This window comes from Pan paniscus, chromosome Y, assembly GCF_029289425.2.
Source record: "Pan paniscus chromosome Y, NHGRI_mPanPan1-v2.0_pri, whole genome shotgun sequence".
Taxonomy (NCBI): Eukaryota; Metazoa; Chordata; class Mammalia; order Primates; family Hominidae; genus Pan; species Pan paniscus.
Window position 1 is genome coordinate 10,781,751 of NC_073273.2, and position 144,179 is coordinate 10,925,929.

Consider the following 144,179-nt stretch of genomic DNA (forward strand, 5'->3'; position numbering starts at 1 on the left):
CGGGATCCGGTGCAGAGAAACCCCCATCCTGGGAAACGGGCTGCTGCCAGAAAGGCGGTCACCCCCTGACCCATCACATAACGCGTTTGTGGGGAACCTGATGCTAAACTATTCGCAGACGTCCTGCTTCTGGGTCAGGGTTTTCCATGGAGCAGAGCAGGTCCCTCGCTGCTATCTATTGAAAGTCAGACCTCCACACAAGGCTCTCTGCACCCGTGTGCGGAGGACCTGGTGATGTGGTGTGTGATGTGGCGTGTCCTGTGTAATTCAGCCCTTGACATATACCTTCCTTCCTTTCTCCTGTTCCCGAGAACCTCTTCCCTGGCCCGCTCATGCCCAGCCACCCCTGAGGCCCGGATCACGCAGTGGGTGTCTCTCGCGAGAGCCCATCGGCGCCCGCTGTGCATTGGGAGGCTCACGTCCCCACCCTCGGGCTTTCCAAGGTGCCGCGCCAGGGGTTGCTGACGTAGGGGTGGCGCCCCTGCTCCTCCTTCCACCTCTCCGATTCCACCTCCTCCTCGCACCCTGCTGGGAACTCCTCCAGGGGCTGAGATTGGATTCACCGAGCCTGGTGAAAATGACTGAGGAGTGGTTGTCCGAGGGTGTGCCCCTGCGGTTCACGCATGCCTCGTGGTGGTCGTTGGGGTCACGGCCCTTCTTCCCACCCGAGGCGCGCGGCGATGGGATGTGAACCAGTCACTGCCTTTGTGCTTTCCTCCTCTCTCCGCTGCCCAGGTCAGCCAGCGGACAGTGGGGAAACTGTGGGCACGTCGGCGGAGTTAGATGGCAGCAAAGGTGGGCCGGATTGGTGTGATAAAGTTCCAACTGGGTCCTTCCGCGAGCCCTGGGTCCTTCCGCGAGCCCTGGGTCCTTCCGCGAGCCCTGGGTCCTTCCGCGAGCCCTGGGTCCATGAGATGTCGGCAGCGAGCGTTGGACTTGACCGTCAACTTGGGATTTCTAAGGTAGAAAGGGTAACTCAGATCAGCAGCACTACCACCTTCCTTCACGAGATGTCGCTGTTTTCACTACGTCGTTTCTTCCTCTCCAACTGTTTCCACAGTATTTTCAGCTGCTCTTCATTTTGTTTTTCTTTTTCCTTTTACTTTTCTTACTCCCCTTTCTACACACTGAAGTTGCTGTTGTTTTATGTTTACTTCTTCTCCTTCTAATTCTTCTTTTCTTTTTTTTGAAAAGTTGGAGTGTGAGATTGCATTCTCGGCTCATCACAGCCTCAACCTTCCTGGGCTCCCGCAGGTGTTCTTGCCATCTCAGCCTTCCAAGTGGCTGAGATTGCAGGAATAGCTTGATTCTGGGATGTCGAAGCTACAGTGAGCCATGATCACGCCATTGCCCTCCAGCCTAAGTGACAGAAAAAAGCTGTTTCGGAAAGTAAGAGAGACAGGTTAAAGAACTCCTTGAAATTACTACACTTGATTGTGATCTAAATTACCGTTTTCATTTTTATATTTTTCACTCTCGCTAGTTTGTTTATTATTATTGCTGTTGTTTGTTCTTATTTCTGTGCATTGTTTCTTATTATTGTTATTGTTTTTATTATTTAGTTATTTAGAGATGGAGTCTTGCTCTATAACCCAGACTGCAGTGCAGTGGCATGACCTTGGCTCACCGTAGCCTCAAATTCCCGGGTTCAAGTTCAAGACCAACCTGGGCAATATGGCATAACTACTATGTCTACTAAAATCTGTCACTGATACTCCAAGGGCTGTTGAATAAGTCAGGTGCAATTTCGGAGGCTGAGGCAGGGAGTTGGCTAGAGTTCGGGAGTTCAAGACCCGCCTGGACAACAGACTGCAGTGCATTTGCCTGACTAAGGCCCAGCACAACCTCTACCTACTGAGCCCAAGGGATGCTCCCATTTTAGGCTCCAAAGGAGCTGAAACTACAGGCGCCTGCTATCATGCCCGGCTAACATTTTATTTATTTATTTTTTTTTAAGTGGAAACATGGTCTCACTGTATTGCCAGGGCTGGTCTCAAACTCCTGGGCTCAAACAATTCTTCCACCTCAACCTCCCATAGTGTTGGGATTGTAAGTGTAAGCCATGATGCACTTCCCTCTTTTTTATTTCCTTTATTTTTGTTTATTCTTCCTCTTTCTTTCTTTCCTTTTCTTTCTTTCTTTTCTTTTTTTCTCTCTCTTTTTCTTCCTCCATTCTTTCTATCATTTCTTATTCTCTTTTTCTGTTTCTTTGTCTATTTTCTTTATCTTTATTTCCTTTACATCTCTGTTGCTTTTTCTTTACATTTATTTTTCTTGATCTTTTTTGCTCTCTCTCTTTTCTCAATTCATTTCCTCCCATCTGTCTGTCTGTCTTTGTTTGGATTCTAGAAGTCTCCTCATTCTGCATTCCCCTGTGTATCACAATCCTCTGAGACTTTCACATGCTTGTTTTTCCTCCTTGTTCCATAAAATGAATTCACTCTTCTTTTATTTAGGTACGCTATGGATGGTCGAGGGCTGAAAGAAAGAAATGGACCATAAATTTGATTGGTTTCACAAGAGACATGGGAGACCAAAGAATGCACTATGAGTACTTTTCTAAATATCCTGTTTATCTCCCAACTGGGCTCATAAAAATATGGATGCATTCAGTGGGTTGAGAGATCTCTGGGCAGTCATGACCCTGCAATTATATTTGACAAGGGTGGTGATGACAGATGAGTGGCACAGAAACCTACCCTTCTTTGGCACCAATTGAGCATGGTGACAACAGATTCAAAATGGCCTATGTCTGAACTTGATGGTCCTGTTTTTCTGCTCTGGTCTTTAGGAATGAGGGGAGCCTTCCCGAGTTCCGCCATTTCCTTGCATTTTTCTTTTTACATACATTCGTTCACTTATTTATTTATTAATTTATTTTAAATAGAGTCTTGTTCTGTAGCCCAGGCTGTGGGGTTTTTTTGGCTGGCTGCAATCTCCACCTCCCTGGTTCCAGCAATTCTCCTGCCACAGCCTCCTGAGTAGCTGGGATTACAGGTGTATGCCACCCTACTCACCTAACTTTTGTTTTTTTAGTAGAGACAGGGTTTCACCATGTTGCCCAGGCTGCTCTTGAACTCCTGACCTTCAGGGATCTGCCAGCTTCAGCATCCCAAAGTGCTGGGATAACAGGCATGAGTCACCACACCCAGCCTAAATTGCAATTTTTCAAAATAAATGTTTTGTTGTTGTTGTTGTTGTTTCAAATAAATAGGTCATCACCTAGTGGCCACTGTTATTGAAAGGACACTGTTATTGAAAGTGGCCACTGTTATTGAAAGGTCGCACTGAGGGAGGCCTGGCCAACTTCAAAGAGCTTGGAGCAACTGCTTTCTCTCCTTCCCTTCTGGAGGGCCCTCCCTCTCTCCCTCACTTCCTAGGGAACCTCCATCCTGGGGGGGACTCTGTTGTTCTTTTATCCCTCTAGGTAGATGTTGTCTGGTTCTGTTGCCAACACAGTGGCATGGTCTCGCCTGGCTGCAGTCTCCACCTCCTTGCTTCCAGCGATTCTCCTGCCTCAGCCTCCTGAGTAGCAGAAATTACAGGTACATTCCACCCTATCCAGCTAACTTTTGTGTTTTCAGTTGAGACAGGGTTTCACCATATTGGCCAGACTGATCTCATAATCCTGACTTCATGATCTGCCAGCCTTGGCCTCCCGAAGTGCTGGGATGACAGTCGTGAGCCACTGCGTTTGGCCACCATCATTGATTTTAACTGGAGATTCTAGATTCGAGGCATATCTCATTCTATGTCACAGAATGACTTCTTTATCCTGCCAACTCAAGAAAGCCGGGTCCCTTGTGATTCATTTCAAACCGAGAGTCACCTCTGTTTGGAAAACAGATCTGCTCCCAAGTTCAGTGGAGGGATGTGTCATATAGGAGGGATTGTTCCTTCTGACTTAGTCTGCACGGTGGGGCCTAGGGCTGGAGCTCAGTGCGGATTGATGGCTCCCTCTACCTTGGGTTCCATTGTCCCCAGCCTGGAACTCTGGCCTTGGCAGATCCTGGCCCTTCCTGGCCCTTAAGATGCTGTCAGAAACCACATCCCAAGCTTGGATGCCAGGAATGACTGTGGCTCACACCTCTCTGGAAACTTTTGAAATCTATCCTCTAAGCATGGCCACCTAAAACTACAGGAGCTCAGGACACTTGGCCACCATCAACCTCACAGGTTTGTGGAGAGAATGCTGAAAGTCTCTTGCTGACTCTCTCTTGAATCGAGTTCTTCAAGGGCATGTGGTCAGGACATAGTAAGACCAGCTGTATTAAGTCAGGCCGGGTGCAGTGACTCATGCCTGCAACCCCAACACTTTGGGATTGCGAGGCAGCAGGATCGCTTGAGCCCAGGAGCTCGAGACCAGCCTTGGACAACACAGCAAAACCCCGAGGTGCATGCCTGTGGTCTCAGCTACTCAGGAGTCTGAAGTGGGAGAATCACCTAACCCTGGGGTGGTTGAGGCTTCAGTGAACCATGATGGTGTCACTGCACTCCATCCTGGGTTACAGAGAGAACAAGACCCTGTCACAAATGGACAGACAGACAACACCTATATTGTGTCCTTCTCAGGGTAGGATGAAAAAATAACAGAATACTGCACTTACATTTTTTTACATTTTAAATTTTAAACTATTTATTTATTAATTTTGAGTCCACATTATGAAGCCAGCTAACTTTTGTATTTTGGTAGAGATGAGGTTTCACCATGTTGCCAAGGCTGGTCTCGATTGCCTGGAATCAAGGAATCCACCCACTCTCAGGCTCCCAAAGTGCAGGGATTAAAGGCGTGAGCTACTGCTCCTGACACCATTGTTTTTTTTTTTGTTTTTTCTTTTCTTTCCTTAATCGCTTGTCTTTCCAGGAGTTTCATGGCAGGGTGTTTGGCTGGCTTGTTCAAATTCATTCTAAATAGGAACTGAGGATGTCAGCTTCTGGCCTCATGGACTCTGTGCTGAGGAGTCCCCTCATCTGTCTATCACGGGACTATACACATGAGAAGAAAAAAACTCGTAATATTTAAAATAAATATTTTTGTTGTACAGAAATACACATTGCACCCAAAACACAGAAATGATTCTTTTAAAAGTTGTGTTAGTCCTGGTGGGTGTGGCAGTGATTCTTTTAGGTTTGGAGCTTGACTGAGAGAATTTCCATTCGGTCTCTGAATGGAAGTTCCAGATGATCCAATGGGTGTGGACTTAGGCTGTGTCTCCCCAGGGACCCTGGTTGATTCGTTATGGGCACTGCCTGCGAGGGTGCCATGACGCACTGTACTGTGGGGGCCTCCATCCTTCCCATCCTTTCCGCCCTCCGGGTGATGCCAATTCATTGCGGGCTGACACTCTCATTGGCAGAAGTTCGGCATCATCTAGCGGCCATTGTTACTCTGAAAACTGAGGCCTCAAGGAGGAAGAAAGCTCATGGCGCCTAGGCACAGCCCGGGGCAACTGTGTCTTCTCCACTGCCCCTGCCCCCACCTCCAAGTTTCTCCCTCCCTTGTTGCCTAGGGAATTGCCACCCTGATGAGTGGGTCTGATTGTTCTTTGATCAGTTAAAAAAATAAATAAACATGCTGGGCACAGTGGCTCACGCCTGTAATCCCAGCACTTTGGGAGGCAGAGGCAGGCAGATCACAAGGTCAGGAGTTTAAGTCCAGCCTGGCCAGTATGGTGAAAATGTATCTTTACTAAAAATACAAGAAATTAGCCAGGGATGGTGGTATGCATCTGTAATCCTAGCTACCTGGGAGGCTGAGGCAGAAGAATTGCTTGAACCTGGGAGCCGAAGGTTGCAGTGAGCCAAGATAGTACCACTGCACTCCAGCCTGGGCAACAGAGTGAGACTCCGTGTAAAAGAAAAAAAAGAGGCCAGGTGCAGTGGCTGATGCCTGTAATCCTAGCACTTATGGAGGCTGAAGCAGGCAAATTACCTGACTTTGGAAGTTCGAGACCAGCTTGACCAACATGGAGAAACCCTGTCTCTACTAAAAATACCAAGTTAGCTGGGCGTAGTGTCATTTGCCTGTAATCCCAGCTACTCTGGAGGCCAAGGAAAGAGAATCGCTTGAACCCGGGAGACAGAGGTTGTGGTGAGCCAAGATTGCACCATTACTCTTCAGCCTGGGCAACAAGAGTGAAACTCCATATCCAAAATAATAATAATATAAAAAATAAGTGAGTTTCCAGGAAAAAAGAAAATAAATAAAACCAACAGTGACATAAACATACTCCTCTGTCCTTTCAAGGCAGCAGTGATGCTACAAAGTGATCCACCTGTCTCAGCCTCCCAAAGTGCTGAGATTACAGGTGTGAGCCACTGCACCCAGCTATGTGTAATTTGTATGTGTACTTTCTTTTTCTAATTTAATTTAATTTAATTTAATTTAATTTAATTTAATTTAATTTTTGTTTTGAGACAAAGTCTCACTGTGTTACCCAGGCTGGAGCACAGTGGCACGCTCATGGCTCACTGCAACCTCCCCCTCCCAGGTTCAAGTGGTTTTCCTGCCTTAGAATCCCGAGTAGCTGGGACTATTGGCTGGCGCCACTGCACCTGACTAATTTTTGTATTTTTAGTAGAGACATGGTTTCGCCATGGTTGCCAGGCTGATCTCAAACTCCTGACCTCAAGTGATCCACCCGTCTCAGTCTCTCAAAGTGTGAGAAAGAATTTCTGGGGTGCCAGATGGGTTGGTCTCACCTAAGTATGATATGATTCTCTTTTTTTACCTGAGTGCTATCTACTGATGCCATTGGGTCATTTGTCTGAGCCCATGACCTAAGTGTTGTGATGCTTTTCTGTCCGGGTCTTTACAATGGACAGACTGTGACATATTGATGAGCCCAGCACTTAGGTAATGTAACTCTTGCTTTGTTGCCAAAAAATGCCCACAAACAGGACTTTTGCAGTATATCAGGGCCCAGCACTGGGATTATGTTGCTCTTCTGTCTAGGTCATATATAAAGAAGAAGTTACTACATACTGCTCTGTTCTGCACCCTAATGATATGACTCTGCTGTCTGTGCCAGAGCCAGAGAATGTGTTTTGGCAAATCTTTGATTGATTGTGTAGGTGTTTTGGCTCTCATCACATTGCTGGATTTTTTTCCATGTATGGTTTTATCATATTGTTGTCTCCAGCCCTCAGTTAATGTGACTCTCTTTCCTAGGCCCTGTCTAGGGAGGGTATTTTGATATATTGCTTGAAACAGGACCTAAGGGATATTAACATTCTGCTTAGGTTTTTGCCAAAAAATGGGATTATGACGTGTACTTTCCTTCAGTTTGAAAACATTATGGTTAAGCCTATACTGGGATTCGGCTGAAAGGAGCTATTTGACTCTCACCATTAGGTTTAGATTAATAGGTATGGTCCTCATTGCATCTTTGTGTAAAGCTCACAGAAGTTTACAACACTAACTCATATCATAAAAGCTTCTTATATGGTACAGAGAGTTTCATAACAGGGCCCTGCAAAAATTTAAGATTGTAACTCTCATATCAGGGAATCTGCCCCAATATTCATGTAGGTTCTTTTCTGTTTTTCCTAAGCATCAGCTGGCTTGAGAAATAAAGGGACAGAGTACAAAAAAAGAGAAATTTTAAAGCTGGGCATCCAGGGGAGACATCACATGTTGGTAGGTTCCGTGATGCCCTACGAGCCACAAAAACCAACACGTTTTTATTAGAGATTTTCAAAAGGGGAGGGAGTGTGTGAATAGGTGTGGGTGACAGACATCAAGTACTTAACAGGGTAATAGAATATCACAAGGCAAGTGGAGGCAGGGTGAGATCACAGGACCACAGGACCAAGGCAAAATTAAAATTGCTAATGAAGTTTTGGGCACCATTGTCATTGATAACATCTTATCAGGAGGCAAGGTTTTGAGATCAACCTGTCTGACCAAAATTTATTACGTGGAAATTTCCTCTCCCTAATAAGCCTGGAAGTGCTATGGGAGACTGGAGTTTATTTCTTCTATGCAGCCTCAACCATAGGAGACAGGCTATACCAAGGGTTGCCAGTTCAGAGACCTACCTGCAGGTGCACATTCTCTTTCTCAGGGATGTTGCATGCTGAGAAAAAGCATTCAGTGACATTTCTACCATTTGCTTTTGAAAGAAGAGAAACATGGCTCTGTTCTGCCTGGCTCACCAGCGGTCAGAGTTTAAGGTTATCTCTCTTATTCCTTGAACAATTGCTGTTATCCTGTTCTTTTTTCAAGGTGCTCAGATTTCATATTGCTCAAACACACATGCTGTACAAGTTATGCAGTTAACACAATTATCACATGGTCCTGAAGTGACATGCATCCTCCTTGGCTGAGAGGATTAAGAGATTAAAGTAAATACAGGCATAGGAAATCACAAGGGTATTGATTGAGGAAGTGATAAGTGTCCATGAAATCTTTACAATTTATGTTTAGAGACTGCAGTAAAGACAGGCATAAGAAATTGCAAAAGTATTAATTTGGGCAACTAATAAATGTCCATAAAATCTTTACAATCCACATTCTTCTGCCATGGCTTCAGCCGGTACCTCCGTTTGGGGTCCCTGACTTTCCACAACATCTCTCCTTTTCTTTTTATACAAATGTGCCATGGTGATGAAGGCTTGTTTGTTCTCTTGATTTTGATGCAGGATTATTTGACTGGTCCCGCACACTAAAAACAAGCTGATTAAACAGAGAAACATAATTCCAAAATTTACTACAGTGGAGACTTTAACAGACTTAATCTAAGTTGGGGGTTTAATCCATAAAGATTTTCTGCCACCTGATCTAACATCTCAGCTCTAGGCATGATGGATAAGTGAGCTTGAGAGGCCTCAAAAATTTGTTTCTTTAATTTAGTTATGTCTAATGATAAATTGTCTTCTCTATTTAGAAGGTGTCCTTTGACTATTTCCTATGAATGATCAGTCTCATTATAGGAATATGGGGTGATACAGAAATCTGAAGCATTCCAATTGCACTGCTTTTGCATGTGATGCTCGAGACTCACTACCTGATCTCCAAGCCAAATAACAAACTGTCTTAAATCATTAATTTGATTTGCCAATTTTTGATCGATGCCTTGTTGAGAATTCCACAGTTGGGTGGAATTGGCTTGCCAATCATTAACAAAATGAGTAGTTTGAGTAGATTGGTGTAATGCCATTCCAACAGTGGTGGTCATTGCAGTGACTGTAATTAGGCCTATGATAACAACTATTAACGTGAAAACAAATCTCTTAGATCTCTTTAGAATTTGCTGTAGTACTTCATTAATTAAATATATTGAGGGTGAGGATTCTTAAGGTCTAGGTAAAGTTACCGGAATCCAGATTCTTTCTTGAGCTCAAACCAACATTACAATTTTCTTGGAGTCAAAATGGGAGTTAATACAAGTGTATAGATGACAATTAATGCATTAGACAGCTTGATTATTCATCTAAATTTTGATATTTCTTACTAACAGCATGTAAGGAGGCTTAACACAACTCTGTATGGGAATAGTCAGGTTGGAGGTAAGTAAAGCATAATGTCTGGGTCTACATTGATACTGAGAGAGTGGGACAGTAGTGGGAACAACAGTCAAAATAGTTTTCCTTTCCTATACTCACAGTCCAGACATGGCAATAGCCAATTTCCAAAGTTCTGGTTGTTCTGGGCTCAGATTGGGGAGTATCATACTAGGCCTGGAGGGGGGTAATGATTTTATCTTCCCATTTTAAGGGAAAGAATGAGCTGATCCTCATATGCAAAGTAGAATGATGATTCTCATTCTCCTGATAAGAAATAAAATAACTAGCCTCTAGGCATTCCCTTCCACCAGAGGAGCAATTGTTTTTTAAATAGCCTTTTGGTGCCCAGTCTATTACTAAACCATATGTGTCATTTTTTAATATTACTGCATGTGAGTTAACACAATCTTCCTAAATTAAAGTTTTAGATGGGCCCTCAAAATTTTTAGGGCGTCGTTTTCCTGCAGGTTTATATTGAAAGTATGGGGTATCTCCTATTACTCCTCCTTTCATTTGTTTCAAAGGAGAAAGGGATAAGTCAGAGATTAAATGTCCTGTTTTATCTGTAGCTGATCTTTCTGGAAGATAAGCAGCCTAGAACTGAGTTTCTAGATGGATGCAACCAGGTGCATGACTGAGGCACAGAGGAGGGTATTGATAACTTATGGTAATATTAAATGCAGTGCCTTCTCCTCCTGGTTGCTCAGGGCAATGGTCATCTGTGGCTCCAGGCATCTACACACTATCATTAGTGTAGATTTCTGCAGGAGACTCTATCTAGGTGACAGGTCGAATAAGTGGAGGAAAAGGCACATAAGTCTAATAAGAATAATTATGTGTAGCAGGTAAATCAGTGTGAGAGGAAACTGGTGAGACAGAAAGTATAAGGAGATCATTAATCATTAATTAATCATTAAATAAAACCTAGTGTAAGTGAGATTTAGTGCTGAAGGAGGAAGAGAAGAACAGGGATGTTATTTTCAGGCTAATAGAAATGGTGAGATTTTTAGGTTTGTAAGTAGAAAAAGAAAATCAGGAGAAGTGGGATTAGTTAGATGGGTCTCTATTGCCATCAGGGAGGATTGATTTACACCTATTGTGATTTGGTGTGCCTGTTTCTGAGGAGTCGGCACAGATCTCACCACGTCTGAAGGCAGTCTCTGACATAGACATCTTTTCTCTGTGGTTTTGATTATCAGTATTCACCTGAAGCTTGAGTCTTCTTTTGGGTACATAGACAGGGGAATGATGATCTCTTGGTGAAAGACAAGCATATCCCCTTCCTCACATTATAATTGTGCCAGGTTCCTAGGTATTGGTTTGGGAGTTTTTCCATAATACTGGCTTGCCTTTGTTTAAAGAGAATTTTTTGCCTGTGTAATGGCATTTGGCTGCAGTTACAGCATTATCTTTAGGAACTTTTAAAAAATTTAAAGTAAACAATGCTAAATGTAATTGAGAGTGGGGAGTTGTTAAATCATGTTTTGGTTGTTCAGACTGTTTGGACAATTGGGTTTTTAAAATGCCATTGGACTGTTCTACCACAGCCTGTCCTTGAAGATTGTAAGGGATTCTAGTAACATGGGAAAATCCTTACTGTTGTATAAATGAATCAAAAGACTTACTAACTTATCTAGGGGCATCGTCTGTCTTTATTTGATATGGAAGCCTCATAACTACAAAGCAAGAATACAGATGTTTTTTAAAATGGGCCATGCCTTCCCCTGTTTGGCAGGTAGCCTAGATAAAACCTGAGAAGGTATCTACTGAGACATATACATATGACAGTCTGCCAAAGGAGCTAACATGAGTCACGTCAATTTGCCATAAAGCATTAGGAGTGAGGACTCTAGGATTAACACTAAGTCCTTGATTTGGAAGTATGAAGACCTGGCACTGAGGGCAGCTGTGAACAATAAACTTAGTCTGTTTCTAGGTAAGAGCAAATTTATCTTATAATCCAGCAGCATGAGTGAGATTATGGAACTCCTGAGCTTCTTGGGTCATAAAAGAGACCAAACAGTCAACTTTATGGTTACCAGCAGACATGGGTCCTGGTAGAGCAGTATGAGACCTAATATGTGTAATATAGAAAGGGTGTCTATGTTGGTGAACAGCCTGTTGTAACCTTGAAAATAAAGAAGCCAATTTAGAATTATCAAAATGTTTGATAGTAGCAGTTTCTATATTTTTAGTGGCATGTACAACATAAGAGGAATATGAGATAATATTTAAAGGTTTGGGGAAATCTTGTAAGGCAGTAATGACAGCAATTAACTGCCTTTTGAGCAGAAGTATAAGAGGTAGAAATAAGTTTGTCTGTAGGACCTATATGGCCAGCATTGCCATTACTGGAGCCATCAGTGAACACTGTAACGGCTTCAGGAATGGGCTGATTTTTGGTTAATCGAAGAACCACCTAAGATGTCATTTTTATAAAATCAAATAATTTGTTTTTTGGATAACAATTGTCAATAATTCCAATAAAATCAGCCAAGTGAATTTGCCACAGTACAGAATGTTGAAAGGCAGCTTGAAGTTCAAATTGATTTAAAGGAACTACAATTACATTTGGATCAAATCCAGAAATTTGAAGTATTCTGCACCAAGCCTGTATAATTAATATGGCTATTTGGTGTAGATAAATAGACAAAGTTTTTCACACAGAATGAGGAAGGAAACACCACTCCACGAAATCATTATGTTGAACTATTAGTCTAGTAGGGGAGTGTAATGAAGCAAAAACTAGAAGCTGAAGAGGCTGAAACGTCTGTACTTTAGATAACTGGGTGGTCTGCATTCTTTCTTCTATGAATTCTAGTTCTAGTAAAGCCTCAGGGGTCAAAGTTTTAGGGCTGCGGATATCAGAATCTCCCCACAGCATAGAGAACAAGTTAGATAGGGCATAAGTCAGAATGCCTAAAGTAGGTCTTAAATAGTTAATATTACCTAAAAGTTTTTGGAAGTCATTTAAAGTTTTTAAAGTATCTCTCCTAATTTGAACTTTTTGAGGTTGAATACATTGTTTATTGACTACTATTTCTAAATATTGAACAGGAGTGGTCTGTTGAATTTTATCCTAAGTGATGTGTAATCCAGCCTCTGTAACACAGCGGCTTAAAATTTTTTAACAGTCAATTAATTCTTTATCAGTGGGGGCAGCAATTAAAATATCATCAATATAAAGAGGAATATAAGACTCGGGAAATTGGGCTTGAACTGGTGAAAGCACTTCTCCAGCATAAAGCTGGCCAATTGTAGGGCTATTTGGCATTCCTTGAGGAAGTACTTTCCATTGATAATGAGCTGCAGGCTCTTGATTATTGATAGATGGTACAGTAAAAGCAAATTTTTCACAATCTGATTTATGTAAAGCAATATGAAAAAAACAATCTTTAAGATCAATAACTATGAGAGGCTAATCATCAGATATTAAGGCAGGGGCAGGCATGCCAGCTTGGACAGCCCCCATAGGTTTAATTACAGCGTTAATGGCCTTTAAATTGGTTACCATCCGCCATTTGCCTGATTTCTTTTTTAGTAGAAACACTGGGTAATTCTAAGGGGAATGAGGAGTTTCCACATTTGTAAGTTGTAACTGCTCAGAAACCAATTTATTTAAAGCCTCCAGTTTTTCTTTAGAAAGCAGTCACTGCTGAATCCTAGGGCCACGTGTCTTATCATCTTTGTTTAAAGCGATATTAGGTAATAAAAGCAATTGAACTTGTTTAACAGTAGTAAAAGAAACAGGAGTTTGGCTTGGGAAGTGTAATTTATCTTAAGCTTTCATACACAGCTTTGTTACTTGTTTTGTGGTAAGAGCATCAAAGTTCAATTGGGCATAAATATCAGAGAAACTGTAGAAGCCTGTGAGCTGAGCCTGAGTAATTAGAATGCCATTACTGCTATTTAGCTGAGCCTGCAAATGGGCCTCCTCTGACTACTAGGCTAAGATGGAGTTAGAACAGCTTTTTGCTAAAAGGTCACAGTCTAAAGGAAGCAAAACAACTTTAGTGCAAAAAGTTTGCAATACTATTTGAACAGAAGGAAAAGTAGGACTATACTGATTGCAAGCATCCTTAAATTGTTTTAAAAAAGGTAAGATTGAGTGGCGCATATTGACGCAGACTTGTTGAGAAACTGAAACAACAGGAGGGTGAGGGGCTGAAGTGGATGGGGGAGGGCTTGGAGAATAATAGGCAAATTGTAGTTTGGTCCTGGAGCTATTAGCTGATGCTGGAGGTTTGAAGAAAGAAGAATTAGCATATCTATGGTACTAGACTGTGTGAGTCGCAGCCGCGGGAGTTTCAAGTACTTGCTCTTCATGAAAAGAATTAAGATAAGTAGGTGGTAACTTTAAGCCAGAGTTACTAGAGTTAGACATTGAATTTTCAGCATCGTTAGGTGGGGGAAGAGTAGCTAACGGGAGAGTGTGATGAGATAATGAAGGCTGTGAGGGAGAGGAAAGTTGAGGAAAAGGCAGAAAACTGCAGAAACTGCAGGGATTTAAGAGATCTGCAAGCTACTAAGAGGGCAGGCACCAAGGCCTAACTACCTCAAACAGTGATGGGAATATAATACCTTGCCGAGACTAGTTTTTGGAATGCTTTATGAACATAATCACATAATTTTATATACATGGTTCCTTTTTCAGGAAACTAAGGACAGTATTTTTTTTACTGCCTTGAATAGAGTGATCATATTTTTCGTGGCTACTTGTTTTAACAGGAGTTTAATATACGAGAGATAAGAAAGATGCTTAGACTCTGTATGACCTATAGTTAACTTAGACTTTACGGAGACTACTTACCACTTGTCGGGGAGTTGAACACTCTTATCTTGGACTAAGCCAATTGACATTTCACCACACCTACTAAAGGGAATTGGATTCCTTCATGCACTTAGGAAAAAAGAAAGACAACGTGGATTCTGCCCCGATATTCACGTAGTTATTTTCTATTTTTCCTAAGCATTGGCCAGCTTGAGAAATAAAGGGATAGAGTACAAAAGAGAGAAATTTTAAACCTGGGCATCTGGGGGAAACATCACATGTCAGTAGGTTCCATGATGTCCTACAAGCCACAAAAGCCAGCAAGTTTTTATTAGAGATTTTCAAAAGCAGAAGGACTGTGTGAATGCTTGTAGGTGACAGACATCAAATACTTAACAAAGTAATAGAATATCACAAGGCAAGTGGAGGCAAGGCAAGATCACAGGACCACAGGACTGAGGCGAAATTAAAATTGCTAATGAAGTTTCAGGCACCATTGTCATTGATAACATCATATAAGGAGACAAGGTTTTGAGATCAACCTGTCTGACCAAAATTTATTAGGCGGGAATTTCCTCTTCCTAATAAGCCTAGGAGCGCTATAGGAGACTGGAGTTTATTTTATCTCTGCAGTCTCAACCATAAGAGACAGGCTATGCTCAGGGGGGCCAGTTCAGAGACCTACTTGCAGGTGCACATTCTCTTTCTCAGGGATGTTCCATGCTGAGAAAAAGAATTCAGTGATATTTCTCTCACTTGCTTTTGAAAGAAGAGAAATATGGCTCTGTTCTGCCCAGCCCACCAGCGGTCAGAGTTTAAGGTTGTCTATCTTATTCCCTGAAAAATTACTGTTATCCTGTTCTTTTTTCAAGGTGCTCAGATTTCATATTGCTCAAACACACATGCTGTACAATTTGTGCAGTTAACGCAATTATCACATAGTCCTGAAGCGACATACATCTTCCTAGGCTGACAGGATTAAGAGATTAAAGTAAAGAAGGGCATAGGAAATCACGAAGGTATTGATTGAGGAAGTGATAAGTGTCTATGAAATCTTTACAATTTATGTTTAAATATATCAGTAAAGACAGGCATAAGAAATTACAAAAGTATTAATTTGAGGAACTAATAAATGCCCATAAAATGTTCACAATCCACATTCTTCTGTCATGGCTTCAGCTGGTCCCTCCATTTAAGGTCCCTGATTTCCCACAACACTCTCAGCTACACACTCAGGTGAAAGTATAAGTTTTAACCATCCTACATTTACAAAGCCCATTGTTGAAGTCCTGAGTCTAAAAAGTGAATACAGAAGAAAGTTGGAAATCTTACTTCCATAACTGAATCTTATCACCAGCGGGATGGTGGCTCATTTCTGGACCCAGCTTACAGGCATAGTAGTGCTCTCATCCTTGAAGTCAGCCTATAGGAGAGAAGTTGACAGTCGTACCTGGGTTTAGGGCAATATGAAAGATTGTGAGTCCATATAAACATCTAAACCTCAAGGCAGTTTGCAACTGTCATGCATTTTGTATAAAGTTCTCAGATGCTATAGAGAGTGTCATACAATGGCCAGGAAACAGGAGAGATTGTGACTCTCATACACAAAACTAGCCAACAGTTAATGGTGTCACCCTTAAAGATGAGGGAATTATGTCATATGCCGTGGCCTGTTACCTCTGGGTTGAGACGTTTTGGTTTAATTCCTTTTTGTAAGGCATTATTACATATCACTAGGTCAGAATCATGAAAATATGACTCTTATGCCTGGGCTCTGCAAGTAAAGGATACTTTTATGTACATCCAGGCCTTTTGGCTAGGTGATATGTCTCCCCTGCAAGTGCCATGTTCATGGGGAACACTGTGACATATCGCTAGATATGGCATGTAGGTAATGTGACTCATCTCCTGCCTGGATCCTGCCAACTGAAAAAATTGTGACCTACCACTAAATGAAAACCTAGGTGATATGATTCTCCTCTTTGTCCTGGACTCTGCCAAGGGAGGGAATCATTATATATTTTTGAGTCCAGCACCCAGGTGGTGTGATTCTCTTTTTTTCTTTATACCTGTCTACATTGGTCATGGTGGTGCATTACTTGGTTATGCACCTTCTGCCTCATTTCTGCCCACATGTTAGATTGTGTCATATAACTTGGGAAGCATTTAGCTTCCTCTATAAAGGATAGGTCCTTGATAGATAGAGGGATGTTAATGTTTATTGATGGAATATTTGAAACACAATCAAGATACAGGCTAGTTTTTTCATGTGAAGAGAAGAATGCCCAGTATTAGAGAGGTTCTTTGGGTTACCTCTGGGACTCAGAAGTAAGGGGGCTATTCTTAGTTTTATTACTAGGACCGTTATTATTATTAAGGATAAAAATTGATTAATAGTTTTTATTATTGTTCACTGTCTGGAAGAAAGTTTATTGGAAAGGATATCTATCATGATAATTATAGATGTGGTTGTAAGTTTAAAGAAATATTTGGTGGTTGCTTCTGTAGAGTGGAGATTTATTTTTTTAATTAAGATTGAGTTAAAAGCTATTATATTTATTTCTTGTCCTGTTCAGATGAGAACTCAATGTGAGCCTGGCATTGCAAAAAGAGTTTCTGTGAAAATAGTAAAGGAGATAATAAGTTGTAGTAATGGATTAATTACTATGGGAAAGGTATAACCAACATTTTTAGAGTACGGGCCTGATAGCTTATTTAGCTGACCTTACTTTAGGATGTGGTGTAATATGTAGCACAGATAATTTTGGAATCTCAGGGATAGTCTCAATTCCTATAGTTTTAGAAATAACAGGATTTTAATGCCTATTGTTTATCAAAATAATTCTTTCATCAGACATATCTTATTTGTTTTGAGTGTAATGCTGGAAGTTAGGACAGGCATTGTGACATATCACATGCAGAATGCTAATGTAAGTGATAGAAATTTTTTCCATAGAAAATGTATAAGTTGTTCATAGTTAAATTAGGGGTATTCTGTTACAATCTATAAAAACAGGGTAGTTAAAAGCAGGGTCTTTGTAATGAAATTTGTAATATAAATTTCTGGTGAATTTATAGTGTGTAATGCTCCTAGGAAAACAGTAGTAGTTAGGGCATTCATTATGATCATATTCATGTATTATGCTGTAAGAAATAGGACAAAGAAACCTGTGGCATATTTGACACTGAAGCTTAAGAATAACTCTGACTCTCCTTTTGTTAGGTCAAAAGGGGCTCAGTTAGTTTCTTCTAGTGTGGAGATAAATCATATCATGGCTAGGGGTCATCATGGTAGGAGCAGTCAGAGGAATTATTGTGTTGCGATGAGTGCATGTAAGCTAAATGAGCCACTTATTATTAGAACTAATAAAAGGATAATGGGTAGGTAACCTCATATGAAATTGCCTGGGCCACAGCTCATAAGGCACTGGTTAGTGCATAATTTGAATTAGCTGCTTATCCCAATCATAGAATAGAGTAGATGACTAGGCTTCATGTAACTAGTATAAATATGAGGCCTGCATCAAAATTAAATAGAGGATCTGGTATAGGGAGGGGAGTCCATAAGATGAGAGTAATAGAAAGAGCCAGGGTTGAGGCAATAATGTAAATGGTAATAGTAGATGTTGAGTGATGTAAGGGTTCTTTGGTGAAAAATTTTATTACATCATCAAATGGTTGAAGCAATCCATAGGGACCTACAGTGTTAGGCCCTTTACATAGTTACATATATCCCAAGATTTTTTGTTCAATGAGTGTAAGGAATGCTATAGTAATTAGAGTGGGAATAGTAAGTAGGAGAAGGTTAATTGTAGCATATTGTTAAGAAGAGGAGTTGAACTTCTGATTATTAAGTTTTATGAAACTGTCAGGCTCTGCTATCTTAAGAAACTCTGTTCTTGGGTAGGGTGCATGGTGATATGTTAGATTAAGATAACATCATCTGTGGGGCAAGGGTGCTTTATGAAGTGGGCCTTATTTCTCTTGTCCTTCCTTAATAGGAGTAATGTTAAATAGATAGAAACCAACCTGGGTTACTCTGGTCTGAACTCAGATCACACAGGACTTTAATACTTGAACAAAGAAATCCTTAATAGTGTCTACACTATTAGGATGTCCTTATCCAACATCAAGGTCATAAACCCCATTGTAGATATACACTCTAGAATCGGATTATGCTATTATCCCTCGGGTAATTTATTTCTTTGATCAAATTATTGGATCAAAAAGTATCCACTCACTTAGATTAGTGCAGTCTTAGTTTAGGTTGTGCAAAGATTCAATTATGCTCCAAGGTCATCCCAACCCAAATTTTTAATGCATGAATAGTACACTAGGGCCTGTAGTCTTTTTTGAGCTTTTATTTACATTAATGAATTAAAGGTCTATAGGGTCTTCTCATCTTATTTGTTTATATCCACCTTTTCGTGGACAGGTAGTCAATTTAACTGATTAAAAGTGAGAGACATCTGAACCCTCATATGTCCATTGATACAAGTCCCTATTTAGGGAACAAGTAATTATGCTGCCTATGTTGAGGATAGCATAGTTATTGAACATTTTTCACTGGGCAGGCAGTGCCTCTGATACTGGTAATGCTAGAGGTGATGTTTTTGGTAAACAGGCAGGGTACGATTTGCTGAGTTCCTTTTAGTTTTTGTAATCTTTCCTTAAAGCATAGCTGTGTTGGATTAACAGTATATATAACAGGGTGCTTATTATACCAATTATTAATATTGGGTTGTTAACTCTCAGTGAATCATTCTGGTCTGATGTAAGACTATGCAAAGAAGAATATTTTCATGTTACTTATATTAACATTATGGCTCCTATTAAGTAATAAATTAGTCCAATGTGATGTTAAAGTTTAGTGTGGTGATTAGAATTTAAGGTAATTGGATGTTTAGCTTGAATGCTTTCTTAATTGGTGGCTACGTGGGGCCAACTATGGTGGTAATATTTTTTACTCTCCATAAGAAGTTTGTTTCCTGAGGTCTAAACAGCTGTCCCTATTTAGAATAACAGTTAAACTTTCAGGGAGATTAAGTAATTCTGTGGGTAAGTTTAATATTCAACTAAGATTCTATCTTGGACAATCAGCTATCACCAGGCTCAGTATGCTTGTCACTGCTACTCTTGAATCTTCCTACTCTTTTTCCACATAGTTAGGTGAACTCTTTTAGCTGTTCTTGAGTAGCTCATCTGATTTTGGGGGACTTGGCTGTGGTTCTCTGTGGAAAGTTATTTCTAGTTAATACATTATTCAGAATGTATACGGTTTGTCTTTGCTTTTTACTGCTTTATTCAGTTTTTTTCATTTTTTCCTTATGGTACTATGTGTATTGTACCAGGGTAAAAATTTATATAGCCTATAGTTTTTTCTAAGGTAAATGTTATGATTAAGATGTTGTGATAATAGTTGATGGAGGTTCGGGGCTAGAGTTGGCTCAAAGTGATCAGGCTGTGATGAAATCTTCTGGATGTAATACAGATGCTTTGGGTTAAGCTACACTTTGGTTTGTCCAAACACACTTTTCAGTATGCTTACCATTTTATGACATGTCTCCTCTGTATATGCATAGAGAGTTTTCAGTAATAGTAATTTCTAGAATAATATTTGAGGAGGATGATGGATGGTGTGTGCATGCTTCATGGCCTAATTCAACCCAGCACTCTGCTCTTGGTTTTCTGCTAAATCCTCCTTGAGCCCTTAGATTTCAGAAAAGTTGTTGCAAGATTTTCTGGGTATAGAAGAGCCAATTTCTTGCCACCTAATGAACTTCACCTTGACCTAACATTTGTATGTGTATACTTGTTCTTACTCTATAACCTTTCTAGGATTTTCTAAAGATTGGAGTATATAGGTTGTGGGCAAGAGGTGGTGAGGTATATCAGGGTGTATTGATTATAAAACAGGCTCTTTTGGAGGGATATAAAGTACTGCCAAGTCCTTTAAATTTTAAGCTGTTGCTTGTAGTATTCAGGTGAATGGTTTTGTTAATGTAACTATTAGAGTTTGGGGCTGAGCATAGTGTGCTATCTAATCCCAGTTTGAGTCTTGGCTATTGTGTCTTCCAGATATGAAAACCACCTTCATAGTATAGTTTATTTCAGATGGAGCATTTTTTTTTTTTTTTTTTTTTACAACTTGGTGTTTAGCTTTACTGTGGGCAGACCTTAACACTCTTTACACAGTGTTCCACTAGCTTGGTTTAATCATATGGCCATGGTGGCTGGGGCAAAATTGACCAGCCCTAGATACCAGTATAGCTTAGTTAAATATGCATTTATTACTAAATATTTATCACTGCTGTTTCCCATGGGGCTGTGGTTGAGCAAAGTGTTTTGAGCTGCATTTGTGCATGCTTGATACTTACTCCTTTTGATCCAGGTGATCTATAAGGCATTTTCACTGGGGTGGGGATGCTTCCTTGTGTAGTCTAAGATCCAGTTGAAAGGCCAGAACTAAATTTATTTATTTATGGGATTGTGTAGGCCCATCCAGATACTTTCAGTGTCTTGCTTTGAAATAATTAAGCTATATTAACTGTATAAATACTTAAGTCTAAAATTAGAATATGAGAAGGAAAGAAGTAAATATAAATAGTCATTAATCATTCTGAATACTCAGGGTCTTTAAAGTTGAATTGGCAGAGATTCAGTTGAGAGAATTACTCACAATTTAGGGTGGGAGTTTAGTTATTGTATTCATTACATAAAATGGAGGCTTGATTTGGGGGTCTTAAGAATTTTAGGAAAATTACATCAATCAAAGGGTAGCTGTTGGGATATTCATGGTTAAAATATGATTTTTGAGTTCTAGCAGTGTTGCACTTTAGTCTCTTGTTTTGGAATTTGGCAAGGATAAAGTTACCTTAGTTGATGGTAATGTCAGTGATGAGGGGAGGAGGAGTTTGTGGATTTAATTGGAAATAGTTTTTGAAAGTGAGCATACCTGTGTGAGCATATGTGCCTATTGATTAATTGTTATGTCTTTGAAGCATGAATTAATTAGTAGCCATGGTTATTATGCCAGCCCAGAATATTTAATAGAAGATCAACTTCTACAATTGATTTGGAAGGAATTAAGTCTGAGTTTCTCTACAGCTGATTTGGAGGGGACCAGGCCTTCCTTGATGGTGAGTGATAGAATCTTCCAGAGTTAAAAATATCAAATACATGACAGTGCTCCCATTACTAGTTAACAGGATGGTAGCATTTCATCCATCGAGATGTATTATTTAAGGGGAACATGTGGGGGGATCTTAGTTTTATGCCCTGAAGTAAGAACCAGATGCCAGTTATACTTTCAAAATAGTCACCCACGTGAGTTATAGGCCCAGAACAAGGAAGGTAGTACTCCTGAGTAGGATGATAATTTCACAGAGGTTGGTAGATTAAGAGACCAGAATCTGGCAGGGGATATCCATGTTGATGGGAGATTTCTTGACAGAAATGTGCTATGTCTGATGAATGAATGTATGCACTATGTAATATTAAGGATATCTAGTATGGGTCAATATACATATGAACTAGATTTGTATTATACAGTCAATAATAGTAGATGTACCATAGTTGATTAAGGGAAGGTTAATACATGCTTATATGTATGTGGACTAGATTTGTAATGTAATCACATTAAGAAAGTATGAATAAACAATTATAGTACTATATATTATTCATGGGGGCTAGCAGTAATGCACAAAGTACATAAAAGCACTAATGTATTAGTGCTAGTTGATTAATACTGACATAGTAAAGTGTGTGCTGTGAAAAAATTCATGGGTAATTTAATTAGAATTTCAGCTTTGGATATTGATGGTGAAGTAGGAATGCTTTTTCCTTGAGTTGTCCTGGGGAGGGGATTCTCCATTTCTGGTTTAGAAGACCAGAGTATTGAATTATAATACAAGAGAACTTTCATTTAAGTAATATGTTCAATTAGGGTAGCGAGCAGTATAAGGGTGAGGATGGTAGAGAAGTACATGATAGATGCTGTCTGTCTGATGACAATAAAAGGGTATTTGATGGCTGCCTCTGATTCATGTGAGTGTAAACAGGTCAGCCACTAGGATTCAGAATATACATTGATTTAATGGCTGGCATCTTATGCCTTGTTGTTTAGACTTGTGAAGTACAGGAATAACTGCTAGATGAGAATCAAGAATACGAGAGCAGATATGCATCCTAGTTTGTTAGGGATAGATCGTAACATGGGTGTGCAAACAAAAACTACAACTATTGCTTAATGTTGGGTGGGGTATTGAGGGGTTGACTAAACTAATTATCTGGGTTGCTCCGGAGGTCAGGTGAAAAAAATACTAGAGTTATTACAAGGAGAAGAACAATTAACCTAGATATCTTTGGTTTTATAGTAGGGATGGAAAGTGATTTTGTATGGGTCTGATGAAACCCCTAAAGGGTTGTTATATCCTCTTTCATGCAAGAATAAAAGGTGAATCATTGCTAGAGCTGCAGTGATCAAAAGTAAGATGAAATGGAGTGCAAAAAAGTTGTATGAGGGTGGCTTGGTGAACTAAGAATCTGCCTCAGATTCATTGTACAAGGTCAGTTCCAATATATTGGATAGCTGATAGTAGATTTGTAATTACTGTAGCACCTTAGAATGATATTTGGCCTCATGTGATCATGTAGCCTATGAATGCTGATGCTATAGTTTTGAATAAGAGGATAATGCCAAATTTCAGGTTTCTGTGGATAGAAATGATTTGTAGTATAAGCCTTGGCCAACATGTAAGAAGAGGCAGATGAAAAATGTTGAAGGGCCGTTGGCCTGAAAATAGTGAACAATTCAGCTGTATTTTACACCTCAATTTATATGAGTGACTGAAGAAAATGCAGTTGAAGTGTCTGAAATATAGTGCATGACCAGAAATAATCCTGGGAGGATCTGGAGAATTAGGCAGCCACCAAGAAGTGAGCTGAAGTTTCATCAGGTAGAAATGTTAGATGGTGTGGAAAGATAAATGAATAAGTAGTTAACAATTTTATTGGCAGATGTGTTTTGTGAGTATTGGTCATTAGTGTTCTTGTAATTGAAGTAAAATGATGGTTTGTCATGGTTATAGTCCATGTGGGAATAATGGAATATGCTTTATTTTTATTAAGTATTACCTTGGATATAGGGTTTGTAGGTTTTTCTTTGAAACTTTCTCCTATTTATGGAGGCCTAGGGATAATTATTGGTGGTGCTGTGGATTGTGGTATTGTGTTGAATTTTCATGGGGGTTTCATGGGTCAACAGTCTTTTTTATTTATTTAGGTGATATGATGGTTGTTTTTGGTTATACTGTGGCTATTGCTATTAAGGAATATCCTGAAACATGAGGGTCAACTATTGACATTTGAGGGGCTTTATTATTAGAATTATTAAGAGAGTTGATGTTGGTTCAATGAATATTTGAGTATGATGGGGTGGTGGTCACGATTAATTTTAATAGCATAGAGAGTTAGATAACTATTGAGGGTGAGAGGCTGGGATGGTTGTGTGAGGATTCTGTCAGAATGGCTGCCTCATCCAGGAAATGTAGGCCGCTACCAAGGTGTTGATAATTTTTGGCATAAATTCCTACATATGGATGCACTGTGACATATTGCTAGGTTAGAATCATAATAATGTGACTATTCTGCCTGGATTTTGCCAACAGGGAATATTATCACATATCTCTTGGCCTGTAAGCAAGGTGAGTTTTCTCTCCTGCCTCTTCCCCTAGAGGATATTGTGAAACATTGTTTGGTTTAAAATCTGGGTCATGTAACTCTCCTCTCCTGCCTGTATCCTGCTGACCAAAGAAATTGTGACATACTGCTGATTGCAAAACCTAAATAATGTGACTCTTCTTCATATTCTAGACTCTGCCAAGAGAGGGGATTATTACATATTGAAGAGCTCAGCACCTTGGTAGAGTGACTCTCCTCTTTTTCTTCTTCCCTATCTATCATGGGCTTGGTGACATACTCTTTGAGGCTGTACCCTGGTGATGTGACCCTTCTGACTAAGACCAGCCTGCAAATGAGATAATACTGTATCACTGGCTCAGCACCGAGGTGATGTGCCTGCTTTGTGCCTGCTCACAGGTGAAATTGGGACATATACCTGGAATAAACACACATGTACAACAATAACTATCATACCTGGAACCAGCCAGTAGAGATATTTTGACTCTTATAGCCAGTCTCACGGCCATTGGTAAAGTTCTGGGTTTTTCACTTGTATAAGATTCACGAAGGATTATAGCCCTGCCACATATCTATCACATAAACCCTTAATGGTACAAAGAGTGTTATAACAGAGACCAGCAACCAGGTGAGAATATGACTCTTGTATGCACATCTAGCTGATATGATTGTCATTCTTAAAATTGAACAGGGCCTAGGAATGAGGTACTATATCTCACATGTAACAAAACGTCAAAGATTGAAATAGTTGCTGTCTTACATGGATCAGATTCACAGGTGCTATGGTAATATTTAAACCATGATTCAGCACACTTGTTATGCTGTAACTCCCCTACTGAAACACAATCTTCAACTGGGATTGGAGCTCTTATACATAAATCTTGACTGTTGTTGAGATTGTGACTCCAATACTTTGACCCAATTCATAGAAAGTGTTGACTCATGTATACAAAACCAGGACTTGTGTGGGGTGTGAAACTTATTTCCAAATATTGATGAGACTGTAATTAAGACAGATGCCTTTGCCCAGCACATGAATAATTTCACTATCTTCTCTAGTCCCAGACCACATATGAAATACTGCCATATGTGAGACAAGCACCTAAGCAATATGTAACAACTTCCTTGGCTCTGCCTACAAAAGGCACTTTTATATATCTGGGGATCATCACCAAGGTGATGCAAGTAATGTGCCTGAAAGGTGACTACGAAAAGAATTGTGTCTTATATCTAGTTCCATCACTTAAGTTATTGGCTCCCTTCTACTGCCTAGACGCTGCACTTACAGTGCATTGTGACACATAACTGGACAATTTACCGAGGTGATGTGATTCTACTTTATGGGCTCTGCCAACAGGAAGCATTGTAGCATATCATTGGGTCCCCAAAAAGGTGATGTTTTTTGCTTTTGCTTGGGTCCTCACCACAGAGAGATTGTGACATATTGCTGAGTTCAGCACCTGTGTGAAACCACTCTCCAGCCTTGCTACAGCACATAAGCTTCATTTTGACATATATCTAGGCCAATTGCCTAGGTGAAATTAACCTCCTCTCTTGCCAAAGTCTTGCTTACACAGGGAGTTTTGATGTAACTGAAACCAGCTTCCAGGTGATGTGACTCTTCTGCCAGGGTCCTGCACACTAGGAGGATTCTGTCATTTCTCTGGACCTGAAAGCACTATTGTGATGTGACTTTCTTTCCTTCTCTCTGGACACTGGTGTTATTGTGCCATGTTCTGGAGACCATAGCAAAAGCCAAATAACAATTCATATGTCATAAGCCAGGATATGTGTAGAATGGTGAGTCTTATTCTAAAATTTTTCTGTAAGCATAATTGTGACATGTACCTTTGCATAGCTGCTGAGTGATTTAATAATTCTCTCTAGGTATAGCCCACAAATGAGATTTTCACAAATGTCTAGGCCAAGCACCTTGGTGATTTGACTGTGCTATCTTAACAATGGCTTCAGGATGGATTGTAATGTATATCTGGACAAATTGTCTAGGTTACATGACACTTCTAACCTGTTTGCACCTTGCTTCTTTTGGTAATTGTAGCATTTGTAAGAACTGAATCCAAATGATATGACTTTCTTGCCTGGGCCTTATCAATAGGAGCATTGTGACATACATTTGGGTCCATCATTTAGGTGATATGACTCTCCTCCTCTGCCTGAACTGTGCCCAAAAGGGACATTGTGCCACAGAGCTGGAACTAGCACACATGTTATGTGATATTTTTGATAGGACCCTGCCTACAAAGAGAATATAGAAATATTTCTGTCCCAGCATTTAAGTAATGTGGCTAAGAATTAAGTAATGTGGCTTCATAACAGAGGACATTGTGACATATACCTAGGCATGGCTGACAGGAATGATAGTGAGTCTCATATGGAAATTCAGCCAATAGAGGATATTTTGATTCTTATAACTAGGTTTATGAAAATGCAACATGTCACGGATCACCTCATTGTTCAAAGGTCACAAAAGATTACAACACTGACACATATTTTACAAAGTCTTTGGGTTATAAGGACAGAGTCACAACAGGATTAACACACAGATGAAACTGTGAGTCTTCTATGCAAACCCAGCTGACAGTCAAGAATGTCATGATCTCACATGGATAAAGCCAACTGTCACATATGAAAACAGGGCATCTGTGGTATTGCAAATTTCCTGTGTGAAATTTTCTGACAGTGTGATTGTGATATAAATCTTTGTGAAGCACCTTTTTAATTTGACTCTTCAGACTTTTTCCAGCCCATATATGGGATTGTGATATATACCTAGACCAAACTCGAGGTGATGTGATTCTCCTGTCTGGGCCCTTCTCTCAGTAAGGATTGTGATATATCACTGGATCTAGCAACAAGGTGATCTTACATTCTTGCCTGCACCGTGCCAAACAAAATTGTTGTGACATATTTTTGTGTCCATCTCATAGGAGATGTAACTCTCTTCTCTGGAATGGACTGAGCACAAAGGAAGGTTTATTGACGTAATGTAAGGCCAGGCACATACATGAGGGTATTTTTTTTTCCCAGAGCCATGACCAGTGGAGGGCATTGTGACATATCTCTGGACCTATGACCTAGGTTATGTGACTCTCCTGTTTTTGCCCTGCCAACCTAAAAAGTGACATGTTTCTAGGCCAGCAACACAGGTGAAGGTATTCTTGCCAGGGCTATGCTTCATGGTGGACATTGTGATAGACCTCTGGGCCTATTGCCTAGACGAAGTGACTCCCTCCTTGGGCCCTACACATTGTAGGCATAAGCAGAGAACCTGCACTAGGGTAATGTAACTATATTTGCCTGGGTGCTGTTCTAAGAGAGTCTTGTGACATATCTCAGGACCCAGCACCCAAGTGACGGGACTCTTTTGCCTGATTTCTGCCCACATGTTACATTGTGACATATTCCAAGGGAAGCACCTATGTGATATGATTCATCTCATCTGCCTGAGCCCTACCTACTAAAGACATTGATATAAGCCCATGGCCTATGCCTCTAAAATTGTGGGATTTTGAAATATTGCTGAGCCCAGCTTAGGTCATGTGACTGTACTCTTTTTTCTGAAGTATGCCCACAAAGGAAAATTTTGACCTACTGCACCCAGATGATGTTACTCTTCTGCCAGAGTCCTGAATAAAGAGGGAATTTTTGCATACTGGTGGGCCCAGCACCCTGATGATGTTACTGGCCTGCATGTGCCAGAGCCACAGAGAGTATTTTGACATATCTTCAGCCAATTCTGTAGCTGTTTAGCTCTCATTCCTAGGCTAAGTATTCCACATGTGAAATTGTGTCATATTAATCACTCCAGCACCCAGTTAATGTGACCCTCCTTCCTAGGTTTTGTCAAGAAAGAACATTGTGACATATTGTTTGCCACATCACCTAAGCTATTTGATTCTTTGTTCTAATTTTTTGCCCACAAATGGGATTATGACATGTATGTTGCTTCAGTTCAGATGCATGATACTCAAACTTATACTGAGATTCAACCAAGAGAAAGTATTTTGCCTCTCATTACTAGGTTAATGAAATAGTTAAAGTCCTGGGTTGCATTTTTGTACAAGGCTCACAGAAATTTACAATGGTATTTCTTATTCTACAATCTCCTTGGGTGGTACAGAGAGTTTCAAAACAAGGCCACACAAAAAGTTATAATTGTCACTCTCAATTACACACCCAGTTAAAAGTAAAAGTTGCCACCATCCCACATTCTCAAGGCTCACTGTTGAAGTACTGAGTTTAACATGGGAAAACAGAACAAAGATGGAATTTTGAGTCTCATGTGTGGATCTGGTAACAGGTGTGATCATGACTCATTTTTGAAGATTATCATGCATCCTGAGGTCACAGTCATAGGGTGGCTTACTCCTGCAATCCCAGCACTTTGGGAGGCCGAGGTGGGCAGATCATGAGGTCAAAAGATTGAGACGATCATGTCTAATATGGTGAAACCACGTCTCTACTAAAAATACAAAAAATGAGTTGAGAATGCTGGCAGGCACCTGTAATTCCAGCTACTTGGGAGGTAGCATTAGGGGAGTCACTTGAACCTGGGAAATGGAGGTTGTAGTGAGCCAAGAGTGCAGCACTGTGCCACAGTACTCCAGCCTGAGTGACAGAGTGAGATTCTGCAAAAAAAAAAAAAAAAAAAAAAATCTCATTCCGGAACTCAGCCTAAATGAGAGATATTGTCTATAATACTATAATACCTTGGTTTAAGGCAATATATAACATTATGAGTATATATGAGCATGTGAGTCACAGAGTAGTTTGCAACTCTAATGCATGATGTATAAAGCCCTCTGATGCTGCAGAGGACTGCATACAATGACCCAGCACATGGGACATTTTGACTTATATACATAATAAGCTCACAGTTAAAATAGTCACCCTGAAAGATGGAGATATTTTTTCATGTCACTGAGCTGACTACCAAGCTGTTAAAACTTTTGCTTAAATTGTTTTCCGTGTGTTCATTGTTACATACTGTTGGTCAGAATTATAATAATGTGACTCTTGTTCCTGGGTCCTGCCAACAAGAGATATTATAACATATCTCTGAGACTGTCAGCTAGGTGATTTGTCTATTTTACCTGTCTTTTGTCCTCAAGGGACATTGTGACATCTCTGTAAGTAGCATCTAGAAAATGTGACTCTCCTCTCTGGCCAAGGTCCTGCCAACTAAAGGAATTATGACATACCACTGAGTGAAAAACCTAGGTAATGCAACTGTCTTCTTTATTCTTGAATTGGCCGAGAGAGTATTGTTTCATATTGCTGAGCCCAGCACCTAGGTGTTGTGACTCTCCTGTTTTTCTTCAACCCTGTCTACAGTGTATATAGTGCCATATTTCTTGAGGTTGTACCAAAATGATGTTATTCTTATGACTTGGCCCTGCCTCCAAGGAAGATTATAATGTATCCTGAGGACAGAATCCAGATGAGAAGACTCTCCTGCCTTGTTTCTGCCCTCAGGTGAAATTGAGTAGACTAGAGCACTGTAACCCTTAGTGCTTGACTCATGCAGTGTTCATAGGAATTTCAAGATCATATTTTGTAGCAGGGCAAAAAAGGGCTGGTATAAATGAGAAGATGCTGGTGAAATAATTGGAGCCAGGAAGAGAATGAGACATGCTTGGAAAAGTGCACATACTCCTTAGGTGCAGCAGAACTGCCTGGCCAGTTCTCTGGTTTTGGCTTTGTGCCATGGAATTAACAGTCATTACCTTTATACCGCATTTGTTCAGTATTAAGTTTCTGATGTTGAACATAATATGATAACTTGTTAAAGACTTTTCCACAGTTTTAACACTTGTAAAGCTTCTCTCTAATGTGAATTCTCTTTTATCTAATGAGGTGTGAGAACAAGCTCAATGCTTTGCCACATTCTTTACATGTGTAGGCTTTCCCTCCAGTGTGAATTATCTAATGATTAGTAATGTCTGAGAAGCACTTAAAGGTTTTGCCACATTCTTCACATTCAAAAGGTCTGTTTTCTGTATAAATTCTTGTGTAATTAATAAGGGTGGAGAAGTGGGTAAAGGCAGTCCCACATTCTTCACAGATGTACGATTTCTTTCCAGTGTGAATTCTCTTTTGTTTATTAAAGGCTGAGAACCACATAAAAGCTTTTTTGTATTGAATACATTTGTGGGGTTTCTCTCCACTATGAATTATCTTACGTTTAGTAAGGTCTGAGAACCACCTATAGTCTTAGTTACATTCTTCACCTGTGTAGAGTTTCTCTCCAGTATGAATTATCTGACATTTAGCAAGTTCTGAGAACCACCTATAGGCTTTGTTACATTCGTCATATTTATAAGGTTTCCCTCCAGTATGAATTATCTTATGATTAGTAACATCTGAGAAGCACTTAAAGGCTTTGCCACATTCTTTGCATGTGTAGGGTTTGTCTTCAGTATGATTTCTATTTGTTTAATAAGGGTTGGAAGCAGGTAAATATTTTCCCATGTTATTTGCATTTGTCAGGTATCTCTCCAATATGAGCTCTCTTATGTTCAGTAAAATTTGAGATCTTTTCAAAGACTTTATCACATTCTTCACATCTGTAGCATCTCTCTGCAGTATGATTTCACTTCTGTATAGTAACATCTGAGAACAACCTACAGTTTTTGGTACATTCTCCACATTTGTAGCATTTCTCTCTGCTAAAAAATTTTATGTTCAGTAAAGATTAAGCACAACTCAAAAGCTTTGCCACATTTATTTCATTGACAGGTTTTGCTATGAGTAGTTGACAAACATTGATAAAGGCCATTACAACTGCTTGTCTGCCGCTTGCAATTACCCACACTTTGGTAGTCTTTTTTTTTTTTAATATAAACTATTAAGGTCACAGCTTCCACATTTTCTCAGATTCACTTTTTGAAATGAATCTTTTGTGTCACGCTCCAGCAATATCTCTGCAGAAAAATGAAAAGAGCCAGCTGAAAAAAAAAGAGCAACATGTATCTCCTCCCTCATTAGATGCAGGTGAATACACTTTACCAATACATAGTTATACAAAACACATTAACAAGGTGACAATAAAATACCACAGACTCTAATTCCTTTATGGACATATAAACCTAACAGAAATATACTGAACAAAAATGTCATTGTGAGAAGTCTAAGAATGAGTTAAGCATTTGCCATTCTTCATCCTATTATGACTATAAATATAGACTCCTAATTCCTGACTTACCCCTCCAAAAATAAGTAAAACTATGGCACGTATGTCAATGCTTCTGGCTTTTTGTGACCTTACCAAGGACTAATTTCTATATTCCATGACAGTATTGAAAAGAAAGGTGGTGCACTTTGACACTTTTGGACAGCTAAAACCAAATGTAAATGGCTGTCACAAGAGAAGAAAGACATCAGTATCATTGACAGACAATGGAAATAGCAACTGACTACAGGACCTTAATAAGAAACATGAAGAATGGCCAAGAGCAGTGGATCACACCTGTAATCCAAGCACTTTGGAAGGCTGCAGCCAGTGAATCACATGAGGTCAGACATTCAAGACCAGCCAGGCCAACATCCCTTCTGTATTAAAAATACAAAAATTGGCCAGGCATGATGGCAGTCACCTGTAATTCAAGCTACTCAGGAGGTTGAGGAAGAAGAATTGCTTGAAGCTGGGAAGTGGAGTTTGCAGTAAGCCAAGATTGCAGCATAGCAGTCTAGGTGGGGCAAAAAGAGTAAAACAGCAACTCAAATAAATAAATAAATAAATAAATAAATAAATAAATAAATAAATCTGGAAACTTTTTAAATAAAAAACTCACAAGCTCAGGGGAAACATTCATAGAACAGGCTCGAGAGACTCCAAGAATCTCTAGCCTAAAAAATTGGTAACTTATTTTTCAAGACAAAAGACACTTAATAAAGATTTTAACATGTGGCTTTTTATTATACAAATTGTAACATAAGATTACAACATATACCAAACATCAAGATAATATGACTCAATCAAAAATAAAAATAAATATTCAGGAATCAATTATTAAAAAACGAAGATGGAAAAATTACCTGAGACAATTAGATTGAAATTCTATATCTATTTTTTAAAAGAAAAAAAAATTACCCTAAACAATCAAAATTACCATCTCAAAGATGCTCAGGGAGTAAAATGGAAATAAAACAAAATGAACAAAAAATGAAACCAACAAAGAAGCACAAAAAGAAATAAAAATTTGGGCATATAAGTACAAAAAACTAATATGCACTTCAACGTTAGCAAAAAATATAAGAAAATCAAGAATCTCAGAAATTTTTAACTAAGTTTAACAAAAAGAAATATCTAACAGGACAATACATAACCAATGTTTTGAAAGTCACAGACAAGAAGAGAAGCTGGAATTCAGGAAGCAAAGAGATGTTTTACTTATATGCATGCTTTTTAAGATTACCAGTAAATTTATGAACATAAATCTTTCAGTCAAGAAGAGAGGAGAATGACATAGTCAACACACAGGAAAAAAAAAGTCTAAGCAACAATACTATATCCAGCAATCATATGCTTCAAAAAAAGAAAAAAAATCTAACTACATCATGATCTATATCAAGATCTAACTATGTCATGGCTTCAAGAGACTCACTTCAGAGCTAATAAAAAAAAAAACTGAAAATGACAGTATGAAAAATAAATTCCATGCAAATGTTAACCAAATGAGAGGAGAAGAGGCTACAATTTATTAAATGGACAACTGTCATATTTAATAAAATTTACTTTTAGTCAAATTTTACAAGAAACAAGGTAGGACATTCAATTATAGTAAAAAAGTTCATTCACAGAGAACCTATGAACATATGACAGTTTTCCCAAACACATGAAGCAAACATTGACAGAATTGATGTAAAAATAGACAGCAGTATAATAATGGATGCATACATCAACATCCCACTTTCAGTAAAAAATAAACAAGACAGAATATTAATAAGGAAACAAAATAATTGAAGTCAGTATACAATAATTACAGTTAATTACTGCATAAAGGTAACAGAATACACATTCTTTTCAATAGCTCATAAAACATTTTCCTACATGGACCATCTGTGACACCACAAAAGAAGCCTTAACAATATTTTAATTGAAATTTTATAATTATTTACAGCCCAAATGGAATGAAACTAGAAGTCAGTAAAAGAAGAAAAGCTGAACAATTAAAAAATTATAAACATTAACTAACACAGATATTTTCTTTTTTTAAAATTTCTTTTGGGAATGGAGTATCACTCTGTCATTAGGCTGCAATGCAGTGGCACAATCTCAGTTCACTGCAACCTCCAGTTTCTGGAGACAAAGGATTCTTCTGCTTCAGCCTCCCAAATAGCTGGAAATACAGACACACACCAACATGCCCAGATACCTTTTCTTTTTTTAATTTAGTAGAGATGGAGTTTTACTATTTTGCCCAGAATTGTCTCGATCTCCTGATTTCTCCATGCATCATCCCTGGACTCCCAAAGTGCTGGGATTACAGGCATGAGCCACCATGCTCAGCCAACAACACACTTTTGAGTAGGCTTTTTTCAAGTGTTGGAAGACATAACATTGTGAAGATATCCATGCACTTAACGTGACCCAATACTCAACACACAAATTTTAATTTTAATTATGTTTTTCAAAAATAGAAAAAAAAAGATATCAAGGGACTATGAAAAGCCTGACAATCTTGAAAAAGTGGAAAATTATTGGAAGTCTTACACTTAGCAATTTTCAAACACACACAAAAACCTACAGTAACCAAAGCACTTTGGTACTGGTACAAAAGTAGAACACCAAAGTAATGAAATAGAATGTAGCACAGAAATACACCCTTGAGTGCAGAAGGGAGACATACCATCTAGGTTTTTCAATCAACTATGTGTCATAATTCCTTTGGTAAGGAGTACCCCGGCAGGGGAGGAGAATTACATTACCTAAATGCTAGTTTCAGCGATATTTCAAAATGTCCTCAGGGGGCAGGGCACAGGCTGGAGAGACACATCACCTAGCTGATAGGCCAAGAGATATGTGATAATATCCCCTGTTGACAGGGCTCAGGAAAAAGAGTCACCTTATTATTATTCTGACCCAGCAATATGTAACAATGAACCCATGGGAAAAAAAATTGAGCCACAATCTCACAACACCTGGATACTATGCCCAGTGACATGACACAATCTCATCATTTTTGAGGTTGACACATTTAACTTTTAGCTGAGGGTGCATATTAGACTCACAATCTCATGTATGAGCTGGGTCAGTGTATGATACTCTCTACATCATCTGAGGGATTTATAAAACCTGCATGAAGAGGCAGGGCATGGTGGCTCACACCTGTAATCCCAGAAATTTTAGAGGCTGAGATGGGCAGATCATGAGATCAGGAATTCAAGACCCACCTGGCCAAGATGGTGAAACCCCGTCTCTACTAAAAATACAAAAAAAAAAAAAATTTGCCAAGTGCAGTGGCAGTCTCCTGTAATCCCAGCTACTTGGGAGGCTGAGGCAGGAGAATCACTTGAACTCATAGGGCGGAGGTTGCAGTGAGCTGAGATTGTGCCACTGCACTCCAGACTGGGTGAGAGGGTGAGACTCTATCTCAAAACAAAACAAAACAAAACAAACAAAACAAAAACTCCATGAAGATTGTAAACCTCTCTGAGGCCTACATGCTCATATGGACCCACAGTCTTACATATTGACCTAAACCCAGGTTTGATAGTCAACATCTCTCCTGTAGGCAGGGTTAAGGGAGAACACTCAGTGTCAGTGGGCTGGGTCAGTGGGCTAGGTCACTGGGCTGGGTCCAGAAATGAGTCACCATTACACATGTGGCCAGTTCAACACATAAAATTCACAATTCCAACTCTGCTGTATTTTCTTGTTACACTCAGGACTTCAAAAGTTGGCACTGTAAATGTGGGATGGTAAAAACTTTTAATTTCACCTGGTTACATAACCGAGAGTCCCAATCTAAACTTTTTGTGGGGTCATGTTATGAAACTCTCTATCAACAAAGAGTTTGTACAGTATGTTAGTGTTGTAAGCTTCTGTCAGCTTGGAACAAATATGCAGACCAGGAGTTTATCTATTGCCCTAAACTTAGCAATGACAGGCAAAATATCTCCTATTGGCTGAATCCAAATATAAGTTTGATCATCATGCCTGTGAATTGAAGCAAGGTGTATGGCATAATCCTATTTATGGGCATAAAACTAGGCAGGAGGGTAACATCACTTAGATGCTGTGTCACAATGCCTTGTAATGCTGTGTCACATGTGTCACATGTGATGCTGTATCACAATGCCTTCTCTAGGCAGGGTATAGGAAATTGGATCACATTCATTGGGTGCTGGACCCAGCAATATGACACCATCTCACATGTGGAAAAAATCCAGCCAAGTTTTGAGAGCCAAAACACCTATATAATGGGCCCAAGATATATAAAAAAACCTTCGGTGGTTCCAGCACAGGCAGGAGAAACACTTCATAAGGGTACTGGGCCAAGCAATATGCAATATGCCATCAATTTCTCTTTATACAGAACCCAGGCAGAAGAGTAACATCACTGGGGTGCTGGGCCATGCAATAGGTCAAAATATGTCATTCTGTGGGCATGGATCGGGAAAAAGAGGTGAGTCACCAATCCTGAGTGCTAGGCTCAGCAATGTGCCAAAATCCTCCTATTGTGAATGCCCAGGCAGACAAAAAGCATCACATCACTTAGTTCATGGGCTCAGAAATATGTCCCAATGTCTCCAGTAGGTGAAGCTCAGGCAGATGAGGAGAGTCATATCACCTATGTGCTTCCCCAGAAATATGTCACAATGTAACACATAGGCAGAAACCAGGTAGAGGAGCCAGGTCACTTGGGTGCTGAGTCCTGAGATATGTCACAAGGCTCTCTTAGGACAGCACCCAGCAAAGAGAGTTACATCATCTAGGTATAGGTTTTCTGCTTATTCCACAATGCTTTATTTGGGTAGGGCTCAAGGAGGGAGTCACTTCACTTAGGTGATAGACCCTGAGATATGTCACAAGGTCATCTATGAAGCATAGCTCTGGTGAAAAAGTACTATCAACTGTTTGCCTGGCCTAGAAATATGTTACTCGAGGTTGGCAAGACCCAAGCAAGAGAGCCATATAACCCAAGTGATAGGCCCAGATATAAATCACAGTTCCGTCCTTTGAACATGGCTTTGGCAAAATAATACCTTCAACTGTGTGTCTGGGCTTGTGATATGTCACTATCTTTCCTTTGTGCATGGCCTATTCCAGAGAGCAGAGTTACATCACCTATGAGGGGGACACAGAAATATGACACAATAATTTTGGTGGGCATGGCACAGACAAGAATATAACATCACCTGGTTGCTGGATTCACTTGTATGTCACAATCCTTACTTAGAGAATGGCCCAGACAGGAGAGTAACATCACCTTGAGGTTGGCCTAGCAAGATATCACAATCCCATATTTGGGCTGGAATAAGTCTGGAGAGTCAAATTACACAGGTGCTTGGCAAAGATTTCTATTACAATCACAGTGTTAGATAATTGCAAAGGTGAGATTTGCAATACCACACATATCCTTTTTTCATGTGTGATATTTTGCTTTATCCATCTGAGGTGTTGACAGTCTTTACTGTCCGCTGGGTGTGCATACAAGACTCAAATTTCACCTGTGTTCTGAGCCCTGCTTTGGCTCTGTCTCTATAACCCAAAGACTTTGTAAAATATGTGTGAATGTTGTAATCTTTTGTGACATTTGTATAAGAACATTATTCAGGACATCATGCATATACCTAAACTTGGTTATAAGAGTCAAAATAACCTCTATTAGCTGAATCCCCATGTGACAATCATTATCATTCCTGTGAACCATGCCTAGGTATATATTACAATTATCTGTATGGCTATGAAGCCATATTATCTAAATGCTGGGCCAGAATTATTCCAATATTGTCTTTGTAGGCAATGCTTTGTCAGAAATGTCACAAAACTTGTGTGTTAGGTCCAGCTCTGTGGCAGAGTGCACTTTGTGGGAAATGTCAGAGCAGAAGGTTAAAGTCATTTCACTTAACGGTGGGCCCAAAAATATGTCACAATGCCTCCTGTTAACAGGGCCCAGGCAATAGTCATATCATTTGGATGCAATGTTTAGAAATGCTACAATTACCAAAGGAAACAGAATACAGGCAGTAGAGGAGAGTCATGTATCCTAAATGATGGGTCCAGAAATATATCACAGTCCCCCTGAGGATAGTAATAACACAGTCAAATCATCAAGGTGCTTGGCCGAGGTATTTGTCAAAATCTCATTTGTGGGCTATACTTGGCAAATTATTAAATCATTCTGGAGCTGGGCAAAGGTATATGTCACAATTATACTTGTGGAGAGGTTTAGAAATAAGAGATTATCTTGCACATGTTCTGGCTCTAGGTATTTGAGTTGTTATTAGGCTTTTGTTATGGCCTCAGATATATGGCACTGTATCACCTGTGGACACAGAGAAGGCAAGAAAGTCACATCATCTACATGGGTATAAGTCTTGTGAGATGTCACCATCCCCCTTGTGGGAAGGCCCTTGTGGAAAAGTCACATCACCTGGATGCTGGTTTCACTAACATTAAAAACCTCTCTGTGGTCAGGAATTTGGAAAAAGAGGAGACTCACTTCACCTAGGCAACTGGCCTAGATATATGTCACAGTGTCTGTTCTGTGCAGTAATAAAGATGGAGAATGACTTCACATTGGTGCTGGACCCAACAATATGTCACAGTCTCCCTGTAATCAAGGCAAAGGCTAAAGCAAAAAAAAAAAAAAAAATCATAACCTAGGTGTTGAGTCAAGTGATATGTGGCAATACTTTCTGTTGGCAGAACCCAAGGTGGAGAATCACTTCATCTGGTTGCAGTGTCCAGCTATGTGTCACAATGCACTATAAATGAAGGGCCAAGGCAGTATAAGGTTGTCACATAACTTACATGATGGACCTAAATGTAAGACACAATCCTTCTCATAGTTAGGTTTCAGGCAGATAATTCACCTCACCTGGGTGACAGTCCCAGGGATATATAAAAGTGCTGTTTCATAAGCATAGCCAGGAAGGTGTTATACATGGCTTGTTCTACCTATGGCACAATTTCATCTGTGGCCTGGGCTTAGAAAAGACAGTCAAATTATTCATATGCTGGGCAAATTTACCAATCCCAGTCACACACTCAGAAACATTCAGAAATAAATATTTTATCCCACATGAATCCTGGTTTCATGTATTTGAGTTAACTCTTTCTATGAGTTGGGTTGAAGTAGAGAAGTCACAATCCCAACCATGGGCAAGAGCTTCAATCCTACTTGAACATTGTGTTCTAGTAGGAGAGTCACAGCATCACAAGTGTGCAGAATCATGTTTCAAATTTTACCAAACCACCTGTGAATCAGATCCATGTATGACACTAATTATTTCAACCTTCAACTGTTTTTTATGTGTGAGATTTAGTACCACATTCCTAGGCCCTGTTTATTTGTGAGAATGATAATTATGTCAGTTACATGTGCATACAAGAGTCGCATTCTCACCTGGTTGCTGTTCTCTCTTATGACACTCTTTGTACCAATAAGGCTTTATATGATATATCAGAGTGTTATAATCATTTATGAACTCTATGCAAGTGAAAAACCCAGGACCTTACCCATGTCAGTGATACTGGCTTGGAGAGTCACAGTCTCTCTACTGGCTGGGTCCAGGAAAGAGAGTTATTATTGTGCATGTGTGCTTAACCCAGGTGTATGTCACAACTTCACCTGTGAGTTGGGACAAGGTGGGAGAGTCACATAATCTGGGTGCTGAGCCAGAGACACAATATAAATAATTTCATTTATAGGCTGGGCCTAGTCAGAAAATTCAAATCACTGAGATGTTGGGCTCTGCAATATGTATTAATTCCCTCTCTTGGCACAGTCTACAATGTGAAGGAGAGTCACATCACCTAGGTTTTGTAATCAGTGGTATGCCACCACATCTGTGGTGAGTAGGACCTATGCAGGAGAGGAGAGTCACATGACCTAGATGTTTGGTCAACAATATTTCACTATGTACTATGGGGGTGGTTATGGGCAGGAGAGACAAATCACCTGTCTCATAGGTCCAGAGATATGTGATAATATTCCCTGTTTGCAGGGTCTATGCAGAAGTAACATGATTATGATTCTAACCCTGCAATATGTCAAAATGCACCCATGGGAAAAAAATTAAACCAAAAAGTCTCAACACCTGGGCACTAGCCCCAGGAATAGGCCAAATCTTTAAGTGTTTGTGGGTGACACCATTAAATTGAGCTGCTTGTGTATATGAGAGTCACAATCTCACGTGTTTTGGGAGCCATTCTATACACTCTACAACATTTGAAGGCTTTATACAGCATCCATCAGGGTTGCAAACCACTCTGAAGCCTACATGCTCATAGGGATTCATGATCTCACATATTGCCCTAAACCCAGGTATATAGTAAACATATTTACCATAGGTTGGTTTTAGGTATGAGACCCATTATTATGCCTATAAACTGGACACAGAAATGAGTCACCATCCCACCTGTGGCCAGATCCACATATGAAGGTCAAAATTCCAACTTCGTACTTTATTCACTTGATAGACTCAGGATGTTAACAGTGGGCTTTGCACACGCGGAATGGTGATAACATTTGCTTTCACCTGAGAATGTAATCAAGAGGCCCAATCTGAACTTTCTGCTGGTCCCTGTCATAAAATTCTGCACCAATCAGGGAAATTATACATTATGAGTTAGCTGTTGTAAAGCCCTGTGAGCTTTCAATAAATATGCAGCCAAGGATCTTACCTATTGCCCTATGCCTAGTGATGAAAGGCAAAATATCTCCTATTGGCTGGATCCATGTATACGTTTGACCATTATGCCTGTGAACTGAAATAAGGTATATGTCATCATCCCATTTGTGGCCAAAATCTAGGCAGGAGGGTAACATTACTTAGGTGCTGTGCCAAGAAACATATCCCAATGCCATATCTAGGCAGTGTGTAGGAATTAGATCATATTAACTAGGGCTGGACTCAGCAATATGCCCCAGTCTCAAATGTGGAAGAAATCCAGGCTGGGAATTGTGCCTCATGCCTGTGATCTCAGCACTTTGGGAGGCCAAAGTGGGCAAATCAAGAGGACAAGAGTTCTAGAGCAGCCTGACCAACATAATAAACCCTGTCTCTACTAAAGATACAAAAACTAGCCAAGCATGGTGGCACATGCCTGTAATTGCAATTACTCAGTAGGCTGAGGCAGGAGAATAGCTTGAACCCAGGATGTGGGGGTTGCACTGAGCCAAGATCATGCCATTGCACTCCAGAGCTCCAGCCTGGGTGACAGAGCAAGATTCCATTCCCCCCACCTTGCCCCCCCAAAGAAAAAGCCAAGTTATGGAGATAAAACACCTACATAATGGGCCCAGGAGAGGTCAAAATACCTTCTACGGCTCTGGGACAAGCATGAGAGTCACATTATTGGGGTGCTGGGCTCAGCAATATGCCATAATTCTCTCTATATGCAGGACACAGGCAAAAGAGTAACATCATCTGTGTGCTGGGGCCCTGCAGTAGGTCAAAATTTTTTGTTTGTTCATGGTTCAAGGAAAAAAAAAAGTGGAATAACTTGAGTGCTGGGCTCAGCGATATGGCATGGTCCTCTGATGTAAAAGCCAGAGAGAAGAAGCAGTCACTTTACTTAGGTCATGGGCTCAGAGATATTTCCCAGTGCCCCCAGTAGACAGGGCCCAGGCAGAAAAGGAGAGTCATGTCACGTATATCATGTAAGTGCTTCTCTAGTTATATGTCACAATCTAACTTGTGGGCAGAAACTACACAGAAGGGACACATCACTTGAGTACAAACTCAAGTAATATGTCATCATCCCCAATGTAGACAGGTTTGAAGAAGAAAAAGATAATCACATCAGCTGGATGCTGGGCTCAGAAATATGGAATAATTCCTTCTCTTGGCAGAGTTTAGGAAAAAGAGGAAAGTCATGTCACCAAGGTTTTACACTCAGTAATATGTCACAAGGCAAGAGAGGAGAGTCACATTACATATATGCTGTATTTAGCGATATGTCAGAGTGTCCTCTCTGGTCAGAAAACTGGGAGGAGAAATACATCGCTTAGCTGATAAACCCAAAAATATGTGATAATATCCTCTGTTGGCTGGGTCCAAGCTGAAAAGTTGCATTACTATGTTTTTGTTGTTGTTGTTGTTGTTTGTTTGTTTGTTTTGAGACGGAGTCTCCTTCTGTCACCCAGGCTTCAGTGCAGTGTCATGATCTAGGCTCACTCTAAGCTCCGCTTCCCAGATTGATGCCATTCTCCTGCCTCAGCCTCCCAAGTAGGTGGGACCAGAGGTGCCTGCCACCATGCACAGCTAACTTTTTGTATTTTTAGTAAAGACGAGGTTTCACTGTGTTAGCCAGGATGGTCTCGATCTCCTGATCTCATGTTTCACCCACCTTTGCCTCCCAAAGTGCTGGGATTACAGGGATGAGCCACCGCACCTGGCCACATTATTATGTTTCTAACTCAGTGATATTTTACAATGCACTCATTGGAAACAATTTAAGCCAAATTCTTTCAACACTGGGGAACTAGGGCTAGTGATATGACACAATCTTCTCAGCATTTAATGTAACACCTTTAACAGTTAGCTTCGTGTATATGTAAGTGTCACAATCTCATGTATGTTTTGGGACATCGTATAACACACTCTACAACCTCCAGAGGCTTTATGCAATATCCATGAGAGTTGCAAATCTCTCTGAGGCCTGCATGCTGGTATTGACTCACAATCTTACATATTGCCCTAAACCCAGTTATGATAGTCAATATCTCTCTTACAGGCTGTGTTCATACAGGAGACCCATTATTATGTCTGTAATCTGGGTCCAGAAATGATTCACCATCTCCCCTATAGCAAGATCCACATATGTAACTCACAACTCCATCTTTGTACTTTATTTAGTTGTTAGAATCAGGACTTTCACAGTGGGCTTTGTAAATGTGGTATGGTGACAACTTTTGATCTCATCTGCATATGTAATCAAGAGTCACAATCTCACCCTTTTGCTGGGCCCTGTTATAAAACTCTGTGTATCACCCAAAGAATTTATAGGACATGAGTTAGTGTTGAAAACTTATGTGAGCTTTGTACAAATACGCAACTCATTATCTTAACTATTGCTCAAAATGTAGTGATGGGAAGCAAAATATCACTATTAGTGGAATCTCAATTTAAGTTTCTTCATCTTGCCTATGAAATGAAGCAATGTAAATTTCATAATCTCATTTGTAGGTAAGAAAATTTGGCAGGAGGGTAGCACAACTAAGGTGCTGTGCCAAGTAATATGTCACAATGCCTTTTTTAGGAAGGGACTAGAAATGAGGTTTACATTAACTGGGTGTTGGACCCAGCAATATGACAAAATTCCAAATGCAAAAGAAGAAAAAAGAAAAGAAAATGAAAAATAGTGAGAGCAAAAATACCTATAGAATAACCTCAAGATAAGTAAAAATACTTTCTGTTGGTCTGGCACAGGCAGGAAGGTTACATCATCAGAGTAGGGGGCCAAGCAATATACCATAATTATTTCCTTATGCAGGGCCCAGACAAAAGAGAAACATCATCTGGGTTCTGGGGCCTGCAATCTGTCCCATAGTTCAGGATTAAAAAGTAGAATCAAATTACCTAAGTATTGGGCTTAGCGATATGTCACATCATCGCACTTTAAAGGCTCAAGCAGAAGAAAAGAGCCACATTACTTGGCCCCCGGGTTCAGATAATTGACCAAATGTCCCAAGTAGGCAGAGATCAGGTAGAAGATTAGAGTCATGTCACCTTGGTGCTTCCCTAGGTATATGACACAATCTAACATGTGAGGTAAAGCCAAGCAGAATGGCCACATCACCTTGATGGTGGGTCTTGAAATATGCCGCATTTTTCCCTTAGGAGAGGACCCAGGCAAGAGAGTTACAACAAGTAGGTTCGTGTTCTACCCTTATGTGTGTATATGAGAGTCACAATCTCATATATTTCCTGGGCTATTGTATGACACTCTACAACATTTGAAGGCTTTATACAGCACGCATGAGAGTTGCGAAGCACTCTGAGGCCTATATGCTCATATGGATTCATGATCATACATACTGTCTTAAACCAGGTATAATGGTCAACATCTCTTCTGTAGGCTGGGGTTAGGGATGAGAAACATTACTATGCCTGTGAACTGGATCCAGAAATAAGTCACCATCTCACCTATAGCCAGATCCACATATGAAAATCCCAATTCCAACATTGTACTTTATTTGTTTGTTAGATATAGGACCCTAACACTGGGATTTGCATGTGTGGTATGGTAACAACATTCACTTTTACCTGGGTGTGGAATTGAGAGACCCAATCTGAACTTTTTGATGGTTCCTGTCATGGAACTCACTGTACCAAACAAGGAGATTATACATTATGAGTTAGTGTTGTAAGGCACTGTGCGTTTGGTACAAATATGCAACCTAGGACCTTACCTATTGCCCTAAGCCTAGCAATGAAAGGCAAAATACTCCTATCAGCTGAAACCCTTCATAAGTTTTACCACCATGCCTGTAAACTGAAGTAAAGTATATGTCATAGTCCCATTTGTGGGCAAAAATCTAGGTTGGCAGGTAACATCTTTAGCTGCTGTGCTAAGTAGCGTATCACTAATTCCTAGGCAGGGTATAGGAATTAGAGTCACATTAACTGGGTGCTGGACTCAGCAATATGAAACCATCCCAGCCAAGAGATGAGAGTCAAAACACATACACAATAAGCCCAGAATATGTTAAAAAATATTCTACCACTATGGGACAGGCATGATAGATGAAATAATGCCCTGCTCTGAGAGGACATTGTCAGGGTGCTGGCCTAAGCACTATACCATAATTTTCTCTATATGCTGGACCCAAACAAAGGATTAACATTATCTCAAGGCTGGGCCCTGAAATAGGTCAAAAATTCTGTTTGTGGTCATGGCTCTAGAAAAAAAATAGGGACAAATAACCTGAGTGATGAACTCAGCAATATGCCACAATCCCTGACTGTAATGACCAGGAGGAAAGAGAGTCACCTCACTTAGGTCATGGGCACAGAGGTATATCCCACTGTCCCCAGTAGGCAAATCCTAGACAGAAAAGGAGACATAGCACCTAGGGACTTTCCTGGTTATATATCACATTCTAATATGTGGGCAGACACCAAGCCGAAGAGACACATCACCTGGGTACAGCATCAAGCAATATGTCCATCCCCAGTAAGGACAGGTTTGAAGGAAAAAACAAAAAGAAAGAAGGAATTACAACTCCTTGGTGCTGGGCTCAGCAACATGTAATAATCCCCACTCTTGGCAGAATCCAGGACAAAGAGGAGACTCATGTCACCTGGGTTTCAGGCACGGTGGTATGTCACACTTTCTTCAGTGGGCAGAATCCAATCATCAGAGGAGAGTCACATTTCCTAGATGTTATATCTAGTGATATGTCACAATATCCCCTGTGGGCAGGGCACTGGCAGGAGAGCCATATCAGCTAGCCAAAAGGCCCAGAGATAAATGAAAATATACCCTGTTGCCTGGGCCCAAGCAGAAGAGTCACATTATCATGTTTCTGACCCAGTGATATGTAATAATGCCCTTATGGAAAATAATTTAAACCAAAAGTCTTAACACCAGGGTACTAGGCCAAGGGATATAACTAAATCTCGTCATCTTTAAGAGTGACACCATTAACTCTTAACTAGTTGTGTGTATGAGAATCACAATCTCATGTATGTGCTGATCATTGTATGACACTCTCTGCAACATCTGAGAACTGTATACAACATGCATGTGAGTTGCAAACGTCTCTGAGGCCTACATGTTCATATGGACATGCAATCTTACAGATTCTCCTAAACCCACATATGGCAGTCAACATCTTTCCTACAGGCTGGCTTAAAAAATGAGGCCACTATTATTTCTGTGAGCTGGGTCAAGAAATGAGTCATGATTCCACCTATGGCCAGATTGACTTATGAAAGTCACAATTCCAACTTTGTGCTCTGTTCACTTGTTAGACTCAGGACATCAACAATGGGCTCTGTAAATGTGGGATGGTAACAACTTTTACTTTCACTTGTGTAGTCAAGTCACAATCCTAACTTTTTGCTGGGCCCTGTTATAAAACTCTCTGTACCAACCAAGAAATTTGTATGATATGAGTTACTGTTGTAAACTTCTGTGATATTTGCACAAATAGGCAATAAAGGACTTTACTTATTGACCAAACCTTAGTGGTGAGTGGCAAAATATCTCCTATTGGCAGAATCGCAATATAAGCTTGGTCATCATGCCTTTCAACTGGTGGAAGGTATATGCCATAATCTTATTTGTGGGCTAATCACTAGGCAGAAAGTTAACATCACTTAGGTTCTGGACGAAACAATATATCACAATGCCCTCTCAAGTCAGGGCCTAGAGAAGATGGTCACATTAACTGGGAGCTGGAGCCAGCACTATAATACATTCACAGGTGGAAGAAACCCAGCAAAATGATGAGAGCCAACCACTTACAAAATTGGCCAAAGATACACCAAAATACTTCCTGTAACTCAGTCATAAGCAGGAGAGTAGTGTCATTAGGGTGCCGAACCAAGCAATATGCCACAATTCCCTGTTTATGCATGACTTATTCAGAAAAGAAGCATCATCCATGTGCTGGGTGATATTGTGAAACCCCTGTTCGTGGGCATTGTTTAGCAAGAAGATGAGAGTCACATTACCTAAGGGCTCATCAGTATGTCCAAATTTTCCTATTATTAAAGGCCCAGACAGAAGAAGAGAGTCACATTACTTATGTCATGGGATCAGAGGTATGCCCTAATGTCATCAGTAGACAGGGCTTAGGCAGAAAGAGTCATATCACCTAGGTGCTTTTTTAGGTATATGTCACAATTTAATATGTGGGCAGAAACCATGGTGAACAGCAATATATTCTGTTCCTGTGCCCTTTGCACAGGACATGCACAAGTCAGTCCCTCTTTGAAAATAACCTAGTCAAGTTAGTTACATCATCTAGGTTCTTGTTCCACCCTTATTTCACAATGCTCCATGTGGGCAGGGACATGCAGGACCAAGGACCAGGGCCAAGCACATCACCTAAGTGATAGGCCAAGAGATTTGTCACAGAGACTTCCTGAAAGCATGGCACTGACAAAAGAACACCATCACCTTTGTGCCTGGCCTAGCAATATGTCACTATTGGAGTAGGCAGTTCCCAAGAAGAAGAGCCATATCACCTACAAGATAGAATCTGTGATATGCCAAAAAGCTCTCTTTTGGGCATGGCCCTGGCAAAAGAGTAGTATCACCTGTGTGCCTGTCCTAGTAATATGTCACTATTTTTCCCTGTGTGCAGGACTCATTCCAGAGAGGAGAGTTACATCTTCTAATTGATGTACAAAGGGATATGTCACAATGATGTCTTCAGGCATGGTGCAGGCAAAATGTAATGACACCTTGATGCTGGACCAGTGATGTCACAATTCTTACTGAGAGCAGGGGCCGGGCAGAAAAGTTTCATCACTTCAAGTTTGGCCTAGGTAGATATCCAAATCTCATATGTAGACTGAAATCAGTCTGAAGAGTGAAATCACACAGGTGTTTGCAAAGATTTATATCACGGTCACAATGAAATAAAATTCTAGGGATTAGATTTACAATACCACACTTGTCCTGTTTTCATGTAGGACAGTTACCTTCATTCATCTGTGATGGTGAAAGTCTTTACTGTCAGCTGGGTGTGCATACATGACTCAGAATTTCTTGTCTGTGCTGGTCCCTGTTATGACACTCTCTATACAACCCAAGGGTCTTATTAAACATATGTGAGTGTTGTAGCTTCTGTGACATTTTTACCAGAGTTAGACCCTGGACATCACTCAAGTCAAAATTTCTCCTATTGACTGGGTCCACATATGAGAGTCAGTATCATGCCTGTTAGCTGAGTATAGGTATATGTCACCATCCCCTCTGTGGTTATTAGACTGGGAGGACAACCACATCACCTAAATCCTCAGCCAGAAATATTCCAGTATTCTCTTTGTAGGCAGGGATATAAAAGAAATGTCACAAAATGTGGGTGCTGGTCTCATTGATATGTAAATTTTCCTATATTGCATTACCAAACAAGGTGTTATACATTATTCAGGCGCTTGGTGCATGTATGTCACAATTTCCACTGTACTCTGGGCCTAGAAATGAGAGTCAAACACTCACATGCTGGGAAAAGTCACAATTCTCAATCACACACTCAAAAATGTTCGGAAATATTTTTCAGAGTCCCACACAGGTTCTGCCTTTGGATATAAGAATGAACATCTCCCATGAGTTGGGTCGAAGTATAGGAGTCACAATCTCATCAATGGGCAAGGTCCTTGTATAAAAGCCCCATTCCCACTTGAAGATTGTATTCTAGTAAGAGAGTCAAAGCACCACATGTCTGTGAGTCATTGTTCAAACATCACAAAACCAACTGTGGGTCAGTTTCATGTATGAGAGTAACAATTTCAAGCTTCAGCTGCCCATCTGTGTGAGATTTAGTGCCTCATTCATAGGCTCTGTTCATGTGAGAGAATGACAATTGTGTCAGCTGGGTGTGCATCCAAGAATCACAATAGCATCTGGTTGCTGGTGCCTGTTATGACACTCTATGTATCGCTCAGGCTTTACATGATATATAGTATCATACTTTTCTGTGAATTCTTACAGGTGGGAGATCTAGGATTTTATTGACATTCTTAAATCTGGTTATGAGAGTCAACATATCTTCCCTGCCTGTGTCTAGATAAGGGAGTTATTATTTTGCATATGAGCTTAATCAAGATATATATGACAATTTTACCTTTGAGTGGAGACAATCAGAAAAGTCATATCTTCTAGGTCCTGAGACAGGGATACATTATAATCTCCTCTGTAGGCAAGACCCAGACAAAAGAGTCATAAAAAAGGGTACAGTCTCAAATAATATGTCATAATGCCCACTGTCTACAAGGTGGAAAAAATATTGGATTGTCACACCCACTAGGTGCTGTGCTCAGCAATAGGTTATAATTCTTTCTCTTCGCAGTGTCCTGGAAAAAGAGGAGAGTCACAACACCTGGGTTTTGCACTCAGTGGTACATCACCATTTCCTCAGTGGAAGGATACAGGCAGGAGAGGAGCATCATATTACCTACATACTATATCTAGCGATATGTCACATAGATATGTGATAATATCCCCTGTTGTCTGAGTCCAAGCAGAAGAGTCAGATTTTTATAGTTCTGATACAGCCATTTGTAACAAAGCACCTAAGGGAAAGAATTTGAGCCAAAAAGTCTCAAAACCTGAGTACGAGTCCAAGTGATATGACACAATCTTCTCATCTTGTATGATGATCCCTTTAACTTTTAATTGAGTATGCATATTACAGTCAGAATCTCATATGTATGCTGGGCCAATATATGACACTCTCTACCTCAGAGAGCTTAACAAAACCTCCTTGATAGTTGCAAACCTCTCTGAGCTTTTTAAGCTTGTGTGGACTCACAATCATACATATTGCCCTAAACCCATGTTTGATAGACAATATTTCTCCTATAGACAGGGTTAAGGGAGAACACTTATTATTATGTCTGTGATCTGGTTTCAGAAATGAGCAACCATCTCACCTTGGCCTGATCCAGATGTAAAACTCACAATTCCTACTTTCTGCTGTATTCCCTTGTTAGAATCTGGACCTCAACAGGAGGCATTGTAAATATGGGATTGTAACTAATTTTAATTTCAAGTGGGTGTGCAACTGAGTCTCAACCTGAATTTTTTTCTGGCCCTTGTTATGAAACTCTCTACCACAAAGAGTTCATACATTATACGTTAGTGTGAGTGGTTCCAAGATGGCTGAATATGAAGAGCTCCAGTCTACAGCTCCCAGTGTGAGTGTAGCAGAAGATGGGTGATTTCCACATTTCCAACTGAGGTACGGGGTTCAAGCCCACTGGGGCTTGTCAGACAGTGGATCCAGGACAGTGGGTGCTGCCCACCAAGCATGAGCCAAAGCAGAGTGAGGCATCACCTCACCTGGGAAGCACAAGGGGTCATGAAATTCCCTTTCCTAGCCAAGGGAGACCATGGCAGATGGCACCTGGAAAATTGGGTCACTCCCACCCTAATACTGCACTTTTGCAACAGTCTTAACAAATGCCACACCAGGAGATTATATCCTGTGTCTGCATAGGAGGGTCCCACACCCATGGAGCCTCACTCATTACTAGCTCAGCAGTCTGAGAACGAACTGCAAGACAGCAGCAAGGCTGGGGGAGCGGCGCCTACCATTGCTGAGGTATAAGTAGTAAAGAAAGCCACCGGTTGGAGCCCACCACAGATCAAGAAGGCCTGCCTGCCTCTGTAGACTCCACCTCTGCGGGTAGGGAATAGCTGAACAAAGGCAGCAGAAACCTAGCAGACTTAAATGTCCCTGTCTGACAGCTTTGAAGAGAGTAGTGATTCTCCCAGCATGGAGTCGAGATCTGAGAACGGACAAACTGCCTCCTCAAGAGGGTCAGTGACCCCCAAGTAGCCTAACTGGGAGGCACCCCCCAGTAGGGGCAAACTGAGACCTCACATGTCCTGGTACCCCACTGTGATGAAGCTTCCAGAGGAATGATCTGGCAGCAGCATTTGCTGTTCAGCAATATTAGCTGTTCTGCAACCTCCGCTGCTGATACCCAGGCAAACAGGGTCTGGAGTGGACCCCAAGCAAACTCCAACAGACCTGCAGCTGAGGGTCCTGATTTTCAGAAGGAAAACTAACAAACAGAAAGAACATCCATACAAAAACCCCACCTGTACATCACCATCATCAAAGAAGAAAGGTAGATAAAATTACAAAGATGAAGAAAAAACAGAGCAGAGAAGCTCAAAATTCTAAATATCACAGCACCTCTCCGCCTCCAAAGGAACACAGCTCCTCACCAGAAATGGAAGAAAGATGGAAAGAGAATGACTTTGACGAGTTGAGAGAAGAAGGCTTTAGATGATCAAACTTCTCTGAACTAACGGATGAAGTTTGAACCCATCACAAAGAAGCTAAAAACCTTGAAAAAAGATTAGATGAATGGCTAACTGGAATAACCAGTGTAGAGAAGTCCTTAAATGACCTGAAAACCATGGCACGAGAACTACATGTTGAGTGCACAAGCTTCAGTAGTTGATTCAATCGACTGGAAGAAATGATATCAGTGATTGAAGATCAAATGAATGAAATGAAGTGAGAAGAGAAGTTTAGAAAAAAAAAGAGTAAAAAGAAATGAACAAAGCCTCCAAGAAATATGGGACTACATGAAAAGACCAAATCGACAACTGACTGGTGTACCTGAAAGTGATGGGGAGAATGGAACCAAGTTTGAAAATACTCTGCAGGATATTATCCGGGAGAATGTCCCCAACCTAGCAAGTCAAGCCAACATTCAGATTCAGGAAATACAGAGAACCCCACGAAGATACTCCTCGAGAAGTGCAACTCCAAGACACATAACTGTCAGATTCACCAAAGTTGAAATGAAGGAAAAACTGTTAATGGCAGCCAGAGAGAAAGGTCAGGTTACCCACAAAGGGAAGCCATTCAGAGTAACACTGGATCACTCGGCAGAAACTCTAGAAGCCAGAATAGAGAGAGGCCAATATTCAACATTGTTAAAGAAAATAATTTTCAACCCAGAATTTCATATCTGCCAAACTAAGCTTTGTAAGTGAAGCAGAAATAAAATCCTGTAGAGACAAGCAAATGCTGACAGATTTTGTCACCACCAGGCCTGCCCTAAAAGAGCTCCTGAAGGAAGCCCTAAACCTCGAATGGAAAAACCAGTACCAGCCACTGCAAAAACATGCCATGTTGTAAAGACCATTGATGCTAGGAAGAAACTGCATCAACTAACAAGCAAAATAACCAGCTAATCTCATAATGACAGGATCAAATTCACACCTAACAATATTAACCTTAAATGTAAATGGGCTAAATGCTCCAGTTAAAGGACACAGACTGGCAAATTGGATAAAGAGTCAAGAGCCATCAGTGTGCTGTATTCAGGAAACCCATCTCATGTGCAGAGACACACATAGGCTCAAAATAAAAGGATGGAGGAAGATCTACCAAACAAATGGAAAACAAAAAAAGGCAGGGGTTGCAATCCTAGTCTCTGATGAAACAGACTTTAAACCAACACAGATCAAAAGAGACAAGGCCATTACATATTGGCAAAGTGATCAATTCACAAGAAGAGGTAACTATCATAAATATACATGCACCCAATACAGGAGCACCCAGATTCATAAAGCAAGTCCTTAGAGACCTACAAAGAGACTTAGACTCCCACACAATAATAATGGGACATTTTAACATCCCACTGTCAACATTACACAGATCAATGAAACAAAAAGTTAAAAAGGTTACCCAGGAATTGAACTCAGCTCTGTACCAAGCAGACCTAATAGACATACACAGAACTCTCCACCCCAAATCAACAGAATATACATTCTTCTCAGCACCACATCACACTTATTCCAAAATTGACCACATAGTTGGAAGTAAAGCACTCCTCCACAAATGTAAAAGAATAGAAATTATGACAAACTGTCTCTCAGAACACAGTACAATCAAAATAGAACTCAGCATTAAGACACACAATCAAGACTGCTCAACTAAATGGAAACTGAACAACCTGCTCCTGAATGACTACTGGGTACATAATGAAATAAAGGCAGAAATAAAGATGTTCTTTGAAACCAATGAGAACAAAAACACACATAGCAGAATCTCTGGGACACATTTAAAGCAGTGTTTAGAGGGAAATTTATAGCACTGAATGCCCATGAGAGAGCAGGAAAGATCTAAAATTGACACCATACCATCACAATTGAAAGAACTAGAGAAGCAAGAGCAAACAGATTCAAAAGCTAGCAGAAGGCAAGAAACAACTCAGATCAGAGCAGAACTGAAGGAAATAGAGATATAAAAAGCCCTTCAAAAAATCAATGAATCCAGGAGCTGGTTTTTTGAAAAGATCAACAAAATTGATAGACCACTGGCAAGATTAATAAAGTAGAAAAGGGAGAAGAATCAAACAGATGCAATAAAAAATGTTAAAGGGGTTATCACCATGAATTCCACAGAAATACAAACTAGCATCAGAGAATACTATAAACACCTCTACACAAATAAACTACAAAATCTATGAGAAATGGATAAATTCCTGGCACATACACCATCCCAAGACTAAACCAGGAAGAAGTTGAATCCCTGAATACACCAATAACAGGTTCTGAAATTCAGGCAATAATTAATAGCCTACCAACCGAAAAGAGTCCCAGACCAGAGGAATTCACAGCTGAATTTTACCAGAGGTAAAAGGAGGAGCTGGTACCATTCCTTCCAAAACTATTCCAATCAATAGAAAAAGAGGAAATCCTCCCGAACTCATTTTATAAGGCCAGCATCATCCTGAAACCAAAGGCTGGCAGGGACACACACACACACAAAGAATTTTAGACCACTATCCCCGAAGAATATTAATGCAAAAATCCTCAATAAAATACTGGCAAACAGAATCCATCAGCACAAGAAAAGGCTTATCCACCACGATGAACTGGGCTTCATCCCTGGGATGCAAGGTTGGATCAACATACACAAATCTATAAATGTAATCCAGTATATAAACAGAACCAAAAACAAAAAACACTTGATTATCTCAATAGATGCAGAAAAGGCCTTTGACAAAATTCAACAGCCCTTCATCCTAAAAACTCTCAATAAATTAGGTATTAATGGGACGTATCTCAAAATAATAAGAGGTATTTATGACAAACCCACAGCCAATAACATACTGAATGGGCAAAAACTGGAAGCATTCCCATTGAAAACTGGCACAAGACAGGGATGCCTTCTCTCACCACTCCTATTCAACACAGTGTTGGAAGGTCTGGCTAGGGCAATCAGGCAGGAGAAAGAAATAAAGGTTATTCAATTAGAAAAAGAGAAAGTGAAACTGTCCCTGTTTGCAGGTGACATGATTGTATGTCTGGAAAACCCCATTGTCTCTGCCCAAAATCTCCTTAACCTCATAGACAGCTTCAGCAAAGTCTCAGGATACCAAATCAATGTGCAAAAATCACAAGCATTTTTATACAACAATAACAGACAAACAGAGAGCCAAATCATGAGTGAACTCCCATTCACAATTGCTTCAAAGAGAATAAAATACCTAGGAATCCAACTTACAAGGGATGTGAAGGACTTCTTCAAGGAGAACTACAAACCACTGCTCAACAAAATGAAAGAGGACACAAACAAATGGAAGAACATTTCATGCTCATGGAAAGGAAGAATCAATATCATGAAAATGGCCATACTGCCCAAGGTAATTTATAGATGTAATGCCATCCTAATCAAGCTACCAATGACTTTCTTCAGAGAACTGGAAAAAACTACTCTAAAGTTCATATGGAATCAAAAAAGAGCCCGCATAGCCAAGTCAATCATAAGCCAAAAGAACAAAGCTGGAGGCATCAAGCTACCTGACTCCAAACTATACTACAAGGCTACAGGAACCAAAACAGCATGGTACTGGTACCAAAACAGAGATATAGACCAATGGAACAGAACAGAGCCCTCAGAAATAATACCACACATCTACAACCATTTGATCTTTGACAAACCTGACAAAAGAAAGAAATTGGGAAAGGATTCCCTATTTAATAAATGGTGCTGGGAAAACTGGCTAGACATATGTAGAAAGCTGAATCTGGATCACTTCTTTATACCTTATACAAAAATTAATTCAAGATGGATTAAAGACTTAAATGTTAGACCTAAAACCATAAAAACCCTAGAAGGAAACCTAGGCAATACCATTCAGGACATAGGCAAGGGCAACGACTTCACGTCTGAAACACCAAAAGCAATGGCAACAAAGGCCTAAATTGACAAATGGAATCTAATTACACTAAAGAGCTTCTGCACGCAAAAGAAACTACCATCAGAGTGAACAGGCAACCTACAGAATGGGAGAAAATTTTTACAATCTACTCATCTGACAAAGGGCTAATATCCAGAATCTACAAAGAACTCAAACAAATTTACAAGAAAAAAACAACCTCATCAAAATTGGGGGAAGGATATGAACAGACACTTCTCAAAAGAAGTCATTTATGCAGCCAACAGACACATGAAAAAATGCCCATCATCACTGGCCATCAGAAAAATGCAAATCAAAACCACAATGAGATACCATCTCACACCATTCAGAATGGTGATCATTAAAAAGTCAGGAAGCAACAGGTGCTGGAGAATATGTGGAGAAATAGGAATGCTTTTACATTGTTGTTGAGACTGTAAAGTGCTTCAACCATTGTGAAAGACAGTACGGTGATTCCTCAAGGATCTAGAAGTGGAAATACTGTTTGACCCAGACATCACATTACTGGGATGTATACCCAAATGGTACACATTACTAGGCGTATACCCAAAGGATTATACATCATGCTGCTATAAAGACACATGCACACGTACATTTACTGCTGCATTATTCATAATAGCATAGACTTGGAACCAACCCAAATGTCCATCAATGATAGACTGGATTAAGAAAATGTGGCATATATACACCATGGAATACTATACACCATGAAAAAGGATGAGTTCAGGTCCTTTGTAGGGACATGCATGAAGCTGGAAACCATCATTCTTAGCAAACTATCACAAGGACCAAAAACCAAACACTGCATTTTCTCATTCATAGGTGGGAATTGGACAATGCGGACACTTGGGCACAGGGAGGGGAACATCCCACACTGGGGCCTGTTGTGGAGGAGGGGGAGGTGGGAGGGATAGCATTAGGAGATATACCTAATGTAAATGACCAGTTAATGGGTGCAGCCCACCAACATGGCCCATGTATACATATGTAACAAATCTGCATGTTGTGCACATGTACCCTAGAACTTAAAGTAAAATAATATAAAGAAAAAATATAAGTTTGTGTTGTAAGATTTTGTGAATTTGATATCACTGTGCAACACAGGACCTTACCTATTGTTTTAAGCTTAACGATGAGAGAAAAATGACTCCTACTGGCAGAATCCCAATGTAAGTAAAATCATCATGCCTGTAAACTGAAGCAAAATATATGTCATAATCCCACTGGGAGCAAAAAAATTTGTCAGAAGCGTAACATCACTTAGGTGCTGTGCAAACCAGTATGTCATTTTTCCTTCTCTAAGCAGGGTATAGGAAATCGGGTCACATTAACTGGGTACTGGATCCAGAAATACACCCTCTTAAATGTGGAAAAATCCAAGCCAGGTTATGTGAGCCAAAACACCTACATAGTGGGCCCAATATATGTCAAAATACCTTCAGTGGCTGCAGCACAGGCAGTAGAGACACTTCATAAGTGTTCTGGGCCGAGCAATGGGCAATATGCCAGAATTTCCTCTTTATGCAGAACTGAGGCAGAAGAGTGACATCATGTGGGTTATGGACCCTGCAATAGGTCACAATACCTTTTTAGTGGGCATGGTTCAGGAAAAAGAGGAGAGTCACATATTCTGAATGTTGAGCTCAGCAATATGTCAAAATCCTCCTATAATGAAAACCCAGGCAGAAAATGAGAGTCACACCACTTAGGTCATCGGCTCAGTGATATTTCCCAATGTTTCTATATCCAAAGGTATGTTATGATCTCTTCTGATGGCACTGTTAAGACACAAGCATCAAATCACGAAGGTTCTTGGCCAAGGTATATATCAACATGTCATTAGTGGACTATAACTAGGCAGGATCATTAAATCACTCAGGTTCTGGGCAAAAGTGTATGTCGCAATCATACTTGTGGCACGGTTCACCTATGAGAGTCATGATCGTACACATGACCTGGAACCAGGTACAAGAGTCATTAATAGGCCTTTGATCTGGTCTCAGGTATATGGCAAAATATCACCTGTGGACATTTAGAAGAAAGAAAACTATCACCTGAGTGGGTACTGGTCCAGTGAAATGTCACAATCCTCCATGTGGGAAGGACTCTGGAAAAAGGGTCACATCACCTGGAGGCTGGTTTCAGGGATATATCTAATCCTCCTCTCCCCCACTGCAACATGTGGTAGAGATTAGGCACAAGAGAAGTTGAATATCATCCAGGCAATTGGGCTGGATATATGTCACAATGTCCTCTTGTGAAGGACAAAGGCAGGAGAGTGGACTCACCTTGGTGCTGAGTTCAGCAATATGTCACAATCCTTCTGGTGTTAAAGGCCCAGCTAGAGAGAAGAAGAGTCACCTAGGTGCCGAGATAAGTGATAATTTACCAAGCTTCCTATTGGCAGTACTCCTTCAAAAATAGAGTCACATCTTCTTGGTGCAATACCCAGTTATGTGTCACAATGCACCTTAAGTGCAGGGCCAAGGCAGTAGCAGGAAGTCATATGACTTATGTGATAGACCTAGACAAAAGCCTCAATGCTCTTTATTGGCAGGGTTCAGTCCAAGGTTTTACATCAGCTGGTGCTGTTCTCAGTTATATATAAAGCTGCCCTTTGTCGCCTTGCCTAAAAGATGCTATACATTGCTTAGGTGCTTGGTGCAGGTATGTCAAAATTTCAACTGCGCTCTGGGCCTAGAAAGGAGAGTCAAAACACTAAGATGCTAGGCAAAATCATGCTTGTCAATCACATACTCAAAAATGTTCAGAAATAAGTTTCACAGTCCCACACATATTCTGGCTTGGGTATGAAAGTCAGCACCTCCTATTAGTTGGGTCGAAGTACTGCAGTCTGTGGATTTATGATTCAACCATCACCAGACACACTTTGGATCAGATTCAAGTATGTGAGTAACAATGCTTATGTGTGTGAGATATTGTACCTTATTCGTAGGCTCTGTTCATGTGTGAGAATGACAATCATTTCAGCTACGTATGCATCCAAGAGTCACAACAGCACCTTGTTGCTGGTGATTGTTATGACACATTTTGTACTACCCAAGCTTTATATGATATGACTGAGTAGCATACTTTTCTGTGAATTCTTACAGGTGGGAGACCTAGGACATTACCCATAACTGTAAGACTGTCAAGGAGAGTCAAAATATTATCCCTGACTAGGTCTACTTATGAGAGTTATTATTGTGTATATGAGCTGAATCCAGTATATATCACAATTTCACCTATAGACAGAGACAAGACAGAATAGTCACATCATCTGTGTGCTGAGCCAGGGATACTTATAATCTCTTTTGTAGGCAAGACCTGGATAGAAGTGTCATACCACCTTGGTACAGTCTCAAATAATATGTCCTAATGCCCACTGTATACAAGGTTGAAAAAATAGTGGATTGTCACTATTGCCCCCTAGGTTCTGGACACAGCAACATGTTGTAATTTCCTCTCTTGGTAAAGTCCAGGACAAAGAGAAGAGTCACATCACCTAGGTTTTGCACTCAGTGGTATGTCACAAACTCTTCAGTGGACAGTATCAAGACAGAGAGCAGAGTCACATTACATATATGCTATATCCAGTGATATATCAGTGTCCCCTGTGGGCCGGACCCTGGCAGGAGAGACACATCACCAAGCTGATAGTGCCAGAGATACATGATAATATCCCCTGTTGTCTAGCTCCAAGCAGAAGAGTCACCATATGATGATTCTAACTCAGTGATTATATATATATATATAAAATATAGAAATATATATATAATATAGAAATATATATATACACATATATATAGTGTGCATATATATGTGTGTGTGGGTGTGTATATATATATATCCATCTTATATAATCTGAAATCTCAATCTGAAATTTTTGCTGGCCCTTGTCATGAAACTCCATATATATATAATATCCATTGTGTGTGTGTGTATATATATATGTGTGTGTGTGTATATATACAGCAATATTTCACAATGCACCCATGGTAAATAATTTAAGCTAGACATGTCAACAGCAGGGTACTAGACCTTGTAATATGACACAATCTGCTCATATTTTAGGTGACACATGTAACTGTCAGCTTGGTGTATATATTGCAGTCACAACTTTACATGTGTTCTGCATCATTATATGACACACTCTACAACATCCAGAGGTTTTCTGAAACATACATGAGAGTTACAAACCACTCTGAGGCCTACATGCTCATATTCACTCACGATCTTACATATTGCCTTAAACCAAGTTATGATTGTCAACATCTCTCAAATAGACTGGGTTCAGACAGGAGACACATTATTATGCCTATGATCTGGGTCCACAAAATATTCACCATCTTACCTATAGCAAGATGCACATATGAAAGTCAAAATTTCAACTTTGTACTTTATTTACTTGTTATACTCAGGACTTCAAACATGGACTTTGTAAATATGGGATGCTGAAAACATTTGCACTCACCTGGACTTGTAATCAAGAGTCATGATCTTAACCTTTTGTTGGACCCTGTTATAAACTTTGTGTACCACCCAAGCAGTTTTTAGATTATGAGTTAGTGTTGTAAGCTGCTCTGAGCTTTGTACAAATATGCAACTCACAACTTTAAGTATTGCCCTAAGTGTAGAGATAATAGGAAAATATCTACTATTGGTGGAATCCCAATTGAAGTTTGATGATCATGCCTCTGAATTGAATCAATGTAAATGTCATAATCCCATTGGTAGGAAAAAAAAAACTTAGCAGGAAGGTAGCACAACTTTTGTGCTGTGCCAAGCCATATGCCACAGTGTCTTCTCTAGGTAGGGTCTAGAAATGAGGTTTACATTAACTGGGTGCTGGACCCAGCAATATGACACAATCCCCCCAGCAAAAGAAAAAAGAAAACAATGAGAGCAAAAACTCCTACTGGGTGTGCCCTAGATAGGTGAAAATACTTTCTGTTTCTCTGGCACAGGCAAGAGAGTTACAGCATCAGGGTGGGGTGCCTGACAATATGCATAATTCTATCTTTATGCAGGACCCAGGCAGAAGAGGAACATCATCTGGATGCTGGGCCCTGTAATTTGTCAAAATTCCTTTTCATAGGCATGTTTTGGAAAAATAAAAGAGGAGTCATATAACCTAATTGTTGAGTTTAGCAATATGTCACATTACCCCACTGTAAAGGCTCAGGCAGAAGAAAAGAATTATATCACTTAAGAAACTGGCTCAGATATGTGGCCCAATATCCTAAATAAGCAAAGCTAAGGCAGAAGAGAAGAGTAATATTACCTAGGTGCTTCCCTAGGTATATGACAAAATCTAACATGTGAGGTGAAGCCAGGCAGAAGAGTCACATCACCTTGATCCTGATACCTGAGATAGGTCACAAGGTTCCCTTAGGACAAGACTCAGACAAGAGAGTTACAACATATAGATGTAGGTTCTACCTTTATGTCACAATTCTCTTTGTGGGCCACACTGAAGCAGGGAGTTACATTACCTAAGTGATGGCCACAGGGATATGTTGCAAAGTTCTCCTTGAGGCATGACCCTGGCAAAAGACTACCCTCACTTGTATGCCTAGTGTTGCAAATGTCACTATTCAGGAAAGGAGGACCTAAGCAGGAGGGTAATATCACCTAAGTGATTGGCCCAGAGATATCACAATGCTTTCTTTGGGACATGGCTCTAATTAAAGGGTATTGTCACCTGTGTGCCTGACCCCCACTCTTTGAAGGGCCCATACTAATGAGGAGAGTTACATCACATAAGTGCTTGATAGAGTGATATGTCACAATAATTTCTGTGGGCATGGCTAAGGCAAAAATGTAACATGACCTAGGTGCTGCATCTAGTAATATGTCATGATTCTTGCTGAAATCAGGGCCCAGGCAGGAGAATCACATCATGTAGAGGTAGGTCCAGGTGGATACCACAATATCATATGTAGTCTGGAACCATTATGGAGAATTAAATCACATAGATGCTAGGCAAGGTTTGTATCACAACAATATCAGCAGAAAATTCCCAGGATGAGATTTACAATATCAAGCATGTCCTGTTTTCATGACTGACAGTTAGCTTCATATAGGTAAGATGGTGATAGTCCTTACTGTCAGCTGGGAGTGAATTTGAGACTCACAATTTCACCTTTCTGCTGGGTTCTGTTATGACACTCTCCATACATGACAAACCTTTATAAAATATGTAAGGCTGTTATAATTTTGACTTTTTTTTTTTTTTACCAGATAGAGATTTAATCACTTGTGTCTCTGAAGCAAGTTTAGAGAATCAAAATTACTTCTATTTGTGGGATCCACATAAGAAATTCATTATCATGCCTGTGAGCTGTGCTTGGGTTCATGACACAATTTAGTCTGTGGTAATAAAACAGGCACGACAGCCAAGTCACCTAAATACTGAGCCAGAAATTTTCCAATATTCTCCTTGCAGGCATGTTTTGGACAGAAAAGTTGCCTAACTTGGGGGTTACACCAAGATGTATAACACAATATCACTTGTGGGCAGTGTCCAGGCAGAACAGGACCCATATCACCTAAATGATAGGCCCAGAGATATGCTACAAGATCTCCTCTTGAAAGAACCATGCAAGAGAATCATATAATTTGGATTTATTGCTTAGAAATGCTGCGATCCCTAGTAGAAGCAGGGTCCAAGTAAGAGAGGAGTGTCAGGTAACTAGATGATGGGTCCAGAAATATGTTACAATCCTTCTGGAAGATATTGTTAAAACAGGAGTGTCAAATCATCACGGTAATAAGTTGAAGTACACATCCAAATCTCATTTGTGGGCTACAACTAGTCAGGAGTATTAAATCACTAAGCAGCTGGGCAAAGATATACGTCAAATAACACTGGTGGAAAGTTCTAGGAATGGGAGTCTCCATCTTGCATATGACCTGGATCCAGGTTTAACAGTCATGATTAGTCCTCTTAAGTCATCTTAGGTAAATGACACAATATCACCTGTGGGCAGAGAGCAAGCAGAAAGGTCACATTATCTGGGTGGGTGCTGGTCCAGTGAGATGTCACAATCTTTCTTTCTTCCAGGACACTGGAAGAAGACACATCACCTAGATGTTGGTTTTAGTAATATATCAAAATTCCTAGTGTGAGAAAATCTTAGTAGGGTGAGGAGCCTCACTTTACCTAAGAATTGGCCTAGATATATGTCACTACATGCAGAACCATGGTAAGAAAGTGACCTCACTTTGGCACTGGGTTTCACAATCTCCGCATTGGTCACTGCAAGGCAAGAGAGAAGAAACATTAGCTAGGTGCTGAGCCAAGTGATATGTTACAAAGTTTCCTGTTGGCAGAATCCAAAACAGAGGGTCACATCGCCTGGGTGCAGTACCCAGTTATGTGTCACAGTGCACTGTCACAGCAGGACCAAAGCAGTAGAAGGGAGTCACATCACTTCTATGATGGACCTAAATATAAGCCACATGACTTTTATAGGCAGGAAAGAGACAAATAATTCACATCACCTTGATGCTCGTCCCAGTGACATGTAAAATGCCCTGGGTAGGCAGGCCCAGGCACCTTAGCTTAGGTTTATGGTCCACTTATGTCACAATTTTATCTGTGGTCACAACCTAAAAAGGAGAGTCAAATTATTCAGGAAGTGGGCTAACTTTTATCTTCTAATCAGACACTGGGAAATATTTAGAAATAAGTTTCACAGCTCTACACAAGTCCTGGCTTTGTGCATGTGAGTCAACACCTCATGTGAGTTGGGTCAAAGCAGAGGAGTCACAGTCTCAACAATGGGCAGCATCCATGCATAAATTGCCCAATTCCACTTGAAGATTGTGTTCCAGTAGGAAAGTCACAACCTCACAATTGGGCTGAATATTGCATCACCAAACCACCCATGGAGTTAAACTGTATATGAAAGGAATAATTTCAGCCTTCAAATACTCTTTTGTGTGAAATTTAGCACCTTATTTGCATGCCATGTTCTTCTGTGAGAATGACAATCAAGTTAGCTGGGTGTGTAGCCATGATTCACAATCACACCTGGTTGCTATTCCCTGTTATGACACTGTTTATACCACTGAGGCTTTATATGGTACACCTGACTGTCTTCATCCTCTGTGAACTTTATACAAATAGGAGACCCATTATTTTTCTTATGGCAATAAGACTGGCTATGAGAGTCAAAATATCTTTCCTTTCTGGGTCCAGGTATGATGGTTATAATTGTGCATGTGAGAGGATCCCAGGTATACGTCACAATTTCACCTGTGGGCAGAAACAAGGAAGGTGACTCTCATCACCTTGACGCTGAGCTCATGATACCTTATCAACTCCTTTGCTGGCAGGGCCGAGTCAGAAGAGTCACATCACCTGGGTACAGCCTCAAGTAATATGGCACCACGTCCACTGTAGACATGGTTGCAGAAAAAGAAACAGGAGAGTCACATCACCTAGGTGCTGGGCTCAGCAATATGTCATAATCCCCTCTTTTGACAAATTCCAGAATAAAGAGGAAAGTTGCATTACCTAGGTTTTGCATTCAGCTGTATGTCAAAATTCCTTTAGTAGGAAGGACCTAGGCAGGAGAGAAGAGACACATTTCCTAGATAATATGTTCAACGATGTCACAATGTTTCTTGGGGTCAAAGCACAAGATAAAAAGACAAACCACCTAGCAGTTAGGCTCAGAGATATGTGATGATATGTCTTGTTGGCAGGGCCAGGGTAAAAGAGTCACATTATTATGACTCTGACACAATATGTCACAGTACACACGTCAGAAACAATTTAAGCAAAAGTTTTAACACCTGCGTACTAGCCACAGTGATATGACACAATCTGCTCATCTTTGAGAGTGGTACCTTTAACTATTAGCTTGGTGTGTATATGAGTCACAATGTCACATGTGTGCTGGGCCATTATATGACACGTTATACAACATCCAAGGGATGTATCTGGCATGTATGAGAGCCCACATTCTCATATGGACTCCCAACGTTATATATTGACGTAAACCCAGGTATGATAGTCAACATCTCTCATTTAGGCTGAGTTCAGGAATGAGACCCATTTTTATTCCCGTGAGCTGGGATGAAAAATGAGTCACGATTGCACCATTGGCTAGATCCACATATGAGTTTTGCAATTTCCTCTTTGTACTGATTTCCTTTGTTAGACGCAGTACTTTAACAGTAGGCTTTGTAAATGTGGGGTGGTGACAACATTTACTTTCACCTGGCTGTGTAATTGAGAATCACAATCTTAACTTTTTGCTGTTTCTTGTTATAAAACTCTCTGTACCAATGAATGAGTTTATATAATATGAACTCTACAAATATAAAACCCATTTTACCTATTTCCCTAATCCTAGCGTTGAGACAAAATATCTTTTATTGATTCAATCCCAATATAAGTGTGACCATCATGCCTGTGAACTGGGCAAGGTTTATGTCATAATCCCATTTGTGTGTGAAAAATTAGGAAAAAGAGTAACATCACTTAGATGATATGGTGAGCAACATCACAATGCCCTCCTTAGGCTGAATCTAGGAAGAAGGGTCACATTAACTTGACCCAGCAATGTGACACAATTCCCCAGGTGGAAAAATTTAGCCATGGGATGAGAACCAAAACACACACACAGTGAGCCAAAGATATGTCAAAATACTCTCTGAGGCTCTGCACAGGCTGGACAGTAGCATCTTCAGCATGCTGGGCCCACGTGTATGCAATAATTTCCTCTTTATTCAAAACTCTGACAAAACTGTAACATCATCTTGGTGCAATAGGTCAAAATTTCCCTCCGTGTTCATGGTTCAGAAGAAAAGAGTAGAGTCACATAAGTTAAACTCTAGGCTCAGCAATATGCCATAATCCCAACATTTTAAAGGCCCAGGTAAGAGAATCATATTACTTAGGTTATGGGCTCAGAGACATGTCTCAACGTCCCCAGTAGGCAGGACTCAGGCAGAAGAGGAGAGTCATATCACCTAGGTGCTTTTTTAGGTATATGTCACAATCTGACACATGGGAAGAAACTAGGCAGAAGAGCCACATCACCTGGGTCCTGAGGTATGTTACAAGGCTTCCTTAGGAGAACACCAAGGCAAAAGAGTTACATCATCTTGCTTCAGGTTTAACTCTGATGTCACAATGCTCTGTGTGGGTGAGGCACAAGGCTCAAGTCACATAATCTACTTGATAGTCACAGAGATATGTTACAATGCCCTGCTTGACACATAGCCCTGGTAAAAAAGAACCATCACCTGTTTTCTTGGCCTAGAAATATGCCACCACCACCTCCTATGTTCAGGACTCATTCTAGAGAGGAGAGTTACATCACCTAATTGGTGGAGACAGTGATATATCACAGCGATATCTGTGGCCAAGACTCAGGAAAGAATGTAACATCACCTGGGTTTTTGATCCAGTGATATGTCACAATCCTTACTGAGAGAAGGGCCAAGGCAGGAGAGTCACATCATTTATATGTTGGTCCAGATAGAGATCACAATCCCATATATGAGCTGGAACCTGTCTGGAGAGTCAAATCACATAGATGCTTAGCAAATATTTATATCACAACTGCACTGGCAGAATATTCCAGAGATGAGAATTACAATAACATATATGTCCTGTTTTCTATGAGTGACAGTTGGCTTCGTGTATGTGAGATGTGATAGTCCTTATTGTCAGCCGGGTGTGCATATGAGACTCACAATTTCACCTTTCTGCTGGGTTCTGTTATGACTTTTATAAAGCCATGGGCTTTATAAAGTATCTGAGCCTGTTATAATCTTCTGTGACCTCTTTACCAGAAAGATGTCTAAGAAGTCACTTGTGTTTCTAAAGCAAGTTACAAGAGTGAAAATTACTCTTATATATGGGGTCCACATATGAGAGTCAATAACATGCCTGTGAGTTGTGCCTAGGTATATGTCAAACTTTACTCTGTGGTAATTAAACTGGCATGGCAGCCATGTCACCTAAATTCTATGGCAGAAATTTTCCAATATTCTCCTTGTAGACAAGTTTCTGGCAGAAAAGTCACATAACTGCAGGCCTACACAAAACTCTATGGCACAATGCCCCTTGTGGTCAGTGTTCAGGCAGAAGAGGAAGTCATATCACTGAAAAGATAGACCCTGAGACATGTCACAATGTCTCCTGTTGAAAAGGCCAGAAACATATCATTTTCAATTATACTCCTTTTAACTTGAGTGGTTTGGTATATTATTTTGGATTTGATTTGCAGTTTTCTAATAATTAATAATGTTTAGCATCTTTTCATATAATTGGCCATTTGTATGTCTTCTCTGAGGAAATGTCACTTAAGGTCACTTGCCTATTACTAAATAGTGTGTTATTACTGCTCTTAAAATTGTTATATATTCCGTATGTTTATCACTTGTTATAAACATATTTTGCAAATATACTCTCCTAAAGCGTAAGCTGTCTCTTCACTCTGTTAATTTATTTTTACTATTTTTTTTCAAGATTCTGGTAATTTCAATTGTCTGCTTTTGCTTTTGTTGCCTGTGCTTCTTGGATCTTATTTAAAAATTTTTTCTGTCCTATTTAATAAAGAATTTATCTAAGTTTTATTGAAATAGTTTTATAAGTGTGAGTTTTATATTTTAATCTTCTATGTATTTTTAATTAGGTTTTTTTAGTATGGTAACAGGTAGGTATCTAGTTATAATGCTTTGTGTTTAAAAATTAATTTTACTGGCACCATTTTATTGAAGAGGCTGACTTTTCTTAAATGTGTGTCCTAAACAACTTAAAAATTATTTGGCTCTAGGTTTATGAATTTATTTCTGGGATCAATGGATACTTTGGTCTATGTGTCTGTTTTCTATGCTATTATCATGCTGTTTGCTTGTTATCACCTTACAGTATATTTCGAAGTCAGGTAATTTGATCCTTTCAGCTTTTTTTCCTTTTTTGCAAGATAACTTTGGCTATTTGGGGAGTTTTTGTTGTTGTTGTTGTTCCCTATAAATTTTAGACCTGTTTTTTCCATTTCTGTGAAAAAATATCATTGGCATTTTTATAGAGTTTGCATGGAATCTGTTGATTACCCTGAGTAGCAGAGCCATTTTAGCAAATTTTTTATAAAATATGTTTTTTAGTTTCTTAAATAATGTTTTATCATTTATAGTGTAGATAGTGTTTACCTTTTTAATTAAGTTTACTGCTAAACACCTTTGTTTTTTATTTGAGATGCAGCAAAATTATTTTGAAAAAATTAACATGCCATTGTGATTAAAACAACTGGACAAGTTATGCATAGATGGTATGCACCACAGCACGGTTAAGGCAAAATATGACAAATCAATAGCTATCGTATCATACTGAACATAGAAGAAGACAGTGATGTCCACTTTTACCACTTTTATTCAACAGACTGCTGGAAGTCTTAGCCAGATTATTTATGCAAGAGAAAGAAATGAAAGACATCCAAATAAAAAAGGAGAAAGTCAAATTTTATCATTTACCAATCACATAACTCTTTATATAGCAAAGCTAAAATTACCACACTAAAAATCTTGAGAACTGATAAAGAAATTCATTAAAGTGGCAGAATACCAAATTAACATAAAAAATACCGAAATAACATAGGAGCATATTTACATCCCAAGAATAAGTCATCTGAAAAAGCAATTCAAGAAAAAATATTTACAACAACTTTAAAAACTAAGTCTTACTTCATCTCCACCTGAAGGCTGAAAATTGGACTGCTGGTTTCAAATAAAGCCAGGCTTTTTCTGATGGTTTTCTCTGAATAGTGCCCACCTGTGCACTGGGAAAAGGAGGTGGTGCCATTGAAATTCATACAGTTTGGCAGCAGAGGAGCCTGGACTCTTAAATTGCTATGTGGTGACCTGGTGTTCTTCAATCTGTGAGGTCCAAGCCTGATAACAGGTGTGCCTCTCACTTTGCTGACATTTTTTTTTTTCCTTTTGGCCCAATAAACTTTACTCCTTACCCTTCAGTATATTCATTAGCCTCCTCTTTCATAATTATGTGACAAGATCCTTGTTTTAACTTAAGTAAGGAGAAAGTTCTATAAAATTTGGTTGTCTAGCTGTGGGGCTTGAGGTAAGGTAAGATGTAAACCAAAAAATATTTTCCTATGTTGTTTGTAAGGTTTTTCATTCCTGAACTTCTCTAGAGGGTAGAGGAAACTCTGCACCACCCTACCCAAACAGCCCCAGGCATATGTGGGAAGGGCAGTTGAATGGCGGCTCTTCATTCCCATCTCCTCTGGGATGAAAAATGCGAGGGATTCATGGTGTCTTCATCTTCACCAGCCAAGGGATCCAGCCTCACCCAAAAGCAATTAAGTTTTTCTGCTTGTTGAAGGAACCCATTTGCATAAGACTGAAAATTTTCTTTCTTGCCCTTCACTTGAGTTTTTTGGTCTTTTCTTCACCCTGTCAGCAATTTACTTTTAAGCAGAAGGCTTTTTTTTTTCTTCTTCTTAGAAAATGTTTTGCTGGGCTATACCCCAATAATCACTGCTTATATTCTTTATAGAGAATTAATTGTGATTAGGTATTTCTCAGGTTGGTCTAGAGCTGTGACCCATCTGGTGAGCTTTGTATGTCACTCTCTATGGCTGTTAGGAAATTTTGCTGCAGGCATCCATCCTGTTTTGTGTTTTTAGGAACATGACCTGTAACAGTGTGGCAATGTTTTATTTTGGCTTGTCTGATTTTACAATGATGGCTCAGGTTTAATCCTGGCTTAAGGAAAGAGTCCCTTCTGGTTTTATATCAACATGTAACTTTTGCCATTTGCCTATTCTCTTCCCCTTCACAGACGGCCTTAATTTTTATTTTTTTTTCCTCTGAGCACCTGTAAGTTACTTTTGTTTAAATTTGAAAGCCAGAAATACTGGCTTCTTAGTGCTGCTAGAGTCAGATAATAAAATTAATTAAAAGGACTTTCTTAAAGAGTCCTCAACTTAATTAAAAGTGGATATCAAATTATAAGCATATTTAAAAGACCTTTATGTTTTTCTCTTCTTGGATCTTGTTTTGCTGGTAAAAGTTTTTTTCTCAGCCAGCTGAATCTTTTCCTCCATTTTGTCTTGCTGCTCTAATGCATGCATGAGAGGCCAGTAATTCAAACTGAAAATTGGCAAATAAAAAAACTTATGAATACTGGGTTTTCTTTTGCCTGTCTGTGTAGTTATATATGTGTTGTGTGTGTGATGTCTACATGAAGAGCTCTAATAAATTTAATTAAAGAATGATAAGAATTTAGATCAAATATTTATTGAAGGGAAGAAAAACTATGTCTACCTTTTAGTTCACATGAATTTTAATCTTTGAGAAATAAAAACAGCCTTAAAGATTATCAGTAAAACACAAATATCATCAATGTATAAGTGGGTGGACAAATTATGCAGGTCAGATACTAGTTTTGCTAAATGTTTTGAGGTTATAAACAGCATTTTTGGTTTTTGAGAGCAGTTCAACTTTGCTTCACTATAGGTAAGGCCTGAAGACACATAGAATTAACCATATCATTAATTATGCTGAAAAGAATCAAACCCTTGACTGCATCTAGCACATAATTATAAGAGTTTACCTAGTTTTAAAGTTCAAATTGCTAGAAGTTACTATTCAAACATGTAATTAAAAGCACTGGAAGTAGATTTACATATGAGTAAATGATTTGCATACAGTAAAATGTGTCTTTAATAAAAAAATTATAAGAAGCCATGAATATATAAATTCTTGCCTAGGGTAAAACATTTGTTCTGAATTAGGTAAGGTGTAGCTAAAAGTTCAAACAAGCTGAGGAAGGATTGTAAAAATAAATCTTGCCAAAGGAATTCTCTTTGTGAACATTAATTAAATTTAGAAGTGTACTGTATGTGTTTTTTTGTAAGCTGGGCCTTGAAATAAAAGTACAACAAGGTATTCTTAAGGCACAGATCCGTTCTTTAGCAAAATTTGTTAAGAATTATAAAAGGTTTTTGCTTTTTACATTTCTAAGTCATCATTTTGGTTAATGATTGATTTAATCAAATTAATTAATTAATTAATTAACATGCTTAGTGATATTGTCTCATTCTAGACAATCTCAAATCATGCTCAGGTGCTTGCTGAAGTCAAAGGGAATACAGAATGGGTAGTAGAATAAGGTAGTCATCAATATCAGCCACAACCACTTGACCAGCTGCAAAAATGAGGACTGTAACTGTCATGTATTTCCTCCTTCTTTTGTTAAAAACACTTCTGTGTGTTCATACCCTCATACTAAGAAAATATCTTTATTTCCTTTTTCCTTTATTATGTGTTATAAGATTTATGAACATCGCATTAGCATTTAAGTATTATTAACTTTATGTAATTGTATTTGGGATGGGGATTTGTGCACTTTCACTTGCATGAAGAATAGCTGTATTATATTAGGCATAATTGTGACCTTCTTATTTTCTTTATTCAAAGATTACGTATAATTTCAGGGGATGTGTATGGGCTCAAGTTGAGAAGGGGTGGACTTCTGATAGTTAATACTGAGTGTCAATGTGATTGGACTGAAGAATGGAAAGTATCAATTCTCCATGTGTCTATGAGGGTGTTGCCAAAGGAGATTAATGTTTGAGTAAGTGAGCTGCCAAAGGAGATTAATGTTTGAGTAAGACAGACCCTCCCTTAATCTGAGAGGGCACCATCTAATCAGCTGCCAGCATGACTAGCTGCCAGCTAGAAAAATATGAAAACATGATACTGGCCTAGTCTCTCAGCCTACATCTTTCTCCCATGCTGGATGCTTTCTGCCCTCAAGGCTCCAAGTTCTTTAGTTTGGGGAATTGGATTGGCTCTCCTTGCTCCTAGCTTGCAGATGGCTTATAGTGAAATGTTTGATGAATACAGCCATTGAAACTCTCCCCACAGAGAGAGAGAAATACATTCATCTTAACCTTGGATTTCAGTTTTGAAGAGCATAGATGTGATGCTTACTCTTTAATTTTATAGCCAAAATCTGTCATTTTGTAGGTTTGACAGCAGAATGTATACCATCTCTGTCATTTTCCAAAATCTCAGTGTAAGAATTGGGTGTAAAAAGTATTTTGTATAGCACCTGAATGCTGCATAACAAATATCCGTTTAAAAAAAACTTAAACTCAGGCCTTAAAGAATTTCCCTAAAGTTTAGATGATTCACATAAATAAGAAAAATATTAAAAAGTCATGAAAGAAGCCATCATAAAAAATATAAGCAGAAACAAGAACCACTTGAGAAATACTGCAGATCCTTTTATAAGAAGTATTGAATATAACATTAGTAGCTTAATGAACTTTAAAAAATAAAACTGTAATATTTAAAAGTGTGGTCAAGTATTAAAAGATCATCTTAAAGGGTAAGATAGGTCTGAAAATCTAGATAGAAAATAGAAATTTTAGATTCAATAAATAAAAGTTTTACAAGTAAAATCTCAACACAACATTTAGAGAACAAAAGTCAGAAACAGTTTAATTCCTTGAAAGACTTAAATGAGTAAACTAAAATGAAGAAAAGAATTTTATTCCCAGAAAAGAAAGAAAAATTCATAAAAAAATAAAATGACTTAAAGACTTTCTCTATAAGAAATTTTTAGGAAAAAAAGAGAAGGTCATTCTTGAAGAAACCTAGAAAAACCACGGCATGTTATTATCAACAAGAATGGATAATAATAATACATTTCATACAATTTAATACATTTCATACAATAATACATTTCATACAATTGTATTTCACACAATTTAATGAGATAAGAATTTAAAATATTATACTAAAGCATACAAAATAAATCAAAATAAAAGCATGATAAGATCTTGAATTTTTCCTAATGCTGGTAAAGATATTGATTAGTTTAAACATAAGATACATTTTTTCAAGTCATCATGACAACATATAAAAATGAAGAAAAAAATAGAACAGGTTAATACAAATAATTTTAAACAGATGAAGTTGAAGCCCAAAAAGTGGAGCAAATATAAAGTAAAACAAAATTATATACATATATCTAAATATTTGAATAAGAAAAAGTTTAAAAGAACATGTCTACTAAAAATATATATATCTCTTTAAAAACCAGAGCTCTGTACTGCTTATGAAACACACATCAAACAAAATGTATTAATCATACATTAAGGCAAGAAGCAGTTAATAAATTATGTAAATGGATATACCGCATAAATTCTATACACCTAGTTAACACTGCATATTTTCAGATTTAAAGCAACAATTTATACTATAGGAAAAATTATGGTCACCTACATAACAACAAAACTTTCAGTAGACTAGAAGGATAATACAGTTTTAATCTACACTTCTAAAATATAAACAGCAAAAATTGATGAAATTATAATAAATTAATTACATTATAATGAAACATTTTAATACAACACTCCAAGATTATTGGTTCAGCAGAGGTTAAACCATGTAAGAAGCTATTCAAAAACTTTATCTGATAGGCGGTTATAGGATATATTACCTAGCAATGCACATTGTTCTAAAAATTCAGAAACATTTAAAGACATACTATGCCATAAGGCGAGTCTCAATACATTTCAAAGGTTCATGTATTATCGAGAACATATTCTTTGATTACAATACAAACAAGTATAAAAATATACATATTTTTAAATCCTGTAAATTGTAATTATATAAGACAGACTTCTTAATAATGCAAATAACCAAAATATGAAATTCAGAAATAAATAATAGTTTAAAATATTAAGCATTAGTACTTTTGGAATCCTGCTAAAAGAAAAGTTAGTGCTAAATTAAAAGGTTAATTTTTTTATTTTATGAATGAATAAGTAAAGCTGGCACTAATATGTGAATCATTTGTTATAGTTGGGAAAAGAAGAAACAAGTACACCAAAATAAAAAAGCATAAATAAGAAAGTAATGAACCAAGAGCAGAAGTTAATCAAATAGAAATAGAATTAGTTCTTTGAGAAGATTATGAAGCTTACAAATCTCTGACAAGATTGCTTGGGGAAAGAAAGAACACATAATATTAAGACATAAAGGAGGGCATGTTCATCTAGGCAGCAGAAATTTAGAAATACAGCAGTATTAGGAACATCTTTATGCAAACAAATTTTAATTCTTCAGTGAAACAGAAAAGTCTCTACAAAAAAGTCAGTTACCCAAACTGACTCAAGAAGAACTAGGAAACTTCACTTGCTATATCATTTTGAAAAAATGCATCCACATTTAAATTATCCATATAAAAGTATTAGAATCAATTGCTTTTATAGTTGGATTCTACTACATAGTCAAGGAAAGAAATGTTTCAGAGAAGTGAAAAAGAGAAGACAAACACAAAATCCTAATTAATTTTCAAATGAATAAGTCTTGCCACTACATTCAAACAAAAAGCATAAGAATTAAAAACAAAGCATATTAATTTTACTTCAGAACAATGTGAAAACATGAACAAAATATAAATATTATTTTGTTTTCACATAGCTGTAAAGAAATACCTGATACTGGGTAATTTATAAAGAGGGGAGGCTTAACTGGCTCACAGTTTCTCAGACTGTGCAGGAGGCATGGCTAGGAGACCTCAGAAAACTCACAATTATGTGGGAGGGTTAAGGGAAATCAAGTGTGTCTTCACATGGTGGCAGGAAAGAGAGTCTAAAGGGTGACATGCTACACATTTTCAAGAAACTCGATCTTATGAGAACTTACTTACTATCATGAGAACATAAAGAGAAAGACTGATCCTATGATCCAATCACCTCCAAACAGGCCCTACTCCAAAATATGAGGGTTAAAATCAGCATGAGATTGGGGTGCAAACAGAGCCAAACCATATCAATGAGCAAACACATGTAAGGTTATACATCATAACCACATACACTAAATTTATTTCAAAGAGAAAAGAGCGGCTCAACTTAAGAAAATCTATTAATTTAATGCATCATACTAATATATTAAAGTAGGAAAAAATAGAATTACATCAATGAATACAGAGTAAGCATCAAGTAAAACATAATAGCTATTTATGATAAGACATAAAAGTACAAATAAAGGAAGTGTTCCTTACTTGAGAATACTCCCTTCAAAATCAGAAGAAAGACTAGGAGGCTCACTATTACCATTTGTCTTCAGCATTGTCCTCGAGATTTTTAACTTATAATATATGATAAATACTACTACTACTAATACTTTAATATGTAAGAATGGGAAAGAAAGAAGTAAAATATTCCCCATCTGTAGGTGGCATGATTGTCTACATGGATAACTTCAAAGAATATACAAATCATATATATTAATAAGAAAACTTAGAAAATTTTCTAGATATAGTATTAAGATGTCAAAGTTGAAATTACCTACCTACCTGTAAGAGAAAGCCACAGGATGGCCAATTACTTGAATGATAATTGAGGCTTTACTTCCATTGTGAGCTGTGTGATATTGAAGCATACATAATCCTCCCACAGTATCAGTGGGGGATTTGTTCAGGACTTCCATGGATAACAATTCTGTAGATTCTTAATTTCCTAGCATTAAATGGTATAGTATTTGCATATAACTAACTATCCAGCTCTTAAAGAAGGTAGCAGTTATTCACTGCAGTAGGCACCAAAAATAAGGCTATTCTGTTATCAAAGGAAATTCTCTGGGAGAGAAAACAGCTAAGGCCACATCTAAAGACGTACCATCAGGCCACTGGCTAATGTCAGATACTACACCCATGTCTGGAACACAACACTGTACCCATGAAGAAATTTAATGGGCAGAACAAAAAGTGTTACAAAATGATCCCTCAGGATGGTTACTAGAAAGCAACAAAACTCTTTTTCCCTGAGGCAATGCAATGAAAGATAGTTAAGCCTGTAAATAACTCCTCACATTTGAGACAGGTCTCAATATAGAAGTTATGTTCTTGAATCATTTAAGAAAAGAAATATTCTAGACTATAAAAAGTATTCCCAGGACCTGTGAACTTTGTGTCTGTAACAATCCAGGAAGCTACTCCATAACCTTACCTGTACTCAAACCTTACAGCATTGAGGGACATACCCTGTGAAGACTGGCAAATAGAATTTTTTCTTTGTTTGTTTTTGACACGGAGTCTTGCTCTGTCACTAGGCTGGAGGGCAGTGGCAAGATCTTGGCTCACTGCAACCTCTGCCTCCCAGTTCAAGTGATTCTCCTGCCTCAGCTTCCCAAGTAGCTGGTATAACAAGCATGTGCCATCAAGCCCAGCTAATATTTGTATTTTTAATTGAGATCGGGTTTTACCATGTTGGCCAGGATGGTCTCAATCTCCTGACCTCTGGATCGACCTCCCTTGGACTCCCAAAGTATTCAAATTAGAGGCATGAGCCACCATGGCTGGCAGGCAAATAGATTTTTATCAGATATAACCATACAGTGTAAGGAAATATTTACCAGTATTTATAGACAGCTACACCAAGTGAATTGAGGCTTTTCCCATATTATGAGTGTCCAGATTTTTAATTAATAAGGTCAGTTGGAACGTTTTGATTACCTGAAAGTCTGCGGAGTGATAATGGACCTACCTTTACAGCTAAAGTGACCCAGCAGCTTGCATTCAGCCTTAGGCATTACCTATCACCTTCACTGCCCCTGGGGTACTCAATCCTCAGGTAAAATAGAAAAAGCTAATCATGTTTTGAAAAGACATTAGCTAAGCCAAGTTAGGACACCTCAGAGACCCAGGTTCCACTTGTAGCCATAGTCTTTATACACGTAGGAATGACCCTTAAAAAACCTCCAAAACAATCCGTTTGAGAGGAGTTATGTGAGTTCATTTTTAGCTTAGGGTCTTCTGCTTAATAAAGAGATACATAGTTGACTCATAAGTTGACACATATTGTCAACTTAGGCCAGGTTAGAAAACCCCTCCAAGCATATGGACAAAAAGTGTTGCCCCCTCTTACAAGGCAATTAACTGACCTCTTATTCAATCATGAAACTTAGTCCTAGTAAACATTTTGAAAGAAGGATCACCTGAGAATCAATTATAACCAAAATAGAAGGGCCCCTATCAGGTGTTGTTCACTATCCCAGTCCTTTTAAACTTTAGGGCATACCTAGTTGGATACAATTGTCCAGGATAAAACCTTTTTCTTATAAGTTGCAGGCACAAATGGAGGACATTGTAACCTAAATCTAAAGTTTTGGAAGATCTCCACTACCTATTTCAAAGAATCAATAGTCACTCATCCAGAAGTGGCAACATGATGCTGCTGGTGGCAATACAGGGTATTCCTACTAGGGAAGACTGAGAAAAACACAGTTGAGCTCCTTAATTTTCTAGAAAAGGAAGGGTATCATTGTCAGTTTCCCAATTTTCTGGAAAGGAGGGTATTTCTCGGTTTTCCCACCTTTCTAAAATCTATCTTAGGACCCTTGACAGCTGTCTTCTTGTTACTAATTTACTTACTTGTTTGTTTAGCCTCATAGTAAGGTTTGTATCTTGTAGATTACAATATTTCCAGGTGAAAACAATGCTGGCATAAGGCTTTTGAGTTATCTTATATACTGACATGTAGAAGTATAGTGTTTTGTCTTTCACCACTTTAGCTCATGTATCCAGAGAAATTTACTTTTCTAGTGCTAGGCAAGGCCAATGCTCATGACTCAACAGGAAGCAGTTACAGTGCATGGACGTCCTCCCTCCTGCAACCCCCTTAAGATTATGGGAAGGTACATAACATCTGAGTGGAGAATGAAGTTGAAGGTGGGATGCCACTCGAGAGGTAGGGCTCACACACTATCCAGATTGAAGACTACCTAAAACAGGGCCTAGGTAGAAGAAGTTTTCAATCAGACATGTCCCCCAGTGTGCCATGTCAATTTACCATTACTAACACAACACCCAGGAGTTACCATCCTTCTATTGCAATGATCCAATGATTACCACCCCCTTCCCTATAAATTTCTGCCTTCATCAATCTATGCAATTAATAGTGAATATAAACTGGCTGCAAAATATCTCTGAGCTGCTCCTCTCTTGCTGTGGCATAGCCCTGTTCTGAAAGAGGAGTCACAGAGCTGTAACACTGCCAGAACTGTAAGTCTGTCTCATCAGCTAAGCTATTTTTTTCTACCTCTGGCTTGGCATTGAATTATTTTCTGGACAAAGCCAAAAACTCAGTGGGCTTAGCTCTGCTTGGGGCTTGCCTCTCCTGCATTGTGTCTACTATTCCATTCCAAGATTTTAGTAAACTACAAATTGAACGGATGAAGTGAATGCAATTACTTTAAATTCAAAAGTTAAAGGTCACCAAAACAATTCAATAATCAACATACAGTGTATTTTAATGCAATGTTTTCATAATCCAAAATAATGCAATAATCATAATAAAGTATTATATTTTTAAAAATTGAATATTATTCATTCTTTATTTATTTTTGTTCCTGCTTCAATATTCCTTAACATAGCATTAATATTGATACTGATCTTATCTTTCCATAAAATATTTTCTTCAACATTAATTTTTTATTTGTAATTATTTATCAATATAGCACTGAAATATTGATCTTAATTACTGAGCTTTTTAAATCAATAAATCTTAGTAGTTTTAGCCTTACAACAAAATTGAGTAGAAAGTACACTCTTTGCCTACAAGTACAAACTTCCCCTCTGTCCCCTACATCCACACAGTATCATTTAATATCTGCAATTTACATTATGGCTTACATTTACTGTTGCACATTCTTTGGCTTTTGACAAACATTTAATAAAATGTATCCAAATTTTTTGTATTATTTAGAATAGTTTCACTATTGTATACTTTAATAATCACCTGAGTTGTGCCTCTTTATTCCACTTTCCATTGTAAACCATTGCAACCACTAATCTTATTACTTCTTCCACAATTTTTTTCTAGGTTCACATGTATTTGAAATAACATCTGTAGCATTTTCCGATTGGTTTATTTCACTTGTAAATATATATTTAACTTCCTTCCATGTAATTTCATGACTTGAAAACTCATTTTTTTAGTGCTGCACAGTATTCCATAAATATTCCATAAACCACAGTTGATCCACTTAACTGCTATAGAACAACATGCATATGCAGATTTTGATGTAAACATGTTTTTAAGTCAGTTGAATAATTTCTAAGAAGCAAGACTGCTAGATGAGATTGAAAAAGTAGGTTTAGTTTCGTTAAAACAAAATAAGACAAAGCCAACCATTCATCTAAATTTGCTCTTATCAGTGTTTTAAATTTTTGCAATTTTATGTTTAATTTATTATCACATTCACAACTCACCAATAATATATGACATTTATCATCCTTTCATATGCTCATTGCCTTAGTCTTAACTATTGGGGAAGCAAAGGAAGAAGATACATGGGACTTGGAATTGGAGGCTGCAGTGAGCTATGATGGCACCACTGCACTACAGCATGGGGACAGAGATCCTGTCTCAAATAAATAAATAAAAGAATAAACAAAAGAAAAAAGAAGGAAGGAAGGGAGGAAAGAAAAGAAAGGGAAGAGAAGGGAAGAGTAGGGAAAAAGAAGAAGAAAGAAAGAGAAAGGGAGAAGGAAGAATTTGTCAGCAAAATAGTGACTCCTAAGGAGATTTTTCAGGTGTATTCCCTAGGATTCATTACATACGTATTTTTTTGTGTGTGTTTACTTGTTTTGTTTTGTTTTTGAGACAGGATTATTCTGTATCACCCAGTCCAGAGTGCAGTGGTGTGATCTTGGCTTAGAGCAAACTCCACCTCCCGGGTTTAAGGGTTTCTCCCAGTTCACCACTTGTAGCTGGGACCACTGGCCCACACCACTACTCCTAGCTAATTGTTTGAATTTTGGTAGAGACAGGGTTTCACTATTTTGCACAGGCTGGTCTGGAACTCCTGGCCTCAAGTTATCTGCCCCCACTTGGCCTCCCAAAGTGCTGAAATTACAGGTATGAGCCACCAAGCTGGGCCTACATAGAGAGATTTTATTTCTTTCTAAACAATACTTGATAACTCATGTTTTTTTGCAATTATCTCTCATCTTATTTTCCATATCAGTATGAAAATAGTGCAAAGATTTCTTAAAATTATTTTATGTTTCTTCTCCTGTTAAATTATTCTCTTGTTATTTATTCTTCCAGTGTGTGTGTGTATATATCAGTGTGTGTGTGTGTGTCTACTAGTGCATATGTTTCTTCATTTCTTTGCCTTCCTTGTTTAGGCATATGTAAGTGTAAGTATACAATAATATAATTAAACTGTTGGATATTTTACTTGATGCAAAACATCCAAAGCAGCACAATTTTTGAAAGTATATTTTGTATAGTTTTGACTAGCCACTAAAGAAAGCAGGATTGCAAGTAAACCTCTAGGTCTCACTAAGTATAAATATAATTATAACAATTCTATACATTTTTGAGTCTTAAACTATGTTGCATGTACTGTGCTCAGTACATTATTAATCTTATGATAATAATATCTAGTAGATACCATTGTTATATTCTCTTTGTTGATTCGGTAAATTTCAAAGTTTAAGCAATCTAACTTCACACAGTTATTAAGTGGTGAAGGTTAGATTTTTTCTTTCTTTGCCTAACTTTATATTGTACAAATCACCACAATTATTATAGTATCTTGTAGACATTAAGCTTTTGGTCAAATTATTTTTAACTGCTGCCCTAAAAAAAAAATAAGTAGCCTATTTGCACAGCAAGCAAAATGTTTCATGGTATTGTCCTCCCTGCCTGTGTCCACTACTTACATTCCCTGATCTTTGTGTAGGACTAAATAGTCCTAGTTCACTGATCACAAGAAAATGCAGATTATTCAACCAAGTTGATTTTTACTTGTAACACTGCATGTTTCTGCACATTCTCCCAGCAAATATTATTCTGTGTTTGTGTTTTTGCTTTTCTTTCCACTACACAGGTTTGGTTTTAATAAATCCATTCATCTGCACATGTATTATCTTTGCCTAGAAAATGTTTCTTAGTAGCATATGTAATAGATTAAAAATCATTTTCAACATTGTTTTTTTACAATGCCTTTATAAAAGTTAGTTTTCTCTGAGAACAAACTATTTATGAAGGGAAGATGTTTTGGTTTAAATCCTGATGTTTTCAGTAATAGACTTCTAAAACTTTGTACCTTTTAAATGCTTATAAATTAAGTTTCCCACTTTGCAAATTAGGCCTAAAAATTATACAAATGTTATAGGACTTCTAAAAGTACATGGTACAAAATACATGTAGATATTTTATCAAAGAGATTGATCCTTATTATTATTTAGAAAATGACATTATGTGTATCCTCTTTTAAAAAGACAGTGAAGCATTCTGTCATACATCTTGTGACATCAAACATAATGTATTATTTACATTTCTATTTTTCCTGTGTTGTAATATCCCTAGATTTTTACTAATTATTTTTATTAGTTATCAATTAAGTATAATATACTACTCAATTACATATATTAATAAATACATTCCCTTAAGTAAATATCAATTGATACATAGGGAAAAATTATCTGTTCAAAATTGAAAAAGAGTAAAGCATAATGTAGACAGAGCCCTGGTCAAATTCATGTTTTTCTGCTAAGAATGTGACAAAAATAATGTGAGAATAAAATGCTACATTGGGTTTTGGTAACAAAGAAGCTAATAATGCCAATAGATTTGTAACTATAATTTAAGAAACATTTTTCTAAAATATACATAAACATATACAAATGTCTTTACATTCAGAGCATGCTTTTACTGTTAGGTTATTCATCAGAAAAGAAAACGTTGGAAATATAAATTAGGATATTTATGCAGACACATTCAGCTCTAGATTGTTATGGTATAGTTTATGAACTAAATAATTCATAAGTGTGAGTATAGAATGTATAGCTTTAATTTGTTACAATTAATATAAAACACTTAAAAAGGGGTTTTGAGAAAGCATCTTGTAAAGAATTGTTCTTTCGCATTCTGATATGCACAGTTAATAGACAAACCCAGGAAATAAGTTTGGATTGCATTATGTAAATATTTCAATGTATTTTCTTATGTTACATTTTATTTTGCAATAAAATTCATATAATGGAATAATTTTACCATGGACAATATAATTGTTCAGCTAATAAAATATTTTTTTCAGGAATATAAATGTTGTTTATTTTACTAGAGCTCTGTTAACTAAGGATGTTATTTATTATACATAAATTGAGGATAGGGAAATTGCCTAAGTGTGTATATTGTTTTTGTTAATTTTGGAAGTTTGGGTCAAATTTAGAGGCAAAACTGGCTGGGCTTCTGAGTTGGATGGGGGTTTGGGGAAATTTTCTGTCTAGCTAAAGGATCATAAATCCACCAATCAGCACTCAGTGTCTAGCTAAAGGTTTGTAAAAGCACCAATCAGCACTCTGTAAAAATGGAACATCAGCTCTCTGTGAAATGGACTAAGAAGCTCTCTATAAAATGGACCAATCAGCTCTCTGAGAAATGGACCAATCAGCAGGATGTGGGTGGGGCCAAATAAGGGAATAAAAGCTAGCCACCGGGGCCAGTAGCAGCAACCCACTTAGGTCACCTTCCACACTGTGGAAGCTTTGTTCTTTTGCTCTTTGCAATAAATCTCACTGCTGCTCACTCTTTGGGTCTGCACTACTTTTATGAACTGTAACACTCACTGTGAAGGTCTTCAGCTTCACTCCTGAAGCCAGTGACATCACAAACCGATCGGCAGGAGCAAACAACTCTGGACACACCACTTTAAGAACTGTAACACTCACTGTGAAGATCTGTGGCTTCACTCCTGAAGACAGTGAGACAACAAACCTACCAGAAGGAAGAAACTCCAGCCACATCTGAACATCTGAAGGAACAAACTCTGGACACACCAACTTTAAGAACTGTAACACTCACTGCAAGGGTCTGTGGCTTCATTTTTGAAGTCAATGAGACCAAGACCCACCAGAACGAACCAATTCCAGACACATTTTGGCGACCACAAAGGGTTAACCACCAAGAGGTGAGTATTATCAGACCCCTTTCTCTTGCTATTCTGTCCTATTTTTCCTTAGAATTTGGGGTTAAATACCGGACACCTGTTGGCCAGTTAAAAGTGACTAGCATGGCTGCTAGACTAAAGACTTGAGTGTCAGGCTTTCTGGGAAAGAGATCTCTAACAACCACTGACTCTTTGGAGTTGGGAGCGTTGGTTTGCCTGAAACCAGCTTCCTCCTTTCCTGTACTTCTGGGCTGAGCAGAGAGTCAACAGAGAGGAAAGCCATTCAACTCCAGAGTCCCAACAACAAGTTCGGTGACCCTGCAGCCATGAACAGAGCTCTCAAAGTCATGTCACCCAAGTGAGACTCACCCATCTATCCTATCTGTCCTGACTCTTGCCTCCTGGGTCCTAATGTTGGTCAGACAAACCCTGCCGCCTCTCCTCTCCGAGGCTAGTCCCATTTCTAAAAACCACTCCCTGTCTCTGGTGCTTTTCTAGTTTCTCCTGTAAGAGTTATTTCTAGTATAAACTTCAGGACTCTGCTACCTTCTTTAGGCACTTGTGCTCACCAATCAGACAGACATAATTTTTGCCCAATGCCCCATCATATGGGGGACTATCTGGAATTTTAGGATCCCTCCTCAGAAAAAAAGGGCCTAACAAAAGCTATTCCTGAAGCTAGGATATGGAGACCCTCAGAAATTGTATCCTTCCTACTCATATAAATGAGGACAAAAAGGCATCACTCTGCCAACTGTGGAGATCCCTCCATCCCTGAGGGTGTGGCCCTCCACTTCATTTTTGGGGCATAACATCTTTATAGGACATGGGTGAGGTCCCAGTAATAACAGGAGAATGCTTAGAACTCTAACAGTTTTTGAGAATGTGTCAGTAAAGGCCACTAAATCCGACCTCCCTTTGTCCTACTTGTGGTCTAGGATGAAAACTAGTGTTTCTGCTGCTGCATCGGTGAGTGCAACTGTTCTGATTATCAGGGTCCAGGGACTGTTGTGGGTTCTTGGGCAGGGGGAGAAACAAACCAACCAAAACCTCAGGTGGTTTTGTCTTTCAGATTGGAAACACTCAGGAATCAACAGCCTCACCCTTGAAACACATCCAAGCTATTGGGACCAATTTGACCTGAAAGCACTGAAAAAGAGTGGCTCATTTTTTTTTTTCACTACAGTCTGGCTCCAATATTCTCTCTCTGATGGGGAAAAATGGCCACCTGAGGGAAGTATAAATTACAATACTATCCTGCAGCTTGACCTTTTCTATAAGAGGGAAGGCGAATGGAGTGAAATACCTTATGTCCAAGCTTTCTTTTCATTGAAGGAGAATACACAACAATGCAAAACTTGCAATTTACATCCCGCAGGAGGTCCTTTTGGCTTACCCCCATATCCTTCCCTCCCTATAGCTCCCCTTCATATTAATGATAAGCCTCCTTTAATCTACCCACCCAGAAGGAAAAAAAAATCAAGGAAATTGCCAAAGGACTACAACCCCCCTGCCGGGCTGTCAGTTATGTCCCATTTAAGCTTCAGGGGGAGGAGAATTTGGCCCAACCCAGGTGCATATCCCTTTCTTCTTCTCTGATTTAAAGCAGATCAAGGCAGACCTGGGGAAGTTTTCAGATGATACTGATAGGGACATAGATGCCCTACAGGGTCTAGGGTAAACATTTGATCTCAGTTGGAGAGATGTCATGTTATTGTTAGATCAAACCCTGGTCTTTAATGAAAAGAATGTGGCTTTAGTGGCAGCCCCAGAGTTTGGAGATACCTGGTATCTTAGTCAAGTAAATGATAGAATGACAGCCAAATAAAGGGACAAATTCCCTTCTGGTCACCAAGCCATCCCCTGTATGGATCCCCACTGGTTCCTCAACTCAGATCATGGGGACTGGAGTCATAAACATCTGTGGACCTGCGTTCTAGAAGGACTAAGGAGAAATAGGAAAAAGCCCAAGAATTATTCAATGATGTCCATCATAACTCAGGGAAAGGAAAAAAAATTATTCTGCCTTCCTTGAGCAGCTATAAGAGGCTTTAAGAAAATATATTCCCCTGTCACCTGACTCACTCGAGGGTCAATTGATCCTAAAAGATAAGTTTATTACCCTATCGGCCACAGATATCAGGAGAAAGCTCCAAAAGTGAGCCTTCGGCCCTGAACAAAATCTAGAGGCATTATTAAACTTGGCAACCTCGGTGTTCTATTACAGGAAACAAGAGGAGCAGGCCCAAAAGGAAAAGCAAGATCAGAGAGAGGTTGCAGCCATAGTTATGGCCCTCAGACAAACAAACCTGGTGTTTGAGAGAGGGACAGAAAATGGAGGAGGCCAATCACCTAGTAGGGCTTGTTATCAGTGTGGTTTACAAGGACACTTTAAAAAAAGATTGTCCAATGAGAAACAAGCTGCCTCCTCACCCAGGTCCGCAATGCCAAGGCAATGACTGGAAAGCACACTGCCCCAGAGTGCAATGGTTCTCTAGGCTAGAAGCCCCCAACCAGACGATCCGACAACAGGACTGAAGATACCTGGGGCAAGGGCCAGCTCATGTCATCACCCTCACTGAGGCGGGGATACTTTTAAAAATTGAGGGCCAGGAAATTGACTTCCTCCTGGACACTGGAGCAGCCTTCTCAGTGTTAATCTCCTGTCCTGGATGACTGTCCTCAAAGTCTGTTACCATCCGAGGAATCCTGGGACAGCCTGTAACCAGTATTTTCTCCCACCTCCTCAGTCTCAGTAATTGGGAGACTTTGCTCTTTTCACATGCCTTTCTTGTTATGCCTGAAAATCCCCACCCTTATTAGGGAAGGATATATTATCAAAAGCTGGAGCTATTATCTACATGAGTATGGGGAACAAGTTACCCATTTGTTTCCTCCTGCTTGGGGAGGGAATAAACCCTGAAGTCTGGGCATTGGAAGGACAATTTGGAAGGGCAAAAAATGCCTGCCCAGTCCAAATCAGGCTAAAAGATCCCACCACTTTTCCTTATCAAAGGCAATATCCCTTAAGGCCTGAAGCTCATAAAGGATTGCAGGATATTGTTAAACATTTAAAAGCTCAAGGGTTAGTAAGGAAATGCAGCAGTCCCTGCAATATCCCAATTCTAGGAATACAAAAACTGAATGGCCAGTGGAGACTAGTACAAGATCTTAGACTCATCAATGAGGCAGTAATTCCTCTATATCCAGTTGTACCCAACCCCTGTACCCTGCTCCCTCAAACACCAGATGAAGTTCACTGTTATGGGCCTTCTTTATTCTCCTGCACTCTGACTTCCAGTTTCTCTTTGCCTTTGATGATCCCACAGATCACACATCTCAATTTACATGGATGGACTTGCCCCAAGGGTTTAGAGATAGCCCTGTTTGGTCTATCTGTTTGGTCAGGCACTGACCAAAGTTCTAGGCCACTTCTCAAGTCCAGGCATTCTGGTCCTTCAGTATGTGAATGGTTTACTTTTGGCTACCAGTTTGCAATCTTCATGCCACCAGGCTACTCTAGATCTCTTGAACTTTCTAGCTAATCAAGAGTACAAAGTGTCTAGGTTGATGGCCCAGCTTTGCCCACAGCTAGTCAAATATCTAGACCTTATCCTAGATAGAAGGACCAGAGTCCTCAGCAAGGAATGAATACAGCTTATATTGGCTTACCCTCACCATAAGACACTACAACTGTTGTAGGGGTTCCTTGGAATCACTGCCTTTTGCCAACTATGGATCCCCAGTTACAGCAAGATAGCCAGGTCCCTCTATATTCTAATGAAGGAGAACCAGAGGGCAAATACTCATTTAGTAGAATGGGAACCAGAGACAGAAACAGCCTTCAAAATCTTAAAGCAGGCCCTAGTACAAGCTCCAGCTTTAAGCCTTCCTACAGGACAAAGCTTCTCTTTATACATCACAGAGAGAGCAGGGATAGCCCTTGGAGTCCTTATTCGGACTCTTGGGACAACCCCACAACCAGTGGCATATCCAAGTAAAGAAATTGATGTAGTATCAAAAGGCTGGCCTTACTGTTTATGGGTAGTTGCGGTAGTGGCCGTCTTAGTGTCAGAGACTATCAAAATAATACAAGGAAAGGATCTCGCTGTCTGGACTACTCATGATGTAAATGGCTTACTAGGTGCCAAAGGAAGTTTATGGCTATCAGAAAACCTCCTGCTTAGATACCAGGTGCTACTTCTTGAGGGACTGATGCTTCAAATACACATGTGTATGGTCCGCAACCCTGCCATTTTTCTCCCAGAGGATGGGGCACCAATTGAGCAAGACTGCCAACAAATTATAGTGCAGAATTATGCTGTCCGAGATGATCTCTTAGAAGTCCCCTTAGCTAATTGTGACCTTAACCCATATACTGCTGGAAGTTCATTTGTGGAGATTGGAATACAAAGGGCAGGTTATGCCCTAGTTAGTGATGTGACCATACTTGAAAGTAAGTCTCTTCCACCAGGGACCAGCGCCCAGTTAGCAGCACTAGTGGCACTTACCCAAGCCTTAGAACTGAGAAAGGGAAAAAGAATAAATGTGTATACAGATATGCTCCCCTTTCCCTGCTTCCTCGCTAAGGGTGGTACATCTGGGTTTCTAAGCTTTTTAGCTGGGTACACTGCTAGCCTCGACTGTTCCTTCAGCTCGTGGTGACACAGGGTCACGAACAGGTGGTTTCTTAGAAAATCAGGGAAATGAAGAAAAAAGATCTTAATTTTAATCAGAGAAGACATGTTTGTATTTCAGGAGAAAGAATAGAGGAAATGTGGTATTTCAGACCATTTATCTGAGGCTTTTTTTCACAAATGTTAAGAAATGTTATAATTGTTAGTATGAGTGAACTTATGTATATGAATATAACAGCATGTCTGAAAGTGTTGGATATCCATTTGTCCTACTGAAAAACATCCTTATTTTCTGTTTCTTTGCACAGATTAGTTTGTTCACAGGAATACAAAGACCTCAGAATTTTTGGATATTGTCTATAAAAGAGGACGGGTTTTCAATGTGTGGGTACTGAATTATGGGAGGAAACAGTAGGGAGAGAACTCCTTAGTGCTATTAAGAAACTCACTTTTGTTAAACTCATTCTTCCAGTTTCTGTCGGACATGTTCCATGTGTGGGCAGGTTGTGGGAGATGGAGCTGGGGTACCATTTTTTCATGGGCATTTTTTTGATAAAGCAGTTTTTCTCTGTGAATGTGGTCATAATTCAACTATATAGGCAATATACTTAACCACTGTGATTAAAAACTTGTACTTTTACTCATCACATGTCAAATTTGTGATTTGCTTGACAGGAATTATGAAATTTTGACATAAATTGCATTACTTTAGTGTATGAGAAAGTCTGGGGCCATAAATAATCTCCATTTAAATTTATCTCTGTAAAGCATTTAATTATCTCCTTCCCTGTATGACAGTATTTGAAACATGTTTCATCTATCTCTGACACCTTAAATAATTTAAACAGAATAAGCGGGTGTAATTGAGATAAATGGTGATAGATAGCTTAAAAGGGAGACAAAATAAATGCTTTTAAGTTATTCTATTAACTTGGCACACTGACTTAGTCTTATAATCCCACCAATTTGGAAGAGGAGGTGTGAGAATGACTTGAAGTCAGAAGTTGGAGGCCATACTGTCTAATATAATTAGCTCCATTAATCTATTGTCCTTTTTCACCAGGGGTCAGTTTAGTGGAAGGCATTTTTCCACAGACAAGAGGTGGGTTGGGGGAGAAGGTGGCGAGGTGGACAGTTCCAGGAGGAGTAGCGGGTAGGGAGGGGCTTTGGGTCAGAGCAGTGTGACAGGGGGCAGTGGTGGGGCAGCGGGGCTGCCAGGGCGATAGGGCAAGCCAGTGGGGAATAGGGAGGATAGATTCTGGATGAAACTGTTCCTCCTCAGGTCACACTCAGGCATTACATTCTTCTAAGAAAAGCACCACCTAGAACCTCAAATGCGCAGTTCACAGTAGGGTTCCTACTCCTGTGAGAATCCAAAGCCTTGGCTGATGTGATGGGAGGTGGGGCTCAGGCAGTGCAAGTGGTTCACCACCTGTTCTGCAGCTGGTTTCCTGACAGGCCATAGACAGGTGCAGGCTGGATACTAGGGTATGGGGATCCCTGATCTATTGTATATTTCAAATCACTGAAATATTGTCAAAAGTTAAAAGTGTTCTTCCCCAAGAAAGCATGTATTTTAATTAGCTTGATTTAAACATTTATTAAAATATCAAGCTGGCCGTAGTAGTTCACACTTGAAATCTCATCATTTTGGTAGCACCAGGCCAGAAGACGGCTTGAGCCCAAATGTTCGAGAGCAGCTTGGGTACCATGGGGAAACCTGTGTCTATTAAAGAAACACAAAAAATTGGCTACTAGCTCTGGTAGCGAGTGCCTTAAATATTTGGGAAGCTGAGATGTGAGAGGATCACTTGTGGATCAGTAAGGAGGCTGCAGTGAGCAGTGCACTTTGGCAACAGGAAATTTCCATCTCAAGAAGAAAGATACACAAAACATCACATTGTATAGTATAAATATATAGTTTTCAAATAAAATTATTTAAATGGGGCATCCTGTGTATTGGAGCTTAAGAACATCACACTAGCTTTTCTCATCTCATTTTTACAAACAAGTTTTTGTCAGGTATGTACTAAAATGCAGCATTTGTTCATGAAGCTACTGCCCCTTTCACTCTGCATGTTACAAATTTTACGTATTTAAAGTAAGAAATACTAAAAAGATGTCAGCCTCTGTAAGGGAATTTCACTTGAGTTTTCAACACACTATGTAATAAAATTTTATCTTTTTGTCTTATTTGTTGTTATCTAAATATAGATTCATTTTTTATTTTATTTATTTATTTATTTATGTTTACTGTTTACAGCAAAATGGTGGAAGCAGATCAGCCTGCCAAGCTTTTCATTGGTGGCCTCCATTTAGAAACCAATGAAAAGATACTTAAAGCGGTATTTGGGAAATATGATCCCATATTGGAAGGCAACTGTTTTACATATATATGTGTGTGTGTGTGTATTTATGTGTGTGTGTGTATACATATATCTTGGTTATATACAGATTTTCCAAAGTAAATATATACTCAACATATTTACTGAATACATAAATTAAAATATGTATTTGTTTTTAAACTGTTATTTTCAAGTTTTTCTTTGTTATTGGGAAAATTCTCATGGCAGCAGGTGAAGGGTCTGTGGTAAAGGTCACCTACTACTGAGAAAGGAAAATGAGCAAAACTAAATGTGTTGTGGAGGTTGGGAACAATTTGGAATGAAATAGGCTTAATATAGAGGTGACTTAGTATTAAGAATCACAGTAATGATGTGAAATGCATTTTTTTTGGTTCGTTAGTACTATGGTTAGTCCGTGATATAAATGTAAAATATTTTCATATATTTTAGCTCTTCCGATAAATGATTGGGCAACCAGCAAGTTCAGAGGCTTTATATTTATTTTGAGAACCTCCTAATGCTAAGAATGCTGTTGAAGATGTGAATGGGAATTTAAGAGTCCCTTATTAATAATATCCTTACTGTTCTTCACTTAACAGCATTTCAAGGTCTTTTTAGAATTACTGAACTTTTGAAGGCAGCATGTCATATGCTCTGAAATGTTTTAGCCATCCTCTTCTCTTTGCCTTATAAATGCAAGTGTAGTTGGAAGGATACTGGAAAAAATGTTACATAAATTAATACTTGGAAATCCTATTTGTTTGTTAGTATTTCGATCCAAGGGCAAATAGATTTTAAAGCTTTCAAGCAGCTTTAAAACTTAGAAGAAACCCTCACAAAAATGACAGAAATAAGACAGCATTTATTAAATACTATTAATGGAATTACTTCCAATTCATGGAAATACTTCTATAGCATAGACAATCTATGGATAGACAGCTAGACAGACTTATAAGATGGAAATCTTCTGTAAAGAGACATTTAGACAGACTCACAAACAGGAAAGATTCTTTCCCATTTTCTGAAAATATATTCTTGAGAAAGTATATTTAAATAAAGCCTTTACATTTAAGGAAGTGTTAAGTACTTGAATGTAGAAAATAATATGAGAACATTGAAGTTGGGCAACAGAACTACTAATTGGCATTTTTGCCTCACCCTTGCTCTTTTTCTCATAAAAAGGTTTTTACCCTGTCACCAGAGTGATTTATGTAACATGAATACCTAATTACTAATTTTCCCAGTGTGTTTGTGGACTTATTTTGATAGAACCTATGGTCTCTTTGTTTTATTGCATCTTAAATTCTAGGGATTGTGTGTTTATTACCATTTTAAACTTTTGCATAATTCTATTACCTACTGAATTTATTTATATTACTATCAAAATCATTGCATTCTTTACACTTTGGAGTTTTTGGTTTTATAACATCATCCCAATCTGTTTTTAGTCCCTGTTACTCTTTATGCTATCAGCACTTCTAGTCCCTTCTTCTCTAGCTTGTTTTAGTAATGTATCTCTGAAATCTCTCCCAGAAAGCGGCTAGAACAAATACTACCAAAAGCCTAAATGAGAAGAATGGCAATCACTGTGCCTTCTTTCACTTCCTTTAGTGATTTCTGTAATTATTCTCTCAAAGTAGGCTGGAGACAGACCTCTATGAGCCAATCATAGAGAGATAGCACTCCCCAAGACATTTTCCCTGACTTCCTCCAGCAAAATTTCCTGCAGTCTCTGTTTAGAAGGAAGCAGAGAGTCAGAATACATACAAGCCTAAATGAGAAGAAAAGCACTTCCCACACTCACTTCCCTGGCATGCTCTAATAGCAAATTTCTGCCAACCCTTGCTGGTCTCTGAAATCCTGAGTGGAAGAGATAGCACTCCCCTTCTGTCACCAAACATAGCATGCTTGCTTCACAGGCTTGTTCCAGTAACAAATCCCACCAGCTATTCTCCCTGGACAGATTTTTGGTAAAGTATAAATGTAACAGTGTACACCTCTCAGGCCTTCTTGCCTTCTTCTCTGCCTTGCCACAGAAAGAAATCTGACTTGCAGTTTCTTTCTGAAAGAAACTTGTGTGACTTTGGCAACGCAGAATGAGAAAACAGGCACTCTGCACTACCTTTTCCCTGGCTTACTCTGGTGAAAAATCAAGGTCTGTAGTCCCTGCCTGGAAGTAGTTTCTGCATACATCATCTGTCACAGATTTTACACATGTACCTAAGAGACTTGTCTTAAATTATCTACTTCTGGAAGTGAATGAGACTCTGTATTCTGAATATCCTATATTACAGAGAACAAGATTGTCAACGTTGTAAATGCTCAGTGGCTAACTGTCCAGATTCAGAGTGAGCATAATGAATGACTGTAGAGGTGTCAGTCCTGGACACTATTCTTGGCATAAGGCAAAACTAGTTGGAGATAAACTCTGAATCTAAGCTTCTTCATAAGTAATGTACATCGAATCCCAAAACCTTTTAGCTGCATATCATGGGGCTGGTTACTATTTTGCCTATGTCAAAGAAATAGTTTGATTTCCCACATCATATAATCCAGGGGGTCATAAGAAGGAAGACAGTGAGCTGGACAATCATAGAATTGAGAATCACCTGGAATCTCTGGTTTCAGTGATATGGAAATGAAATTTCCTACATAGGTTGAGTTAAGGAAAACAGAGAAAGATGGTTGTCTTCATCAACTTGCAGAAACCAACTCATAGTCAAGACAAATGGGACTGGTGGTAGTGAGTACTGGAGAGCAGGGTGGTGAGGGAATGCAGTGCAGAAAAAAATATGTTCTGAGGTAATGAACAAAAGAAATCCACAGAATTGGACTCTGACAAAATGAAAGTACATAATGTCCTTGACAGGGAAATCAAAACAAAAAGCACTTAACATAAGTCAGTAGGGCAATGCATTTAAAAACTGAGAAGTTTAACAAAGAAGTAGAAAATATTTCAAGGTATCAAACAGAAATCAAAGAAGTGAAAAATATAGGAACCTGAGTCAAAAATTAGATACAGGGGCCGAACAGTAAACTGGATCAAGTAGAACAAAGGATAAGCACAATTAAGCCAAGTCTTTGAAAATAATCAAACTGGAGGATAAAAATGAAAGAGAAAAATAAGGAATCATGAAGATAGCCTAAGGCACTATGGAACATTAGGAAGCAGAATGATAACATATGGAGTGCTATAAGGAGAAGACAAACATGAAAGAAGAGAAAAATAATTGACATATATTTTTAAACAAATAAATAAAAGGGTGGGTGCAATGGGTCGCACCTGTAATCCCAGTACTTTGGGAGGCTGAGGTGGGAGCATCACCTGAGGTCAGGAGTTTGAGACCAGCCTGGCCAATAGGCAAAACCCCATCTCTAGTAAAAATACAAAAAATTACCCAGGCTTGGTGGTGGTGGCCTGCAATCCCAGCTACTTGGGAGACTGAGAGTGGAGAATCACTTGAACCCCTAAGGCAGAGGTGGCAGTGGGCTGAAATTGCTCCACTGCACTCCAGCATGGGTGACAGATCAAGACTCCATCTCAAGAAATAAATAAATAGATAATAAAATAAAAACAACAACAAAAGGATAAAGATGGCTGCTTGAGTCACTTAAGACTCATCTCCTCCACAAAGAAGGTCCAAAATAGCAAACAGATAACTATGCATTGAATTGAACATCCTTGGAAGAATGCTGGAATTCAGTAGGAAAGTGACTGTGACTCTCTGAGACATGAAAACTGGGGTTGGCAGCAGTATAGAGATGGATCAAAGCAGTCAGCTGAAATTGGCTCAAAACCAAAAGGAATTCTCTACTGTGGGAGAAAGAAAGACCACATTTACAATCTTAGATGCAGAGAATCCCCTTTGCCCTATGAGGACAGATCCTAAGCCTAATTCAGAGACCTGCCTGACATCCACACAACTATATTGTCCCAGAAAGGGAACTCACGCAAGACTCCATGTGTGCAGAGGCTCACAATGCTGGTGCATGGCCCAATATTGAGGGTGACATTGGGAAAAGGCTGACAGGCTTTTGTCCAGGGGTCCAATATCTCCTGCATCTCCATATCCTGGGTCCTTGCTGACATGCCCTCTTGTACACCCAGAGTCCTCAGTGTCACAACTTCAGCTGGATGAAGCAATATGGCTGGGTCCATGGTGCAGCATCCTATATCTCAGGGAATAGGCATTTCAGCATATTTGAAAGGCTGCCTCAAAACAGAGGGGACAAAAATGTGTGACCCATAAAGCATGGGAAACACCTGCCTGAAGATGCTGCCACTGAGGCACCAACTCCTCCCAGCCCTTCAGCAACAAGACAACAACACACCAATGAGTGTCATATCAGGACCCACAACCCAGAAGCTAAGCTGCTACTGCCACTATAGCCACACACTTGTACAACATGGGGGACCAAAGACTGGCCCACCTAGCCCACAGCCACCACAGTGGGGCCCTTCCATGCTCCCTGGGACCCCTAGGACTGACCTTCCCAATGCAGTGCCATAGCTGGTGTCTCCTGATGCTACCCAGGAGCCTGAGTACAAGCCTTCCCAGCACAGTCTCACCAGAGGCTCTTAAAACAATTACAACCTAAGCCATTAAGGCACCCTCATACAATTCTGATATTGTGTGTAGCTAAATAAATAATATGAAGACCATACTATGCTACTTACCCAGAACCAAAGTCAAAGTACTCTGCCCAATCGACATTATAGATGCATGAAAAGGGAATAGTTTTGTACCAGTGCTTTCTTTTAAATTTCATATAATTTTCTCACATGGATATGCAGATTAACAGCCAGCAGAAGACCTGCATGAACTACCCTTTTTTGCCTGTCTGGGGTTATCTTTTTGTGTGGGTCCTCTACCTTTTCTGGCATTTTGCTCTACAAATTTTAGCTTTCTTGTATAGTTGAACTCTGATTTTAGTCTTCTCAATCAAGTCATACCCACTAACTTGTAGCCTGGTGATAATCAGGGTTCATCCGTACACTGTCTTGGTTCATCTTTTCTGAGAAATTATTGTTTTGTGCTGACTGTAAGTGAACGTAGAAAAATCTTTGTTTCATATTTCTGTCTAGTTTTATACTTATTTAACCTAGGAGGGTAAATATGGTCCCCATTACCCCATTACAGTTAGTGGCATAACAGGGGTCTTGGAAGGCTTTCAGAAGTTATTTTTGAAGACACAATGCAAATTCTATTTGCATAATGAACTTAGATAAAATACAGCCAAGAAAATAATGTTAGCAAAAATCAGAAACTACAGAAATATTTTTAGTGAGTTATTATGCTCAGACTTAAAAGAATCAAAAAAACAGACCAAAGGGTAAAATACACATATTCTAACTTTAATCTGGGATACTAAAGTTATTCAGACAGTTATGCAAATAAAATTCAAATGCAGTTGAAACATTTGTATAAGCTCATCTATATACTACTTTCTGTGTCAAAAGAATAAATACAGATGAAAATTTCGGAAATAACATAAAAACTGGCTTATTATATTTAAAAAAAATCCCACATTTATTTTATTGTATTTTACCTTTTTGAAATAGAGTCTGGTTCTCTGGCCCACGCTGGAGTGCAATGGTGCAATCTTGGCTTTCTGCAACCTCTTCATCCTGGAGGCAGTTTTTCTGCCCGCTGCGTAGCTGGGACTACAGGCATATGTCACCAGACCTGGCAAAGTTTTTTATATTTTTAGTAAAGATGAGCTTTCACCATGTTGGCCAGGCTGGTCTCATTTGAGATACACCTGCCTCAGCCTCCCAAAGTGCTGGTATTACAGGCATGCCTGGTGAAAAAAAAATTCCACATTTTAAAATAAAATAGAATACAGATTATTGTGGACATTACCATTTTTATATCGGTCACTTGAAAAATGGAAATTTATTGTGAATTTATTTTCCATTTGAAAAAAAGTAGTTTAACAAACTAGGACATGAATTCCATTCTCTCAGCCCCTGTGGTAACAAAGCTTTTTTTTTTCCAGCTGCATTTGCTAAATATATTATGAATGGCATGAGAGTACTAGCTAGGAAAGTAGATTATAAAGATAAATGCAAGAAGCATTACATTATTTCCCCAACCAGGTGCAAATGTGGCATTATGTTTATTATATCCATAAACACCAGGACACCAGCTGCTCTCTACTCTCAGAGGGCATGATATTTCTTCTTCTTCTGGCACCAGCCACCACCTCCAAAGGAAAGAAACTCTCACAAGCCTGAATTAAACAGGGGGAGCTTTCACCAGTGCTGCAGATAAAACAGTAGGACCTGATAGCTTTCTGCTGACAGTGTGGTTCCATAAAAAAAAAAAAAAAAAAAAAAAAACAGAAAAAAACTAAAGTATAAAAGACATGACATGAAACTCAGACATTAAAAAGAATTCTTTGGATATTAAAAATTATAGTTTTCTGATATTTTATAACAGTTATATCTATTTCCTCTGGCAGTGTTTCACTCAGTGGGAGTGAAAACAAAGAGACTTAAGTCCCTAGACAGACTGAATAATATATGGCTTACTCTCTTCCATTAGCACTTTTGTACAATGAAATAATACAAAAGGAAATTGTGTTATTGCATTGTACAACATGCAATGTACAAAATGTGTTCTACAAAATTGTGTTGTTGCATTGTACAAAATGTACAATGTGTTAGCTTATGTTAAAATCAGAAACACCATTCGAATGCCATAAAAATATGAGATGTATATTATTCTTTATTTTATGGGTTTTATTATATTCTATCAATTGTGAGATTAGACTTTTTTTCCTCTTAATAAAAATATAATACTACACCTTCAAAAAAACCCTGAGAAGTGCTATCCTGAGCATCTTGATTTCAACATTCTTGGATACTGGCCACAAATTACTAAGTTACTGTTTGATACTGGAAAAAAAAAAAAACATCCGAACACATATCCCACTAAGATATGGAAGTACATCATTCCGAGATTTACAAATTTTAATATGATGATTGCCTAAAGGGGATTCAAAATCTTGTGGCAATTTTTTCTTCCTTCACACAAACTCACTTTAACACTTTGTTGAATTCCCGTCGTGAACTCACACATGCACACACACCCCACCCCACCATGTTCTCCAGAGGAAACACTGTTGGCTCTGTCCTGGTGAAGGGTAGAAAACTCAAAATCAATTGAGTCCCCATCAATAAGCTCATAGGTTGGTACCTCTAGACTCCTCTGAAACAAGTAGAAGAAGCTTCAGAAAAGTTTCCAGAAAAAAAGTCTAGATTCATAATTTAGCCCTGATACTTAGGAAAGTTGATGCTGGTATTTATTTATTGTTTAACCTTCATTTCATCATTTGTAAGATGACTAAAATATTCTGTGCCATTTCTTACCCAGTGATTTTTATCATAATCAGGTTAGACAAGATATGTAGAAATCTGGAAATTGTTTATAAAATTTAATATTTCTATTTTTGGAAGGTTTATATTTGGTATATGTAGCAAATGTGCATGCCTTTCTATGTGCCAGTCAATGTTCTAGGTAGCCTAAGTTTTTTACTCATTTAATCATCCCAACCTCTATATGAAGTATAAATGATTATCAGCCCCATTTGATGTATCAGTAAACTAAGACACTGAGAGACAAAGTAATTCCTTTATAGTATTAATACCTACACTATACCAATATTTTATGGATGTCACTGACTGAATTCATGCCATGCATATGCTATTCCGTGCTTAGGCTGTAAGACCAATAGACTGATATATAAATTGGTTTAACTATGCAATGTAAAAGAGAGATTCCACATAGAAACCCTCAAAATACAGTGCGAGCCAATCAAAGAAAATGTTAGAAGAGAGAAATCAAAATATCTAAATTGTCTAAATGGAAACAATTGACTTTGGCCATGGAGGAACAAAGCATAATGATAGTGACCTGCTCTTGAACAGCCATTAACTGCTTAAGGTTGGGTGCTTCGATTGTCTTTGGTTGTTATAATTATAGTGCTTGTAAGCAATAGCAGAAATTAAAAATGTGGCAAAGAAGTATTTGATATATGGCACACCATATTGTTGGAGTAAGATGATGAAATGAAACGGTTACTAAATTAAATTGAGCAGGGAGAGATGGGAATACAAAGAAGTAGGTATCACAAAATTGCTCAGATAATGTAGAAAGAGCTAAAAGAATGCATCAGAGTAATTCTACCCATAATGTACAATTTAACTAAAACACCACATCCTTAAGAGCTAACCTTAAGTAGGCGTGGCACCAATGATACCTTTGCGGGGAAAGTAGAAATTTAGATGCATTTACAGAGTGTGTTATGGCATATTTGCGACTTCCCTTCAGCTACTCGATCTCTCTGTTTTTTTATGACTACTTTTTTAGAGATTTTAATATTGCTTCCCAGTTACCAATTACCTAATCACATAACATTAGTTTCTAGCATGCACTTTAGCTGCCAGAAGGAGAGATGACTTTGGTAAGGGGACATAGCTAGTTTATTTGTGATCTATCACTGAGTAACAAATTATAGCGAAACTTTGTGACTTAAAAAAACATCATTAGTTATTTCACACTTTCTGTGGGTCTGGAAACTGGGCATAGTTTTCAGGGTATGTCTGGCTCAAGGCTTCTCATGAGATTGCAATCAAGGTGTTAGCCAGGATATCAGTCATTTTAAAACACGTGTTGGGAAAGATGTGCTTCCAAGCTAGTTCACATGGCTGCTGGCAGGATTTAGTTCTTCGTGGGCTGTTGGGCTAAGGACTTGAGTTCCTAACTGGCTATTAGCTAAAGGTGGTCTCTACTGTATAGACATATGAGAGTGTTCATAATGCAGCTCAAACATGACAGCCAGCTGTCTAGGAAACAACTTGGACAGGGGATGGGTGAGGTGTTCCACAGCTGGGCTTTCACAGGTGAGATGTATAGGCAAGGTACTTTAAAATATTAGTAAAATGAATCTTTAAGGGGACCATGCATGTTGGCTTATTCCTATAATTCCAGCACTTTGAGAGGTCAAGGCAGGAAGATTTCTTGAGGCCAGGAGTTTGAGGAGTCTGGGCAACATATCAAGACCCATTTCTGCAATAAATACATAAATAAAAATTTCACTTGGCATGGTAGTGTGCCTCTGTTGTTCCAGCCACTTGGGAGGCTGAGGAGGGAGGACTATTTGAGCCCAGGATTTCAGGACTGCAGGGAGCTATAATCATCCCACTGCACTCCAGCCTGGGCAACAGAGTGAGACCCTAAATCAGGAAACAAAATAGTTAAGAGAAAACAGTGAAAGATGATGGCTAAACCAAAGTGTAAGAGAAGGTCTTTGGAAACCAGGAATTTCAGGAACTGGTATTATTTGGTGGGCCTTTGTGTGAATGTTAAAGCCACTGTAATCCTTGGCAGGCATTGGAATGGATAGGAAGATTGTGAGACTAAAGGGAGTAAAGGGAGTGGGTCATAAATTTAGGAAAGTGTACTTGAATATGATATTAGAAAGGGAGGAAGAAGAATCTGTGACCTGACTCAGGCTTTCCAATATATGAATTGTGAGAGAGTAAGTGGCCTCTGCTTGGGTGGGCTGCAAGAGAAGTAGTGACTTCTATGGAGAATCTGTGTTATTTAAGGCACAAATGTTGAAGGTTATTCATTGAGGTTGTTGTACATAGAGAGGAGTTTCTTCATCATAAAATATTAACTCTAGAATTGCTCAACTCCCTTTCAAGCTGGCCTACTTGATAAGATGTTAGAGCAAATGCCCTCCCTTCCGTATATTCCTTCTCCTGTATCTCATATACCCCGCTAAAGTACTCCACATATACTCTTTTATTTCAGGCTTGTTTTCTGTGAAACTCAAACTCAGATAAAGGGAAAGGGAAACCTAATATTGTTTATTCAAAGGAGTTTATGTGTGCACATGTATCATATACATGATGTATACCAGTGAATGTTAGCAAATTATAATCAAACAAAAAATTAAGATATGAATTATCATGTTTGTACTAATCACCATCATTATCATCACCAACATCATTGTCACCCTCTTAAATTTACTGTAGGGTAACAAGCCATATAATTTAATCTGGGATGCTTACAGGGGGAGGCCCAGGCCAGATTGCAGGAGAGAAGGAGGATGTTTTTCATCTCCCAATCAACACTGATTTCATTAAGAAGTCTAAATGTGTTTTTCCCTTTAAATTTACATATTCTGTTTAGAAAACCCTAAGATTACTAGAAGTTTTAAAAGATATAGCAACACCTTTTATACAAAAAGTTGGAAATTATGTTTTTGCTAGCAATGAGAAAATGTTGAAAAAGATAGCAATGAGTAGATAATTAATAATCAGGGAAAATCATAGTTCTGAGAATGCATTATATTACTAGAGCTACCATAAAAAATTACCACATTTTGAATGGCTTTTAAAAACATATTTTTTTTCTTCATTCTGGAAGCCAAAAGTCTGAAGTCAGTACGTTGCCAGACCTCTGAGATTTCTAGAGAAGAATTTTTCCATGCCCTTCCCAGCTTCTTGTTTTGGCCAGTAATCCTTGGCATTCATCAGCTTGTAGCTGTATCGCTTCAGCATCTACCTCTGTAGTCACATGGCTGTCTTCCCTCTGTGTGTGTCTCAGTGTCTCTAAATGTCTCTTTCTTTATAATGATACTAGACATTAAATTTAGGGCATACCCTAATCTAGTGTGACTTTACCTTAATTTGATTATACTTGAAAAATTTACATTTCCAAATACAGAAACAGTCACAGGTCCTCAGCGTTATTATTTCAACATAGTTTTTGTTTGTTTTTTAGAAAATTCAACCAACTGCAGGGTTATTATCAAATAAGTATTGGAATTTTGACACAAATTCCTACAAACCAAAGCTTCTACTAAAATAAATAAATAACAATGAGATAATAAGTTAACGAATGTATTACTCAGGTAAACCACCATATCTCATGAGATTAGCGGTTTACCTAAGTAACGCAGTCATGAGATTAGCGGTTTACCTAAGTAAATAACTCCAAAGAAATTATCTTCCTAACCACAACTAGGATAGTTTTTAGATTAGGCATATCCTCTGTCCTGCTGATGTTTTAGCTTTTCTTTGCTGTTCAGTCTTCTGGAGTTGAAAATACTTTAGGGGCCTTATCTGTTAAGGAAAACAAAAATAAAATGGTCAGTGAATCAGAGTCATTTTCCTACTTCAAATGACTGGATTCTGAGCTTCTCCATTATCTCAAGGTTTGCTGAGGTGGAGGGCTTAGCATCCAAACAACATGCAAATGCATACTGTGAAACACTAAGCTTCTTTCTTCTTGGAAACACCACTGGGAAGGAAAAAAGGGAGTTTCTCTATAATGGCAAATAACTTTGCTACAAAGGATATGTGAAATCAAAGAGATTTCACTCCACTCTCATAGCCTTCAGCACTGGAAATATGTGCTGACATGCAGACCAGCTCTCAGTTCTGAAACACTGGACCCTCTAGGAGACTGGCTAACTATAGAAAGTACTAAAGTTGAAAGTCCTTTTACATGGCCTCTTTAAACACACATTAGTTTTGTTGTTGTTGTTTGTTTCTTAAGGCCACCATGTTTTATTAATTTTACTCCACTCTGTGCAATAATTTTCAAGGAAATATCAATATGGAGTTCACTTGGTGTAATATTTATTTACAGCCACAAAAAATTCCAAATTGTGGATGTTTTACAACTTAAGGCTCTTTGTTACCTTTGATAATGGTTTTGCCACTTTATATATAATATTTTATTACTGTTAAAAAATTCAGCCTGATTAATTTTAGGGTCAAGAATCTATTATTAGAATTTGAATCATTTATATGATTATGTGACACAATCCTGTTGTATTTTTCTTTAACCCATTTTATGGACTCACTTTATTCTCCTCATTTGCATTACTGTAGCCTTCCTCTAAAAGCAAATAAGTTTACAAATGGATCCCAAATTGTTTTTGGTTTTTATTTCCTCACAGGTGTTTTTAGCTCCATTCTTTCATTATTAGTTCATTTTGTCAACAAGCATTATCACAAACTATATAATTGTCATATTGAACTTTATGCCATTTTTCAACTGACTCCCTATCTTCTAATACACCAACATGAAATTCATATTTGCTTCAAAACCTTCTACTGGTCCCCCAAGTACTCACCATTATTGAATTAGTTATTAATACTTTTGATTTATGCATGTTTACCTTCCATTACACTAACTTCTTTTCAAAGGTCCTGTTCAGAACATTTTTCTCAAATAATATCTGAACATAAAAATGAAAGTTCCTTCAAAATAGTTCCTGTTTACAACTTTGCCCTTCTATATGGCTTTTAGTTTCTTCATCTGTAAAATGAGTGATCAGATCATTACTATTTGAGTCTATTACATCTTTTGCAGCCTTTTAAACTTGACACGAGCCCTATTTGCTAAGTTACTATTAATTAATATCACAAAAACTCAGTTAGAAATTACATTTGATATAAGGCCAGGTGTGGTGGCTCTCACCTGTAATGCCAGCACTTTGGGAGGCTGAGGCAGGCAGATCACAAGGATAGGAGTTGGAGACCAGCCTGGCTAACATGGTGAAACCCCATCTCTACAAAAAACACAAAAAATTAGCCAGGTGTGGTGGCGGACACCTGTAGTCTCAGCTGCTCAGGGTGCTGAGGCAGGAGAATGGCGTGGAGCCGGGAGGCAGAGCTTGCAGTGAGCCAAGATTGCACCACTGAACTCCAGCCTGGGTGAGAGATTAAGACTCCATCTCAAAAAAAAAAAAAGTACATTTGATATAATAATATACTTATTTAATCATATTTGATAATGTTACACAAATGTTTAAAGTAAAAATGTATAGATAAATTTAATAAGTAAGAATACATAATTTTCCAAAAAAAAAAAAATTACCACATACATTTGAAGACCTTAGCTTACACCCTTTGACCTCATATTGTGTCCAGCATTGGTGGGTTCTTGGTCTCACTGACTTCAAGAATGAAGCCGTGGACCCTCGCGGTGAGTGTTACAGTTCTTAAGGAGGTGTGTCTGGAGTTGTTTGTTCCTCCCAGTGGGTTCATGGTCTTGCTGGCTTCAGGAGTGAAGCTGCAGACCTTCACAGTGAGTGTTACAGCTCATAAGGGCAGTGTGGACTCAAAGAATGAGCAGTAGCAAGATTTATTGCAAACAGCGCAAGAACAAAGCTTCCACACTGTGGAAGGGGACATGAGTGGGTTGCCATTGCTGCCTCCAGCTGTCTGTTTTTATTCTTTTATCTGGCCCCACCCACATCCTGCTGATTGGTCCATTTTACAGAGAGCAGAGTGGTCTGTTTTGACAGGGTGCTGACTGGTGTGTGTACAATCCCTGAACTAGACACAAAGGTTCTCCATGTCCCCACTAGATTAGCTAGATACAGAGTGTCAACACAAAGGTTCTCCAAGTCCCCACCACAGTAGCTAGATACAGAGTATCAATTGGTGCATTCACAAACCTTGAGCTAGACACAGGCTGCTGATTGGTGTTTTTATAAAACTTGAGCTAGATACAGAGTTCCGACTGGTGTATTTAAAATCCCTTAGCTAGACACAAAGGTTTTCCAAGTCCCCACCAGAGTCAGGAGCCCAGCTGGCTTCACCCAGTGGATCCCGCACTGGGGCTGCAAGTGGAGCTGCCTGCCAGTCCCATGCTATGCATCTGCACCCCTCAGCCCTTGGGTGGTCAATGGGACTGATCACTGTGGAGCAGGGTGCAGCACTCGTTGGGGAGGCTTGGGCTGTACAGGAGCCCATGAAGTGGTGGGAGGGAGGCTCAGGCATGGCGGGATGCAGGTCTTGAGCCCTGCCCCCCAGGGCGGCAGCGAAGGCCCAGTGAGAAATCGAGTGCAGCACTGGTGGGCCAGCACTGCTGGTGGACCCAGTACACTCTCCGCAGATGCTGGCCTGGGTGCTAAGCTCCTCATTGCCTGGGGCCAGCAGGGCCAGCAGGCCACTCCAAGTGAAGGATCCACCAAGCCCATGCCCACCCGGAACTCCAGCTGGCCTGCAAGCACTGCGTGCAGCCCTGGTTGCCACTCATGCCTCTCCCTCCATGCCTCCCTGCAAGCTGAGGGAGCCAGCTCTGGCCTTGGCCAGCCCAGATAGGGGCTTCCACAGTGCAGCATCAGGTTGAAGGGCTCCTCAAGTGCTGCCAAAGTGGGAGCCCAGGAAAAGGAGGTGCCAAGAGTGAGCAAGGGCTGCCAGCATGCTGTCACCTCTCAATCCCCCCTTTAAACAGGACACCCCAACTGCTGTTGGGAATTTGGCTGATGACTGCTCTAGCTACTTCCTGCTGGATAGGGGCAAAGAAGGGGCCATGCAGTTGTAGTGTCCTCCAGAGGGGAGCTCTCCAGGCCAGGGGAAGTGCCAGCAGGTTGGTCCAGGTGTCCTCAGTAGAAGTTGCTAGTTTAACTCATTTGGGGTTCCATTTGTAAGACCATCTGTAGCTTGATGGCCTCGATCCTGAAGAAACAAATTTGACAAGCAGGTTAAAAATGCCAGGTCCAAAGGCAAGTAACAGCAAGATGGCTGCCATGGTACCTAGAAAGGGGAGAAACCATGTTGCCCAAATCCAGAGGTTGGTATAAAAATTTGAAAGATGTTGTCTGATTTCAGAAGACTTTTCCTGTAAATGCCAGGTGGCATCTTGTACTATCCCTTACTGGTTAGTGTAAAAACAACACTCTTACCCTGAGAAGGTGCAGAGTCCTTCTTTTTCAGCAGTGAGGAGGTCTAGGCCTCAGCAGTTTTGAAGAGTCACTGCTCCCAAAGAGTCTATTTGGGATTGTAAAGTAAGAATAGATTTAGTTATTTCTTGCAAACTATCTGAGAAATCCTTTGAGAGTATGTGGTAATAGGATAATGAAGTTGATAAATCAGCTATTCCATTTCCTGTAGCAGTAGCCATTCCTAACCCTATAAGTAGGAGTATTAGTTCTATGGCTCTGTGCTGACAGACTTGAGCTTTGAGGGGTACTGATAAGGTCTGATTTCCTGGGGCATTGTTAATGTTGGGACTTAGAAAGGCTAAGGTGCTGGTGCCAGTCCAGTTAGTGGGGAGGCAGATATAGGTCAATGTTCCACCTAATAAGAATATGCCTTGGCTGAGTAGACAGAACTTTACCCTGGCTTTTAAAGGAATGGGATATACTGCTTTTTTCTTTACTGCTTCCATCTCTCTCTTTCTCACTTCAACTTCTTCTTTGTCTCTTCCTCTCTTTTTAATTCTCTCTTTGACTTTCTCTCTCTCTGTCTCTTTGTCTTTTTGTCTCCTTCTCTTTGTCTCTCTGTTTCTTCCTCCCTCTCTCTCTTTCTCTGACTTTCTCTTTCCTTCTTGCTGGTCTTTCTCTACCTCTGCCAGCCACTTATGCTGCTATTCTCCCCTCTTCTTCCCATTTTGATGGCTTTGGCAGTGTAAGAGTGCCACCTCCTTGTGTTTTTGCATTGCATGCAATAACTCTATAATTTCCTTGTGGTATTTAATGGCAGTTCCCCCAGAGGTTAGGAACTTCCTCTCTTTCCAAATTGCAGCATGGGAATGTAGGATTAGATAAACATACTTGCTATCTGTATAAACATTTATTATTTTTCCCTTTCCCAGTTCTAAGGCTTAGGTAAGTGCCACTAGTTCCGCTAACAGGGCACTGGTACCTGGAGGAAGAGGCTTACTTTCAAGTATGGTTACATCACTAACTATGGCATAACCTGCCCTTTGTATCCCATTCTCCACAAATGAACTTCCATTGGTATATATATTAAGGTCAGGATTAGTTAAGGTGACTTCTAAAAGATCATCTCGGGTGGCATAATTCTGGACTATAATTTGTTGGCAGTCATGCTCAATTGGTTCCCCATCCTCTGGGAGTAAAGTGTCAGGGTCTAGGGCCATGCATGTGTGTATTTGAAGCACTGATCCCTCAAGGAGTAGTGCCTGGTATCTAACTAGGCATTTGTCTGATAGCCATAAACTTCCTTTGGCACCTAGTATATCACTTACTTCATGAGTAGTCCAGGCAGTGAGATCCTTTCCTTGTATTATTTTGATAGCCTCCGACACTAAGACGGCCACTGCTGCAACTACCGTTAAACAGGGAGGGCAGCCTTTTGCTACTATATCAATTTCCTTACTTAGGTATGCCACTGGTTGTTGGGTTGTCCCATGAGTCTGAGTAAGGACTCCAAGAGATATCTCATCTCTCTCTGTGACATATAAAGAGAAGTTTTGTCCTATGGGGAGGCTTAAAATTGGAGTTTGTATTAGGGCTTGCTTTAAGGTTTTGAAGGCTGTTTCTGCATCTGGTTACCATTCTACTAGATGAGTATTTGCCTTCTGGGTTTCCTTGATTAGAGTATAGAGGAGGCTGGCTATCTTGCTGTATCTGGGGATCCATAGCTGGCAAAAGTTGGTGATTCCAAGGAATGCCCTCGACTGTTTTAATGTCTTAGGGCAAGGATAAGCCAGTATAGGCTGTATTCATTCCTTACTGAGGGCCCTGGTCCTTCTGGCTATGATTAGGCCTAGATATTTCACCTGCTGTAGGCAAAGCTGGGCCTTAGACCTAGACACCTTGTAGTCTTGATTAGCTAGAAAGTTCAAGAGATCTAGAGTAGCCTGCTGGCCCAAGGTTTCCGAATTGGTAGCCAAAAGTAAATCATCCATATATTGAAGGACCAGAGTGCTTGGACTTGAGAAGTGGCCTAGATCTTGGGCTAGGCCCTGATCTTGGGCTAGGCCCTAGGCTAGGGCCTGACCAAACATATAAGGGCTATCCCTAAACCCTTGGGGCAAGACCATCCACGTAAGTTGGGATGTGTGGTCTGTGGAATCCTCAAAGGCAAAGAGGAACTGGGAGTCAGAGTGCAGGGGAATACAGAAGAAGGCATCCTTGAGGTCCAGAACTGTGAACCATTCTGCTTCCTCTGGTATTTGAGAGAGCAGGGTATAGGGGTTGGGTACAACTGGTTATAGAGGAATTACTGCGCCAATGATGAGTCTAAGATCTTGCACTAGTCTCCACTGACCATTCTGTTTTTGTAATCCTAGAATTGGTGTATTGCAGGGACTGTTGAATTTCCTTACTAAGACTTGAGCTTTCAACTATTTAAAAATATTCTGTAATCCTTTATGAGCTTCAGGCCTTAAAGGATATTGCCTTTGATAAGGAAAAGTGGTGGCATCTTTTAACCTGATTTGTATCGTGCAGGCATTTTTTGCCCTTCCAAATTGTCCTTCCAATGCCCAGACTTCAGGGTTGATTCCCTCCTCAAGTCAGGGACAACAAATGGGTAACTTGTTCCCCATATTCATGTAGGTAATAGCTCCAGCCTTGGCTAATATATCTCTCCCTAATAAGGGTGTAGGACTTTCAGGCATAACAAGAAAGGCATGAGAAAAGAGCAAAATCTCCCAATTACAACTGAGGAGGTGGGAGAAATACCTGGTTACAGGCTGTCCCAGGATTCCTCGGATGGTAACAGACTTTGAGGACAGTCGTCCAGGACAGGAGATTAACACTGAGAAGGCTGTGCCAGTGTCCAGGAGGAAGTTAATTTCCTGGCCCTCAATAGTTGAACATACCCGGGGCTCAGTGAGATTGATGACATGAGCTGGTGCTTGCCCAAGTTACCCTCAGTCCTATTGTTGGATCATCTGGTTTGGGGCTTCTGACCCAGGGAACCTTCATCCTCTGGGGCAGTGTACCTTCCAGTGATTGCCTTGGTATAGTGGACATGGATGAGGGGTCAGCTTGTTTCTCATCAGACAATGTTTTTTTAAAGTGTCCTAGTAAACCACACTGATAACAAACCCTACCAGTTGATTGGCCTGCTCCATTTTGTGTCCTCTCTGAACCACCAAGGTTTGTTTGTCTGAGGGCCATGACTAAGGCTGCAGGCTTTCTCTGATCTTGCTTTTCCTTTTGGGCCTGTTCCTCTTGGTCCTTCTTATAGAACAGTGAGGTTGCCTGGTTTAATAATGCCTCTAGATTTTGTTCAGTGTCTAGGGCTTGCTTTTGGAGTTTTCTCCTGGTATCTGTGGCTGATTGAGTAATAAACATCTTTTAGAATCAATTGACCCTTGAGTGATTCAGGTGACAGGGGAGTATAATTTCTGAGGGCTTCCTGTAGCCACTCGAGGAAGGCAGAAGGATTTTCTTCCTTTCCCTGAGTTATGGTGGACATCATTGAATAATTCATGGGCTTTTTTCTAATTCGCCTTTGTCCTTCTAGAACAGAAGTCAACAGATGTTTCTGACTCCGGTCCCCATGATCTCAGCCAAGGTCCCGTGGGGATCCATACTAGAGATGGCTTGCTGACAAGTAGGGAATTTTTTCCTTTCTTCAGCTGTCATTCAATCATTTACTTGGCTAAGATACCAGGTATCTCCAAACTCTTGGGCTGCAGCTAAAGCCACATTCTTTTCATTAAAGGCCAGGGTTGAATTTAACAGTAGCATGACATCTCTCCAAGTGAGGTCAAAGGTTTGCCCTAGACCCTGTAGGACATCTATGTACCTATCAGGATCGTCTGAAAACTTCCCCAGGTCTGCCTTGACCTGTTTTAAATCAGAGAGGGAGAAGGGGACAAGTACCCAGGTTGGGCCAAATTCTCCTCCTCCTACAGCTTGAAGGGGACATAACCAATAGCCCGGGGGTTTTTGTGGTCCTTTGGGGATTTCTTTGCTTATTTCCTTCTGGGCAGGGGAGATTAGAGGAGGATTATCATTAATAGGAAGGGGAGCTATAGGGAGACTAGGATATGGGGGTAAGCTGAGAGGTCCTCCTGTGGGATGTAAATTGCAAGCTTTGCATAGTTGTGTATTCTCCCTCAATGAAAAGAAAGCTTGGACATAAGGTGTTTCACTCCATTTGCCTTCCCTCTTACACAAAAGGTCAAGCTGCAGGATATTATTGTAATTTGTACTTCCCTCAGGTGTCCATTTTTCCCCATCAGAGAGAGAATATTGGGGCCAAGCTGTAGTGCAGAAAAAAATAAGTCACCTCTTTTTCAGGGTTTGTGGGTCAAATTGATCCCAATGGCTTAGGATTCATTTCGAGGGTGAGCCTGTTGAATCCTGAGTGTTTCCCATCTGAAAGACAAAAATGACTGTGGTTTTGGTTTGTTTTGTTTCTTCCCCTGCCCAAGAACCTGCAATGGTCCCTGGAACCTGCTGATTGGAATAGTTGCACTCACTGATGCAGCAGCAGAAACAACCCCTGCCCAAGAACCCACAATGGTCTCTGGACCCAGCTGATTGGAATAGTTGCACTCACAGATGCAGCAGCAGAAACACTAATTTTCCTCCCAGACCACATGGAGGATTGAGGAAGGTCAGATTTAGTGGCACTTACCAATGCATTCTTGGAAACCTGCACCTTTGCCTCTCCTCATAGACCACAAGGAGTACTGACTGAGAAAAATCAGATTTAGTGTCCCTTACTGACACATTCTTGAAAACCTGTTAGAGTCCTAAGCATTCACCTATTAGTATTGGGACTTTACTCCTGTCCTATAAAGATGTTATGCTCCAAAAATGAAGTGGAGGGCCATACCCTGAGGGAGGGAAGGGATCTCCAAGGTTGGAAGAGTGACACCTTTTGTCCTCACTTATATGAATAGGAAGGGTACAATTTCTGAGGCTCCCCATATCCTAGCTTCAGGAATAGCTTTTGTTAGGCCTGTTAGTCTGAGGAGGGATCCTAAAATTCCAGGTAGTCCCCACTATGATGCGGCTTCGGGCAAAAATTATGTCTTTCTGATTGGTGTGCCCAGGTGCCTAAAGAAGGTAACAGAGTCTTGGAGTTTATACTATAAATCATTCTTACAGGAGAAACTAGAAAAGCACCAGAGACAGGTAGCAATTTTTAGAAGTGAAACTAACCTTGGAGAAGAGAGGTAAGAGGAAGTTTGTCTGGCAGGCATTAGGACCCAGGGGTCAAGCGTCAGGATAGATAGGATAGATGGGCGAGTCTTGCTTGGGTGACATGCCTTTGAGAGTTCTGCTCATGGCTGCAGGGTCAACAAACTTGTTGTCGGGAACCCAGAGCTGCATGGCTTTCCTCTCTGTTGACTCTGGCTCAACCTAGAAGTACAGGAAAAGTGGAAGCTGGTTCTAGACAAACCAATTGTTCCAACTCCGAACAGTTGTGGGTGTTAGAAAGCCCTTTCCCAGAAAGCCTGACACCCGTGTCTTTAGTCCAGCAGCCACGCTAGTCTCTTTTAACTGGCCAACAGGTGCCCGGTATTTAGCCCCCGAATTCTAAGGGAAGATAGGACAGAATAGCAAGTGAAAGGGGCCCGATGGTACTCACCGCTTGGCAATAGGTGATTGTCTTGCCACTTAGCTATAGGCAATGGTCTCACCACTTGGTGATAGGTGATTGTTGTCCATTCCTCCTGGTGGTTTCATTGTCTTGCTGGCTTCAGGAGTGAAGCTGCAGACTTTCATGGTGAGTGTTACAGCTCATAAAGTCAGTGTGGACACAAACAGTGAACAGTAGCAAGATTTATTGCAAGGAGCAAAAGAACAAAGCTTCCACAGTGTGGAAGGGGACCTGAGCGGGTTGCCACTGCTGGCTCAGGCATCCTGATTTCATTCTCTTATCTGGCCCCACCCACGTCCTGCTGATTGGTCCATTTTACAGAGAGCCGAGTGATCTGTTTTGACAGCGTGCTGACTGGTGCGTTTACAATCCTTGAGCTAGACACAAAGGTTCTCCGTGCCCCCACTAGATTAGCTAGATAAAGAGTGTTGACACAAACATTCTCCAAGTCCCTACCAGAGTAGCAAGACACAGAGTGTCGATTGGTGCATTCACAAACCCTGAGCTAGACACAAGGTGATGATTGGTGTGTTTACGAATCTTGAGCTAGATACAGAGTTCCGATTGGTGTATTTACAATCCCTTAGCTAGATATAGAGGTTGTCCAAGTCCCCACCAGAGTAGCCAGATACAGTGTCAATTGGTGCATTCACAAACCTTGAGGTAGACACAGTGTGCTGATTGTTGTATTTACAAACCTTGAGCTAGATACAGAGTGCCAATTGGTATATTTGCAATCCCTTAGCTAGACATAAAAGTTCTCCAAGTCCCCACCACAGTCAGGAGCCCAGCTGGCTTCACCCAGTGGATCCCACACCAGGGTCACAGGTGGAGTTGCCTGACAGTCCTGCACCATGCACCTGCCCTCCTCAGCCCTTTGGTGGTCGATGGGACTGGTCGCCTTGGAGCAGGGAGTGGTGCTCATCGGGGAGGCTCGGGCTGCACAGGAGCCCATGGAAGGTTGCGGGGAGGCTCAGGCATGACAGGCTACAGGTCCTAAGCCCTGTCCTTCAGGGAGGCAGCTAAGGCCCTGTGAGAAATCGAGTGCAGCACATGTGGGCCAACACTGCTGGGGGACCCAGTACACCCTCCGCAGCCACTGGGCCAGGTGCTAAGCTCCTCATTGCCTGGGGCCAGCAGGGCCAGCTGGCCACTCTGAGTGTGGGACCTGCCAAGCCCACACCCACCCGGAAGTCCAGCTGGCCCACAAGAACCGCTTGCAGCCCCGGTTGCCGCTCATGCCTCTCCCTCCACACCTCCCTGCAAACTGAGGGAGCCAGCTCTGGCCTTGGCCAGCCCAGAAAGGGGCTCCGATAGCGCAGTGGTGGGCTGAAGGGCTTCTCAAGTGCTGCCAAAGTGGGAGCCTAGGCAGAGGAGGCACTGAGAGTGAGCTAGGGCTGTAAGGGCTGCCCGCACACTGTCACCTCTCAATATGTTGCTAGCCTGCAGCTATGGGTACATTATTCAGTTTGAGTTTCATGTTAAAACAAGTGAATAATTTTTGTTAGTTGTAATTGATGAGTGATGGGCAATTTTATTTTTAGAGCCAAATGGAAAAAAGGGATAGCATCTGATTAGAAAGAATCCAGGCCAAAAACGAAAAAAAATGCCTGTAATGTGTAAAACAAGAAAATCTACAAAATTTGTTTTATTTTTTCCTTCTATTTCCTTCTATTGTTGTGTGAACAAAGGGAATCAGGGTATCTTGGAGGAGAGGAACAAATGGGAAAGGCTCAGATATGTAGGTTGATGAGAATATGAGTAATGCTGAAAATACAATGAATAAATAAACATTGAAAATATCCATTATTAGCATAATGGTTGCAATAAATACTTAAAATAAGTATTTATAATGCAGAAAATTTTTCAGCATCTGAACTAAATAAAATATGTTGTACTTTATGGTAATCTGAAACCAGACCGTCAGTCCAAAAGCGACACTAGTGACAGTATAGGAATTAATAGTAATCAATATCCAATCCATGTTTAAGTATATGAATTAGGTCTTATTAAAGCTAATGGAGGAGAAAAAGTGAGGGAAATATTCAGTTCTACTTATTTCCTAGAGAGATCTTGCTAAATAAGATGTATCTGCTTAACTTGTAATATTGCTTATGTTCAATTGTTTAATTAAAATACTAATTTTTAAATAAGACAGATGAGTCTCATTAATATCTTGTATCTCACACACATATCTAACCCTTACATTTTCTAATCATGTAATGTGATGGGGACCACTGGTGATAGTAAACAAATTTATTAATTCATTAAATCAATCATATCAAATCAACAAAAATGTATTATTTATCTAGATGTTGTCAGAGTTGAACCTTGAAGCATAAATAAACAATACTTTTTTATTAACATGCATGGTATTCTGCTGGTTACTATAACTGTATTTGCCTATGTGACAGCTTACAATTTTCCAGACTTGTGGTATTATGCATTGAATTCCCCAACCCCCCACCCATTCATATTAAAGTCTTAATAATGTTACATCAGAATGTCACTGTATTTGGCAATAAGGCCTTTAAAAAGGTAATTATGTTAAACTAAGCAGTTGGATATGGCCTTATTCCAATCTCACTGGTGACCTTATAAGAGGAGGACATTTTGATACACAAAGGTACACCAGGAATGCAAGAGCACAGAGATAAGACCATATAAACACACAAAAGGTGGGCCACTATCTGCAACGCAAGGACAGCGGCCTCAGAAAAAAATCAAAGCTGATGATATCTTGACTTGGACTTCCAGCCTCTAGAACTGAGACAATAAATTTATGCTTTTTTTTTTTGGATAATGTTACCAAGTGTCATTAAGTGTGTGATGTTTTGCTACAGCACTAACACACTTAGGTCCAGGGCTGAAACAATCTAAAGGATTTTCTTCAAAAATCTTTCCATTTACATTACTGTAATGTAATGTAAATTTATATTACTGGGGCCCATTTATATTACTGGGGCTTTTAGCTCCAGAGAATGACTGAACAAGATATTGTTTCAGATCTTTGATGACCCCCATTATACTATAATAATATGCTACCAAGGTAGGCATTTCCATTGGCTTTTCTGTACTCTGACTTCTGGTCTTCAGTTTTCTTTTCATCAGGTTGATTTTCCAGGCACTACATAGGGTCTCTCTGGGCAGCCAAAGCCATGGGCATCACAGCTGAGAACTAAGATTACTTACCTTAATTCAGACCATGTCAGTGAGCTAGCCATCCACCTGCTGCTATGGGCTGTCTAGGGCCAAGAAGGAGCTGAGCTGACCAGGCACTGGTAAGGTCCTGACAGTGAGACCTCCTGAGGTTTTGATGGCAGGTACCTTACTCTCTTCACTTGAGTTCCAGCCTTGTTGATGCCAAACCTCTCCCAAGCATTTCTTGAAATTCCTTAAGAACATTTATCGTTTTGTTGGAAATACACAGGTGATAGTTACAGGAGATTAGAATAATGTGTTATCTTTGAAAATAATTGCTAAATGAATGGTCTAAGTGAGTTCTTCATGAGTTAGGACATAGATTGCTTTGCCTCAATGCTATAAAAATAGCTTCAGAGAGAATGGGGAGATTGGATGATGTATAAGATTTTCACAATGACTGGAAACTATTATCTTCAAATCAAACAATGTAAAAAGATGGAAAATAAGTATTATTGTGTATAATTTAGAAACTTCAGTGAAAACATGAGTTAGAAGTCTGGGTATGCCAGTTATAAACTGTGTAGCATGGAGCAAATTGCAAACTCTCTGAATTTCTACTTTCTCATGGGGTTGTTTAGATTATTAGAAATAACCTATATAAAATGACTGACTTTGTGCCAGGTAAATGGCCTGGACTCACTAAATGGTTGTACAGTTATTGACATGGTTTCATGATTAATGCCAATCTAACCACAATCATCTCAGCATTCCTTATTTCAGCACTCTGATGAATGAAAGACATCAGAAATCAAAATAGACCTCAACAATGATTTAGTCCAATCTCCTCATTTTCTGGAGAAAATGAAAGCCCAGAGAAATTAAAAGACTTGGCCTAGATCACAGAGACAGTTGGCAGCAGAGACAGCAGCAACCACAAAACTTATAATTCTTTACTCTGGATCAGAATACATCTCATTTTAGATTCCCTTATTGAAAGCAGTACACATGTCTTAAGTATGTATTTTTAAAACCATACCCATTATATATGAACAGTGAATGAACTGAAATAGATGGAAGGACATAAATCTAAGTGTTGTGGTAGTGCTATAAATTTACAAATAGAACAACTGTGATGTAGCAGTACTTGAAAGTTTTTGGTTATGTTTTATCAACCTAATCTTCCTCACAAGCCCTGACCCTACTAAATTTATGGTGGATGTTTTAATTGGCTAGTGAACAGCACCTAACACTATTGTTTTTTTTTTTTTCAGGAAAGAGATTTGTTTTACAGAGTGCCACTTGTGAATCCCAAAGTAGCAAATGAAAATGTGGGGTGGAACAGTGGAACACTTGCCCTTGCAAAAGTGGAAAAGAGATGGTGACTCCTGGAATGACCTTTGGGACCCTGGTTTCACCTAGCTCTTCACTGTAGGATTTCTGGTTGATTTCTGAAATTATCATGCTATGTTCTGAGTGACAGCATAAATTTGTGACTTGTTGTATTGGATCATTCAGGAGTTAGTTGTGCTTTTCTTTTCTTTTCAAAAATTTGAAAATAAATAAATAAACCCTCTATTAAACGCCCAATTAGGCTGTTTATGCTGTGGCTTCAGCACCATAACTACCTTATCTCTTGTCAAGGTAGCCGTGGGAATGCCTCCCAGCACTGCGCTGAGTTCTCTGCCATCTCTTCCAGGAGACACGGGGGCACATCAGAGTCCTATCCTTGCCCTGCTACATAAGGGCATTTCTGAATCTTCTTTCAGCATTCTCTCTCTGCTTAACAATGCCATACCTTCATTTTACTTTTTATGTGCCGTAGGTGACCTATGTTGCCTCAAACACCTTATGATGAAGTTCTTTTTCAGCGATCAAATCATGAGTGGACAAAACTTCCCTTTAACTCCATACCTCTGACTCTGGGATTTCAGAAGACTGGGAAAAACCTATGCTTCTAAAGTTTTACTATTTTTTTCCTTTCTTTTTGTGTGTTTTGCTCTTGTTGCCCAGGCTGGAGTACTATGGGGCAATCTCACCTCACCGTTACTTTTGCTTCCTGGGTTCAAATGGTTCTCCTACCTCAGTCTCTAGAGTTGTCTGGATTACAGCCATGCACCACAACACCCAGCTAATTTTGTATTTTTAGTAGAGATGGAGTTTCTCCATTTTGGACAGGCTGGTCTCAAGTTCCTGACCTCAGTGGCTCCACGTGCCTCAGCCTTGCAATGCGCTGGGATTACAGGTATGAGCCACTGAACCTGGCTTACTTTTTGCTTTCTTCTACACCATGGTTTCCTTCTTCCAAGATCTCACTTGACCATAAAAATTTTCATTACATTTCTTCCGTGTATGCTCAAAATTCTTCTTCAGTTATTATTTTTTGTGCCTTCTATGCACTTTGGCTAATGTTAAATATCTGCAATTTGTGTCAGCTAGGCTGGGAATTTCATGGTACAATCTCAAGCTTCTAGAAATTAGTATGCAATTAGAGCAAATAATATATTGGTTTACTTGTCCACAGATATTTTTTTCTCATTAAAATACTTTTATGTAGACCTAAAGGTAGCTATGTCAAAAGTTTCTTGAAACTATTCAAAAATATTCCCTCTTCACTTAGAATAAAACACAAACTTCCTGCTCAAACTTGAAGGGTCTGGCTTCCCTGACTCCTCTGTCTTCCAATGTCACGTCAACCCCTCTCCTCCAAGTTCATTTTACCCTAAAACACATGTTAAATCAGTGCTCCTCCGTTTAGGGTCTTTTTTGTCATTCGGTTCTTCTGAATCTTTGCACACTCAGTTTCTTCTCATTCTTTAGGTCTAGGCTGTAGAGTCACACCCAAACAGGAATTTCCTAAGATTCTTGTTGAAAGAATTTGGAAATGAACTTCCACTCTCTCAAGCAAATTATTTCTCACACAGCACCTCGGTTATTTTTCTCACAGTGCTTAAGGTAATCTGAAATTATTATTTTTTCATTAATGTGCTTGTTCATTGTTTTTCTGATAGCATAGAAAATACAGGGATCAAAACTTATTCTTACTTTGTTCACCATTTTATGCTTAGAGTTATTAAGATATAGTGCCTGAGTTACTAGTGCTCAATAAATAACTAATGAATAGTCTGATGAATGAAAATATGTGGATCTACTAGGAGTTTTCATGATATGCACATTTCTTTATGACCCTAAATTATTTATACTTTTGAGAATACTATGAAAACCATAATTATAAGAATTAAAGAAAGAGGAAAGAAACAAAAAGAGTGGCTTGAGAGTCAACAAGGAGAGATTTATTTTAGAAAACAAACCTTACAGGGGTTTCTGGCCTGCATGAGCCTGAGACACACTGTCTTACAAATTAAGACATTTTAAGGATTCAGGGCAGGAGAGTTTATCAGAGGCTTGGACTACTTCTACGTCCCTTTGTTGTGCTTCTCTGGGAGTGCAGCAGGATAATTTAGGAATCAGAGAGAATGAGCGGTTGAGGAGGATACTTATTATTTATTATTTAGTTGCACCAGCCCGGTCAGATTAACATCCAAAAAGACTGAGTCCCAAACAAAGTGTTCAGTTACCTTTTAAGCATTTTGTACATCAGGGGGAGATCTGTGAAGTTGGAAGCATATTACAGAAGTGAGAAACAAGACAGTTATTCAATTGAGACATGCATTACATCATTTTTTACATGTCAAGGAAAAACTTGTTTCATAGCTTGAGTTTATCTGCCTAGTGACCTTGCAGTGGCACAGCTAGAGAAACAGGGTCTTCACAATGCCTGGGAAAGGGAGAGATAAGGCTCACTAGCCACACACACAAAAAAACAGGCAGTTAATTTTTAAAGGACTTCAGCTCTTTCTCTTCCTCAGGGGGAATTGGGTTTTATTACATACAACTGAGTTTTTGCTTACACATTCTTTAATTTCTTTTAATTCCTGTTTTAGGAGGAAGGGTTGTGTGTCTGTTTCCATATATCTGCAAGAAGCTGCAGGCATACCCCCCAAGAATGCTTTTACTTTCCCTATCTTAGTGCACCTGAAGGGAAAGCAATGTGCTTATTAAGGCTCACTGTTTCACTGATACCCACTGTATGAGGGTGAAGTTTGGAAGTTACCCAAGGGACTTTCCCCCCACCTCCCTGTGTGCCCCAGCTGTCTTATCTGTGTTTTACTGTCTGCTCTTTCTGGCTGCTTGTTGTTAGAAGACAAGTGATTCCTTTGAAATGCATGAGGTTAGAAAGGAAGCTGGATTTTCAGTTGGCGGTGTTTGTCCAAGATGATGGCGCCCTTGTTCTGTCATTCCAGACCCTTTAGTTACAAAACGATGAAGGGTGACATGTTCTTTCTGGCTACTTCTTGCTGATGGAAAGGGCAGGGGGTGGAGCAGAGATTTTTTTTTTTAATCTTGAATCGACTGCAGAAGCAATACTGTCTGTAAATATTTTTGTATAGTTGTCTGCAAAATGGTCAATATTCTGTGGGTTAAAACTATTTGGAAAAGATTGTTGAGGCAGGGTGAGAACATTAGTCCTAGGCTTTTCAGCAGCGTTTCATATTAGGCTTAATTGGTTGAGACAGAAGCAACATTTCTTCCCAATGACAGAGAGAGACACATATTTGGAAAGACCCATGTGTTACTGTTTTATTAGTAACTGTTATATCTGATATCATGAAAATAAGTAAACAAAATGCTACAGTAATTAAGATGCTTTGTTCGATATTTCACCCTTAGGTGCTACAGTGTATATTCCTACTGCAAATAGTAGAGTAAGTTAAGCAATTCCCTTATGCTTGGCATAGTAAACAACTTCCATTAAAAAAACACCAATAACAACAAATAAAGGTGTTAATGTCTAACTTAAAAGACAGGTAGGAATGAAAAAAAAGTATTTGGTAAAGTAGGGTTGAGACTGAGTAAGATGAGTAATTTTCACCTAATTACTTATATTTTATGATTTTCAGCTTCAGATTTCTTATTTTTTTACACTGATATTTAAGACATTTTTCTGGGCTGCTAGGGTTTGTTTTCTCAGCTCTTCAGGCTTTAACTTGAGTGTGTAGGAGTTGATTTCTGTAATGGATATAATTTAACCTGTAGAAAATAATAAAAATTGAAAAACATTAGGCAGACTCAAATTTAACAACAGGTGTGCTATAGTTTTTGAAACACAATTTTCTCTCTTCAATTTCCCATTTTTATTAAAAAAATCATGGTAAGTTTTTTTTTTACAAAAGAAAATAGATTCTTATTGCACTGATGTAGGCAATTATATTGTTGTAGTTTAAGAATACTTACAACTAGTTTTTAAATTCTAGAGAAACTAGGGAGAGAGAAGCAAACACACTTTAATTTCCATTTACAGAAGTATACCTTACTTGGTTGTTTAAACACTGTAGCTCACTTAAGACAAGTTTTCTTGACTCAGAAACATAAGATAAAGATTAGCAGTGTTCTATGCAAAAGGTTAAAAACTTGTTTTTTTTTTTTGTTAATTTAGTCCATTTTGTTTTGGTTGATATTTATAATAATTTTATCTTTTCAGGTATTCTGTAATTTTGTTGTTGTTGTTTTTGTCGTGAGAAACCCTCCTTTGAGTGCAATTGTTAAAGTTTTACAGCTTGGTAATAAACCATTTTTTGAAGAGTCTTTAAACAAAGTAATAATTGTCTGTAAATACCAAAATGTCCAGTTTGGATGCAGCTAGAAACATAATTGACAAAGAAATTTGGTCATCGTGGTTCACAATAACCCAGCATAACAACACTGATTGTGACTAATACCATATATTTAGACACTAGAACCTTAGACATGGCATACAGCTTTGAAACATGTGTTAAGACTATTCCCTAAAATATAACATACCAGATATTATTTTGGCAATTTTATGTACCTAAACATGTTAAGTAATCATGTTTACCTTTTTTCCCTATGTTCTACACTTTTAAGTTTAGTTAATATGCTCACACACAGAGTTTTCTTTGCAGGATTAACATTTACAATATTTTTTCAATTTTCTTGAATAGTCCACTTTATTTTATTTAATTTTTTTAAAAATTGTATTCTTAAGCAAAATATATAGTTATCCTTATAATTTTTTGCTAAAGCCACTTTTTACCATCTTATACACCTTTTATGCAAATCCATGTTTAGCAGTTTTATTCACATGTTATAAAGGTAATTTGTAGCAATTTTAACTTTAATGTAAAGCCTATTGAGTTTATTTTTATTTTTATTTTTATTTTTTTATTTTTGAGAGGGAGTCTCGCTCTCTCATCAGGCTGGAGTGAAGTGGCTGCATCTCTGTTCTGCTCACAGCAACCTCTGACCCTTGGATACACCAATTCTGCTGCCCCAGCCTCCTGAGTAGCTTGGATGACAAACACCTGCTGCCATACCCACCTAATTTTTGTATTTTTAGTAGCAACAAGTTTTCACCATGTTGGCCAAGATTGTCTTGATCTGTTGACCTCGTGATCTGCCCCCCTCAGCCTCCCAAAGTGCTGGGATTACAGGCATGAGCACCACACCTGGCCACATTTTTATTTGTTTTTGAATTATGTGCTAGATGCAGATGAAGCTTGACTTCTTCCAACATATTTATGGGCATGGTTACTTCCATATGTTCTACACTCACTATAATAAACCACATGAAAATATGTATACTGTTTGAAAAGGGGGAGCTTCATCCAGGCAAGCACGTGATGTCGAGTGGCCTGAGTTATTGGGGTCGAGGAATGTCAAGTAATTAACATGGTGTTGTGGGATTCATGAGGGCGAAAGAGACCTCAGCTTGCAATGGGAAAATCTTTATTGAGTGCACTCAGGCCCAGCTGACTCAAAGTCCAAAGGACTGGGCCTGGAATAAAGACAGCATCTGACTTTTAAACACACTTCATAAAAAGGGGTGGGCTAGCTTGAAGTAAGCTTACAGTGGAATGAAAGCAAGTGTACAGAGGTAGGACAATGAAAGGATTGCACAAGACCGTTACCAAGCAATCCAGATGTCCACTATGTAGGTTTGCCTGGGCATGGGCTTATCTTAACCTTCACTATGGTGCCAGGCAGCTGTAGTTCTTGCCTACACAGGCTTCACATGACCTTTGTTGTATTTCTTAGATAAGATGGAATACTTAAAGTCACTAGTTATAAAGAAAAATAATTTATAAACTCATTCCATAAAACAAAGGAAAATTTGTTTTTCTTCTGCCTATGTTGAGGGAGTACTGGGAGTGTCTCCAGAGTGCATTAGATAATATTATTAAGACTTTTCCTTGGTCTTGGCTCTGCCTGTTGCTGCCTCTGGGACAAGTCAGCCTAATACAGGAAAACTCATTTCTCTTTCTTTTTAATTTTATTTTTCTTTAATTTCCCACTTCAATGGTATTTGTTATATTTTAGAAATACAGTTTTTTAGGCATGCTCAAAGAAACTATTGCCTATATTAATAGGGATAAGTATATAATTAAAGCATATAATATTCATAACCCCCCTCAAAAGGACCTTTATTACCAGGTAGCAAGTAGTGTAAATTAATTTTAATCTCCTTTCTATCATTCCTTTGCTAGAATTATTTATGCACAACTAAAACAACCAAACAAGTCCCTGAAGGGAACAAATCCATTTTTTTTCTGTCAGTTGAAACTAAAAACACTTACTCATTTTGTAATTCAGGTGAAGCAGGTCTCAAATATAATTCTTTTTTTTTCTTTTTTCTTTTTCTTTTCTTTCCTTTTTTTTTTTTTTTGAGTAAAAGGTGAGTGCTTAGGTAGAAATTAGTAACTACTGAACCAGTGGGAGCAAAGTTCAGCTGCACAATGCTCTTTATGATTATGATACTGAGAAGTTCAGTCTTATCAGAACCAAAAGTGATGGCTTTATATTTGTAGTCAGAGTTGTCTAAAGTCAAGGCTTACCCAACTCCTTTGTCCCACAGGTACATTATTTATTTAGTATGCCAGAATATTCTTAAAGTGCACTAGCCACTCAGGATACTTTTACTGGTGAGAACTGAGGTATTCCAGATGCATAAATTAACTGTGAATTCTGGGTATCTCAGGGACATATTCATTGAAAGAGTATTCTTACTCAGCTTAAATCCTAATTTTTTTCCCTTATTATCTCATTAAAATGATGAATATATTTAATGAAGATAACATTCTTTTGCCTCTTTTAGCTAGAGCTTCAGCATAAGAATTATACTTTGACACAAATAGTCAGGTCGGTAAGTGGAATATAATAAAGCATACTGGAAATAATGAGACTTTACCTTACAACCACGATATGTAGCACTAAGGCCTGGTTCCTCCTTCTCTCATTACATTGTCATTATTTTTCATAATTTTGGAAATCAAAATTACTTTACTCAAATGCTAAATTCATAAATGAAACAGATACTTGAGTTCCATTATAAAGTCAAAGTAATAATATTTTAACTATCTTATAGGGTTATATAGTATAATAACTCAAATCCATGGCTGGATTTGACTGAACCTACATAGATACTAATCTGAATGACTTATATATAGAAAATGTGCAATATTCTAAACATAAAAATTTAATCTGGACTAGTTTGCTTTGTTTTATAGTATATATGAAAATAATCTAAATCCAAACTGTTTAATTATTAGCACATAAATCATAAATGGAAGATGTATTCCATGGCTTAGGACTGAGGGACATTTTAACTTAAACTCCTCAGTGGCAAAAGTAGTGTATAAACTAGTGCTAGTGTATACACTACTGAAGTGCCAGTTACATAACATTTCCTAACCTAGTTTTAAAAATCAAAGATTGTTCTTGTTTTCACTGTGAAGCACATCAACACTAAATTTTCCCCATTGGTACAAGTGAATGATTTACATAGTACATCAATATACTTAACTACACCCATTTCTGGAAAGATGGATTTGATTTAAACTTATTTTGATAAACATGGTTTATGAAACTTGATAATAAAATTATTAATAAAGATGTTGTTTTTATAAACATCAAATGCAAATACCTGTTGTCACAGTTAAAAATGTCAAGGGACAACCTTTGATAATTAATATAGTGATAATAGACATGTCCTGTGTTTGCTATTCATTTTAAGGCCAAGAACAATGCCTAGATTGATCCCTTAAGTAATTAAATTTTGAGCTGTGCAATACAGTTTAGTGTGTTTTTGGAAAACAATGTTAGATCTGGAGAAAATACATAAGAATCAAAACTTACACCGTAAACAGTGCTGGTATATCTCAACACAGCCAACTGGGACATCTAGCAAATACATGCAAGCATAATGAGACCCTACAATTTTCCTTCAAAAGAAGAATAAAGTAAAATGGGAATATACACAGTATTACTTTGCTTAATACCTTCCTTAAAAATATTTGATTTAAGCACTTTCTTTTCTTAGGACAATTATTTCATTAGAGCTCTTTTTAATAGACACAAGATACATAACACATATATAGCCACACCGACAGCAAGAAGATCCAGTAGTTGTACAGTTTCCATTTGTTAATTTTCAGATTGTATTATTGGTCTCTGGGTCAGGCCCTTTAGCAGAAGGGCTATGTAAACAAATTTTAGGGCCTAATAAGCAAGCATAGCCAGAAGACAAAGAAAGATTTTTGAGAGGTACTTATTCAACTTTAATTCCAGGGGTTCCATAAGGAAAATAGTTATTTTTTCAAGATGGGATTTGTAACAAGTTTTCTTCCTTGGGAGTCCTAGGCCACCAAAAGTTATTCTGGGGTCATTTATGCATGCATCAAGAGTGGCAAGACAGAGTGAAGAAAAGTAATTTTGACTGAGTAAAAATATTTTTAAGGAAAACAAAATTTATGAAAAAAACATAAACGACCTTTGAATATACTTATAGCTTATATATCTATTTTAATTAAGCTGAGCACTCTTTTTTATTAAGGGTAAGGGTGGTGATTAGAATTATGTAAATGTTATGCCAGGTTAAAGGATTGGGTTATGTGCAGAAATTTCCTGTGATAATGGGAAGGATTTTTAGAGAAAAATCCCAGAAGCTGTTCAATTTGCCACAAATTAGACCTGGAGAAGGGGACAGGAATGGGAGGATTGCTTTTAACCCTAGCCACTTTCTGGAGAGGGAGAATGGCTGAGAAAATTTAACTGGCTGGAGTAGTTTTTGAACAGGTAGAGAAGGAGGAGGGGTGGGGTTGATGGTAGAAGAAAGCCTGAATATCGGGAAGTCTCTTGTCATTTGCCATTTCTGGTAATAAAGTTGTTAAGGCCATGTTGACATAGAAAATTAAATGCTTTGGCTTTAAGGTCCACCATAAGCCAAGTTTGGCTAAATTGCAAATATGTCAGTCTGGTGGGGAAGATGTAGGGATGTGAGATTTTTGGCATCCATGTAGACTGGTAAGGGGAAGCTGGTGGTATCTGTTTTGTCCTAGGCATTCCCAGGCAAATACAGAGACCCAGAAGCCTCTTTCCAAAAGGACACTATTAAGCTGAGAAGGAACTGGGTGCCAAGGCTTCCTCTAGCTGAGCCCCATTAGTCCCATTGGACCTCCCAGGACCTGGACAGCAGACCAGACTTTCTCTGGTACTGAGAAAAAGCCAGGAGAAGGCAGATCTCACCAGTCATCTGAATTAGTATCTGATGTCGGATGCTCAAGCTGTAATTGGCAAAGGGCCTCCAAGACTAGCCATTTGAGAAAGAGGGAGAGAGACAGACAGAAAGACAGAGTGACAGAAAGAGAGAAGATGGAGAAAGAGCGGGCAAGGGAAGTTTAGGGAGCAAAATACCCATTGTGGGTGGTCAGAGGTGGATTCCTGAGACTTGAGTGTTTTCAGAGTCCATGGGGAGTAGCCTTGGCCTGAGCCTCACAGCCCCTTCAAGTTAGCTGTCCAGCTCACACAAAGCACTTGAAAAGTTAAGCAAGAGAAAAGGTGGGACATGTGGCCAGGGAACTTTAGGACACAGGAGTTCACTCAGGTTGAACTGTCATTGTCCGCTGTTTCCTGGGTTGCAAGACAGCCTCTGTTCCCAATACCAGTCACAGGATTTGGCACCAAAAGAAAGAATTAAAAAAAGAGGAAAGAAACATGAAAGATGGCTTGACACTCAAGGACAGGTTTATTTTAAAGAAAACAAACCTGAGAGGTTTTCTGTCTGAGTTCATTCAAAGGACAATCTCTTACACACTAAGTTTCTAAGGATTCATGGTGAAGGGCATAGCAGAAGCTTGGACTGCTTCCGTGTCTCTTTCTTGTGCTTATCTGGTAGGGAGAGTTGTGTTTCTGTGCAAATATATCTTCTTGTAGCTGCAGGCATACCCCCTGAGACTGCTACCCTATATCATCTCTCTCACATTCAAAGTTTCACAAATCTGCATGACAGGGGAAAAATGCTGCCAGTTTCTTTGCTAAACATAACAAGAGTCACTTTTGCTACAGTTCTGAGACCACCACAGCCTGGACCTATTGTTCCTATAACTATCAGCATTTTTGTCAAAGCCATTCAACAAGTCTCTAGGAAGTTCCAAACTTTCCCACATTTTCTCTCATTTTCTGAAACCTCCAAAGTGTTCCAATATCTATCTGCCTGTTACCCAGTTTCAAAGTCACTTCCACACTTTCAGGTATCTTTTCAGCAGTACTCCACTCCTTGAAATAATTTACTGTAATAGACTGTTTTCATGTTGCTGATAAACATCAATGCTCATTGAAAAGTTTAATTATTACATGAGTATATAATTTAAAAAACCAAAGTTTTTCACTTACCATCTTTAATTGTTCTCCCAGAGGGCATAACTGAAAAGTCATTTTGTATACTTCCATGATTTTTTTGAATTTATATTGACACATTCATACAAATATGCATGAATATATAAATGTATATTTCTAAGCAAAGACTGTATCATAGAATACATATTTTTGTTAAACCAAAGTGTTGAAGTTAATTTTATAAATATGTATATTTTTAAATTATTTTACAATTAAATTATTAGAATAAGTAATATAAATATTATATTATATAATGAGTATTGAAATATTCCTTTTTTTCCACTGCTGAATGGAGAATCAAAGCAAAAACCAAAACCTAGGCATGGTTAAGATTAAATTGTGTTAAATTTTAATTTGTGATTTATTTTAAATTCTAGCATTTATCCGTTTGTCTCCTAAGTTGACAAATATGAGATGGGGATGGCAAGATACTGATACAGCTTCTTTCTGATAACTTGTCATGATAACTTTATTTGATTCTGTAGTAAAACTTCCCCATACAATAGTGGTAGGGATAGTAGCAACAGTGGAACCAATGAGTTGTGCTTCATTAAAATATAATTGTAATTTAAATGAGACAGAATTTAATTTTTCTCTTATATACAATTCTAAGCTGATGTGGTGACTCTAACCCTCCATGTTTTCAGAGAGGTATGTTCCCTCTATTTTGTTGTTCTGCTATTCCCAACAGGCAACATCTTATGGTGCAAGAAAGCTGTTCCATCTCCTGCAATAATGACCAAATTCTGGCTAGCAAGATGATTTATAAGGACAATGGAATAACAGCTCCCTTCTTTGAAAGGCACAGCCCAGAAGTTGCACAAACATTTTCTGATATATTGCACCAGACAGAAATTTATCACATGGTTATATCTGACTTCAGGCAAAGCTAGAATATGATGTATTGCTTTGTGCAGCTATACAATAAGCCAAAAATTCTGTTGTAACAGAAAATGTGGATATGGGGGACAAGGGATATCATGAGAAGCCAAAAATTTTGAATAATTCTTAACTCTTATGAAGTGTATGATTTCATAGATATTCACAAAGTGGTTTTTAAAAGATTCAGGGATTAAAAAATGAGGTGGGGAACCTGAGGCTCAATAGTAATTAAATGATTTACCCCCCCATGCCAGTTCCACCATGCTCAGATTTTGTTATTTCAGGTTTTTTTGGAGTTTTCCAGTCTCTACACTTTTAAGGAAAAGACTAGCATATCTACCTGAATTATTTCACTGCAGTGAGAAACTATAAAATTATATCAGATGTTCATGGAAACAAAATCAGTATATTTTTCTAAGATGGATGGTGTCAAAATCAAATATGTTGGTTCCTTCTACTGGAGGTTATCCTTGTCACACTATTTTCACCTCATTTTATGACTGACAAGTGATATTGCTTAACATCCACTGCACTCATCTTTAACTTGAATTATTATTTCTCTCAGTCCACCAGTTTCCTAAGTCAGCAGTAAAAACCAATGATAGATTGGCATGCCCTTGATGTGGTTGAGTGATTGTTGGGGACTGTAAAGACATGGAAGTGGAGCTGTCATTTCTCAGAATTATTAACTTCTCAGGTGGGCAATGTGCCCTGACAGGAAAACCCAGATGTATTTTTATCATGGCTGATAACGGTGTGCCTAGCTGGTGGGTAATTGCAGGCTTTAAACCTCCAGTTCATCTTCATGAGATTAATATTAATTCAGAACCATAAATGCAAGGTCTATGACAACTTTAAGGTTATGCTTAAATCTGAGTCTGTTACCACTGATGAAAGACTAGTTTTTTCATGACTTGGTAAACATACTTGGTTTTTCACAAGCAATAGATTTTTGAAGGAGAGTTATTCACAACGGGTGCTAGGAAGATACACACATTAATTCTGTAGAGTCTAGTTAAAACTTGTGTTCAGCCCAAGGGATGACATTAACAGAGTCTTGTGATCCTGCTTTGCATCTCAAGTGCTGAGCAGTTGGTAGAGGTGGATGGTGTTTTCCATACATCAGCAACTGCTGTATGCTCAGGCTTTGTTCCTGACAAGGGAACTAGAGCTCTCTAGCCTTTTCAGAGATTCTGATATTATATACTTTATTTATTTATTTTTTGTCTAATCTAATCAGACTAGATTCTTCTATTTGCAACTAAGAACCCAGAATATATCCAAGATCCTTGATTAAAAAGTTTAAAGGGAAAGGAAAATTCATTCATTCATTGAATTATTTACTATTCCTTATTTATTCATGGTCTCTGTCTTGAATAAATAATCCATTTAAAGTGTTTATTGAGCCCCAACTTCATGTAAACTATTGTATTAGTTTTGTGGAAGGAAAACAAATAAATTAGATAAAAATCCCACCCTCAAGGAATGTTTGTAAAGGTGATTAACCTTGCTAGAAAATAGAAAGGGAATGGTGCTTTGAGAGAGATGCAGAGGTATAGTGGTACTATGAAGGTTGACTAGAGAGAGAGATTGAGTACAACAGAAGACAATTAATTTATTCAGAGAAGAGATGACATAGGAGATGAGGAAGGCAGATTTAAGAAGATTTACACAGAAAGATGGAGAGATATCTATCTCTTGAGTAGAGAAGGCAAGAAGAAGAGGAACTGTATGGACAGTATGAGCAAAAGTCAAAACAGATTTTTTTTGTTTGTTTTGGCATTGTGGTGAATGCCTGTTATCCCATTACTTTGGGAAGCCAAAGTGGGTGAATCACCTGAGGTCAGGAGTTACAGACAAGCCTAGCCAAAAAGGGGAAAACTCATCTCTACTAAAAATAGAAAAATTAGCTAGGTGTGGTGGCACATGCACATAATCCTAGTTACCCAGGAGGCTGAGGCAGGAGAATCACTTGAACCATGGAGGTGGAGTTTGCAGTGAGCCAATATTGCACCACTGCTCTCCAGCCTGTGCCATGGGATCAAGACTCCATCTCAAAAAAAAAAAAAAAAATTCTATACACAACGAAATGGGCCATGCATTGACTCTCTTTGTGCAAAATATCATAGATGAGATAGAGAACATGTTTAGGCATATATTCACATTTTCTGGAAGGCAGCTAGTTTCCCTTTTCAAATCCCTGGAAGACAGGAGCAAACAGCATGAAATAAAGAAAATCTCTACACTTTTAGAAATAGGTATCCAACAAATACACATAAAAATTGTCTTTATAGAGTAAAATGCATATTGAATCAATCTAATCAAATACAACATCAGCCAAATTCTTTCCAAAGACAAACACACAACTGCTAAGCAAAAAGGATAGGATGTCTTATCTCCAGGAAACTACAGAAGTTAATTAGCTTCAAAAATACTTTATATTTGCAATTAAGAATAATTTTAAATTCATAGTAGCACCTCATTAGAACATAGAATATGGTGATGCCTTGGACTATTTAATTAAAAATGGCTATATTTGGTCCTTATCTCAAACTCTGTGTTCAGATATATAGCTGACTAATAATGTAAAGTAGTTTATTAAGGGCTGGGCACTGTGGCTCAAGCCTGTAATCCCCGCACTTTGGGAGGCCTAGGCAGGATCATGAAGTCAGGAGATCAAGACCATCCTGGCTAACATGGTGAATCCCCGTCTCTACTAAAAATATTAAAAAAAAAAAAGAAAAAAATTAGCCAAGAGTGGTGGCAGGCACCTGTAGTCCCAGCTACTAGGGAGGCTGAGGCAGGAGAATGGTGTGAACCTGGGAGGAGGAGCTTGCAGTGAGCTGAGATCATGCCACTGCACTCCAGCCTGGGTGACAAAGTGAGACTCTGTCTCAAAACAAAACAAACAAAACAAAACAAAAAAACCAAATAGTTTATTAGGAAACATAGTTGCATATTACTGTGAAATCATAGTGTATAAATGGACTAAATAAAGCCATAATGCCCAGGAAAATATTGCATACTGCAAAGATAATACAAAGTTCATTTCTTTTATCTATAGATTTATTGTTAAGTTGTATGTAGATAAATGATAGCTATCAACACAGAGATGAATTTTCACCAATTACTGAGATTACAAATCTAAAAAACATAATTTTTATCTCAAAATAATAAAGATTAAAATGTTAACAATGTTCATCAATTGATCAAAATTTTGCATCCTTGTCTTGGATTCTTGCTTATAGTCATCAATTTTAATCTAGATCAAAAACTTAAATTAAAAAAAGCATATTAAATAAAATTGTTTATGCACTGCACTTCTTTTGTAATGGTATCTCATGAGATAGTGGAATGCATGATGCCATATAATTTATGACACTCTTCTAGGGTTTCAATGCTGAAATTAAAGTTAATAAAATTTTCTAACAGAAATACCAGAAATGAAGAATGATGATGAATTGAGCACTGCACTGATATTAAAAAGACTAAAAATGGTTCAACTTTTTATAAGCAAATTAGATATATGTTTTCAGAACTTTATATGAAGGCTTACATGTATCTGCATTATACTCAGAGGTATAAATGAATCATAATTTCTTTATTTCTTAATTTCATAATTTCTTCAAGTTACCTGACATTACTCCTGAGCATCTCAAACCTCAGGATAGTGAAAAATTTTACTCAGTAAATCAAGTAAATGCATACAATGACTGTGAATTCACAAAAAATTCAAAATTAAGAAAAGAAATCAAGTAGTCTTAGCTCAATGCAATAATAAAAATAGTCACATAAGCACAAAGCTCAAATGCTCAGTTTTCCCATTTATCTTCTTTCTTGCTTTTCTTATCAAAGATGGTATCTCATATATGAGATGGACTTTACTAATGATACAGTCAAATAAGGAAACATTGATTGAGAGTGTACTGAATCTGTAAATAAATTTAGGAAATTTTTAAATTTTAAAAATATTGCTTTTAGTCTGTGAACATGTTGTATTTCTCTTATCATTAAATATTTTCTAATTGATCTCAATAACATGTAGTTTTGGTAAAACATCTTGTAATTACACTTAAATCTATATATTACATAATTTGTATAACAACATAAATTCCATATTTTTAGAATTTTATTTTTGGAATTTCCTTTACTGTTATAGATAAATGAAATGGGAAATGACCTCCACTTTTGTCATTTTACTGTAAGTCTTTTGGGTAAAGGATTGACTCCTCAATCTTGATTGTATACACAACACTAAATGGATATGCATGGCAAATGAAATTTTGTTGCACAAAAGAAAGAAAATTTTTAGGATCACATACATGGATCCAGAAAACTCACTTCTGCATTTTGTGTTTGCTCTTCTTGTGACTTTAAACAGTAAGTCCTTAGCAACAGCATCGTCTCATCCTAAAATGGATGTGATATGGCCCACATGCATAATGCTAAATTATTTGATCGCAAATTGGTAGTCTCCACTCTCAGTGCTAAAGACAAACATTATCTCCAATACTAACCACATGCAAAAAGTGTAATGAGATTATATTTAGAGATTGTTCAAAAGTCAAAACCGCAAATAAGGCAACAATTCTAAAGTTTAATTTTCTCAACAAGGTTCTTATTTTTCATTATTATTATACTTTAAGTTCTGGGGTACATGTGCAAAACATGCAGGTTTGTTACATAGGTATATACATGCCATGATGGCTTGCCGGAGCCATCATTCCATTATCTACTTTAGGTATTTTTCCTAATTATCTCCCTCCCCTATCTCCCATCACTGACAAGCCTTGGTGTGTAATGTTCCCCTCCCTGTGTTCACGTGTTATAATTGTTCAACTCCCACATATGAGTAAGAATATGTGTTGTTTTGTTTTCTGTTCTTGTGTTAGTTTGCTGAGAATGATGATTTTCAACTTCATCTATGTTCCTGCAAAGGACATAAACTCATCATTTTTATGATTGCATAGTATTCCATGGTGAATATATATGTCATATTTTCTTTATCCAGTCTAACATTCATGAGCATTTAAGTGGATTGCAAGTCTTCACTATTGTGAACAGTGCCATAATAAACATATGTGTGCATATGTCTTTATAGCAGAATGGCTTATAATCCTTTGGGTATATACCCAGTAATGGGATTGCTGGGTCAAATGCCATTTCTAGTTCTATATCCTTGAGGAATCGCCACACTGTCTTTCATAATTGTTGAATTAATTTAAACTCCTACCAACATTGTAAAAACATCCCTTTTTCTCCACATCCTCTCCAGCATCTGTTTCCTGATTTTTTTTTTTTTTTTTTTTGAGATGAAGTCTTGCTCTGTTGCCCAGGCTGGAGTACAGTGGCATGATCTCAGCTCACTGCAAGCTCTGTCTCATGGGCTCAAGCCATTCTCCTTCTTCAGCCTCCTCAGTAGCTGGAACTACATGTGCCCACCATCATGCCTGGCTAATTTTTTTTTTTTTGTATTTTTAGTAGAGATGGGGTTTCACCGTGTTAGCCAGGAGATGGCTGGAACTCCGGACCTCAGGTGATCCACCCACCTTGGTCTCCAAAAGTTCTGGGTTACAAGTGTGAGCCACCGTGCCAGGCTGGTACTCTTTTTTCCACTGAAAGATAGAAACAGTTACACATTGCTTTTGTGAGAAAGTCAAACAGAAGAAGGAATCTAGTAACATTCAAATTTCAAATTCATTTTAATAAACATTTTCACATAATCTAAGAAATAGAAAGTACAAACAAATTTGTCATGGGGATTAAAGTGAGCCAGTTTCTATGTGCTCATTCAATTCAAAGATTTGGCATCACTGGCCTCACTCCTTGGAACGAAGTATATGCCAACCGCCAAATGTCAGGCTACATGAGGTTGAAGGAGAGAAGTGGAAGAGCTGATTGGGAAAGAGAGATTCCTTCTGCCTACATTGTCATATTTCACAGCATGAATGCACTGTTTTCATTAACCATCAGTGTCTTTGGTCTAATATTCAGCCCAGTCCTGTCATCTGGACAGTGCAGTAAACTTCTGCCAGTTGAAAACTCAGTGTTTTAAATTATAAGTAGGTTTTTGTATTTAAAGACTGCTTCCTATATTTTTGTTTGATGGAAAAGTCATTGTTACTCTTATCTCTACTATTCTGGATTTCTACATCAAATTAGTATGCAATAGGCAACTTGCTTTCAAAGATATATTTTGACATTTCATTAGATAAAATATTTCTCTGAGAGAAGAGTGTATGTTTGTTTCTTAATGATATATTACTTGACTTAATATTTGGGATAATATCACCATTTATGATTTTGTGTGTTTTATGTTCTTTGAAAAATTCTAAGCTGAAAAAATTTTAATCTACCAAGACTTCATTTGCTAACAATATGACAGATTTATGGCAGGCATTTCTGAAGTCAAACACATTGATTAATTCTTTCCAAGATTTAGATATTTAATAGAATAATATCCAAATAACATAAATTAAACTTTAGGTATACAACTAACATGAGTGTCTGGCAAAGCCCATATTCATTACCAAAATTGCAGTCTAAAAATTGTAAGTAGGTGCCTCTAATTACATTTCATAATATGATATTGTATAAGCCAAATGATTACTTATATTTTAATAAGAGAATTGCCAGTGGAGAAAGATACTGAAATACTGCTTTGAAGCTCAACATCAGTATTTTCTTAGTGTTACATGTAGGCCACAAACATAGAGGAGCCACTGTCTCTGCTGACTGCTTCAGAGGCTTGCAGAGATTTCTCAGTGACTTTGCCATGAAGAAGAGTCACCCTTTCCAGAGCCTCCTCTCTGCTAAGAGCTGAACACTTGACTGGACAACCCACCTACAGAAAAGAGCAAACTATTCCCCTGAGATGTACTAACACTAAATAAATTTTTTCTTCTTGTTCACCATTCACTTGTCTGCACACTACATTCTACTTCATTCTTCCTGACACAGGACAAGATCTCAGGCAAAGGCATCACAGCCACAGACATTTTTGGCTAGAAAAAAATTTACACCCTAGAGATCAGTAAAAATAAAACAGAATTTCTACGCCTCAAGTAAAAAAAAAAGACGTTAATATAATAGATAATACATTCATTAGTTTACAAAAATATAAACTAATAGTAGCATCCATTTTTGATGAAATTGTAGGTAATAAAAAAATGTGCTCTAGGTTTTCAGAAAGTAATTTGGTATTTAAATAGTTATAATTTTATTTATTATTACATAAATTTAGTATTTAAATAATTTAAATACATAGTACTTACAGCACTTGTCCAAGTTTTCACATTTTGTGCCACCATTAAATACAAACAAAATTCCCAGGATTAAAAGATAAATATTTCATCATGTTTATTGTAACATTATTATTAATACTAAAGATTTGGAATGATAGAATTTTCTCAAAATTTGAAATATTAAATGGTACATCCATTGAATCCTTGGCATAAGTATAATATTGAATATTATGTAGCTATTACTGCAGATAAGATTGATATATATGTTGCTTTGGAAGAAAATCTCAAATATATGTTTTAGCAAAAGAGAATTGTAAAATGTGCATGTATTGTGTGTGTACATGGTTGTGTGTATAGCGATTTCACTTTCATAAATGTGAACATAGTCTTTGCAAATGTTTTATATGCAAAATTAACTGCAGTAAAATTATTACCAAACTGCTGTTAGTGCTTATATTTGAAATTGGAAGAAGAAAGGAAAAGTATTAATTTATTTTCCACACATCTACTTATTTTCAAATGTTACAACGATTAATTTTTTGTAAGAGCCCTGAAAAACCAACAAGTACTTCTAGTTTTTAATTTTACATTCAAATGAAATTAGGTTAGTATACTTACACAACAGTATTGTGAGTGATAATATATGCTTTTACTTATAAAAATTCAGTTTCATAAAGGTTAAATGACATACATAATGACACACATCAGGAAGTGCCCATGCCAAGACTCCAAAACAATTCTATGTTTGGGTCCAGTTCATGTACTTTCCAATTTATCTCGTTATTTCTTGGCTGTGTTTATGTAAACGTGTGTGTAAATGTTGACTATTTCAGATGAACAAATTTGGGTAACAAATTGAATACACATTAATTCAGTTCATGTCTTTTTGGTGTGCAGACCGAGGAATTGTGTAAAAGTCTTATGTATCTCAGAGAATCACAAAGGTGAGAGAAAGCATATTGGTTTCACAACTTTTTTCTTTTTTCTTTTTTTGTAAAGAAAACCTAGTACCAAGTAGTGATGATTTTTCAGCTTACTGTAGTGAAAAACAAGAGCTTTGCATTCAGGCAGTCCCAGCATCAGTTTCCAAGTGAGTCTTTTACTAACAGCAGCATTCACTGCTAAATATCCGTAAGCCACTATCAACCACTCAAGACAAAACACCAGAGGTGTCTCCTCAATTTCTTCCTTCCTTATAACTTTACAAAAAATCCATAATTAAGTCCTGCTGAAGTTAATTTCAGAATATCCCCAGTGAGACTATGCTCTGCTCTCAATATTTACTGGAAATCCAAACCACCATTATATTTTGCATCATCTACTGCAACAGCTTCCCTAAAGTTTAACACCTTCTCACTCTTGCCTCCTCAAATTTATTATCTGTAATACTCCTTTATTTAAAAAAAAATATACAATATATGAAGTCTCTCTTTTTAAGTGAGGTTTGTGTAGGATATGTCTCAGAAAGTAACTGTTTGCTTCACCAGCATCCACAACGCCCTCAAGTTGTGGCTCATGTCCATTGCTCTAGCCTCATATCTCAAGCCCACCCCTTATTCCAGAGTCAATACCATTTTATTCAACTTGCCCATGTTTCTAATTTCTGTCTTGGTTCAGAGCTTTTCCCCTTTGCTTTTTCTTGTACCCTTTCCTGTTAGTCTTTTCAGAGCTCACATTTTCTTCTTTTCAGGTCTTAAGTTATACTCTATTTTCCCACAGTTCTGGACATCAGAAGTGTGAAGTAGGTTCAGTAAACTATAATCAAACTGTAGGAAAGATTGTATTTCTTCTATAATCTCTACCAGAGAGTCCATTCTCTTTATTTTTTCAAGCATCTACAAGCCATACTGCCTATCACATTCTTAAACACTAACCTCATTTTCTTCTGCAAGTCTTGGTTAAAACATCCACTTTTGAAATTTTTCAGATATTGAATTATCTCTTTTTATCTTTTCTTTTAAGTCCTTGAACACATTTTTAAGAACTGTTTTAAGATCCTTGTGTGTTAATTCCATTATCTGGGTCATGGAGGAGTCTGACTTCTTATTTATCTCTCCTACGTCAATATGCTCCTGTTTCTTTATACACATAATAACATTTTTCTGTGAACTGAAGTTGCATGTTTAGATAATGGATTTGTTTTCTTTCTCTGAAGAACGTTGGCATTTGTTGTAGCAGAAATTGTTGACTAGTCATACTGATGTTTTAGAAACTTTGTCTTATACTTCACTGGGATGAGACTGTTTGGATTTTATTTTTATTCTCATTGTGAATTCTTTATTCCTTGCATACAGATTTTCTTCCTAAAGTGTATCCTTTCTGCAATTTCAATAGGAAGCCAAAAATGTTTGTCTACTCTCTCTAATTTAGTGGGACACAAACTCAGTTACCCTGAGTTGAACTAAGTAGTTTGAGTTTCCTAACTGAGGTATTGCTCCTCACAAGAGGGCATTCACTGCAGGGGTCTGCCCACAGACCCTGACCCAAATGACATGTGAATAAAATACACACAGACACACAGATACTCTGTTTTGCCAGTCCTGCTGTGTCTGACTGCCTGCACACTAAAAGAGTTTTGTCACTGCAGTGGACCCTGAGTAGCGGGCACTCCAGGCATTTATTTAGTATAAAACTACCAACAGAAGCTTTGAGTAAATACACTTGAGGATAATGGACATGGTTAAGACAGTAGTTCTATGACTAATTAAAGCTTAGGTACTGAGGTCTAAAATAAATACCATTTGGGGAAATATCCTTGGTCAACCTCCCCCTGAGAGGGTCATTTGGCTCAAAGGTTAGTTAATGGAGGTAGGATAAACAGACAACGGGGGAAGCCTCCATTGTCGCTTGTATTTACCCGATGACTTACAAGGTAAGAACTGGCTTCTCTCAGCCTGTTCAATTATTACAAGCTATGTAAACTTTCAGACTCCAAATAGTTTATGACTATTCCCTAGAACTTTCCCTAATATTTTCCTTTAATATTTTTGCCACCCTTTTGAGTGAATCCCAATGTTTCCCTCTTTTTTGTTTTCTGTATTAGGGTTTTTTGATTGCAGAGCACAAATGTGTGCAGCCACAGGTTTTTCAGATGAGGCAGTCACAGCTCTTCTTATGGCTTTACATCCTAGGATTAGCAAATAGCATAAGACAAACATGAGCATAATTAGCAACATTCCTTTTCAGTCAAAGAGTGAGGATCTAACCAGGAGAGATGATCTTGTATACCCTTCCACATGGCTGTTTGTTGGGTGTGCAGACCTATGGCATAAACAGATTCTAAAAATTTAGTTTTAAGTTGCTTCACATCTGCTGTTATTATTACAAAAGCTCCCCAGAGGTGTTGTTTCACCTCATCCCAGCTATGCATTGATTGATTCCATGGTAGAGAAATGACATAGATATGTTTATGTTCTCAGTCCCAGTTTAACTGTTGACAGTATGCTAGTGCATCTTGTCACTCTCCCTCATATTCTTCCCTTACTGTAAGAGAAGTTCATTACATACATTTTTGGCCAGATTATCTACAAAAGCATCTGTTTGTACAGATTCAGTAATAGATGCAACAGCAATGCTAGCAGTTGCCAGAATAACTATGGCTGAGACTATAAAGGCCATAAGAGTAAATGCGAATCTTTTGTGCCAGACCTGGGACAGGGCACATTCTAAGGTGGCAAAGGCAGAGGAACCTTGCCAATCACATGTCAAATTGATAGGTAGAAATGCCTCAGATTGTCTCCTTAATACCATGACACTAGAAGTTTTGAAATTAGATATATTGTGACTAGTGACATGTGAGGCAAACCAAGCCTGTTCCTGCACCTGGGTCACAAATGCAGAGTTTCCAAGTGTAATGGAAATATTATTTCCCATAAGGAAAACATATGGATGCGTAGTGCAAACCAGGCACTGATCAGTGTGACCATGAATAAAAGCTATAGTGTAGTTGTGACTGGAATTATGATATCTCCCATGGCAGGTTTTAATGGAGGTGTTAAGATATCCCACGTGCCATAAGTTCCTTGGGTTGGCATGAACTTTACTTGGTGTCTGGGGATATCCCATCCCTCCATTGGCCCAAATTATAGGAGAATGAAACATGGCTATGGAAATGTGATTAATGCTATGATGGATGAAGACATTTGTAAGCCTGCCCTGCTGTTGGCCATGGGGACTCCAGTCTAAGATGTTTTAATTGCCCATTCCAGTCTAAGATGTTTTAATTGCCCATTCCAGTCTAAGATGTTTTAATTGCCCAACTGTAGGCTATGAGTTTGTTTCCCATGACAGACTTCCCAGATAAAGTGAAATCCATTACTTTCTTGGTTCTGTTCTTTAGCACAGGAGGGAATATTTGGGAAAGCAGCATGGACTGCATTGCCCAGTTTGGGCTATCTGCAGCCAAAAATGTTAAGGCATTTTCTTTGCCATGATGTAGCCATACTTGTCTTTGGGCAGTTACACAGTAAGGGTTAGAGCCTTTATAACTTACATGCAGTGGGAAGATAGTAGAGTGATATATAGTGTTACCTGGCACCTTGGTCCAATGTGTGTCATTTTTGAGCGACCTCAGTGGGGGTAAATCTATCCCTCCTAGACAAGCAGTCATGTTATTACAGACCGGGAAGGGAGCGACTGCCCAGGTGACAGGGTGAAATAAAAGTGAGCCTAAGATATGAGCCCAAAAGAGTGCAGCTGGTACAGGTTGCAGACAAAGCGAGAATGTAAAAAGCATCAATACCCTCTGTGAGTTGCAATGTACAATAGAAAGCATAGCAAGAAAATATTATCTGTAGGAAATGGTCCCTGTGTCCAGAGCAGGATTTGTTCAGCCTACTGAGTTGTCCTCTTCAGCATCTCCCAGCTAACACCCAGGGCTTGTGTCATCCACAGAAGCCACATCCTCTGGAAGTGTGGGCTTTGCCGGTTTAAGTCTTTCAATTCTGGTACTGAGTTGGATCCTAGCCATGCCATGTATGGTTTGATACCTCATGCTGGAATCCAAAGAGGACCTGAAGGGGTGTAATCACAAACATACCCTCTCCCCCATGTTAATAATTCATTAGGAACACGCCATTCATTAATGATTACATAGTTCCATAAAACTGCAGGTTTTATGCCTTTAGAGGTTTTAACAAAGTGCTTTCCTGCAGTTGATTGAAATTTGTCATCAAAATTTAAAACATAAAGGATAAATAAGATTTGTGTCAGTAGTGTTGCAGTGTCCTTACTTATATTTCCTTTTCTGTTCTTTGTGCATATTTTTAAGGGTGAAGTGTGCAGGTTCTACTATTGCCTGTCCTTGGGGGTTATATGGGATGCCTGTGGAATGATGGATATATCACTTGACAAAATTGTTGAAACTGTGAGCTGGTATAAGCAGGACCATTATCAGTGTTAATTTTTGTGGCTCACCCCATAAATGCAAAAGTTAAAAGAAGATATTTAATGACATATTGAGTAGGCTCTCCAGGCAAAGCATGTGCACTGATTAAATGACTGTTGGTATCAATGGATATATGCACATATCTTAGTTTCCCAAATTCGAGGATGTCTGTAACATCTGCTTGCCACAACTGATTAGGTTCCTATCCTCTGGGGTTCACACCTGTAGAAGGAGTGGGTGTGCCTCTGTGCTGTCAGTCTGGGCATTGTAATAATTTGTTTATCCAGCCTCTGGGTAAGTTGAAATTGTTTAGACAAATTTCTCTAATTTTGATGGAAAAATTGATGTGGTTGGGTGGCTTGGTCTAGCAGTGATGTCATAACCTGAAGGTGTGCTTGTTCATTGCCATAAGCCAATGGGCCAGGGAGTGGGCTGTGGGCTCGAATGTGTGTAGTAAAAATAGGATGTGAAAGCTGATCTAGAATTGTTTAAGTTGGAGAAAATGAGTAAACCCAGCTAGCTCCAGAATGGACTTAATCAGTGCTGTTTCAAAGTTTTGTAATAAATAGAGTATGCAGAATTGCCAACTATATTTATGCGCTGAGTGGGGAAAGTTTCTGAGGCCAAAATCAGAGCCCCACTTGCAGCTCTCTGCATGCTAGTAAACTCAGTTCAAGTGATTAAATTGTGTAGTCTCCTCCAGACTGCCACTTTTCCATGTTTAGCAGACCCATCCATAAATAGTGTTAAAGCATTAGGCATGGGGGTGTAAACTATTTTTATAGACAATCTTATCAGAGTGTGAGATAAGAAATGAAGGAGTTTATCAGTAGGAAGGATGTGCTCTATTTCTCCTGTGGAATCAGAGAAAGTTATTTGCCAGGTCATAACCTAGTAACCGCAACATTTGTGACCTGAATAGATGACTTTAGTAATTAACTGAATATAGGGAGACTGTGTTTTAGTTCCAGTACGTGAACAAAAAAGCCCATTCTAGGAAATGTAGCCCAGGGGTTATTTGTCCTAGTAACCCTGTAGGAGAGTGTTTCTTGGGAAAGATAAACAACTGAATCGAATATCATAGATCAATGCGCTCTAGCTACCTCTGAGAGATGGCTTGCTCGATTTCCTCAATTTCTCTTTTGCTGCAGGGATTAAATATCTGGAAGAATCAAGAGCTGGATTTCCCTTTAAGATAAAAAAAAAGTTTTGTAGTTTATTAGTAAGAATTCCCAAAATGGGATGGAGCCAGGTAATATCATCCAGTAATTTCTGATAATCATTTAATGTGTATAAGTTGTTAGTACTTAAATTTAACATTTTGAGGTCTTACTGACCGGGAGATTAACAGATATCCAAGGTATTTCCAAGGAGAGGACATTAGACACTTGTAATTTTCCAGGTGCAATGACTAAACTTCTCAGCTGTGTATTCTCTATAACAGAGGTAAACAAATCAAAAAGTACTGGCTCCATTGGGGCTGCTAGTAGAATATCACCCATAGGATGAATAATTTCACTGTCAGGAAATTATTTTCTACAAGGGAGAAAAGCTTGATTTACATGATACTGACACATGGTAAGACTATTTAGCATTCTTTGAGGAAGCGATTTCCATTAAAAATGACACACCGGCTTTACATTATTGACAGCTGGTATTGTAAATGCAATTTTTTCTCTCTTCTTCTGCTGGAGAAATGGCATAGAAGCAAACTTTTAAGTGAATATCAAATTATAGTCCTATGTTGAGGAATCACCGTGGGGCAGGGGAAGCCTTTTCAAGGGGTCCTGTGGACTATAAATTAGCGTTAGTTGCACAGAAGTCATGTAAAAGCCTCTGTTTCCTAGACTTTTGGGGAATGTGAAAATAGGTGAATTCCAGGGGCTGGTAGAATGTTCAAGATGTCCAACCTTTAACTGCTCTTCAACTAACTCATGAGTCCTCTATAATTTATCTTCAGAGACCACTGTTCTACTCAGACCAGATCTTGAGAGAGCCAAGTCAGAGGTAATGGAGAAATAACAACAGTGGCCATTGTTAGAAAGGGGTCTGCAGAATGCCCACCCCCCTATAATTGGGCTAATATATCCTGTCTCCAGAGATTAACAGGGATGGGCATGATCAGAGGTTGTATAACTGCTTTTCTTCCTTCTGTATCCCAGCATGTTTGGGGGCATGTGCTCCGTTTGGTTGTGTGTGCTTCCCCAGTGCCAATAATTTTCTGTTTCTGAGTGACCAAAGGCCAAGTTTCTGGCCAGCTCTCATCACTAATGTTTGAAATGTCTGCCCCTGTGTCCAGTAAGCCAATAAAATTATTATTACCAACTTTTAAGGTAATCTTGGGTCTCTGATGAGTGATTAATTGATTCCAATACACTCCTGTAGCTCCTGTGCTTCCCAAACTTCCCTTTCCCCTTTCCTTCCCATGGGCCTTAGGGACCCAGTATGGTACAATCTTTAACTAAGCTATTTTTGATCCAAGGTGAAGAATATGCAGACTTTTACATTCCATCATAACCAATATCTCACCTTGGTAAGCACTATCAATTACCCCACGGAGCACATTCATTCCTTTACTGGATAGGCTAGATTGCCCCAGGACTAATCCTACTCTTCCTGGAGGCAGCAGACCACAGACCCCAGTCACAACCCTTTTAAGATCTTCTTCCTCTTTTAACACTATTTCATCAGGTCAGAGTAAGTCCAGTCCCGCACTCGCAGTAGTGGCTGCTCTGAGAGAGAGGACTGTGGGCTTTCCAGCTGACCAAGGAAAGCTGTTGGCATTGCCCCAGTCTGGGGCTGGCCCCTCATGAAGTTTCCCAACCTATTTCCTATGAGGTTGCCATTTTTATCACATTTAGACCTGTGATGATTTGCCCAATGTTTCTCTTTCCTACATCTGGGACATATAGAAGAGGTTTCTTTCTCTGAGTTAGCTTGGTTTTCACTGTGGGGACATTGCCTCTTCACATAGCCTTTCATTCCGCATAGAAAACAATTTTGATTTGTCTCATTTTTCACATTAGGAGGTCTTAATGCCATAGCAAATTTTCTGGCCTTGTTTGTCTCAGTTCCTACCAGACGACACACTTGTATCAGCTCCCTGATGGTGGTTGCCTTTCCTTTGATTGTCTGCATTGCCTGCTGTCAATCCACATTATCATTTTCTTTTTTTCTTACTTTTATTATTTTTATTTTTTATTACATATATATGTATTTATTATACTTTAAGTTCTAGGGTATATGTGTACAACGTGCTGGTTTGTTACATATGTATGCCTGTGCAATATTGATTTGCTGCACCCATTAACTCATCATTTACATTAGGTGTATTTCCCAATGCTTTCTTTCCCCACTACCTCCACCCCATGACAGGTCACAGTGTGTGATGTTCCCCTTTCTGTGTACAAGTGTTCTGATTGTTCAATTCCCACATATCAGTGAGAACATGTGGTGCTTGGTTTTTTGTCCTTAGGATAGTTTGCTGACAATGATGGTTTCCTGCTTCATCCATGTCCCTACAAAGAACAAGAACTCATCTTTTTTTTATGGCTGCATAGTAAGTATTCCATGGTGCATATTTGCCATATTTCCTTAATCCAGTCTATCATTGATGGACATTTGAGTTCGTTCCAAGTCTTGCTATTGTGAATAGTGCCACAATAGGCACATTTGTGCATGTGTCTTTAAAGCAGCATGATTTATAATTCTTTGTGTATATACCCAGTAATGGGATGTCTCGGTGAAATCACATTTCTAGTTCTAGATCCTTGAGGAATCGCCACACTGTCTTTCCCAATGGTTGAAGTCCCAACACCAGTGTAAAAGTATTCCTATTTCTCCACATCCTCTCCAGCACCTGTTGTTTCCTGACTTTCTAATGATTGCCATTCTAACTGGTATGAGATGATATCTCATTGTGGTTTTGATTTTCATTTCTCTGATGGCCAGTTATGATGAGCATTTTTTCATGTGTCTGTTGGCTGCATAAATGTCTTCTTTTGAGAAGTCTCTGTTCATATCCTTCCCCCAATTTTGATGGGGGTGTTTGCTTATTTCTTGTACATTTGTTTGAGTTCTTTGTAGATGCTGGATATTAGTCTTTTGTCAGATGAGTAGATTGCAAAAAATTTCTCTCATTCTATAGGTTGCCTGTTAACTCTGATGGTAGTTTCTTTTGGTGTGCAGAAGATCTTTAGTTTAATTAGATCCCATTTGTCAATTTTGGCTTTTGTTGCCATTGCTTTTGGTGTTTTAGACATGAAGTCCTTCCCCATGCCTGTGTCCTGAATGGTATTGCCTGGGTATTCTTCTAGGGTTTTTATGGTTTTAGGTCCATCATTTAAATATTTAATCCATCTTGAATTAATTTTTGTATAAGGTGTTACGAAGGGATCTAATTTCAGCTTTCTACATAAGGCTAACCAGTTTTCCCAGCACCATTTATAAAATAGGGAATCTTTCCCCATTTCTCGTTTTTGTCAGGTTTGTCAAAGATCAGATATTTGTAGATGTGTGATATTATTTCTGAAGGCTCTGTTGTGTTCCATTGGTCTATATCTCTGTTTAGGTACCAGTACCATGGTATTTTGGTTATTGTAGCCTTGTAGTAAGTATAGTTTGAAGTCAGGTAATTTGATGCCTCCAGCTTTGTTCTTTTGACTTAGGATTGTCTTGGCAATGCGTGCTATTTTTTGGTTCCATATGAACTTTAAAGTAGTTTTTTCCAATTCTGTGAAGAAAGTCATTGGTAGCTTGATGGGGATGACACTGAATCTATGAATTACCTTGGGCAGTATGGCCATTTTTGTGATATTGATTCTTCCCCTGCATGAGCATGGATTGTCCTTCCATTTGTTTGTGTCCTCTTTTATTTCATTCAGCAGTGGTTTGCAGTTCTCCTTGAAGAGGTCCTTCATATCCCTTGTAAGTTGGATTCCTAGGTATTTTATTCTCTTTGAAGAAATTGTGAATAGGAGTTCACTTCTGATTTGGCTCTCTGTTTGTCTGTTATTGATTTATAAGAATGCTTGTGATTTTTGCACATTGGTTTTGTATCCTGAGACTTTCCAGAAGTTCTTATCAGCTTAAGGATATTTTAGGCTGAGATGATGGGGTTTTCTAAATATGCAATCATGTAATCTGTAAGCAGGGACAATTTCACTTCCTCTTTTCCTAATTGACTACCATTTATTTCTTTCTCCTGCATGATTGCCCTGGCCAGAACTTCCGACACTATGTTGAATAGGAGTGGTGAGAGAGGGCATCCCTGTCTTGTGCCAGTTTTCAACGGGAAAACTTCCAGTTTTTGCCCATTCAGTATGATATTAGCTGTGGGTTTGTCATAAATAGCTCTTATTATTTTGAGATATGTCCCATCAATATCTAATTTATTGAAAGTTTTCAGAATGAAGGGCTGTTGAATTTTGTCAAAGGCCTTTTCTGCATCTATTGAGATAATCACGTGGTTTTTGTCTTTGATTCTGTTTATATGATGGATTATGTTTATTGATTTGTGTATGTTGAACCAGCCTTGCATCGCAGGGATGAAGCACACTTGGCCATGGTGGATAAGCTTTTTGACATACTGCTGGATTCTGTTTGCTGTTATTTTATTGAGGATTTTTGAATCAATATTCATCAGGGATATTTGTCTAAAATTCACTTTTTTTTGTTATGTCTCTGCCAGGCTTTTGTATCACAATGATGCTGGCCTAATAAAATGAGTTAGGGAGGATTCCCTCTTTTTCTATTGATTGGAATACTTTCAGAAGGAATGGTACCATTTCCTCCTTGTACCTCTGGTAGAATTCGGCTGTGAATCCATCTGGTCCTGGACTTTTTTTAGTTGGTAAGCTATAAATTATTGCCTCAATTTCAGAGACTGTTATTGGCCTATTCAGAGATTCAACTTCTTCATGGTTTAGTCTTGGGAGGGTGTATGTGTCGAGGAATTTGTCCATTTCTTCTTGATTTGGGGTGGAGCGTTCTGTAGATGTCTATTAGGTCCACTTGGTTCAGAGATGAGTTCAATTCCTGGATATTCTTGTTCACTTTCTGTCCTGTTGATCTGTCTAATGTTGATAGTGTGGTGTTAAAGTGTCCCATTATTATTGTGTGGGAGTCTAAGTCTCTTTGTAGGTCTCTAATGACTTGCTTTATGAATCTGGGTGCTCCTGAATTGGGTGCATATATATTTAGGATAGTTAGGTCTTCTTTTTGAGTTGATCCTCTTACCATTATGTAATGACCTCCTTTGTCTTTTTTGTTCTTTCTTAGTTTTAAGTCTGCATTATCAGAGACTAGGATTGCAACCCCTGCCATTTTTTATTTTTTCCATTTGCTTGGTAGATCTTCCTCCATCCTTTATTTTTAGCCTATGTGTGTCTCTGCACATGAGATGGGTCTCTGAATACAGCACACTGATGGGTCTTGACTCTTTATCCAATTTGCCAGTCTGTCTTTTAATTGGAGCATTTAGCCCATTTACATTTAAGGTTAATATTGTTATATGTGAATTTGAACTTGTCATTATGATGCTAGCTGGTTATTTTGCTCATTAGTTGATGCACTTTCTTTCTAGAATCAATGATATTTACAATGTGTCGTGTTTTTGCATTGGTTGGTACTGGTTGTTCCTTTCTATGTTTAGTGCTTCGTTCAGGAGCTCTTGTAGGGCAGGCCTAATGGTGACAAAATCTCTCAGCATTTGCTTGTCTGTAAAGGACTGTATTTCTCCTTCACTTATGAAGCTTAGTTTTGCTGGATATGAAATTCTGGGTTGTAAATTCTTTTCTATAAGAATGTTGAATATGGGCCCCCACTCTCTTCTGGCTCATAAAATTTCTGCTGAGAGATCCACTGTTAGTCTGAATGGCTTCCCTTTTTGTGTAACCGGACCATACTCTCTGGCTGCCCTTAACATATTTTCCTTCACTTCAACTTTTGATGAATCTGATAACTATGTGTCTTTGCATTGCTCTTCTTGAGGAGTATCTTTGTGGCAATCTCTGTATTTCCTGAATTTGAATGTTGGCCTGCCTTACTAGGTGGCGGACATTCTCCTGGATAATATCCTGCAGAGTGTTTTCCAACTTGGTTCCATTCTCCTCATCACTTTCAGGTACAGCAATCAGATGCAGATTTGGTCTTTTCACATAGTCCCATCTTTCTTGGAGGTTTGTTCATTTCTTTTTACTCTTTTTTTCTCTGAACTTCTCTTCTCACTTCATTTTATTCATTTGATCTTCAATCACTGATACCCTTTCTTCTTCCAGTTCATCAAATTGGCTACTGAAACTTGTGCATTCATCACGTCATTCTCATGCCATGGTTTTCAGCTCCTTCAGGGCATTTAAGGACTTCTCTACATGGTTATTCTAGTTAGC

At 38.8% G+C, this 144,179-nt stretch overlaps 1 pseudogene; it reads right to left on the reverse strand.

The window, feature by feature from the left end:
* Window positions 1–29,803: 29,803 nt before the first annotated feature.
* LOC134729850 (zinc finger protein 736-like) lies at window positions 29,804–92,193 on the reverse strand (annotated as a pseudogene).
* Between the last annotated feature and the right edge of the window lie 51,986 nt (window positions 92,194–144,179).